Genomic DNA, 144,179 nt, shown 5'->3' on the forward strand with positions numbered 1-144,179 from the left:
TTAATCTTCAACTCAGCCACCCTATAACCTGTAATATTCAATACGAGCTTGTCACCTCCAGGCATCAGTGTTGATTTAAGACAAGGCTTGTATCTGAAAGCTGTCTGGTGAGTTATATTTGTCATTTGAAATACAGTAGATTTTGTTATAAGTACAGTAGCTATGTAGCTTTTAAAACTGGTGATGGTGCACTTTAAGGATATACAGTAAGCAAAGGGCTTATGTTAGCACTGGTGAACTTTTTTTAAGGTTTTCAAAAAAGACTAACTGTTGTGTTCATAAGTACTTAACTTTCTCTCTCCAAAGTTCAAAAATACAGTACACCTGCCAATACCGCTAAAGTTCAGTGTTTTGTTTGATTAATCTGTGCACAAACAGAAATATAAAAATAACCAGTGTTGGCCAAGTTACTTGAAAACTAAAAACAACTGCTCATAAGACATTACTCATTGAAAAAGTAATTTACTTTACTTTACCATTACTCAGCAGCAAAGGTAATGCGTTACTTTACTTTCATTACTCAGCTGTCAGCTGTGTCAAAAGTGCCTTTGAACAACTCTAAATCCTTCACACATTTTGTTACTTTTGTATTTAACACAGACACTGCACGCAGCCCTACAATTTCGAGGGATTTAATAACCATCCAACAGCAAGTTTAGCCTCCATGACTGTACACAGCTCTCCAGAAGTCCAGACCTCAGAATCATAGTTACACACCATCCAGCTCTAAAAAGGAGGTGACTCCTGAATGTATGCATACCAAACAACTATGGAACCTCAACCCTGCACCTTGCCCATATCCCAGTCAGCCCACTGAACACACGAAGATATCAACCCTCCATCAAACTCCCAGTAAGACAGAGGACAGCCATCCCCCAAATGTCAAAATAATAGAGCATTACGGGATTAGTAACTGTAATGTTATTACTGAGTTTGAAATTGTAATCCCCGACACTAATCATTACTGAAAAAAGTAATCACATTAACTATATTAACACGTTGCTAAGTGATACCTTATTGCCCAACGCCAGAAAAGGGCAACTTCTGGGGAGATGCATGCTGTAAATGTTCCTTGGCAAACAGTGGTTGGGCGCTACCTCAGTGAGAAATAGTTACAGAAGTGAGCTTGAGAGTTGTTGGTAGGTCTATATTTTAACCTTACAAAGAGCCAGGCTAGCTGTCTTTATGTTAGGCCAAGCTAAACTAATCTCCATCTGGTTCTAGTGCATATTTAACGCACAAACATGACAGTGGTATTAGTCCTTTCATCTAATTCTCTGCAAGGTATTAATTAGTGTTAGTATTTCGCATACTGTGAAAAACTATTCTTTTAATTAGACTTAACTACTTTATACAGGCCTGCAATAACTAAAGGTAAATGGGGAAAAAAACAGGAATTATTAGCATGGTGTTAGCTTTTAGTCCAGGAAATGTAACATGCACTGTATATGCTTACACAATATGGGGGTTACTGTATAGTATTTTTTCTTCATATTAGGAAATTCTTACCCATATTCTAAATTTTGTGTCTGAATTGGTTCTGTTGCTGTCTTTTATCCATACTTCATTGCATGTACATTTATATTCAGTTTTCCTACTACAAACTTTATAGTTTAAACTTGTCTTAAATTCAAAAAACGTCAACTATAATCATTTCCAAATGACTGTTACTGTATGGAGGTGTAAAAGCACACCTTATTTTTTCCCAATCTCTCACTCTGTCTCTCAGCCAAACACTTACCTGTGTTTGCCATGGTCTGAACTTTGGGCCATTTCTATGGCAACGTTCACGACACTTGGCAACAACCAGGCAGCGGTCATTTACTCCTGTCCTCCCTCTACATTCACCATCTATGTCCTCCTCTGATGCTAATATGATCCTTTGAGCTCAGGGGAACTGCAAAGTTAGGTGATAATTCTTTGAAGGGTTCTCCCCTAAGTGAACCTTTCACATTACACACTAATGTTAAAATAAAAATATTAGTTAATACATCTTTAAAATAATATTGTTCATTTTTGTGAACCTTGGACTACAAACTCGACCATATCTGTTACTGTCTAACTTTTAAGGTTACTCTATATTTCCAATAGGTTTAAACAGTTTTATATCTTTACCTTGTGAACTAGATGTTATCCTCTTGATATGGTCAAATGGTGATGTAGAATGGGCTCACAATTTCCTGTTTAAGGTTTAAAGAGGAGATGTGTTCATGTGTGTGCATATTGTATGTCTGCAGGAAGTTGTGTTTAAAAATAGTAACACTCCCACTCAGTGACCTATGCACTGGCTTCAGAAGCTTTGGGATAGAAATACTGCACTTTTGCACAAGTTCCTCATTTCTATAGCATGTTGGGGAACAATCAGAAGGTCTGTTTGACCCTTTAAATGTCAGAGGGACTCTCAACGTTGCCAGTCAATCTCTGACATTTTTTTGTCAAAAGAAATTCAGCAAAGAAGAAGCAAAACCAGCAGCAAAAGTGAACAGATGAGTCAGTTGGGACTAAATGTCAGGACTTTCATTCAATAGAGAACTAAATTCAGTTAAATGTAAATTCCTGATTTTTACAACCTGGGCTCTTATTTGCTGGTGTTCTGGTAATGGGTCATTCCAACTTTGCACTTACCACGCAGAGATAACTAAACTGATAACTTAACAAAACAACATAGCCTATGGCAGGCAAACAGTATGAATCTCTTAAAGCTGTCCAAATAATCAAAGTAAACACAGAAAAAGGTACCCTTGATTAGCCATTGTAGGTAACTGCGTTGGGAAACACTGCCGGGGCAAGATGCCCACTAATCAGTTAACTACAGTAAGCTACTACAGAGGGCTGCTTCCTATGTTTATTTTCGCCAGACTCAGAGACAATCATTAAAAATGATTTATTTAAAATTTAAATTCAAATCAAAAGCTCAAGGGACCTTAGCTGCATGCCTTCATATACATTGTTATTTGTTACCCAAATCTTTGGTGAATGCAAATTAGCATTACCCTCAGCCACAATGGCCAAAATTATGTGAATAGGGCTCAGGTTGAAAGGTGTTTCCTTCAAATACAGGACAAGACCACAAAACTATTCACTGACTGCTTTCTAAGTCAGTAATGACAAATGAGAAATTCACTCTAGCCACCAAATTTCAGCTGAATACTGATTCAGGTAAAACATCATTTTTAGTGCTGCTTGATCTTAGCACAGCCTTTGATACTATGGACCATAAAATACTTCTTATCATTCAGGTATAGTCATGTATCAGTTACCGTTCTCAGTTGGTTCAGATCATGTCTCAAAGGCAGAGGCTATGTTTTGTCTATAAGTGATCTGACTGTATCATCATGCATGGAGTCCCCCAGGGTTCGATTCTCTGGCCGCTGTTATTAACCTGTACATGCTCCCTCTTTGTCAAATCATACACGGCAATAATGTTACTTATCACAGATACACAGATGACACTCAGATCTATTTAGCTCTTTTTACCAAATGACAATGGGCCCCTAGACTCACTCTGTCCGTACACAGAAAGTAAACAGCTGGATGCAATTAAACTTACTTCAGTTAAATAAAGACAGAAATCTTCGTATCTGGCATCAAGAGGGAAAATGATTGAGCCTGATTTCAGAGCTATAAAGATGAAAATCCAAGTTAGACATCTTTGTATGTTAATTGACTTAGATCTGAGCTTCAGCAGCAACATCAAGGAAAAAGCTAAATCAGCATTTAATAATCTCAGACATTTAGCAATAATTAGTGGTGTCATGTCCAGATAAGAAGGGAAAGTCATTCGTGCCTTTATGTCAAGCTGGGCAGACTATTGTAATACTCTCTTGTCTGGTCTTTAGGGGAAGAGCAGACAAGAGAGTGAGACAAGACAACTTCGGCAAATTAAGAACACTGCAGCCAGAGTTCTAACAAGAACCAGGAGAACTGATCGCATAACTCCCGTTCTTAAATGTTTACACCAGCTACCAGTTACCTACAGTATAGATTTGTGTGCTGCTGGTGTTTTATACAGTGGCTTCAGACAGTATTTAGACTGCTTCACTGTTTGTACACTTCATTGTGTTGTAGTTTTAATTTTAAATTGATTAAATTGCCATCTTGCACCTCAGTCTACACTCAGTAAACAATAATGACAATGTGAAAACACGTTTTAAGATATTTTTGCAAATTAATTAAAAATCAAGAACTGATATCTCTCATTTAAATATTCAGACCCTTAATTCAGAACTTTTTAGAATCCCCTTTGGCAGCAATTACAGCTTTGGGTCTTCTTTGGTAATTCTCTACAAGCTTTGCACACCTGGAATTGGGCAGTTTATCCAATTCACCCATCCCTCAAATCTGACCAATATCCTTATCCCTGCTGCTGAGAATGCGACAGACACTGCTTGGAGTTCTGCCCAAAGACTTTTTTGGGCAGAACTCCAATTGGGATTTTTTTTGTCTCATCAGACTATAGAGTCTTTTTCCTCATGCTCTCAGCTTTAAATGCCGTTTGGCAAACTCCAAGTGGGCCCTCATATACCTTTTACTCAAATTGGCTTCCGTCTAGACACTGTACAGTAAAGGCCTGATTGATGGAGTGCTGCTGAGATGGTCGTCCTTCCAGCAGGTTCTCCCATCTTTGCAGTTAGAGTGACCATTGGGTTCTTGGTCAACTCCCTGATGAAGGCTCTTTTTGCCTGGTTTCTCAGTTTGGCCAGACAGCCAACTCTAGGAAAGGTCCTGGTGGTTCTGCACGTCTTCCATTTAACAATTATTGAGGCCACTGAGCTCCTGGGAACACTAAAAGATGGTTGCCCTGATCTATGCCTCGCCATCGCAGTGATCTACCGAGAATTCCTTGGATTTCATACGTTGATTTTTGTCCCAACAGGCAGTGTGAGTAATAGAGTGGGTAGAGTCCATCAAGTTCTAGACACATCCCAAGGATAATTAAAGCAAACCGGGTGCACCTGACCAAAATGTGGAGTGCCACAGCAAAAAGTCAAAAATACTTTTGTAATAAGAGATTTCATTGTTTGATTTTGAATACATTTTCAAAAATTTCTAAAAACATGTTTCGATTTTGTTATAATGGATTACTGAGTATAGACTGATGGGCAAAAAAATAAATGTTTTCCATTTACAATTAAAGTCACAACACAATAAAGTATAAGAAAAGTGAAAGGGGTCTGAATACTTTCTGAAGCCACTGTAAATAACTAAAGAGTATAAGAGCAAAATACATTTTGGATATCTCTGAAGAATATAAACCCAGTAGGGCTCTTAGATTTTTAGGTAGCCGTCAGCTGGTAGCACCTCAAGTAAGAACCAAACAGGGTGTAGCTGCATTTAGCTGCTATGCTGCACACAGATGGAACATACTTTCTGATGTTGTTGAATGTACCCCAACTCTAGCCACTTTCAAATCTAAATTTCTGCTATTCTCCTTTGCCTTTGATTGATTGGTTTCTCCAATACAATTTTATTTAACTTATACTCTAACTGCGCTATAACTGTATTTCTGGTCTGCTATTATCTTTGTCTATTTGTATTTTTATTTTAATTGTATGTATTTTTTAAATGTCATTTTATTCTGTTTTAATTGATTTTATTCTGATTTTTGATTGCTAATTGTTTGTTTTTTTCTTATAAAGCTTTTCCCTGCCTGTGTAGAGCACTTTGAAATGCCTCTTTGGCATGTGCTGGATAAGTAAAGCTGCGTTGCCTTGTCTTAACACAGACCTTTTCCATTTACTGTAAACTTGCCCTCCTCTTTTCTTCCTCTTCTGTTTTAGTCTGTGTGCCTTTCTAATTGGAGTTCGAAGAAAACCACTTCTCTTGTTGGTTTGGCATCAACAAATACACATTTCCCCTCATACGGCAGTAAGCACTGTGTGTGAACTCATTTTCAGCCATTTCAGTGTTTTCACTTAAAAGTTCAGCATTCACAGTCTATTGTAAAATTTGAAAAACCACCTGTTTGTTAATGTAAATTTTTTGATTGTGGCAAAGCTGCTGTACAGGATTTTCACCTGACAAAAAAAAATGAACTTGCTACTGGGAGCATGTTGGGCAATGACCACAGGCAGCACTTTTTTGGATTTAGGCCACATGATGGTAGGTTTCTCTATTTTTTGGTTTTCTGGGCAGGAAGCCAAACATAATTATAGTCATGGTTCATCAGAAACGTCAAGCATTTTGGTAAAATAGTGAAAGCGGCTTGTGAATGTTAAAGTGTAGCTGCCCATGTGGCATGTGGATATAAAATAAATTTCCATGGTTGGACTGGGAGTGAAACGGTTCTTGTGTGATTGTGTTTTGACAGTGGATCAGCATGTAGCTTTTAGCTCTAACAAATGTAGAGCAAATCAATGCTGAACAATCTATACTGTCTGCAGTTAGGCCAGAGAGCAGAGAACATTGTGGGAGTGGGTTTGTGACTGTTGTATATATGGGTGTGTGTTCTGGAGAAGGCATAGTGTGTTTGTACTTCTGTGCTCAGATAATGTGCATCTTATTGCCCCGGTCAAGTATTGATGACTTAATGCTTAATGTACCGAGAGTGAAAACTCTGTATACCTTCATGTCTCCTTCCTGTATTTGGTTGAGTGTATCTGTGGATATGGGTGAGCGTGTGAGAGTGTACTGGCTTTCAGGCTGACATGGGGGGAGGAAACGAAGGTCAGAGTTTAATAGGACAGAGAAACAGATTGAAAACGGAAGGAGAAGACAGAAAGGATAAAGAGGGAGGAGGGTTAGGAGAAAAAAAAGGGGAAAACTGAGAAAAAAGAGTAAAATGATGTATGTAGAGGCCCATGTTTGTTTCTCCAGATATTTGTCCTTCAGCTGTTCTACTGTCATCATTGTTGCTTTGAGTATATTATTCTTGTCTATATCTGTACACGTCATTTGCTTGTACATACAGTTGGCATATAGGCTTTGCACTAATGCCACAAATCTCTGCAACCAGGGGATCTACAACCATAGATATATAGCAACCAAGCCACTTAGAGAGACACCTGCACAGGATTGTTGTACTGTGGCTGTAGGTCAGTGCAGTGACATTCTCTGTGCAGTCATTTGTGGCTAAAACGCACCGAAAACCTGCAAGTGTTACCGTCATTGGCTCCATTTGAAAGAAAAAACACAACCAGTGCGCACCTTTGCCATGTGAAGCTCAACCACTTTGACTTGTGTTAATTGCTCCCGAAAAATAAAACAAACTATGGCCTATTTTTCTTATGTGTGGTGTTACAGCAAGCCAATCACAGGTGTTATTTTTCAAGTCTCAAATGAACTTCTGTTATAAGTGAATGCTTTGACCTCCAGTTTGCAGTGTGCTCATGTGGTAGATTTTGTTCCAAAAAGGGTTAATCAACATTAACAAACAATTTGTTTGCAAGTGGAAGTTGATTGATGAAGCTAATATGGGACTGTGCTGAAAGAGTCCTCAAACGTCATCAGCATTGCGCACCTATAACATTGTCAGACCATAGGTGCTTTTTTTGAATGTCCTGGTTATGGGTTTGCACATGTAACAATCAGGCTGCAAACCCTGAATAAGCCCTTATCTTGGTTCTGAGAAACCAAAATATGCCACCTGTAAATTAGTTAAATTGAGGTGTATGGTCATATATGTAGAACTGAAGCCATGTGTTTAAATAGAGGCATGGGTCAAAGGCCCTAGGTCAAAGGTCCTCAGAAGGTGCCTTGAAGTCTGAAAAGTGAGGTATTGCTAAAGCCATATGTTAGTGACGTTTTTCAGGAAAACAACTGCCCTATTTAAGAGTCGGTGACCAAGGCTGATTTTCAGAGTGGTTCATTGGCTTCACACCCTCTCACAAGCAGATCTGCAGGTGCTTGATCTGATGCTGTACTTCTTTTTAATAAACCTTTATATGCAATCAAGACGGTGCCAGCGGAGTCTCCTTCATCCCTCTTCACATCACCATCACCACCTAATAAACTACAAAATGAAATGAAAAATCTGGCAATGCAGAGGATAAATGTCATTGTTATTGTTGGCACGTTCTCCTTCTTTTTATTAGATGACAAAGGCATATTAAGCAGAGAGGTGTACGCAAAAGTAAATGAATTAAATTTGGTTCATTCTCCACTGCTGAGATAACAGAGTCAATACAAAAATAACAGAAAGCAGCTGAGATGTTGAGAAATCAAAGCCACAACTGGATCTATACAATGTTCTTGTAAAATCTGGACACTGATGCACTAGAGACAAGTTACAGACAAATACCTTGACTGTATTAAAGTCTATTGACTGAGCAGACAGGGCCCGGGAGAGAAACGCTAAAGCACATGTTGTCGGCCGCACAACGCGAAAGCAAAGCCAGAAGATGAAAATATTTTTTGGCTTATGTGGTGATTGAGCAATTTTCATTATATTAATGGACTTCATCTTGGAGTACATTAACCATTACTCATGATATATCTGTGGGAAACATGCACTGCTACAATTTAAAATGCAAAAATGACTATCAGAAACCTGGATACTATCATGTATATAGGAAATTAATGGCTGGGTAGCTCAAATTCCACGTAAACATCATATCCTGAATATGATTCAAACCAAGGTAAGACTCTAATCTTGGATACTAGTGTACATGTAAAAACACTGGGCTCAATTTCATGCCAGTACACAGCACAAAACATTGTGGCGCACAAATGAACTGGTATTTTCTTGTGGCACACTTAGTGCATTTCCTCAGCTGTGTCAGTTTGGTGTCCTGGTTACTCACCGTGCGCCCCAGTGGGAGGAGAGGCTCAGAAGAGGGCGTGGTGACACGAATCCAGTGGCATACAGTCAACTGCAGTCAACTGCCCGCATCACTTTTGTTCCATAGTACTTTGGTCACTATATCCAGTGAAATCACACCCATATAAACTTCCATAAAATCACTCAGCCCCCTTTATTTACGTTTTGAGCATCTTTCCACTTTTATTTTCCATTTTTCAATTAGGCAAAAAAAGTCTTTCAGACAGTCTCATGAAATATCATTAATCAATTAAATCTTCTCTCCCCAGTAATAAATCCCACAGGACCATCCGTTCCTTCCCCCATCCCCCATTGTCTCCTTCCAAAAACTGGTGTAACCGAGGCAACGGTTAGTCAATGGCAGTCTTCTTTTTGACTAATCTGGCACACCTAGTAGCAAAAGTAACACCTGGGGTTCTGCATTTTTATTACGATACAGGCACATGTCGCTGTGATCACCAACATCATGTGATAGAGACTGTACAGGTTATATAGTAGTGTTTCCAAAAACAACAGTGTTATTTTGAAAATCCTCATTTATTTGTGGGTTATACCATAATCACGTTTATGTTGCAATATGAAGATGAAGCAGGCAACTATTTCTTGTCAGCAATCATTTTTCCATGTAAAACAGGCAAAGCTAAACTGAATTAAACATTAAAAATAATTTTAGAAATAGAAATATACAATATGAGAAAAACTAGACCACATTTTTAATTCTGTCTTCCCTGTGAATATATAGCACCACAGTGGTATAACATATAACAGCAGGCAATCATAAATCACTGTATGATAAATAAACTGCCGCACTATTATGCACAGCAAATTGAATTTCTTCAAGATGTATGAAGTGAATTCAGCTTAATAGAAGCATCATCTGCTCATGGCAGTATATTTGACCTGCTGCATTCATATTTTGAGATCCCAGAAACCAATAGGTTTCCTCCGAGAGAAACTCTCCACAGAATTCCCAAACTGTCAATGTGTCATGACGGGGAGAACCCTGTGTTCACAGGGGATGAAAGTAGTGAATGTGGTTGGTCGTGACTGTCACAACCTGTAACACGCCCAAATATAACGTATGATGATGTATTTTTTCTGATCCCAGCCCGTTTCCAAGTGCGCCGGCACGCCAGGCGTGCCCAACCATGAAAATATCAAAGTGTGCTTGGCAGAGCAGGGTGTATTTGACTGCGCCAACAGGTTCGCAAAAATAGGGCAAATAGTGAGTATGTTTTGGGTATTTTTTGGTTTGTTTTTGCTGTGTTAAATGGCTAAATACCAAGAACGTTGCAAATTAGCTACTGCTGTATTTAGCATGTGACTACAAGCAAATGAATGATGCCTTCTAACTATATACATTAGACAACAATCCGTAGCAGTGCCTCACCATGTAATATTGTGCAGGCTGGTGCTACAGGACATCTCTCAGTCTGAGATACTGATCCACCACAAACTGACTGCTCTGGTTTGAATAGAACAAACAGAGCAGCAGCTCTGCACACATTCACACATTCATGCAAATGTACACACAGGCAGAGGGCATTCACACAAGAACACACACATTGTTCGTCTGAGCTCCACCGCTGCCTGCTCTGAGCCCAAATAGATTGCTGCCCTGAAGGCTGATGGGTAATTTGAGTCATGATCACAATCGGCCGAATGTGAAAGCAGCGAGGAAGACTGTGCTTTGCAGTGGGCAGGTCTGAATGGATGGGATTGTCCTATAATGGCTGTCAAGTGGTCACGCAGCCGTGACTGAGGAGAGAGATAATGATTTGAAGAAAGCAAATAAGGAAGACATTAGTAACTTTTCTTAGTGTAATCGAGTGACTTCACTGTGTACTTTATTCTACTTTGAGGGTTACTTTTTAAACTACTTCCCCGTTCGATTGTGACGCCAATTAGTGATGAACAGTCAGTAGGCAGAGAACAGAAGGAGCAAAGCACAAAGAAGGCAAGATCATTATTGATCTGGCTGTACTTTCTCTGAGTTATCTCCTCGTCTTCACGAGGTCTTGTAAAAATATTACCAAACCACTTATGTTTTTTTTGTTTGTTTTTTTTTAAATTGTATTCAAACAGAGGGTTGAGGAGAAGTAAAAAAAAAAGCAATGGCAGGTGGGGGATGAGAGCATCTTCAGTTTCTGTGATTTTTCATTTGTGTTTCTTGTAATGAGAGAGAAAAGAGAGAAAAGCTAAAAGGGGATTGAAGAGACTTGAATGTTGAGACTAATAGAAGAGAAAGGGGTTATGCAGGATAAAATGGGAAAATTTAATCAGTAAGTAGTAATCTTTGTTTCTTTGTAGAACCAGATGATACATAAACATGGATAGATAAAGTTCAGTTGGTCAGTGGAGTTTTATCTAGTACTTCAGCTGAGCTTACAGGATGTTTGCAGCCCGGTCAGGTTCTGGTGCTCTTCATACATGATTATAAGGCCATTACGCACTGGAACCATTTTGAGGATGTTGAGATGACCTGTAACTATAGCCTGGCGGTGGTGACACAATGCCTGGGGGACCGGTAAGTCTGAGTACGCCCCAATAAAGGGCATCTTCAAACAACCCTATTTCCAGACAAGGATGTCAGTACTGGAGGACAAAACCCTAGAATGACACTGCCATTGGACACAAAAAAAACATGTATCTTGCGTATGTCTAATCTTTTTGGCAAATAAATACAGTTCAATATGTGTAATCAATGTTTTTATATTAGCATTAAATCACATAACTACCTGTATGTGAAAACGGTCAGCTCATTGTTTTGGTTTTACAGTGTGCAACTTTACAGTTTTGATTCTTTATCACTGCTTCTGTCAGCATTGTGTCCAGCTTCAGCAGGCAAATGTTTTTAGCAAGAAAAAGCTCTAAAAGTCCAGTGTACACTACTTGCCCAGCACCAAAAGACAAACAAAATTAGCAGCTATAATCCTGGCTGAAATTACTTCCACCCCTGAATTTTAAGTACAGAATATAGAATATCTTCATAAATAAATGCAAATGAACAAATTTTGTATAATCAGAATATTTAATATAATGTCCAAAGTTACTGAACAGCAACAACAAAAATAACAAAGATACTTTCATTTTGTGAAATACATAAAATGTACAACTCGACACATTTATTGCACTATTTTGAGGAATTTAAATTAATTTCTCAAACAAAATTTAAAAAAATTAAAACTTACCCATGTTTAACTTTCAGTGGTCACATTACCTGAAGTAACCATTGAATGATGGTTTTACTGCATTAAAAAAGGGGCTGATTGTCTTCCAGTCTTTTTCACAATGGTGAAAACAAGAGAGCTGTCTTAGAGCATCAGAAATGCTATTATCAAAAACAAAACGATTGCAAAGGCTATAAGGTAAAGATCTTGAAATCACTGTTTTGACAGTTTCACAGTCATAACACTTCCAGGATGTGGCTCTAAGAAGAAACTCAATGAGAGAAGTCTGCAAAAGTTGACACTGATTGTGGAAAATACACCACGCAAGACAGCTGAACCACTTCAGGCTTACCTGGAGCAATCTGGAGTGGTGGTTTCAGCCCGTACCATACACCACACACTAAACCAAGTAGGGCTCCATGGGGAAAGGCCAAGGAACACACCACTATTGAAAAAAAGGCACAAAAAGGCAAGACTAATGTTAGCAAAAACCTTCATAGATCAGCCACAGTCTTTCTGGGATAATGTTCTGTGGACAGATGAAACCAAAGTAGAGCTCTTTGGGAATGCAATTCATTAGTTTGTTCATAGGTGATGAAATGAAGCCCATAAGGAAAAGAGCAGCCTACCTACAGTAAAACATGGTGGAGGTTCTATCATGCTGTGGGGCTGCTTTGCTACCTCTGGTACTTGAGGCACTGAATGTATCAAAGGAATGATGATATCAGAAGATTACCAAGGCATTTTAGAGCAAAATGTGTTACCCAGTGTCAGAAAACTGATTTGAGGTGAAGGTTTTGGGTTTTTCAGCAGGACAATGACCCAAAGCAGACATCCAGCAGCACAAAAGAATAGTTAAAAAGGAAAACATGGACTGTTTTAAAATGGCCAGCAATGAGTTCTGACCTAAATCCCATTGAAAGACTTTGGAGGGAGCTGAAATCTGCCACAGGTGCAAGAAGCCTCTAGGTGGCTACAAGAAACAACCAAATAATAGTGAAGGGTGACAGTAATTGTGTCTGGGGTACTTTTTGTGCTTGAATCATTTTTTTGTTTGTTTTTTTTAATTTTCTTTTTTTCAGTAACGTTGGACATTTTATTAAAAGACTTTAATTATACAAAATTGGTTAATTTGCATTTATTCCTGCAGATATTAAGTTTAGATATAAGTTTGTACTCAAAATTCAGGGGCACCAATAATGTCAACCAGGACTGTAGCTGGTAAAAAAAAGTGGAGCATTTAGCAGCTAAAGACCCAAATATTTCCCCCAGGGGTTGGTAGAGACTCAAAAGGAGAGTGAAAAATATTGGCATTACATTCACCAGGTGGACATAAACAGGACTCCACATGAATACTACAGGAATACAAGATGTGTAAGTAACTATTTCCTAGTTACTATTTACAACTTCGTCTCATCAATTTTATTAGATCTTGTGTACTGCTTGTTTCTGCCCTCCACCCAGACCGTTATTGCAAGCTTAAGGTATAGTTAGTGTTATGCAAATAAAAATTTGGGAAAGGTTTAGGAAAGGTTTAAGGTTAGGCAACTAAAATACTTGTTTAGGCTACGGTTAATAAAAATGCGCACACTAACAGCAGGTCTGTGACTTTGCAAACTCTGGTCTACTGCATGAAAGTCAGACATTCTACATGCCCATTCATCACCCCCAAATCTCCAAACCCATCATGCAATATCAGAGTTAAAGTGTAATTAATGTGTATGTGTGGGATTGTATTCTAATGGCCGTCAAATGGTCCCATGTATGTGTAAATGACTGCATAAAGTAAAGACACTCTATTGTATTAACAAGTCATTGTGGCTGTCATACACAGCTGATGACATAGTGGGCCCTAAATCAAAAGCAGGTTAATGGTAGAAAGGCTCTAATAGCAGCCTTTGCGTTATGTAAAAGTCCAGAGGTGATGCTGTGCTGCTATCCAAAGCGATTTATTAGATCATGTACAAGAAAGAAAGATGTAGGAGAGAAAGACAGGGAGCCAGACTGAGAGATAAAGGAGAGGACGACATGGAACAAAAGGTCATGGATTAGAATTAAAAGCTATACTGTCACTCAGTTAAAGGACCATTGCGGTGACATTGTAACCCAGTTACTGGAGACTGTTTCCTAAACCATAGTTCAGATTTCTGGATGTATTTTCCTCATCGTCCATCACAATCAACATCATGTTAGCTTTTATTTTTCAGAAGGCTATGTTACGATTACACTTTCATACATTTGAAAGTGTGGATTGTCAGAAAAGCTTTCCTGTGTTCAATGAGGAAGATTGGTACTTTCACATGCTTTTGTATAAATCAGTAAAATTACTTTTCTCCTCATAGCAAATTTACATCACCTGTTCAATGCAAGAAGCTGTAGTTTCAGACCAGAGTGTTCAAATATTTGCCACCTTTCCATCTACTATCTTATCACCTGTAAGCTACAAAAACAAAAACTACCAGTGTACCAAAACCTTGATGTGTTCCCTCATGCTCTGAGTCAGCCTTGTCCCATTTGTTGTCATGAGAGCAGCAATGTTGCTCAAGAGCAGGTGGCAGCAGGTCCTGATCTGATCGAATTACTGAACTGATTACATTGTGTCTCATAGTGATGGTATATTATGCTACCACTAACCATGTTATGCAACCACAATTACACTGACGAAGGAGACGGAGAGACGGAGAGAGAGGAAGAGGGTGTGATCTCTTGATGGCTCAAGATACTCATATTTTAAGTGTAGTAGCTACTGTAAATTAATTTAATAACAACAAAGAGTGGGAATATTAAATCTTTAACACTCAGCCATTCAGGTCTCAGCCTCTCATTTCTTGAAAATGGGTGCAAATGGTTTGCACCAACCTGTGGCAAAAGCACTCATGAGAGTGAAAAAATATTTTTGCAGTATTGGTGACCAGAGGCAGATGTGTAATCCAGTCAAAGCACAGTTCAAACTAGAAAAAATACATTATAAACTTTAGGAATATACTATGAGCAGGTGGAGTCTGGGTTTCGTGTTCAATCACAGGATCACTAATTTTATTCCCCCTTAACACAGCAGACAGTTAATGTAGCAGAACTAGAGTCCAGAACCAATCACACTACAACTACATCAACTTGAACTACATTGAATGCGTTTCTATTGTTACTGTCTGTTCAATGTATTTCTTGCCACACTAGTAGCATGGCTGTAGGGACGGCAATGCTGGTCCGTCAGTCGGTCTGTCGATCACTTTGGTCTACACAGAAATATATTAATATTCACCATGTGGATAGTCACCAAACTCTGTACAGATATTCATGGTGACAAGAGGCTGAATCCTAGTAAATTGGTGATCCCTTGTCTTTTCCTCTAGTGTCAACAGCAGCTTGACATTTGTGGTTCAGAGGGGAATATCTTGAGAATTGGGTTTAAATTCTAATGACTTTGGTGATCCCTCACATTTCAACTAGTGCCACCATCAGGTTATTTTTTTTAAATTTGTGCACACTTTAGCTAAGGAATGAATATTTGCAAAGCTAATGCTATTCCCATTAGCCCTAGTAGATTGTGTTTAGTGCTACAGTAAGTAGCAAATCTTAGCATGCTAACATGCTGCACTAAGATGGTGAACATACTAACCATTATACCTGCTAAAGATTAGTATGTTAGCATTGTCACCTATGAGCATCTTAGCATGGTGATGTTAGCATTTATCTCCCACTGTGCTAAGGTACAGCCTCACAGAGCTGTTAGCATGGCTGTAGACTCTTAGTCTTGTTTTTTCCTTGAGAATCTAAAAGACAGTGTTTTGTTAGTCTCAGATGGTTACATTTATACAAAAGTGGCATCTAATCTAACGACAACCCTCTACAGATTTATGATTAATCACATTAAAAGTTGTAATTTGACGTACCATACATTTACACCTTTACAAATGAAAAGAGTTTTAATGGTGCAAAACTGGGCAGGTTTTAGTGTTTTTGCAGTTGTGTGTGCACACCTCGGCCAACTGAAGACATAGAAACTGGACATTAGGTGGAACGAGCAGTCCAAACCACATGCGCAGTTTTGTCGCAAAACAACTACCCAACCCGATCAGCATAAACACAATCACAGCTTCACCCTCCTCAACACAAACAGCTTCCTTTGGAGCCAGGAAGTTATTAAAATGGTGCATTATCAGTGCATAATTGTCTTGTGCAACATGAAAATGACAGTGTAACTGTGTTTTTGCACAAAATTACACACACACACATTTTTCATAACAGTAATTCACTGAAATTGCTGGTGGTTTCCAGTTTTACCATACACAAGCACATACTCTATAAACGTATATGTGCTGCACAGACACACGTATAGCAGACCTCCTGAGACGATCTATAATATAGCTCTGAAATATTGAGGGTAAATAGCTGCAGGCTCTGCCCCAGTTGATGATAAGTAATTTGACAGCTTCTCCCATCCAGTTGAGAAGCCAGCGCGATCATGGGAGTTGTTGTTCTGCTCCACTGTTCCCATAGCCCTGACTTCAGCCCATCCAGGGAAAAACATGGGTTATGCTTGAAACATCACTTGTTTCAAGTATAGCCCCCATTGGACCATGAAACATGAACTAAACACCCGACATGCTTCATAGTAGCAGTATACATGTGCTTCTCGTAAGTGTGTGTGTGGTTGTGTTTCTCACCACATTATACAGATACCCTGCAAACACAGTATGTGTGTGAGAGCCGAAGATGTGTCCTGAGTGTGCCTGTGTGTGTTCTCTGTACACTGACAGGCAGCTACACTAGTACAGTTACTAAGTGCATGTGACTAGGTCGCCATGACAACAGAACTCCCTGGGGTCTGCTGAGAGCACAGTGACGTCACTGGCCTTTGCATGTATGTGTGTGCTCATGTGTGTACAGTACGCTATATGTGTCATTTGCTGAATTAACTGCCGGTCCTGCAGAATCTGCTGAAGTACACGGTGTGTGTGTGAGAAACAGACACAGGAAATTAAAAGGAAAGAAGAAGAAAAGAAGGGAGAGAGAATACAAAAAGCATAAAAAGAGGCAAGAGGAGACAAAAGACTGACAAAGGAAAATTAAAGGATGCATTAGATGCAGAGAGGGGGCATAAATACTCTGATGTGTACTTCAGCACTATTTTAGTTTCTGCCAGATGGTCTTATTTGCCTTATCTCTATTCCCTCATCATAGATTTCTGAGCTGTGTTTGTGCTGTGTGTGCTCTTTGTGTGTGTGTGTGTGTGTGTGTGTGTGTGTGTGTGTGTGTGTGTGTGTGTGTGTGTGTGTGTGTGTGTGTGTGTGTGTGTGTGTGTGTGTGTGTGTGTATGTGTGTGGGCTTGTTTTACTTAATGGGGTCCAAAAACTGGAAGCTATACCTGCTATACTTGTGGGGTCCGACAGCTTTGTGGGGACCAAATTGCTGGACCTCACAAGTTGGCTGTTTGAGGTTTAGGACTTGGTTTTCAGGGCCAAAGGTAAGGGATAGGTGTTAACCACCAAAACATTCAGTTTTGATGGTTAAGGTTAGGGTAATGGGCTGGAATGCATTATGTCAACAACGGGTCCCCATGAATATGGTAAAATAAGGAGGTGTGTGCGTGTGTGTGTGTGTGTGTGTATATGTGTGGGTCTGTATCACTCAATGTTCTATCCTCTCTCCTCCATAACAAATTGGTCATTGATTATTGTATCGACAAACAGACTCACATACATGCACATGAACACACACACAGGATTTTTAATCCTCACACAGTGTGCATGTACATACAGTGTAAATACACAGATGTCATACACACCCAAACACTCTTACGGGGTAAATATACACGCTACCCACATGCCTATATATACACACACTCTGGAGCAGTGAGTGCTAGCTCACATTTTTTTCCTGTGTATGCAGACAGACAGTAATGGGCTGATGGGGAAATTCTCTGAAACAGATCTTTGGGAAAACTTTAACATACTACAGTTTCTAAGCTGACACTCATTTATCACTCATTTCCCGGTTGTCGATCTGTGCATCCTAATGAGCTTCCCAGTACACTGAGGTGTGATTGCTATTAGGGGATGTGTTTTGGTAAGTGTGATTAGCGATGTGACAGGCAAGCAGGGCCTGATAACTAATAAGGTTTTACGGCCTGAATAACACACTAAAGCCAAGCAAGACTTACTATTTAGTCACAAACGTAAACAGAAATTTCAGAGCTTTCATGTAAACATGAAATCTTTTAAAACCTCTCTTAACTCTGCAACTAACTACCCATGGCCCCAACATGGGGAGGAACCTCAAAGAAGCCTGAAATTAAAGGTTTCATTTATGTGCAATTTTGAAATTCTACATTATTAGCCTCATAAGTTAATTATTCTTGGTGGATGAATAAACGGTTTGACAGACAGTTCACCCATTTTACAATAAGTCAGTACTGGTTAGTAGAACCCAGCTAGCTAACATTGTAAGAGACAGAAAGGTGAGACAGAAAGAGACAGAGATGTTTTCGAATCTTTTTGGCTTCTGACATCTTGAAAAAATTTAAGATGTCTATGGGTTGTGAACAGCTCCACCAAATAGTGATCTTTCCCTCTAAACTTCTCACATAGTTTCATTTCGATACATGTTCAAATGATCCAATATATCACCAAAAATCAAAGATCAGTGAAAAAGTCTAAAAACTGAAAACAGATTTGTGTATTAGAACTTTGGTTATTCTTCTTTTCTCTCCCAATAATCATCTGCAGCAGCTACAACAGTAAAATGCTGCTCGCGCACTGATGTTTCAGTAATAATCATCTTATGATGTCAAATTCTGGCCTTAGGAATGAACTGTGAGCCCAAATCAACTCAGTTTGAGTGTACATGTGTGACTATCAAATACACTCTAGGGCAGAGTTGAAGTAAACCTTTTCTAGCAGTTGATCTTTTAACCCCATTCAGGAGTTAAAACTTGACTCTTGAGGGAGTTAAAACACTAATCACATCTAGAGTAAAATCCAAATCTCACCTTGAGTTAATTTTAATGTCTGTCAACTGTCAACACTTAGAAATACAGTATGTTTCATTTAACAGTTATGGAGTTAATATTTCAAAACACTGAAAAGGTTATAGGTGAAACTGACTTAAAAAAAAACACCATATTGATTACTAAAAATGTCTTACTTTTATTTAATAACTCCATAGTGTGTTCAAAACTCCATTCTGCATGGATACTTATGTACCTTGTGTAACAAGTTACATTTTGAATGAAGAACTTTCTTCACTAAAGTGTAAACATGTTAGAGCAAACATTCACATTTAAAACAAACTGCTGCTGTATAAGGGGACTTTAACAGTTGGGAAATTTTGTGGTCAAATGGAAATGACAAATAAATAAAAATGAATAAATAAGTTTAAAAAAAAAAGAAATTCTTTTTTTAAATAGTCAACAAAGAGGAATTTGGTGATCTAGACCCATGAGAAATCAGTAACAAATACCTTAGACATGGATTAATTTGTTAGAATGTTTGCCAAGGGAAATATGAGACTGATGGATAGATAGATAGATAGATATTCAGAATAAAAAAATATATCAAGGAAACCTCTCTGGCCCTGTTCAGACTTGGCATTACATGCATCTCATGTGATCCAATCACAAGTGGACAGCTCTAAGTACGTCTGTTCACACCTGGCATTAGAATGCATCTCCACATGTGCCTCGAGTGACTGCTTGTGATTGGATCTCACCTCCCTGCTCTATATTCAAATAAACATGTACATCAATTCCACTTGCAAAGACCAAGTGCGTTGTATTTTTTTAACCGGCGAGAGACAGCAATGCACTTCCCGTGCCTAGGTTGCCGGAAAGTAAAAGAAGAAGAAGAAGAAGAGATCAAAACAATACAGACTGTACGTACATCAGCTTATGCAGTGGATGTCAGTTAATTCGGTGGTCCGACAGTGTGGCCCAGGACACTTCTGCATACACATCACTAAAAGAATGTGGCCATATGCAGCCAAGACTACCTCCACATTTGGTCTCAGAGATCAGATCTCAATGCGTCTTGGGTACATTAACACCTGTACTTAGAGCTGTCCACTTGTGATCAGATCACCTAAGACACATGTTAACACCTGGTATGAATAGGCACAAGTGACTCACCGTAAACATGCATACATTTAAGTCTCAATGCATATGTCTTTGGACTGTTTTTTGTTTGATATGTCTGCGTCTGAATGTGCAGGTGTGTTTTTGCCACTAAAATGTGTGCTCACATTCTCTTGGATCTTGTGCCATCATTGTGGATTTTGTGTCACTCCCTAAAAGCCCATGTATTTGGGTATGAATTATGCACTGCTGCATTTCCCCTGATAAGGGGGGCGTCTGCAATTCCAAAAAGACAATTACTCACATGATCTGAGGAAAACAGTCCTGTCAAAAAGTAGAAGCCTTTTGTAGGGGGATTTAACATAGCATCATAAAAGAGGCATAATATGAACAAAGCCTGTATTGCATTTAAAGGTTGTCACACTACACCACTTGTCAATCATCATGGTGAGCTGTCTGCCTTGAAACAGCATCCAATATTGCCCATCTGCAATAATTATAGCAGTGCTGATCTTTTGATTAACTTAATTGTTTTCTCTTTTTTCTCCTTTGTTGTTCTTTTCACGCTGTTTCTCCAAGCCTTACCCTGTAAGCTACAACCTGATCACTGGCTCTATGACACCAAAAATATATGTAGAGAATATATCTAAAGCAAGGGATAGCTTGAAATCTTGGGAAACACACTAATTCGCTTTCTGGCCAAGAGTAAGATGAAAAGATCGATACCACTCTCATGTCTACCCAGTAAATATAAAGCTAGAGCCAACAGGTGTTTAGCTTAGCTTATTTTAGCTGAAGACCATGAATGTTAAATCATTGATTTTTATTTTTCATAAAATAAATCCAAGAATGTAGGCTGTCTGTATTTATTTTTGAAGATTTCAAATAAGTGAATATTGGACTTAAGTTAATAATGCAAACAACTTGGTGATAATCAGGTAATTAAAGTATCATCATTTTTATTTCTCCTTTAATTTTTTTAGTTGATTGCTTCGAGAGACTGATCTGCATTATATTAAGAAGCTCTTTGGTATTTTCTCTCAATTTTCCTCTACATTATCTTAATTATTAAAGGAAGCATTTTCCGAGCCATACTCGTCATTAGACAAACTTGTTTACTGCAAACTATGGAGAACAGTGTCCTGTGACCACAGGGGGCAAAAAAAAGTTTTTTGAAGATCAAGAACAGTCCAAATAACGGTTATTTTGAACTGAAATTCCATTGTAATTATCCATGTGTTGTTTCATGAAACCAAATACAATGAGCCATAAATGGTTCATTTTAATGAGGAAAGACGGCAATTTGCACCTTAAATGCCAGGCAGCAGTACATTGAATGAATTTGTCTGGATTAGAGTTTATGTTGCGAGGAAAGCCTTTTGTTTGCTTCCTTTCATTAATTCACTGACTTTCGCCCTGCCTGCTCAGTCCTCTGTTTATGCTAAATGCATACTAGAGTGTCATCAATTAGAGGGCTAAGCAGTGCTTTAACCAATTACCATCACAGTCACATTCATTATCTTAAATATACAGTGACTACAGGTCATAACCTCAGTCTTAAGCATAACATCAAATGTTATGTGGATGTTGTATTTACTCAGTTAAAAGTATTGTCTGTCAACCTGCTAATCTGCCAGACAATGTCATATCAAGTCAGAAAGCCATTCAGACAGTAAACCAGTTTGTCCGTCAGTCAGTCAGTCAGTCAGTCAGCTGGAAGCACACCAATCATGCTAGTCAGACCTACTGGTGGGTCAGCAGGTAATCTCTTCATCTCTCACCCAGTCAACAAGACAACCGCACTCCAGGAAGTCAATCAGTAGCAGGCGGCAAGTCAGTCTTCTTAGTAAACAGGGGGCTGTTCTGTCATAACATGAATCTTGACTATACACAAAGGTTTTGACCGTACAGAAGAAGATTACTAGGATGGCGGAGGAAGAGATTATTGTTTTCTGATTCAGATGTGCTATTCAGAGGACGAGCCCGTCTAACAAAAGAGTCACATTTTGGAAGAAAATAGCAGACTGTTGTGACAAATGGCTCATACAGAGGCGTTTTGTTGAAAAATACTCCATCTTGAAAAGATAAAAGAACAGACCCCAGATGCAGAACTAATATTTGACTGACTATGTTCCATCGTTGTTTTTTTTTAATTGTTGCAATGTGTAATACTGGTCACTGTATACAAAAAGAGGGTGAAAGAATTGATTGCCAGCTAATTATTAAAAATAAAACAAATATAACAGTATTATCTTTTTCTTTTAACTTTACAGGCTTGATTACATTTTTGAGTCAATTGGTTGAAAACTATATTACAAGCTATCATATTATTGAACAGTTGTACCATTAGTACAGTTGCTTAACAATGTAATTTAGACAGGGTGTGTGAGTGCAACGAGTTAGCACAATGTGTGTACATCAGATGGTGAATTTCAGCCGTGTGGTTAAATGGATAATGGAATCATTTTGTCATCCTGTAGATGATGCACTGTGTTAACTTAAAAACTTGAGGTTGTTGTACTGTTCCTCTGTTTTTCCCTGTGGGGTATATGAGGTTACAGTAAGGTCAGCACTCTCTTTGTGTCATTCTAAACCTTAGATGTTGACATGAATGAATTAACCTATTCATTATTCATTCATGCTGGTGGAATTGATTCTCTTCCCACTCTGGCTTGTGATGGTATTAAAGTCTGTTGGAAAGCATTAAAGGGCTGTAATTCCTGGTTAAATCATCTGTGGGCAGGAAGAAAATAAGATCTTTTAAACATTAGTGGTTCGTGTCACATTGATTTTCATCCTCTTCATTACCATTTATTACCTGTACCTGTAAGGGACCTTAATTATTAAAACGTGGTGGAAGCATAATTTCTGTTGTTACCGTAGTGGAATAGCTTTTACTTTTATTTGTGCTCTAGTTAGCAACTTCAGCATTAACTTTATAGCTTAGCTACATCATTATGCTTGTCTATAATCTTTTTATTTACATTTATCAATACACCCAGTATATTACAAACTTTGTATTGAGACAATGTATTGACCTAATCTAACATTAAGTGCTGATTAATGAAACCTTGCATTAACTAAGGCTACAGTTTTATATTTTGTTAGCGTGGTTGTTGACAAGCTAGTTTTCTAGTCCAGCAAACTAGCTTGAGACCTACCAGAGACTGCAGTGTACTGAAAAAATTTTTAAACAATAAAAATAGCTAGATTCATGTTTTTATAAAAACTGAAAACTGACCACAGATTCCATTTTGTTTGCTTGTCTGCTTCCCCATGGGACCACGTGAGATGACATCACGTGAGGTGGTGCATTGCTCTCTGATTGCTCCCTTTGGCCGATAATCTTAATAAGATTCTGTAGTGTGTGATGTGTCATTATTTTATAATCTTGTAGTGTATGCGTGTTTAAGATTAGAGAGAAGATAATCCTTGAAGTTTCTCCTTATGTACACGATGAAACCCGATTTCAAAATTGAGTCTGAGCCCAGCTTAAGGATATTTGAAATTACAGTGTTTTTACTTTCTGTTTTTACTTATTGCTTGCTTGCTTAATTTTACTTTTAATTCTGTTTCAAGGAAAGTCATGATAAGGGTCAAATAATTTGAGGCTCTTTTGGGAACTCCTTTTGATTTAAAACTGAAACTTTTAATTCTGTAGCCACAAAAAGTCCATAGTGTTAACATATTTCAGTGTGTTGTTTTTATGCTTGTGGACCAAAAAAGCAGAAAACATATCAAAATAGAAAAATTTAGTTTAATAGTTTATAAATTATTTAGCTTTACATGACACTGTAATGGCCCACACTTGTTGAATCTCTGACAGTGAGAAGTAGTTAGCAGTCAGATTTAACATCTACTGTGATTCTAACTGAACTACATGCCATTGATTATTAATACTGATTTTATTAGAGATCCATTGTAATTTAATGCAATTCTCTTCAACTAGATGAGATTTCATGCAATCCACTATAGGTTTTGATAGGTAATATCAGTGCTGAAAACCTGTATGTCTTCTAAAACATAAAAAAAACAAAGCACACTTAATATAATTCTCATATGCACAAGACAAACCATAGCTGTAATATTTGCCTGTGTATTTGTCCCTTTATTTGTGTGTATGTATTCACCAGCATTATGAAATTTTTTGATGTTCATTTTGCTCGAAGCATGCTTTACATCAGAGCAAGTCAATCACTAATCTGCTTCTTTTTACTCCCCCCTCTCTCTCCCCCTCCCTGTTTCTTTCCTCTGTTGTTCTATCGATCTGATCACTTTCTTCAGGTCTTGAGGAAATGGTGTTGATGTTTAACGGCAGCCCCCTCTAGAGGTCGTTGGAGTCCTCACAGTCATAGATCCGTCACCAAGGGAAAAACTCCCATCATGGCAACCCCCTACCTCCAGTCTGCGCTCCTTGACCCTTCCTGTAGAGGGTGTAATTGTTGAGGGAGGGGTAGTGAGACTTGGACAAGCTTGTCTGTGAAAATAAAAATCACCCAAACCATGTAGTGTAGCTTTCTCCAAGGAGGGGGGAGGGTCTACATTTGAGTCAGATTTATTTTTAAAATATTGCTGTTTATCTCTGAAACAAATTTGTACTTGTGTAAAAAGTTCATGTGGGTGTGGTCGGACTGTGCGCGGTGAATAGAAAGTGACAGAGGGGAAGAAAGAGAGAGAAAGAAGGAAAGAGATGGTCCTCCATACCACCCCTTACTCCAGTGCCTGTCTGCACTTCTTGGATGGCTTATCATGGAGTTTGGTGTTCCCCTGCTACTGGCTCCTTGACCGGCTTCTGGCCTCGTGCGTGGCCACCTCACTGGAGAAGCACCAGCGCTCCCAGGACCCCTGCTCCTTCCTCACCCTGTGTGTCCTGATCTCTGCACCCCTTTACCTGCTCCTCCTCCTCGCCTCCCTGCCTTTTGCCCTACTGGGCTTCATCATCTGGGCTCCTCTGCAAGCCGTCCGCGGGCCCTACTTGTATACCTACCGCAGGTTAGTGTTGACCTTGGAGAAAATGGCACAAATATTTTATACTATTACTACTATTTCTTGTTGTCAAATTAACTAACAAATAAGACAGTTGGTAACATCTACGGCACGACTGTCGTGTCAGTCGTGTTAGTGTTTTTCAAAATTGTCTCATTCTCCTCCCTGGTGTCTTTTGCTTCATGAGAAGGATCAGCTCATCAGATTTGATTTGTGGATAGCTTTTAGAAAATACATCTATATACTATGAATTTGTTTTATGAAATATGTTTTATGTGAAAAATATTACTGGAAAAATTATACTGCCAGGATTACGTTGAGTGACCATAAACCATGAAGCATAGTACAAAGTGCAGGACCGGACGCTCTGGCATCCTGACTCTCCTGTGCGATTAGATTTAGGCAACAAAAACACTTTGGTTGGGGTTAGGGAAAGATCGTGGTTTCAGATCAATAAATAAATGTTAGGTCAACATGTCGTGTCTGGTGCTTCAAGTTACTGTTGGCATTTTCAACATTTAACCAAGACGGCAATCTTTCCCCAACCTTAACCAAGTGCTTTGAGTGGCTGAACACTCAATGCACTTGAATGTTTTGCACAAAATTCATTATGAACAGTGAGCAACCTTGCAGATACGTTCATTAAACATGTTGATAAAAAGCATTATTCAGGTGGCCTTACATCTCTCTCAAAATATATTTGCTGTTGCAATTACAGTAGTACTATATAAACATATTTTTGGTGACAAGGTTGATATAGACAGTAGGCTTATTGTCAGTGTTGTTTTGTGCATTTTTAATTTGTGCATAAAAATATCTGATTGGATATAAAAAAAAAGACACAATGCGACAAAGTGCAATGAAAATGGACATAGCAAATAAGTCCTGACATACACAAAGCATGTGACTTAAACATCACTCGTCACTGAAGAGACAAAAAATGGTGGCAGATGAAAACTTCAGATATTTGTGGATTGATGAGGAGACTGTAAACTTCCTAAAATTAATAGATGTAGGAAATATAAATTCTATATTTGAAGATTTGAGTGACTTTAGTGAAGAATTTGAGAGTTACCTCTTCTGCACTGGTTAATATGCACCTCACTCTGGAAGTTCGGTTAAAATTTGCATTGCATTTAGATGGCTTGAATGGCCATGAAACTTCAGGCGGTCTTGATTGTATCATCAGCACGAAAGACGAGAAACCATGTTAGAAAATATACGGCTCCTTGATATAGATTCAAAAGTTCGAGACCTGTGTACATAAAATATAAGGATAGGCATCAATTATGACTCGAAAAAGTGCATTTCAGTACAAACCATTCAAACCCAGAGCTGACGATTACAGCACTAAAAGTGCACTTAAATTTTGCAAAAACCCTGCAATAGGCCCATGGGTAGGATAAAGTTTATCAAATTGGTGGGAAAAACACAATTTCTCAGAAACAAAGTCAAAATTGATAAAACTGACGGCCATAACATAAACATACATACACTTTCATACTGGAATTAACAGTTGGTAAAAAAAATACCCCAGCAACCAGCATTTTGTTTAGATTGGAAGAGATGTACTTTTAAGGGGGCTGTAACAGATTATATATACAGATTACACTTTCACTCAGTCGTCACTATGAACTCATTTTACATCTGATTGGATAAACACACCGTTCACGCGGCCATCATTAGTCTTTGCTTTTGATTTTTAAACCGGCTTTTCTGGAAACAGAATCAGTTTGAGATGAGAAATAGGCCATGCAGTTGAGGAGTCATGCTTCCTTTGATATCTAGAGAGCCAGTTGTTCACATTGTTTGGAGATTTCAAGAAGCAGAAAAGGGAAAAGGGAAAAGGGAGTCATTATCTACTGTGAATAGTTTGCGCACTGGTCTGGCCTTTAGCTGTCAGGCTAAATCAGTTCTCAGTGGGTGTTTGGTTATCCAAACAACCGGCGGCTACCCACGTGGCTACCCACCATAACCACAAACTTTGAAATACTGTATTTAGCTCTGTTTGCTGTGGAAGAGCAGCACTCTCTTCTAGCAACTCAGCAGATTCCCCAGTAAGACACTGTGTAATATGATGTAAGATGTTACCTTTGTTATCTGTGTTTGTTTTCAGTAATTAAACTGCTGTCCTAACATTAAGGTGGTAATGGTTTGTTGAATTTTATGGGTACCACCTGTTTTAACAAAATAAGATGAAAGAGCAGTTATCCCTATGGAGTGAGCCAGAGTGCAGTAGCAAAAAGCAGAAGGAGGATAAAGTCAGATATGGGTAGAAAAAAATAATGAAATGAAAATAACATTTGTAATATGTAACACAGAAAATGATATAAATATATATATAACAAACAATTGGGAAACATTATGACTTCTAGCATCATTATAGTATGTTAGTGCAGACAATTTCCCACATTACTATCCAGTGTAAATAAGCATAAATCTTTTCAAAAACAGACAGCCTTTTTGTTTTAAGAGAAAAAGAGAGAAAAGTTATTACATATTTCCTTACCTGTTTCCCAGCATGACCAGAATATACCTGCACATTTGTGGAGGGTTCCTGGGGCTTCTTGACAGGAACTTTAGTTGTTGAAATTTAGGTGCTTCAAAACTCATGCTCTAGTCTGTCATTCCAATTTGAACTGATCAGGAAGGGTACTATACTGTCATGCGTATGTCATATACAGGCTAGAGTAGATCAAGGAGAAGAGGACTGAAGGGAACCTATTGAGACTTGTATAAACTAAGCTAATTCATTCATCTCTTAAACCAGGGCAAGTTCTGTCATGGTTTACTTTTTTATATCTGTCATTAACATCTTCCTTATTTATGAAGTGTCTTACAGCCAGTGGAGTTCAAATTTGCAAGTTTTTGAGTAACACGTTGGTGCATCTGTCTGTCTCTCTGTCTGTACACTAGGGATGCAAATTTTAAGCAATTTCCTTAATATAAAGTCGGCCACATTACCAATCAATTGTTTTTTTAACTGTTAACAATTCAGTTAATTGTTGATATTTTATGACTTACTGTGGTCTTTTTCCATAATAAAACCATTTTTTATCCACTGAAGTGAAAATTAGGAACTTTAAGAATAGATTAAGGAAACACCAAGTTAATTGAATTATAAATTAAACAACACAAAATCATTACGTACTTGTCCTGGACATCTGCACCGCAGCTACAGCAGTGCGCCCAGCTGCCTGACACACAGCTCCTGGCCTGCGTTAACCGAGTAGCTGCTTGATGCTTGTGTTGAAGATGGTAGTTGGCGTATGCATGAGCCTCAGATAGCTAGCTAAACTGGAAAGCTACCAGACAACAACTTTGTGGAAATGTCCCACCGTTATGCTGTATGCTATGTGGCTTTCTTTGCACAGTGAGCACAGAAAGCCACGCTGCTACTTCTTTGCGCTGCATTCATTTTATGATATGTGGGGCCATTAGGGGCAGTCAGCAAACACATGTTGCGCCCTCTCACTAAACAGTAGGAGGCACAACCTAATGGTGTAACAAGGTACTACATCAAACTACAGTACATTTTTTGACAGTTACACCATATGCCCTCGTCTTCTTCGTTGTCCATTAACATATTTTTAATCGCTTAAATTATTAATAGCAATTAATCAATAATTGACTGATCATTAACATCTCACTGTAGACCCATCCCTTTAAAGCCAGAAACTCAAAGTGACATAAACTTAATAAAAGTGGATATTTACTCCACAGCTTTTCCCCACAGAGCAGCTGATCTGATCAGGCCTTAGAGCACCTGGCTATGTAAACCAGTATACTGTATTCACGAGAACCCTAGAAACTGCTTTACCACCATGATGCTTTAAGACATACAGCTTACAGTATGTCTAGCAGCCCTACAGTAATACTGTAACCAGCAGCTGAATAGCTTAGCTTAGTTTAGTATAAATACTGGAAGCAGGGGGAAATTGACTCTGGAACTATTTCTTGAGCAACAATTTTATGAGGTTACCAGGTGAGACAGCTGAGACTCCAGGAAGTCTCTTCCTCCCTGTAAAACCAGAAACTGTTTTAACACTTTGTTGTTTTTTTTTGTATAGTTTAAACAAATGAGACATAATAGACTAATTAGTGAGCTCTAGAGGTGCTTTGCCAGGGTAGCTGTTTTCCCCCAGCATCCAGTCTTTATGCTAAGCTAAGTTAACCTTTACCTTTATATTGAGCAGTCATCTAACCTCCAAAAAGAAAGCAAATAAGCGCCTTTTCCTAAACTGTCAGACTATACTTTTAATACATTATCAGGGGGTTGGGGTTATTTGGGTACTCCAAAGCTTCTGTTTTACCTAATATCATATTTCTTTCTTACTTTGTGCAGACCAGACAAACACCAGGCCGAGCAGGGCCAGGCAGGGCTAGGGGGCATAGGGATTGGGGAATGGAGGCCTCAGGGCAGAAGCTTCTGTTTCTGCAGTGCCAACGTATGCCTGCTGCCCGACTCCCTGGCCAGGTTCAACAACCTGTCAGACACCCACAGGAGAGCCCGTGAGGTGGGAAAGAGGATCCGAAATGGTGCCAGTCGGCCTCAAATAAAAATCTACATCGACTCACCTACCAACACTTCCATCAGGTGAGGAGAGCTTTCTCCTGGGCTCCTCCTGCTTATGTCTTAGCAGTAATAAAACCATTGTCATGTCATAAATTACATTCAAACAAATATATTTTGAACACTTATTTCTCTCTGTCCTTCTTTCTCTCTGTTAAATTCCTCAGTGCGGCGTCCTTCAGCAGCCTTGCCACAGGTTTCCGTCGTACCTCCTCTCTGGACCAGCGCCCAGACCAAACACACACCAACAACGGCCCAGCCGACACTGAAACTGAACCCCTCACTGAGTGCCCAATTCACCCCTCAGGTGCTGCTGACTGTCCTGTACACCCAGCTGCAGGAGACCAGGGCTCCTTTGGATGCCCCCTTCACCCAGACGGAGCAGACCCCATGGCAGGCTGCCACCTCCACCCAAAGGGGGCTAACAACAGCTCAGACTGTCCTGTTCACACCTCAGGAGAGGCTCCAGACTGCCCCATGCATTCAACAGGGCTTCAAAGTGTCCCCGGCCATCATGACTGTCCCATGCATGGTGAAGGGACCCAGCCAAAATCCTCCACAGACTGCCCACGTCCCACGTCAGGGGTTCAAATCAGCATCAGCGCCCCAGAACCAGACCCCCAGGAGGAGGAGGCCGAAACAGGGAACCATCGGCCTGGAGATCAGGCAGGCGGAGACACGAGCAGCATGACTGCCTCCAGGGAATCTCTTGCTCGTTACCATGGAGGTGACAGCGGAGTAGGTATATCCTCCAATAATACTCTCTCTCACGTTCCTCGCACGTCAATCTTTAAGCGCCCGGGACGAAAACGCCGCCATGGAGATGAGACATTCGACCACGAGATCTCTGCCTTTTTCCCTGCCAACTTGGATTTCCTGGCTCTCCAGGAAGTGTTTGACCACGGGTCGACGACTAGACTGCGGCAGCAATTGCATCGCTACTTTCCCTACGTGCTGAGCGATGTTGGCCGGTATGGCTGGAAAGGCTGCTGTTCCCGGTTCAAATTCCTGAACAGTGGGCTGATGCTGGCCAGCCGCTACCCAATTTTGGATGCACGGTATGAGTGCTACCCCAACGGGAGAGGGGAGGACGCACTGGCAGCCAAAGGAGCGCTGTTTGCCAAGGTCAGAGGTTTTACTTGACTTTCACTTTACTACCTTGGCTCTGTCCTGTTAAACCTCTCAAGGCAACCTCACAGTGACAACAAAACTCCAGGATGTTACTTAACCCAGCCAAGAAATAGACCAATACTTCAGTTTTAGTACAAATTAAGCAAACCAGATATAAAGTGTTATGGAGTGGCCTTCATAGGTGCTAGTGGGTTGATTATTTTACCTTTGGACATAGAAAGTCTATCTGTCTCCCTCTGCTTCTTTATGTTAAGCTAAGCTAAGTTAACTATCTCCTGGATCCAGCCTCATTCTGAATGGACACACAATGGGTGGGGGGGGTCTCACTGAACGTTTTTCAGTTATCATACATCCTATTGTTTTTATTATATTCAATCTGTTCTCTGTACCTGTTGCCTTGAGTCTGATCACAGTGTTTGCTACAAGACTGTATGGAGTTGAATACAGTGTACATTTCTATTTACTTTTGCACTTAACTTTACCGATATGAGTCCTGTAGAGTCAGGAGGAGTATTTCCTCTCAGACAGCCAAGATGGGTCAAAGCCTGTCGTCTTATGCTTGTCGTGGGATGCAGCTGTAACAGTAGGAGAACTGCCAGTGCTCTCACCAGGACTAGCTTCCTTGCCATCAGCAGCATAGCTGCTTGCATCCTCGCCACAGTCGCCAGATTGTGTGTGTTTAAAAAAACGCTAATGTTTTGGCCTGACTTTCAGACATTTGGGGCCAGCGTCTGTCCATCTTTGGTTTTAGAGGGATTTATAACACTTGTTGGAAAGCTTTTATTGCACTTAACGTAACGAGTTGTCAACCTGTCTCTTCTGCTCCACTCTGTTCTGTGTGTGTAGGGAGGGGCTGAGACACACACACGGTGAAACAGAAAGCAGAGGAGAGGAGAGAAACACTGCAAAACGCAGTAAAGATTCTCACACTGAACTGAAATGAAAAAAGTCAGTGGTAAGGGGAACACTATATATGTAGAAAGGGCTGCTATTTAGAGGCTTTGACAAGCCTTCAGGACAATGATTTTTAGTAGAATAAGACAGTTTGACTCCTTATGTATTTCCTGGAACCTTTTTAAAATCATAATGCATGTCTTTCTAGTCACACTGCAGATGCAGCAGGGAAAATATTCCTCATATTGTTTGATTTTAAACTGGGCTGAATTAGAACTAAATGTCACTGTGGGTCTAATTTTACACTTTTCCTGCAGCAGATATGTGTTTATGCTCTGAATGCTGCTTGGTGCTATTTCAGCCAAAAGCTGATTCTGTCATCTCTGATGATGTTATCTGTAACTTGTATCTGCCCATTAATTCTATTGTTACTAAATTAATTTATTATACATTTGTGAAAGAGGGTGTTAGTGTGAAAGAGGGATGGAGAGTCACGGTTAAAATGACCTGCCAGCCATCTGTATTAATTACTGTAGATCTTTGTAGTATGGTAAAGCATCATGTGGGAAAAGATTTCAACATCGAAAATTCCGATTCTCTTCCTATGGTAAAAAACTTTAATCAGTATCTATCTGTTCTATCTACTATTGACACAATATGTCTGGGAATCCAGGGATTGCAGGCAGTACTTGGTAGATACACTTACACCCGCATCCATTCACATATTACACATCTGTCACTGTGGTGAGTGCACCCACCCCAGTAATTACAGAATACTCACAACATTTCCACAACTCACGCTGCTGTGTGGAAAAAGCAAAAAAAAAAAAAAAAAATGTTGTCATGGGTTTTCAAGGTCTTCAGCATAACTTATTTGTTAATAAATGTGCATTATCCCACATACACAAGTGTTAATGTACTGTATGAAAACACAATGATAAACAAAATAATATGATTTACAGGATAATTTTCAGCTGATGATTTGTTTAGACTTATTCAGATGAAATAATATATTTTGAAATTCTGTGTCAGATCAAAATTTGGATAGATTTTTTTAGGTGTAGCCATTAGAATGCAACACAGATACCATAAGACTGTCAGGGATGGATGACACTTGAATAACTCCCTGCATTCATGTGCATTTACTGGCGCGTCCCAGATTCTCCATTCACTTGTATATTTTCACACAGTTTCACCTTCAGGTTATTAGGCTGCCCAAAAATTAGTCAGTCAGAAAACAACAGATTATGTGTAAGTGAGTGTATTGTAATTCTGTTTAGAGCTGTAATTAATTATAATTTTTATTATCAATGAATCTCTTGATTACTTTTTTAGATGAGTTGATTAATAATTCAGCTGATAAAATGTCAGAAAATAGTGAAAAATTCCCACCACAACTTCTCAGAGCCCGAGGTGATGTTTTCAAATTCCCTTGTTTTCTTCCAACCAACAGTCCAAAACCAAAAGATATTAAATTTACAAGCAGCAACATTATACTTGAGAACCTGAAAACATCAAAAGTTTGCCATTTTTGACCAAAACGATTAATCAACATTACAACCACATTGAAAACATTGTTAAATTTTGGAACTGTTGACAGTGGCGTGTTTAAGATATAGATATTAAGATAAGCCCCATTAAGATATCTCCTAAATCATAAAAAAACTGATAAACCTCTTTACATCCTAAAATAAATTTAAATCCGTATTTTTATTTAAAATCTGTTACTATAACATTTTCATATATATGGGCTTACCACTGGTTTATTTACAGTTATTTGGATTTACTATCATTGATTGATTTGCTCAGTTGCATGTTCAGTGGGTGTGGTTCACCATTGACTGAATTTTTTTCAGTGGATCAGGAATCCTTCATCTGCACCCAGGACAGCACTATGATGATAGGTCTGTATAGCAGTGGGGCATTTCACTCGTGTTATGTTTTTATACTTGGAGACACTGAAAAATCTTGCACACAAAGTCATTAGTTATGGATGCTTGAGAGTTGTTCCAGTTGCTCTACCTCCCAGTAGTAACTGAGAGATATCCTGTCATGTTTCCCATTGCAGTCAGAAGCTGCAGTATAAGCACTAAGTTTAAGAGTCCATTAGGCACCTCCAGCAGAAAGACAGAGCCCATTTAGATATGACATGACAAGATGTGCAATCTTAATGCATGGTGGAGGCACTTTCACAGTGGTTCCACTGTACCACCCCAGGAAGCAGGATGGGTTTATTACATGGCTGCCAGTGCACTAATGTGGGCTACATGGAGAGTGATTGGGTTTCTATAGTGGCTACCAGTGTGCATTTTCCCATATGAGTTTGATTCATGCTTCTTCTTGAACTGCTGTCTGTTTTATCCACCATAATAAGAAAAGACACAGTCCTCTTTAGTGAGAAAAACTAGTAGTGCACAGTGTAAAGCTTAAACAGACAATGTGCAATGTATCAGTGAAGAATTGAGCAACAGTTGAGTATGTCCTATTGTGTCTGTGTCTGTGTGTGTTTGTTTGTCTGTGCCCCTGTGTTGACAGTCTGTGAGTTCATTAATCAGCCACGTACTGTGACTGTCAAGATGTGAGTCTGGAGCTGATCCAGTTCCTGCTGGGGACAGATCCGCTTTATGTGACCTGATGCTGATGATGGGTACCTGTATGTGTGAGAGTATCTATTTGTTGATGTCCGTTCATGCCCTTACATATACCAGATCTAGTAGAGACACACTCTATCACAGCTTGCACTCTGACAGTCTCATCCTGTTAGCCCTGCTGCCGGCTGACTGTGACTGCAGCTTACAAGCTGGCCTCACATTCCTGTTTCACCACCTCCTTGTATATGAGGTCACTCCAGTTCCTTCTGACAAGCTGGCATGTACATGTCTCAATTCAAGCTGCTTATGCTCCCAACTGACAGAAAAGGAAACCAGTTTAACAATGTTAAGCAAAATTATTCTCCTTACTGCCAGGAAATAGTTATTTAGGCTACAGCTACACCCACGTCTCTATGAGTCCAGCATGATTGACACAGCATGATTGATGTAAAATCCTCCTTAGCTGGTCTTCATACTAATCAAGGATACATGAAGAATTGGTATACTTGGCTTTACACATGTAAAAATGTCGCTCTGTTTACCCATTATATCATTTCTTTTCTAGATTTTTTTCTGTTGTCGCTCTGGATTTTTGTCGCAAATGAGCTTCAAAACAATTAATTGGTGCTTCATTAGCCAGTGCTTGCTTGAGCTGCTATATTAGCATGTGTTTGAGCAAAGCAGCACAAAAATGGACACATTTCAGACTGTAATTTCAAGAAAAATAACAAAATTGGTTTGTTCAAACTAATGAGAAACACCAATTGTGAGGAAGAAAGTTCATTCCTTACCTTGGGAATAGTAGTTTGATAAAGTAAACTTAAGTCAAGATCCACTTACTAGCATTTTGCGGATCTCATGGCGCATTAAGTTTGCTGAGTTGTCATGGAGATGGTTCAGCTGTCAGTTGTCTGTTGTTTTCATTCAGTCTCTTGTCCAGGGTCTTTGCTTTTTCACGGATGCAGCATTCCCCACAACTGCTGCAATGGTCACAAGTTGTTTCTCAAATGTTCACTGGGTGATTTTGGATGACACTGATACACAATAAATTTGCTGTTTAGGTATAATGATTTCCTTCTCCTTTTCCTATGTGATGACATATTCAATGTTTGAAGTCTCCACAATGTAGATAGCCACACTATGAATAGTTGCATGATACTATATGACATAAAACCTAATTCCTAATGAACTGTCATATTTACCAAGATAGTGATATGATATGACCAGTTAAAGAGCATCAAGTTTGAGGGTTGATAATAAATTCATCATGTTGGTAATTTGATATATTCAGTTTAGTCTCCAGCCCTGATGCAACCGAAGAATGGGTCATGGTTTTACCAAATACCCAAGTAAGCAAATCTAACATGGCGGACTTCAAATAGACATTTGAGATGCTGTTATGAGCCACTTTGTGTGCCATGCTCTAAACTAGCAACTTTAAGGAGCTTTTAGAGCCACAAAGTTTATTTTCTTTCTCCAGTATGCTCTGTGCTGACTTCATGTTGTTGTTTTCATCAGTGGAAAGTGTTCAGCATTGGTTTTTGCTATTACCTGCCCCTCTCCCAGCCAGCTGCAGGCTTTGATGTGCCTGCTGTTCATTCCTCACTCCTCACTGTCCTCCAGACGTCTTGGCAGCTTTCAAAGGCAGCATCTTGTTGTGAACCCTTGCTTCCCCTTCATGAACCTTTGGTCATTCTCACTTATTGCTACTCAACACTCCACCTCGCTTTGCCACCAGCTGGAATGCATCACATTAGATGATGTTGATTTGATGTATTGATGTACAAGCTGTGTTCTCTATGCAGCTACCAGATACAAAATTTGTTTTTTCATATCAAACACGAACTAAAGTGGTGATCCTTCAAATTCTTCTTTTTTCTATTTGTGCACTTTATTTCCCTAACACAATCAATCCATCCATGGATGGATCTATTGCCAACCCTCAGTCACTCTTAAACTGAGCTAAACCCAGCTTTATTTGGGCAAGAGCAGGCATACACCCTGGAAAGGTCACCAGCCTATCACAAGGCTGACACATGACTGTGATAGACACACTGGCCGGAAGGTTCAAACCCAAAATCTTCTTGTGAGGCAGCAGTGCTAACCACTGCACCGCCATGTCGCCTCCCTAACATAATCTGTCAGTCAAAACATTATGGATGGTGCAGTAACACCATTTCCCATAGATATTTAAACTTTGAGTTTCAGTTGGACACGCTCATGTCTTTGTCTGTTCAACCATAGCTATCAAAGTTCATGCTAATTACTCAGTTGTTCTGTTTATTTTAAACATACTTTAATCATCAACCTTCCTGTGCCCCCGATTTTTCTAGGAGCCAGATGTGTACTATGTGTACATTAAAGCCTGTACTGTAAACTGCAAATAAATACAAGTTTTATACTGTAGGTAGTCACGAAGAAACTTTATGTATATAGATTGCATTAACATATTATGGTGCTTTGCCAGATATGCCAATTCCCACACAGTGTTATTGGTACATTTGAAATCAAAAATAAGTTGAGAGACAGCATCTAACATGTAACATTTTTCCTTTAAGTTGATTCACTGAGCATAGTTTATATTTTTGGTAGACAACACAATGACTTTGTAATATGCCTAAGGTGCATCATAAATTTCATTTTAACCAATGTCTCTTTAAGTTTGATGATAATGCTGACACTGCAGACACTGAGATATGCCTGCCCATAAAGGTTTACACATGCATATGTAATACATTTATACTATGGGTACTATAAATACCCATAAACATGTAAAAAAAAAAAAAAAAGTTGTGGTCTTGCTCTGACATTGATGGCACAGAAATCACATAAAACTTCACAACAGCACTTCCTCTATATGGATGAAACAGACAGATGTGTTTATAGGCAAACAGTTGATTAAAGGTATGTTTACATCTATTTATGGCTACCTGTGGCTATGCTTATGCACATGTGCACAGTTTCACAAAGGCTGTGATTTATAAGGCAGAACCATGTGTATTGCACAGCTGTATAAATCTGAAGACAAGAGGCCATATGCATATCTCTGCCTTTTTATACGCAGAGTTTTAGTCTTGAATCTACACAGAGTTTTATGACTCTGGACCCAGGTGTTGCAATAACCATTTCATGACCCTTGTGAATCAAAATAAACATTTGTTTATATTAAAAATGCCATGGATTGCTAACGCCAAGTGTTTGAATTATGTCAAATTGTACTGGAACTAAAGAATGTGATGACTTGTAAAGGTGTTACAAAATTGTCTTCTGATGCTGTCATACATTTGTGTGGGAAAGAGAAATTATTTTGACCCAAGGGATCAACCACTTAATTATCATTAAAACATCAGTCTAAGCAGCCTAGTATCCCTGTAGGAGTTATGTCCATATTGGATGACTCCACACCTCCGGCTTTATGTCCAATCCCAATGTTCCGTGCCAGTGCAGAGAGTAATGTAAAGCCAAAGCAACGGGTGTGTAGGATCAGGGTGGTGAATGAGCTAGTCACACATCTGACTTTCCTGCTGGAGACAGCAGTTTGCTGCCTACAATTAATGTTCACCTTTTTATTTAAAAATGCTTTAACCTTAACTTTTCCACAACCTTAATCATACTAAAGTTACCGGGGGGCAGATATGTTGAAAGTGATCATTTCAAATGTATAGTCATTGAACATTATTCAGGTTTTTGCATAATCTATCAGATTTTGACGTTTTTGTCTGGCAGAAGAGTTGGTTTGAGGATGTTTTCATTTCTCTGGCAATATATTACATTGACAAGTAATATATTTATCTGGCAATATATTACATTGACAAGTAATTATGATGTGTTTTATGATGAGGGTGACTTTTTTTGTATATTACTTTATTTCAGTTTGGGTCTAACACATGATTTACGTTTATTATTACACTTAACTGACTTTTATTCCAAATGAGCCTGTGATGCCAAAAATCTACATGCAGCCATCTTCTGCTATTCTTTCCAGAAGGATTTATATCAGGCATAAGCATTTTAAATGCTGTTCTTCTTATATGAATTCAGACTCTAGCAAATCTAACTCAAGGTACAAACAGATTCTCATCATTTCCCCATGGGTTTATTTACCTGGAGAGCATTAGCAGATCAGCAACATAAATCTGAACTGTCTCTTGTGGAGAAGTGATGCACTACAGAGAGAGAGAGGGAGAAAGGGTGAGGGAGGCAGAGATAGAATATTAATTAAAAAATGTTTCCCTAAAGTGAGTGCCAGTGCTGGCTCCATAATTAAAGCTTTTCAGTCTCGACATTTATCCCCTCTTATAATTATTTCAAACTACTAAGTGCATGGTTGAAGAGTTGTGTGTGTATTTCTGTGTGAGAGTGTAAGTACAAAATTCAAATGCATTACTACGGATTAGGCTGCAAAACAAGGACAAACTCAAATCAAGATTGGATAGAATGGAAATCAATGGGAGAATTCCCCGAATCTACCTCTGGCCATTAATGATCAAAAGGACCTCTATTCACTATCAAGGTCAATTCAATTTACAGACACAAATTGCTTTCCTGTTCAGTACCAAAGGGATTTCAACTTGTCTTTCAATGCAAAACGTACTCAAAAACCCAATCAAAGGCAACAGTACACAACACAGGTCTCCTTTCTAGCAGCATGGTTTAGCTCTATCAGACCATCTACTCTTTTATATTTACACCAAAGTGCTTTTGTCCTTTTGATAATAAAAATGTGGAAACCAGGGCTCATAGTTAGTTGTGTTCATACAGTTTTTGCAGGATGACGGCCCAAGCTAAATGACCCATTTCTTCTCACTTCTCTAATAATGACTATATGATATACTAGGGCTATAGAGTTGAGACTCAACTTGGGTCAGATGTAAGGAAGAAAAATAAGGATTTGAGACTTGAATTCGATCTGACCACTCACTTGAATTGACAGACTTGCTATTAACAAACTATAGACATGTCTCGATTAATCATGGATTTGGCTTTGCTGACTTGTGGTTTGATTTGAACTCGACTGACTTGAGACTTGAAATTAACTTCTCTTGACTGTCTCACAACTTTTCTCAATTTACTTAAGATGTGACTTAACTGATTTGAGATTTGACTTGGACTTGTGACTTCTCTCAACTGACCTGAGAATTAATATGAACTTGTTTCACGTAAATCCAGATTCAACAAACATTCTCAGTTGACTTGAGACTGGACTTGAATTTGTCTCAGAATTGATTTGAACCGGCCCAAATGACTTAAAAACGGCTTTGTTACATGCAGTGCGTAATAAACAGGAAATCAATTCAAATGGATATGACATTGAAGAAAAATTGAGATATTCATTGGACTGGAACATTCTTCAAGTTAAGTTCCAAATTGTCTGATGCAGTAAAATGAATGCCAGCTAGCTACAGGCAGGATCTGTAGCACCACATAGGATTTGCAGCATCATAACACACTTGACTACACTGGATTTCTTAAAGATAATACTGCTACCATGCTAACAGTGAAAAGACTTTCATATAAGAATGTCTATGGACAGCGCATCTGTCAACCTGCTGCTTCCTGTCTGTCATAACGATAATTTAGCTGCTTGGTTTTCAAGTGAAGCGATCCAACTCATGTGAGTATTGCAAGGTGAAATCTTGGCTCACCCATCATCTCATAGTAAAGTTAAGGTAATTAGTTACAGCACCCTTGGAGGTTTCATAATCAAGCTTTTAGAACTCAGCTAGGTTTGGTCGGCTTCCAGTGTGAAATCGCCTCTCACAGCTCTGTAATGAGAGGAAATCTTGAGAAGTTTTAGCATCTCATATCCTGGATTCTGAGTTGCTTTGCTGTTTTTTTAAGATCTGCGGTTAATTTCATTTAATGTTTTTTACGTGCACAAAGCAGAAGTGAAAAATACACTTTCAGTTCATTTCAGCACAAATTACTTACAGTTAAGGCTTTCCTTTGTCAATACACAGAACTCTGATAGTAAGCATTGTCTGAACTTCATCCTCTGCATAGACCATGAACAATATGAACACAATGGCAGTTCACTCTTTTCACACACATACACAAACACATTAGAATCCCCTCAGGCCTCTTGTCAGTTTCAGGATGCACACACAACTACTGAAGCAGATAAGCCCCTGAAATATTAATACAGAGTGTAGTATGCAGATAGAGAGAAGAGCAGAGGGGAAGGAAGAGGGTGAGAGAAGGAGCAATAAAAGGGAAAGAATGAGGACAGAGTCAGAGGGATGGGGGGGGGGGGATGAGATGATTAGATGAAATTTTAAAGGCCCTGTGGTGAGATTTACTCAAACTGAGAAATAAAAACCAATGAAGGAATAAAAGTCCTGTAACAGAAACAAATTTGGGCTTTAATGTTACTTTAACAAGTTTATCACATAGTGGTTAAAGCAGACTGAGGGGGAATGAACCCTCTAACATTTATGGATTTAAGTAAAGTTGGTATATTAGTACTTAAAAGAATAGTTCAACATTTTGGTAAATAGCTTATTTGCTGAGTTTTATCTAAGAAGATCAATACCACTCTTGTGTCTGCATGCGAAATATGAAGCTCTGACCAGGAGATTGATGGCTTAGCTTTGCATAAAGACTAAAAGCGTTCCCCTGCTTTTAGTCTTTATGCAAAGCTAAGCAAAGTAGCTAGCCTGGCTCTCTCTCTCGAGGTAAAATGATCAGCCTACCAATATCTCTAAAGCTCGACAATTAACACATTGTATCTGGTTTATTTAATCCATACAAAAAACAAAGTTTAAATACATCAAGCTGTGGTTTTTATGTGCAATTTAACAACAGTTCCTCATTACATTAATAGAAAACAATTATGTTTCCTTCAAAACATACACTCACTGGACACTTTATTAGGAACACCTGTACACCTGCTTAATCATGCAATTATCCAGTCATGTGGTAGCAGTGCTATGCATAAAATCCTGCAGATACAGGTCAGGAGCTTCAGTTAATGTTCACATCAAACATCAAAATGAGGAAAAATTGTGATCTCACTGATTTTGTCCGTAGCATAATTATTAGAGCCAGAGGGGCTGGTTTGAGTATTTCTGAAACTGCTGATCTCCTGGGATTTTCATACACAGTAGTCTCTAGTCTAGTCTGTTATACTCAGAATAGAGCCAAAAAGTTCTGTTGACAGAAACACCTGGTTGATGAGAGAGGTCAGAAGACAATGGTCAGACTTGTTGGAGCTGACAGAAAGGCTACTTTAACGGTGGTGAGCAGGAAAGCATCTCAGAATGAACAAGATATCCAACCTTGAGGAGGATGGGTTAAAACAGCAGAAGACCACGTTGTGTTCCACCCCTGTCAGTCAAGAACAGAAATCTGATGCTGCAGTGGGCACAGGCTCACCAAACATTGACAGTGGAAGACTGGAAAAATGTAGCCTGGTCTGATTAATCTGGATTTCTGCTGAGGTAGCAGATGGTAGGGTCAGGGTTTGGCAACAACTTTTTGAATCCGTGGACCCAACCTGCCTTGTGTCCACAGTCTAGGCTGGTGGTGGTGGTGTAATGGTGGGGGGAATTTTTTCTTGCCACACTTTGGGCCCCTTAATGCCAGTCAATCGCAGTTTGAATGCCACAGCCTGTCTGGGTATTGTTGCTGACGGTGTCCATCCCTTTATTGCCACAGTTTACCATTTTCTAACGGCTACTTCCAGTAGGATAATGCACCATGTCACAAAGCAAAAGTCACGTCGAACTGTTTTCATGAGTTCAGTGTGCTTTGGTGACCTCCCCAGTCACCAGATCTGAATCTGAATCTGAATAGAACACTTTTGGGATGTGGTAGAACAGGAGATTGGCAGGATGAATGTGCAGCTGACAAATCTAAAATATGTCCACATAGACAAGAATCTCAGAGGAATGTTTCCAACATCTTGTAGAATCCATGCCACGAAAAACTCAGGCTATTTTGAGATCAAGGAGAGGCCCTACTCAGTGTTAGTATGGTGTTCCTAATAAAGTGTTCGATCAGTGTAAACATAATTTTATAGGAGGAGACACGGTTGGTCAGGTGGTATCAGCAAACCAATACAGTCTCACAATATTATTAGAAAAGTTAATGTGCCATCTGAACGAGTCTTTTCTGCTTTTCTAGCACACCCATTCTCACAAAACTCTCATTCCATTAAGAGCAATTGAATTAGTGCCTCAAATCTTTGGAGGGAAATGTGTGGCCTTTGCTGTAAGGTGTATTTACTGTACTTCAGTCTACAATATGAGCTTTATGTTTGGTAATAAAATCCGGATAATTAGGCCAATTTTTTATTGTGGCTTTTAGGATTTTTCATTAGGGGGCTTGCACAGATACCAAGCCAAAACTGCCATCCCATTATTGGCAGTCAGTTTCCATTTGTCTTAATGGTCCTTTTAGTGCGGTGCTTTAACACCATGGGTAATTGACCAGAGAGGAAAATGCTAATTTCTTTCTTCATTTTAGTAGACATGAATTGATCTTAAATTTTACTCATTAATTTGACTGAATGAAAGCGTCACACAACAGGTATGCTTTTAAATCACAGTAAAATAAGTTACTGGAGGAGAGAGGGAAGCTAGGGAGTAGTGAGCAGATAAAAATCATAGTACTTAGCTACCTTAAGCCTTCATATTTTAAAGGGAAGTTCTGTTTCTTTACAACCTTGTACCTTTGTTTTCATTTTTTAACCAACCAGATCAGGTTTAACATTTTACTCATCAGTTTCATCACTGTAATGTGGGCATGCTGTGACCATATGAAGACAGCTTCACAGTTTAAGGGTCTGCATAGTGATCAGATAGGTTAAACCAGTAGTTGATCTAGAAAATTTTGGAGTTGTTTACTTTACCATTTGCTAGGTTTCTTTCAAAAGTCATTTTGTCTGTTTGCTAGTTTGTTTATAAGTGTAGATGTGACAACATTTTCATGTACTCTGCTTGATTTGTGTTTGGTTCTTTTTGGTTTGATGATGGTAGCTCATTGAAACTGTCCTCATTACAATATTCTTCAAAGATATGTCTGAGGGTTTCAATAAGATCAGCCGCTTTGGTTAGGTTATTCTTCGGTCACTAGGGCATGTCAGATAAAAACTTTGTTTCACCTAGCACCTTTTTGTCAATTTGACAGCACAGTCCTCTTGCCTCTATGGTCTCTTTAGTTTGGCCTCTTATTACAGCATTCTTTATCATTTTTTTTCCAACTATAGCATTCATATATTCATTTTACCTTTAGTCTGATATACAGTAATTACTGATTTAAAAAAAAGACAAATTAAATCTTATAGCTATTTATCTCACCCTAATGTTTTATATCACAGATGAACAACAGAAATTTTTATTTAACTGAGTGAAATGGTATGTTACTGGAGTCACTGATGAACAGAGAACAAAACATACCATGAGGTCGAGGTGGAGCTGCATCATCTGGCTCGCTGTCTTCATCTGTCTCTTCATCACTCCCTGCCTCTGTCCCTCTTTCTAATTCTCTTTTGTTCCTGCCTTCATCCCTCACATTCATTTCTTCTTTTCCCTCTTCTCTATCTCTCATTTACTCATCGTTTCCTCATCTGGCGTTGTCCTTTTCCATTTGTCCTGGTCTCTCCTGCCTACTCTCTCCTCCTTTTCCGTTTCTCCCGATATCTTCCTCCTGCCAAGTCTTCAGCATTTTCTTGCTGAAAAAGCTGGAAATATCTCTGTTTTTCAAAATTCCTTTTTCATTTTTGGTTTGCACTATGGCTGACCCAAATGCCTCGAAACTTCTAAACTTTTACCATTGCCATGGTAAGCCAAATCAGTATTCGAATGCTGCAGGGTTTTTTATTATTATTATATATACATCACCACAAAAATCCCAAAGAGCCCATAAAATAAGAAATAGCAATCCAACATTATTCATTATGCATCAACATTAACTATTATTAGCTATTGTCAGACAAGGGTATTTAATCTTAGTGATAGTTTTGTGCGTTACAGCTCTCATCACAGGTTACCAGCACTGACACTGGGACAGTGACACGTGACCACATGACAGAATTACAAGTTGCAACTATGCTAGCAAGATGTCGAAAAAGTCAAGCGTCTGGAATAACTCCAAAATTTGCAAAGATGAACCCATAAAGGTCGAGTGTCAGCTATGCCAAAGGAAACGGGCAAATCAGCTGAAAACGTAAAGTAACAGATGAGCCATCTTGCAACTGCTAGAATTTACTTTTTCTATTATGGCTAATGTTAGTGCAACCTGCATGCTAACAAATTATAACATCAGGCTACCAACCATGGCTAATTGTCACGTTATTGTAGGTGCATTGTCTAAAACATGTTTCAACCCAAAGCTCCTCTCAAAAAACACTGGATTCTATGATGTGCCCCTGTTTGCTGTTTAATATTAACTAAATTCTAAGCTCAGTAAAAAAAACGGGGGGCCTTTCCAAATCACGTCTTGTGAAATCTGTTTAACGAGGAACTTTACCTTTGGCGAACATGATGATAACAGACATGCTCTCATCATTGAATCAAGGTTTTGCATACAATACATTTATTGCTAACTTACCTTTGTTTGAGTTAAATTGGTGTGGTAAAATTCACACAGAGAGACTCTGAGAGCAGTAGCTCTCACTTACTCCTTTTCTCAGCACTGTAGGGAGGAGAGTGTGTGAATGTTGATGTGCATATTTGGCACACTGCTGTGTGTGCTAATGTTTTGGGGGGCATCATTTTTGGGGGGGCCTAAAATGGTATTTGCGGTTATTGACTTTCTCATAATTTCTTGATTGTGTCAGGGTTTTGACAGTTTATGAACACAGTGTGATATTTTTTTTACAATTACAGTTTTTGGAACTGATAATCCCTAGCAAAGATAGCACTTAAGTAGTGAACATAGCAGTGAAATTTGCTGCTAGAGAGCTAAATATTTCCCTGAGGACTCGTGGAGATTTGATGAATGCTAATGTCCTTCTGTTTTTTTGTTTTGTTTTTTTTGCAAACTCGAGCAGGATGACAATATGATTATAAAGTGACAATATGTTATACAGTGTGTTTCCAGATTCTTTTGCTGCCCCCAAGTATGTAAAGAGTCAGTTAATGCAGCTTCAAACTTTCATCAAATCAAATCTTATTACTTTGTGCTTCAGTTTTAACCCACCATGCTTGCCATAATTGTGCAGACTTAGAGTTTTACAAGGAAGTGAGTGAATGCGATAGACATCTGGGATGCATTTGCATTGCTTTTCCTTCATATGGTTTGGATAGTTAAATTCAATTGGGCATTTGTTTCAAACCTGTCTGGTTGTCTGACCACTCACTCTGCTTGACCTATTGGACTCCATGGTAAAGTTGTGGCTACTGGAGTCACCGAGATCCCAGATATAAAAACGATGATTAAAAATGATGTTATCATAACTGGTAGAAATTATGGCTATCACAGTATCACACACTATCACAGCCAATCCCTAAGTGTCAAAAATGAAATCGTATAATTATATGATTCTATAGTAGTAAAGGGTATAATAGTTAAGTTGTTTTTTGTTTTGCCTGTTATCTTCTGTTTCTGGTCCTCAATATTGTGTTCTGCTATACTGCATTTACCAGAGAGCACCTGCCGATCAACCAGACTAGAACTGTCATGTCTTTCTCCTTGGACTTTGTCTTGATGAAGTTTTAGCTTTTTCTCTGTTCAGCATTAGTGGCTCTTTTTACTCATAGTTACTACCCTGTTCTTCACCTCCATACATCTATTCATCCATTATCTACACCATCTTTTTCTGTTCATGGTCGCAGGCTGGGTATACGTTGGCTAGGTCTCTTTTCTATCACAGAGCTAAACATGCTAAATAGAGACAACGAAAAGAAATTAAGAGCAACTTCACTTAACTTGCATGGCTTTGGAACACCCATGCTGGCACAGGGAGAATAAGCAAACTCCACACAAAAAGGCCAGCTGTTCTCATACAAAAATAAATAAAATAAAAATACTATTTTCCTGTTTGTCGGAGGATTATTCTTGTCCTTGCCAGACGGCAAGCTTTTAGAACAGCAAATGTAAAAGCTTTCATTAATTGGATAAACACCGTGTTTAATTACTGTTGTGTCAGTGCTGGTATTAGTCTATTGTATATACTGTAAGTACAGTACATATAAAAATGAAGCAGTGTGGTTTGTTACTCAGATTAAGTCATATATTGATCGCTAACCCTATAGCTTTGCAGAAATCCCTCCCCTATTATAAGGATGGAGCTATATCAGGAACAGTTTACCTCTGATCATGGCTTTCTCTAAGCTGGCCTCTAACAGGGTGTATTCTGCCATGTTATAGATCTACTACTCCCTGACACCCTCCCACTTCAAACTAACCACCCCACAATCACTATCTCCCTTTCTCCGCAACCCTTTATGCCTCCTCCTCCTCATCAGTCTGCATCCACCCACCGCCAGAACTCTCAGATTCTGCCTCGCTCCATGTCTTGGTTCTCTGTTGCTGAAGGACCTCTCAACACTGATGCTAAAGGTGTCTGATTAAATCTTGAGTGATGATGAATTTATTGCAGCTTTGCAGCTCTGCTGCTTGGGGAATGGAGAAATTCAGGTCGGGAAGAGGTCTTGAAAAATATATAAAGTGTATGAGGACGTGATAAAGAAAATAATCTTTAGCTCCATGTTTAGATCATGCTGATTGAGTTAGTCTCTTCTTGTAGAGAACCTTTCTAACCCATTTGTATTTGGCTATTTGGCTTTTCAATTTATACTTTTTCATGTACTCCTTCATTTTACTTAGTTTTGTTGAGAAGACTACTTTTTTCCCAAAGGTTTAAACTCACTGCAACCTAAATACACACTTCAAATAATCTTTGAGTATTTGGATGGAGCATTATATGAAGAAACTTACACTGAAAATATCATTGGTTGTGGTGTAGAAGCCCTGTACCTAAATTTTGTCTTTTGTTTACAGTGATCAATAGCTGACTTTTTGTTCTGCTAATAAAAAAAGTTCCATGCCCATGGGACCCTGGCAGACCATTGGTAATGCAGGGATGGGCTCAAACTTCTTTCAAATAATAATCAACACCATTTTTTATCCCCAAGTGTCTAACTTTTTACTGGTTTAAATCCTGTAACGTGCAACAAAACTAAGAGTCAACTAGCCTTGTTAGCAGCTCTGTGAGGCTGTACCTAGGCATTGCTGTACATTTGAGCTAAATGCTAAATAAGCATGCTATCATGCACACAATTACAATGTTAACACACAAATGTTGATACGGTAAAATTTCTACCATGTTTACTATCTTAGTTTAGTATGTGAGCATTCTAACATTTAATAATTATCACTAATTATAAATATTACAATTTATCCTGAGGATAACATACATTTGTGTACCAAATTGGTAATCCATCCAGTACTGTTATTATTTCACTAAAAACCAAAAATATCAACTTTATGAAGGCACTAAGGGACAAGTCAGGAGGTCACCAAAGTCAGCAAGATTCATTCCCTGGGAACTATGAATGTCTGTATAAAATTTCACTTTCACTTCATTTTACAGTGATCATGTGATCATTCATTTTAAATTATATCATGATCCATGGTGGACTGACAGACTGACCAACACTGCCCTCTCTAGAGCCATGGTGCTAGCATGACTAAAAAGTGATGTGCTTTATATTTCATCCAGAGGAGAAGAAGTAGGTAGTTAGCATTATCAGTGATGGTAAACATTGCAAGGGATAAAAAAAAAATAAGATTGCCTAAATAAACCAAACTCAATCAACAGGAAATCCAAATTAAGTGACCATAGTGGATACTGATCTTTGTAAAGTGCAGGGCAGAAAAAATACAGCACTTTTTTACTACTTCAACTTTTTTTTTTTTTTTTCTTTCAAAAAAAGCACCTAGCAGCAAATCTAGCGACATTTGGACAAACCTTTACTACTTTCCGTAGGAAAGAGGCGCCAGTATTCACCCGCGAGCGTGAGGTCAGGCTTTCCCTCACCAGACACACCTTTCTATGTGCATCATTCATTTGACTGCACGGCAGCTGACACAGATGTAAAGGAGCTTTTAACTTTCTCTCTAGTGATCATTTCACAAGTAAATATAGAAGATATAGAAGCACAGCTGTTGTTGTTAACTTATGTGTATGGTGATTTTGTCAGACAACGTCACGGTTTCAAAATCAGGATTTTAGCAGTGCAGAGCTGCAGTTTAGAAATGGCTTGGAAGTGATTGCTGGTTAACATGTAGTCTTAATGGGCCACGTTTCAGTCAATATTTCACACTTGTTCCGTTGTCTAACAACAGAAACAAAAACATGGAAATGCGGAATGCAAAAATGACGCGATGATGTCAATAATATTCTAATTTGCATATAAAATTATCGAGCAACATTCAGCGACTTTTCCAGCAGGCTTTAGCTACTTTCCATTGAAAGTAGTTGTTTACAGCAATACCACAACTGTTTCAACTATGTCCTCAATTGCACATTGATCATACACAGTCAAGCTATATACTAGGTTTTGACCTAGTCCTGTTGAGTTAAATATATTTCTGTAGCCCACATATATGCCTGAAACTATACACAGGAGGCAAACACTGTATCTGGATGTTGGATGCTGATCAGTAGAGGCAACACAGCTCACAGCAGACAGCAGGTTTCCAGCAATGCTCGCTGCATCTTGCCTTTTTTTAGCAACATCAGTCAACTGCAGCAATTTCATGCAGCAGCCTGCAATCAGATCAGCTAACAGCACAATCAGTGCAGAGAAAGAGGAGTGTATATAAATTCATTTCAAACATTTCCAGACAAACTTAAATATGTAGAAGTCACCACACGAACATTATATCCAGTATAACAGACTTTATGTGGACTTGATTTCCCATTTATACCATTACCTTGGATCAAGTAATTATGACATACTTACAAGATACAGACATCATAATTGCACTAAATAATTATTTCTCACTTAATTTTTTCTTCAGTGAATGCAATGTGCTTCTGTAGGTTTTTAATATGGTATATATTTCTTATTCATTTTCTTTCTCCCAGGAAGCCCCACTGCTGTTATGTAGCACACCCAAAATTGCTGTAATGAAATTACTGCTGTATTGACTCTGTTTCCCCACAGGGATGAATAAAGTTTCACCTTTTCTTTAATGATCACACACTTTACATACACAACCACACTTGTTAAGTGGGCTTTAATGTTGCTGTTTGAACACGGGTGGTATTAAGTCATGTTTGTCTCTGGTCCCCCTGCAGGTTCACGTGGGCACCTCCCATCAGGAGCAAAGGGTTGTAGGATATCTCACGTGTACACACCTCCACGCCATAGAAGGTACAGTTACATGTTCTGCGTTTGTCCTAACTCTCTCTGTTGTTCTCTTTCTGTCCCTCAAACACTCACATTCACACAAGTAAATGCACATGCACAGATAAATGTATTTATCTGATTTATATGACATTGCCTTTCACTTTTCAAGGCTATTTTGTACTAAGATCTGTGTGTGTGTGTGTGTGTATGTGTGTGTCTTTGTGATTGTTACTCGCTAGAGAAGCCAGATAGCTACAGCCATCTAGCTACACGCACATCCCTGTGTGTGTGTGTGTGTGTGTGTGTGTGTGTGTGTGTGTGTGTGTGTGTGTGTGTGTGTGTGTGTGTGTGTGTGTGTGTTTTTATGTCCAGATAGCTAAATAAATGGGTGCATCAAAACCCTTATGTGCCTCCTCTTGCTGTTCCCATGGCGACTGGCTCAAGCTGTTTAAGGCGTCACAGCCCTATTTAAAGCCTCCGGTCGATGCCTCCCTCATTTTTTACCAAAGACATGCCTCCCCCCTTCGCCTGCTATTCTGAGCTCCTCCTATGCTTCTCAGAGGCCTAAATATAGCAGTGCCGGGGCTGTTTCTAAAAATACATCAAACATAAAGCCTTTGGGGGGAAGGGCTGCAATGTGGGGGTAAGACAGGGATCATTGGGGGGAAAAAAGGGGGAGGAGCCCAGAGACCTGGTTCTTTTCAGGAGAAAAGAGTTGTACATGAGAAATCTTTATGGCTCGGTTGGAAGATGCATGATGCAGTGGGATTAACTACATATACTGAACATGTACTGAACTTAATCCTAGAATGGCTGTCAGTGGTTAAACCGACATTACTCCTATTTGTCTCCTGTATTAGTTCAGTTATAGTGTAGTTTTGATATGCAAGAGTACTCAGTGTGTCCAGCATTTCTATGTCGTTTAGCCTACTGTTTTTGAAATTAAGATTAATTTCAGTCCATAAATAATAACACATACAACAAAAGGCAAACATAGGAAAGGTGTAGGCAGAAGCTAAAGCTTCTAGTGCTTACGCTTTCTACAATACACAACATAGTAGTGATCAGACTGCAACACAGTGGAAATTTTAAACTTTTCCTACTATAATCATGCCAGCACACATTGCACAATGCTACACATTATTTGAATACATCTGCATTACGCCATTCAAATTAGAGGAAAATACTGTATCTGAAAACAGCTAAATCTCTTCTTCTTCTCACAGCCAACATCTAGTAAGAAGTGGGATAGACAGCCTTAGCTGACCAAATCATTATTCCATGGTCAGGATGGTCTCTGACTAAATCACACAACATACAGTTGAATGACAACAGCTGTGCCTCATCATTGGTTATATCAATGTCTCCTGCTCTCTGTGGTCACCTGTACCGTGTTTTAATACAGTCAAATTTACCTTATGGTTATTCTCATTTACATATTTGTTTGTTTCTGTTGTCAGACAACTGAGCAAGTATGAAATACTTATGTTATCTAGGCCCATAAACAGTAAATGTTAACAAGCATTCATTTTGACAAAATCAGCAAAAATCCAAGATAGTGACAACGGCTCTGCTGTGTATTTGGCTACATTGGCAAAAATTGAACGGTCACAGAGAAAGTTAGAGGCCCCCAACCACCACTGGGCTCGCTTAGGTCATCCTTTTGGAAAAACTCAGTTTAACGCGTAGACACTGAAACACCAAGCTGGTGTTTTAGGACATACACACTCTAGAGGCTATTTTGGAAAAGCTCCATTTTAGGGGAAGAAAAACGACATTCTAGTCTGGATCGGGGACTGAAACAGAGAGAAAAAGATGTGTTTACAGATTTAACCTGCTTAATGTGGACATACTCTTAGTTCTTCACTATATCTGTTCCATAAATTCATCCCTTTAATGGAAATGCAATGATTTATTTACATTAGTCCTGACCATTTTTCTCTTAGACATGTGTATTTCTCCAGAGTTATATTGGTTTTCTCTGACTTGGAACAACTTCTGGATATCTTCTTGTACTAATTTGTTTTTTAATTAATACATGATCAGTACTGCTTTAAGATCTACCAAGGCAATGTTTAAGAGCCTGTAACTTAATAAACACTTGTTTGGTTGGCTCTTGATAAATAGTTTTGTCCGTTTTGTCCGTAGTGTTGTCCTTTTGAAGTATAAAAATTGATTTGTATTTGTTTAATATGTATTTCCCTATACATAGTGAATAATGTATGGAAGTGAATATAAGGTGTTTGATTTAAGAAGTTTTGATTTTTAAAAAAATAATGTAATTTTAATAGAAATTCTAGCAGTGGCCCGTTTTTCTTTGAAAAATGCAGCCTTTGAACTGTGTCCTTCAGAGGCCTGATCATAAGACTGCATTTCCATTTGGTTTCACTTCATTATTCAGCCTCACGTCTAATCACGTTAGCCAATTTCTGTTTGGGAGAAGAGGTGATTTTGTTTTGTCGGGCCCTGACTAGTCAGCAGCGAGTGGCATATCTGTCCCGCCGATGCCATTTTTGACGCCGTCACGGATGCTGCAGTTGTGGTTGCTAGGAACAGTACACTTAACATTTGTCATGTCGACACCTGCCGCCATTTGATTTCTTTGGTCAGAGCTTAGTTATTTTTCTGACTCTGTCACTCTGGCAGCTTCCCATTCTTAATCTGGCACACACAGTTCTGACTGGTTGGTTGTTTTTACAACTGAGAAAACTGTTGTTAATGGACATAGCACCAGACTTACTGGAAAAGCAGAAAACATCAGAGATGTGGGCTGGGGAAACAGTTGAATATCTTGCCCTAAAAGGGAGATGTGGGCAGCAATTCAGTTATATGTATTTATTTATAACTAACCTGAAACACTGGTTGCAAGTTCCCCATCGTGGGGGAACTTGCACACTGACCCCTGGGGGTAATGTGCAACATTGTACTTGGCCAAATTCCCCACTGGTATTTACCATTTTGTTGACCATTCAAGGATAACACCTGGTTGTAAGCTTGGAAATTCACAAATTTTGAATTCAGAAAGACTGCCTTAATGCACCATTTAACACCTTTTAAAGTGCGGAGAGCAATAGAAGATACACAAGTGATATCCTCCAGAGTTGGACAAAAGAAGGCTGTATTAGCCAGATGTATTTGTCAGAGCCTCTGAACAAGGCTGTTATGGCATGTTTGGTCTAGATAGTGGGGGGTTGGACTGTATTACTGATCATACTTATTACTTTGGCACTCTATTAGAAAAGGATATTTGCTGAGTTACAAATATATAAATTAACATCATCTAAGTCTTCCAAGCAAGTTGTCCTCAGAAATAAATTTTCACAGACAGAAAGCTAAACTGAAGCAAGGAAGCATGCACAAACACAGAGACACACAATATTCACACATACATAGGTAAGTGTACAGCAAACACGCCTCCACAATCCTCGACTTTATCTATCTCTAAAAGATCCAGTAACACAAAAAGAAAAGAAAAAAAAACACATTACATTTCACATGTACCTGAGCTGAAGCTGAGAGTAATCAAAGCCAAACCCACCTACTCCCCCACCAATATCTTGACACCTCTTTCTTTCTCACACTCCACTATTCGGCTAATATTTCTCTCTCACACTCTCTCACCCACCACCTCCCTCTAGACACCTCCTCCCTTCTCTCTCCAATTCCATTTTATCTGATTTACTGGCAGGAGTGGACAGAAGAAAACATTGCCAAAGCAAAATTATTATTAAAAATTATTTGACTAGATTTACATCGCATCACATGAGATTCCATCCTTTGTTTTCGGATCAGAACAGGTTGGACAGGATCGTGTGCTGGATTTTTGTGCTCTGTTGCATTGTGTTGTGTAATCTTATGTTGTCTTATTTTATATTGTATCGTATCCTGAAATCTCCTCTTATATTATAATATATTGTAAGCTAATTTCACCCAATCTTTCACCCACAATAGTGATACTGAATTATGCTCTGAGGTCTGTGATAATACCCAGGCATGTTGTCCATTTTTGACTGCCCCGCTCTTACTCCCTGTTTTGTAGATCAGTTCAGGTCAGATTCATTGAGACGTGCTCGGCTGTCTTCAAGGCAAGCTCTTTGTATTAATTTGCTTCTTCTCTCCCTTTCTCCCTGCTTCCTCCCTCTCTTTACTATACACATACACTGCACCGTCTACCAGTTGATGCCTCTGTACGATGTGAGCAGCTGGACCTGTTGCTCCGGTGGGGGGCAGAGTTTCGACATTCCTCATCCCAACCACCTGAAGGAGAAAAGGTGCTGGAAGACCTGGTGGCCTTTGATGTCATCCTGGGAGACCTCAACTTTGACAACTGCTCTTCAGGTATGCAATTGTCAGGGCTAAACCAATATATTCTAAACCATAAATATTATTTTTCAACCTGATGGGGGCTCCATCTTTCAACATCTCTTCCCCAAAAAGCACTGAATACGTGTCCAGCACGTATAATTCATAAAAGTACTTTTAAGACCTCTTATACTTCTGCCGCAGAGTAGTTTTTAAACAAAATGATAAAATATTAGCATATTTACTATTGATGGTAAAACTTGAAAGTGAAGTGCAATGTAGAAACACATGACTCATCGGTCAAATGCATAAATGGTAAGATTATTGCTTTTCCCACAATTAGATGTAATTAATTTCTGTTTCAGAAGAAATATCACAGTTATTAAATAATAAGCCATTACCTTTCTTTCAACCTCCTCTTAACATGATTGATGTTAATATACTACAAAACTACTGTATATAACATTCCTGTATCCTGATTATTCCTCATTATTTGAAGTCCCGATCATTTACACTTACTTATTACTCCTTGTTCCCAGGAAGTTTTTTTTATCAAAACACAACATTTAGCCAGACAACAAAACAAACTATGCAGTCATATATTGTATATCACATTAGACATTAGAGTAGAGAAACAGACATAATAAAGGATACCTGGAACATCTGCAAAAGAATTGTCAATAGTGTGTTATTCTTTTGTTATATTTAGACTGAAACTGTGACTGTGTGTGTAACATTGCACTGTGTGTGTGCTCTTGTGTTTTTCCAGAGGACAAGCTGGAGCAGCAGCATGCACTTTTTACTCAATACAAGGACCCATGTCGCCTGGGGCCAGGGGAGGACAAACCATGGGCTCTGGGTAAAAACATGCACACACACGCAGACACACACACACACACACACATGCACGTGTATCCACATTCTCCTCTGTGGACAAAGTCTGACCTCACATTCACTGTAGTTCCTTATACACATAAACATCTAATACATGCATTCACGGATGAAAACTTTCAGAAAATATGCATCAACACCACAAACTTATCCTCAAAAAATTATGTTATACTGCATTAAGATATACAGATGTGGCTATACACACATAACCTCAGTGGCCCGGGACATATGGTGAGCTATAAAGTACATGAAGAGCAGAGCAGACTATAATCTGGCTTTGTCTGGCTAAATCAGGATGCACCCTCTGTGTGAATTAAAATACACCCAGTACAGTGTGGTGATACATGGGCATTAGTGACGTAAAGACTGGAGGGTTTTGGTCTGGATATGAAACGTTATTTAGGCCAGTAGTATTTTGGGGACAGTGTGGGCAGTACAGAGTGAAAGGGCTCATTTAGAGAAGGGCTTATTTATTTGTACAGGGACACAGCGAGCCAGGGGAACATGTGCAGTTTGCTTGTTATTACAGGAGGGGAAGAGAGAAGCAAGAAAATAAGAATAGATCAATGAATCAATAATATAAAGGGAAGGAAGATTATCCTGTTTCAAAAAGCTTATCCAAAGAAGATTAGACCTAAATGAATACTATAGCGAGCAGAGCGCCAGGTTGCCAGATGTGCCAACAGTGTGTCGACAGATTACATGAAATGTGCTTAACTGTGACAGCTCCAGGAACCTTCTAGTGACGCCACCCTACCAACCAAATGCACAGACAACCCTACAGAGCTTGTGCTACATATAAATCACAGGGCATTACAGCAAGTCTGCGACCATTTGATAGTTAGAAAGCAGTGGCATGGAAGTAAAGACACACGATTGAAGCTCTCAAAATAAAAAAAAATAAAAATCTCATGCTGTTCATCATCATCCCCATTCTTAATGTGTCTCTTTTGATGATGCATTTGAGTTTGAGTTTGATGACAGATTAAACATGTAAACCACAAACCAAAGACCCCAAAAGTACACTGACTGTGGCTTCCCATGTATTTTAGGAGTTGTGGTCAAAATTGGTGTGCAGGAACATTTATTTTGTGTGGGCGATGACAGAATTTATGAAGACAGAGAAACTGGAGTCATGCTAAGCACTTGAAAGAGGAAATCTTTGTTTCAGTCATCTTAAACCTGCTTTTATACTTGTGAAAAGTGCCGGCTGAACATCAGATGCCTACTTTTCATAAGAGCTCCCAACACTCTTGAATTGACCCAGGTAACTTTGGAGTGCTGCTCTCTCCATATGGGACATTTTCAACGCTTTCTCATCGGCCTCACATCCTCATTGTCAAAAGAGTCTCTGAGTGCTCGTCTCTCTCTAGCTATTATATTTCACTGGTTGATGACAGTGGATAGTGGATAGTGGTCAACATAAATGCAGAGATATATGCTCTCAGAATAAAGTCTGCTGACGCTTCCTTTGCCCCATCGAAAAAAAGCCAAGTAGCACTTAAAGAGCAGCTATGTGTGAAGCGAGAAGCTGTTCGTCATGGTGAGGGGGAGGATTGTAAAGCATACACCAGATCAATAAACAGGGTACAGAAAATAACCATGGCCATATTTGTATATATGTTACTGCGAATGAAAAGCTTTTCTATCACCTGGCCAATCACCGCGGAAAGCATGCATGACTGCAACAGACCCCCATCCATTACCCCCAGGGGGTAGTATCGCCTATTTAGACTCAGGCATTTCAGTCATTTTGCAGAAGTGATTTCACCTTATCAACTACAGAGCTCAACAGCCCTGCCTCCCAGAAATTACAGTTCTATGCTATTTCTATATATCATCGAACAGTCTTATTCCTTTGTCATCCCATTGATCTGACAAGTCATGGATAGTTTTAGTATCCCACTGAGAGATAGAAAAAGGTGAGACACCAGTCACACAGTTAAAGCTTTGGAAGACTCGACTATTTAGAGGCCATTTAAGAGTGCTTGCGGTCATTTTTCCAAAATATCCCATACAAATAATGCAAATGACATTATAGGACCTAATTTTTAAAACAGCACTTCTTTTTAGGGGGGGGTCCTTCACTGGACTCAAGAAAGTTCTCACCAGATCGAGGAATAGTGGAATATAATTGCTCCTTCATCCACAAGGTATTAGAGAAATGAAAGAAGGTAAAAGAATGACTCTTGTCCTATGGGGGTATTTAGGGAGACACTGAAATGAAGAGTAGAGCAGATTTGTCAATCGAAGTGATGAGAAATGATTTGAAACGTGTGTGACCGTCTGCCTTGTGATGCATTTTGATGTGGCATTCAACAGGTACTCTACTGGATCCCAGTGGCCTTTATGACGACGAGGTCAGTTCACCTGAAAGTTTACAAAAGTAAGACACACACATACACACGTATGTGTTTTTGTTTTGCTTTCTTGTTTTTTTGCTTTGCTTTGTTTTTTGTTTTGTTTTCTTGTTTTTTTGTTTCGTTTTGTTTTTGTTTGTTTTGTTTTGTTTTTGTTGTTTTTGTTTGTTTTTCATTATGTTTTTATTTTGTTGTTTTTTGTTTGTTTGGGGGTTTTTTGGGGTTTTTTGTTTTGAATTTTTTGTTTTGTTTTGTTTTGCTTTTTTTTGTTTTGCTTTTTTTTGTCACATAGAAGACCACTGAACTGATTTACACTGATTCTCTGGAGATTCATCCAAATCTTTATTAAAACCACCACATGCTGAAAGCGAACCCGTACCCATACTAAACACGAAGTCCTAATCCTAAAATGAAGTGGTTGACCTTGGATGTTGGGTCCCCATAATGTAACTGTTTGATTAGCTATTTGTCACCACAATGTGAGCATAACCAGACACACACACACACACATCTGTCATACTATACTTGTTAGGATGGGCTCATTGAAGAAGCCCTACCTTATCTGCAATTCTAGCCCAGCCTTAACCCTTTTGCTAACTTCAACTTAAACCTCGCTTTGCAGAAATGTCCTCTCTAAGTTTCTAAAACTAATTTTGGTCCTCACAGTGATACAACAATGAGGAGCACAAGCACACATTTTTATTGTTTTATTTGTGTTCATTCCTTAACCCCTAACCCAGCCTTCACATTACACTAAACTCAATAAAACGCCGAGCTTGAGGAATCATACTCGTTTTAATCTTATTTTTCTTTGTTCAGTCTTTTTTTTTTTTTTTTACAGTAATATATGTAAATTAATTATCTTAATTATCTTTATTGTATTATCTCTGACTCAATTATTTGTCAGTCAGAAGATGCTTCTATCTGTTCCAATGCAGGTTTGCCAAACTTTTTATGACACAGGCACTACAGTAGTTGCATTCTGTTAGAACTGAATGTGTAGGGATCATGTTAAATCAGGACTTTCCAATATTTTGCATGAAATGATGGTGGAAACCACTAGAAAGTAACAGCGCACCCTAATGGAAAAACAGGCAGTAGCAGCTTTCTCACCAGAAATACAGTAGCAGGTTTAGACTTAAGAAGTGTTAATGGCACGAGGAAAAAAATATTAATGTACACTTGTAGTATCTTATAACTAAGTCTTAGCTGCCCTTTGACCTCAGCACTGCACTCCATGATTCATAATTCTGTGCGCTCACTCTTGCGACTTTGCTTGTTGTTGTTGTTACTTGTTGTTTGTCCTGTTACTTTTTTTTTTTCCTTTGTTTTTTCCTGTATTTGGACTGTGGCAAAATACATTCAGGGCTACATCCTCCGTCCTCCTATGTATCTGTCTGTCTTCCTGTCCAAACATCAGTCTATTGATCCTCTCCCTACGCTGTGTGTCTGTCAGAGTGATGGAGAATGAGGAGGGGAGGAAGGAGTACCTGGTGTTTCCTCCCAGCAAGAGCCAGTGTCCCGCCAGCAGTCAGAAGGGGAGGAAGATCCCACTGAAGGGCAATGGTCGCCGGATTGACTACATCCTCTACAGAGACGAGGGCCTGCAGCAGGACTGGAAACTGGTATGGTTTAGTAGAGGATTACTTCAAAAGTTTCAAAGGATTAAGCTAGCTATTCAGTACTTTGTTGTTGTCAACAGATCCTATAAAAAGACCAAAACCAATAATAAATTGACACTAACAAGTATTATCTATTTATCCAAAGCCTGATATATCTTATTCGTCTGTGCCACAGAGCTCCACTTTTTTCCTCAAACTTTTAAAAACACATCAGTGAGCCACATTGCTGCACTGGGTGACATGTTCTCCTTATACAATGAATGTAGGTACTGTCACAACAAGAAAAATATAGATACACAAGCCGGCTTACAGCAGGCTTACTCCAATCAGTAAGTCAAAATCTTCCAGTCCATAGAATATGTGGACATGCAGAAAAGTGTAGACAGCAAAACGGATTGTGAATTATTTCTACTTATCCAGCATGAAGTTCTGTGCAGCAGACAGCTGTCAAACCTGTCTGTTGAAGGGCTTGATTTGTGGATCGACTAAATATAAAATCATAACAGTCAATAAGAGACAGCATAGACTGGGAATTTGAAGCAATATTGCACAGAATGAGACACACAGCAACAGGGCTTGTAGGCTGAGATTATTGCGTTTCCATTTACAAGAATTTATTGCAAAAACTCTGTTGAACTGCTTGTCATTTTCTTGTCAGCAGGCAGGTAACCTGCCTTATTCTGCCATGATTAATTTCCTAGCTGCAAAACACTTGTCAACAGTTGTTTTCCTGAGCCATGTGAAACATAATGTTTGAGAGGGGAACAATTACGCACAACAGCAGAAACTGGGAAGGAAAGGAATGAGGGCAATACTGTCATGGCTGTCTGTCTGCGTGAGGGATTGGAGAGGACTGGAAAACCACATCACACCATTTACATAGAACATCTCTCTCGCTCTCAGTCTGACTCTCTCTCCTCCTCTCAAACCGCAGCCACTCGATGCCACCTTGTGTCAGAATATAGTTACTGTAACATCATTTCACTTGACACTCACTGCTCAGTGAAACTGATTAAAATATATTGTTGTTCCACATTAACAAACCTCAAACGTCTTTGTATAGTTTTCACATTTCTTCACACACATTATGTCATTATATTGTTTATGTTTGTTCAGTTGCCTTATACTCCTTTTGGAGAACATGTGTTGTAGTCTAACACTTATAATGACTAGTACTAGTGGCATTTGTGGAATTAATGATAGTACCAGTGGTGGTAATAGTGACAGTAAGTAGCAGGGAACTAAAATGTATTGCCAAAAGTGTGTAGATACCCTTCCCTTAAGTTCCAGCAAAGGGAAATGTTAATGTTACACAGTGACCTTTTTGTTATTCTAGCTTTATTGCGACAGATTGGGGAAGGCCCTCTCTTGTTTCAGCATGACAATGTCCCTATGCACAAAGCCAGTCTCATAAAGAAAGGGTTTTCCCAGTTTGGTGTGGAAGAACTTAACATACCTGCCCAGTTCTGACCTCAGTCCCATCCAGTACCTTTGGGATGAACTGGAACACTGACTGCAAGTAGTAGCTTCAGTACAAATGGAGAGTAACACTTTACTTTAAACCCCCCTCCAGTTGATTGTTTGATGATAATGGTTGTTATCTCGACCCCATACAGGAAATTGAGGAGTTCAGCTTTGTCACCCAGTTGGCTGGCCTCACCGACCACCTGTCTGTGGCCATGCGATTGGCTGTTTCCACCGGGGAAGAGGAGCCTTAGATCGACCGCCTGAAGTTTTTTAATATACTGCCATGGAGGAACGGCAGACAACAAAGAAGAGGAGAAAAGATTAAGAGTTTACAAATATGGAGCAGTTCTGCGAGACGATTGAAGGGACAATGAAATGGAAAACTGAATCAATGGAGGAGCACTCAGTGGTTGAATGGATATAAAGCAGGTAGATGAGAGCAGCGGCAGAGGTGGGAAATGAAACAGAAAGAGTCTGGAGGGGAGAGATAAGCCGGGGAATTCAGTTTAGAGAGCCAGAAAGATATTCATCTTCCTGGGTAAACCACACACACACACACACACACACACACACACACACACACACACTAAATATACACACTAAACACACAACCACAAGTGATCAACATTTTGATGGTTGGATATCGCCTGGGCTCTCCGTTCCTCTCCTCCAACGCTCCCTATTGAACCGAGAGTTTTATTTACAGTGAATTGTTTCATGTAGCCAATTTACAGACACTCCTTTTATTGGATCTGTTTTAGCTGTAGTGTAAGTATGATTTTTTTATGATTCTACCTTCAGGGATGGTTGGATCCTTATTCTTTAGTGACTGTGTAAAAAAGGAAAACACATGATTTAAGTGATGAGAGTGAAGTGTACAGCTGCTGGCTGGTCTTTAACTTGACCGTCTGTGTCCTTGTGTTCAGCACCTTTCTGAAAGGTTATTGGCCAGTTCTGCTTTCAGTCATTCACCTTACTACTCCCACAAAAGTCCCAGGAACCTCAACAAGTGTCTTGTTTTCTAAGAAAAAAAATTAACAAAAAAACAAAACAAAATCAAAACTAGTCTTTCTTAAAGGAGAAAAATAATATAAAACAATTTCTATTGTCGCCACATTACTTTTTATAGGAAGTTTAATGCCTGTTTAATACTATATTGTATGCTTCTAAAAAGAGGTATCTTATAAAGGGATGAAACTGACAGAGAAAGTTGTTTGATGCAATGCGATGCTTATTGCATGTTTTCCAGCCATGATTGGTGAAAATTTGAAAAGTAGACGACCTTTTTTGGTTTAATAGTGGGAACTGAAGCTATGCTGATGCATGATGGAAACAGTATCAGTTTACAACATAAATATAGCGGCTCGATACACTTGCTTGCTTGAGTCTGGATGCGTGAAGAGTCAAAAAGCATTTTGCCCTGAAACACACACCGTATGCCAGTGTGGCATTTGTGCATTTGAAACTCCCAGGGCTAATGAAACTTTACACATACAAAGGCATGCACAGAAACACACTGAGGATTCACTTAAGCAGAAACCCAGCTGTACAGAGGGCTTTCAGGTGATGTAACATACCCTCTGGTTGCTGTATCTGGGGTCCTCAAATGATGACTTGGCTGAGAATAGCTATTATTAGCTTGTTAGCTAACAAACCACTGTAGCTCTCCGGTTAGCAAGCCATCACTGTGTTGTAAGCACATCTGATTTGTGCACTAGCTAACATATAGCATGCAGCCCGTTTTTTTGTGTGAGCACACCCAGTTGCCCATTGGATCACCATGATGACAGCCGTATTGTGCCGGCAACTGTAAAACCTCATAATACAGAAACAATCGCAAAACCCACACGCTGCACACACCCTGTACAATATGCCAAGTACATGTAAACACATTTTATGAAGTTCTAAACTGTCCCAAAGATCAAGACAGCCCACCCACAAATATACGGAATTCATGTAGCACAAATGCTAATGAATACAGATACCCAGCATTACCAAGTACATAAATACTGTACATGAAGTTGTGTGATACCAATGCAACACAGCGTAAGGTGTGTTCAGATTGAAAGCAAGAAAAACTTTAGAGACAGTGCAATTGCATATTAATGACTTGCAAAGACGCAAGGGAAGTCATTTCGCCTTGGGCTGTGCAGAATGAGGAGAGACGCATCTGCCCACATTATAAATGTTTCAATTTAAGTGAAGAGTTTACATTTATGCCGAGGCTTTCTGCCTCCCATTGATGGACAAACAGAGGTAAGAAGAAAAGCAGAAGAATCTGGATGAAAATAACAGAAACAGCTGGGGCTGTAGTTTTGAGATAAGTTATATCCTGTCTGTATGTTGCTACCTAGCTACAGCTATTGGCTGTTTGTGGCACACACAAACTGCCCATAGAGACCATCAGTCCTATTCATTCAGTTCACAAATAATGCAAAGAGAAATTTTATTTCACTTTCAGTCTAAACACACCTTTCATATTCTGCTCCTCTCACCTCTCTATATATTACAGTATTGAGTTACTGCTTCTGCTGCTGGTATAAAAAAAATAAAAAATATACTGTACAGAAGGATGCAAACCAATCCAGAGATTACAACCTTTGGAATATTTTAACTCATAATAATGCTAGTATAGCATAGCATTTACATTAGCATTCAACTCCAAATCTTTAACAGGGCCACACAGACCATGGCATCAAACAGGAGCTGGAACTTTTTAAAGAGCAGTGTTTAGTCAGTGTAATTGTTTAGAGACTTCTTTACAGTAAAACGTTCCTTGTGTCCCCTGTAAACCCATTGGCTTTGGTGCTCCCTGTGATCATATGCTATGTTGAGTGATAGGCCACAATTGTTACCTCAATCTTTAGAAAATAGGAATGTGGAATCAGGCCTACACCTAAATGATTAGTAATCTTAAGTGCGATGCTGCCAGATCTAACAGTTCTGTTTAGAAAGAAGTTTGTTCTTCATACAGCAAAAACTTAACTTAAGTTTGCATTAGCCACCATAAGAAACTGGTCATAACAGAGCAAATAAGGTTGCTGCCTTTAACCCCCTGAGTGGGCTGAAATGAGAAATTATGTGTTTTATTATTATTAGGTTCAGCTTTTAATCTGTAACAGGACATTTGAGTCATGTTTTCCTGAAAATATTCTATCCTAATAATCTAGCTTTAAAGGATGAGGTGGTTTTAGTAACGTAGCCTCTCAACAGTATGTATGCTAATGTACTCGGAGGAAACTCCAGATCAATGATCTACTGTACTGGGAAAACATGGATCATGTTGGTGTCGAGGTTGTCATCATTCAACATCGGACAAATAACAAAACATGCTGTCTATTTCTTTTTAAGATGTGTGGAAAAAAATCACTAATGTAGAAGCCTGTTTCTTGAATAAAACATGCATTACAGTAACAGTTTAGGGTTTAAGATACAGTGTGATTTCCATAGTCTGCACGGTGAACAATGTTTACAACAGGTTTTGACCTGTTTCTTGGCACTAGAGAGGAGCTTTTCAAATGTCGTGTTCAACATAGATGTTTGTGTATCTTTGGGCAGCTCGTCATGTTATATTCTTTCAATACAAACGTGCTAATTGATGTTTCTCTGAACACGCTCTGCTGAAATGTAACACAGTATGGAAAGTACAGTATGCGTCATACAGGGGGATACATCATACTGTTGTGAGTGTGCAACTGTGTGAGTGTGTGTATGTGTATGGTATGCGTGTGTGAATGCAGGAAACATACTGGTTGCTTTATGTATCTTCAACTGTCACGATTGCATACACTATGAGTCCCCACGTCACCCAGCTACTCTGACACTCTCTGTGTCTCTTTATGACTGACATTATTCAGATTATTATGACTAATATACTCTTCTTATTACTAGGGTTTCGATCTTTCCTTTTTTCAATTCAAGTCTTAACATATTGTTTTTTAGGTTGAGTCTGTGTCAGATTCTTTTGCGGATAACCACTCCTCGGGTTATGGTTAACTTCAGATGAGCTCAAATACTAGATTATGTTGTTTACCTGGTAAATAGTCATGTAAATACACTATACAGTATAACCTACTGGGAGTTACAGAAAGGTGCCGCCGTTACCCGTAGAAGTTTCTCTTCGGGTAAATTCGTAATAGTTTGGGGGAAATAGAGTGGTAGGAAATGTAAAGTTTTATTTAATAACATTTTCAATTGTCCTGTTCTATTACATGACACGCGAGTACTTCCAAGCAATTCATTAATAAGTATGGAGAGATTTGCTTGGAGAGCAAGCATCCAAACTGTAAGAGTTGTGTAGTACTACATCTTCATGATTAAACTACACTTTTGTGTTATTTTTAAAAATTGGAATGTGGAGGTAATTGATGTTAGAATTTGGAGCCTTTTTCATTCTGCTAATTGTTCTGTGTTTGTATTTTTGCATATTTTTAATAACAAAAAAACTGAAGAAAGTGATGGGAAAGAAGCTGGTCGGTTGGTCATGATTTAAAGGTAAAAGGTGACAGTGTAAAGGCAAAGTATTGGTTTGTGCCCAAATACGGGAAGGCTATCATTCAGTCAGTTTGGCACACATTAAATTGATTATGGGAGGAAACCAGAACTCACCAGATGGCAGGCAACCTTCTTAGCAATTTCTACAGTGGAAAAAATACATATATGCTAGGCGGGTGTAGAGTAACTTATCACAAGTGAAATTCTTCCATTAAGTCTGCTGTTTTGGGCTTGACAGTAATGGGTTTATCGAAGCTTTTTCATTGACTGCTGCTGCTTGGAACTAAGTTGATGAGACCAATCAGACTGAACCAAAACAGTTAAGTTGTTGGCCCTAAAACTAAAAACAATTCAGAGATGAAAGATGTTAAAATGCTCTTTAGAACTGAGGGGAACTGCAGAGGCAAATCATTTTTTATGGGTTCATCAATATAAGCAACCCCTTTTACCTTACGCATAGTAATTTTTCGAGCATTCTTATAAAAAATATTGATTAGTGCAGTTTTAAAGTCAAAGACTGCGCAGGATTTCTTCCTCACACACTGACTGGGGTGCAGCTGCAGTGCACTCAGTGTTGCCGATGGTGATTGTATTACAGTAATACTATTGATTAAAACAGCAGTCCAATTTGTACACCTTCTAGCATAGAATGAAAGCGATCTCTCACTGTCAAAGTATATCATGTTTTCTGTAACTTTACACTCACCTGATCTTTTCCATATTAGCCCTTGCTGAGAAGACCGATTATGATTTGGTCTCTGGTCTTTTTTTTTTCTGTTGATTTTTCTTTGGATGAGGAGTGTTTCTAAATGGGCTCGTCTAGCTTGATCTATGTAATGTGGCACGGGGATCAATAGCTTTTCTCTTTCTAAGCTTCTTCAACAAACTGCTTATTTTCTTCTGCTTTTTAAAAAAACAAAAAAAACAAAGGATTTTTCCTCTCTATCTGTGTCTTTGTGTCATTATTTGAGCTCTGGGCATTCAGGGGTCATTCACTGCACTGCCGTCAAAGCCTTATATGGAAATAATTATTTTCTATATAGCAACCAAAAGTGACGTTAATATCAGCTTATTTCCTCTTTTTTTCAATATGAGATACAGCCAGATTCACAATATATAAGAATATTACTGGGTCTAGCGCCTCAGTGAGGCTGGTATCTGAAAACAACACTGGGTTCGAGTAAAGAAAAAATGTGTGTTTGTAGGAAGACGTGAGAGAAGTTTTTCTGCTTTTGATGGGGAAGAAAATATTTCCCTAAAAATGTACATACGATACTGTGACAAGAATGAAAACCCCCTTACACTATTACTAAAGTCAAAACAACCATTAACGACAAACACAAAATCATCAGACTGTAAATGTGACAGAAGGCTGTGTGTATTTCCAACTAATTCCCAGTATAGCTTAAGAAAGTTAAACCAGTTGTGAGGTATTTTAGGATTCCTTTGATTCTTTAATACCAGCATGTGCTGCCACAAGTTTTTAAAGCCGCATCAATCAATATTTTTACATGAACACCAGGTCAGATGAGTATGTGTAATGTCAAAGACGGAGCTCGCCCGACCTCAGGTGCCCAGCACCAAACAGAAAGACAAAGTTAGCGACTGGTGAACGCTGTGGAGAATTTAGCTGCTAAAGAAACCAATATTTTGGTTGGAGAGAAACAAAACCTCATATGAATTCTAATGTTGCTCTGTGTCTGCTAGATGTGTAAATAGGCAACTGTTTGCTAACAAGTTTTGCATTATACGGTATGTCAGTGATGTGTTTACAGCTTGATGCACTGCCCACATGTGACAAATCAATTAATACTGCTTTAAAATCTAAAGATTCAAATTCAAGAATTTTGGTGAATCAAGTCTCCTTTTCTTCACTACTTTTTTCTACCATGCTTAAGGAAACTGACACTTATCCATCCATCTCATCATTTATTTTAGTGCTGAGTCTTAAATTCTAACAACAATGAAAAACATCTTGTGAGATAGTGAGATAATTTAACAACATTATTGACATTCTTGACCTTGGAATATGTATTTTTGAAAATAATTTCAACTCTAGGTCCACTTACTAGCTTTTTCTGAGCTTTCAACTGTCTTCATCCATATTGAATGTTGAGGACCATGACATAGACTAACTTGAGATTATTTTGTCATACAACCTTATTTTAAAATTACTTCTGAAAAAAAGATAGTTTTCCTGTGAAGTAGACTGAACACCTTTGTTTTATTCCAAGATACAAAAAAATTGTGGAAAAAGGAACTATTACAATTCCATCCTTTTTATACAAAATATCTGAATTATCTGGTCTAGAGCTTCTTATTATATCCAGCTTCTCATGCTGTTGCAAGACGTCTTCATATATGACTGGTCCAAACATGACAAGAAGATTTTATGACTAGATGATGCTAAAAATACAAAGCAGTGATATGAGTCAGACATACAGTAAGCCCCCATACAGATGTACTAGAGTTCTGACACAAAGTTCACCTGTTACAGTACATTATATACACTGAAGATGAATCCTGCTGCTTCGTGTGTCTTCTTTTTATACACCTTTACCCCTACTACTTTAAAAAGATCATTTGGTCATGCTTTACATTACATACCGCAACTTACATTGGAATTAAACTGAGCTTCAACTTACAGCCCGTACATGTACCGATAAGCAACAACATCAAAACCAGTTACCAGATTTACAGTTGTTGCTGAATTTATATATATATATATATATATATTCACACACACACATACATTCCTGGTGGAAATTATTGGCACCACTGAATTTTAAGTACAGAATTTAGAATATTTGCGGAAATAAATGCAAATTAACAAATTTTGTATAATAAAAATATTTTAAAATCTAAACCACTTCAGGCTGACCTGGAGCAATCGGAAGTGGTGGTTTCAGCCAGTACCATACGCCACACACTAAACCAAGTAGGGCTCCGTGGGCGAAGGTCAAGGAACACACCACTACTGAAAAAAAGCGCAAGAAAGTGCTTCAGTTTGTTTATAGGTGTTTATAATCTCCATCCCTGTCTTAATGAAAGCATTGTTATTGTTGTGCAGTAATCATTTTCAAAAACTTTTCAGAATTCCCAAACAGTTTTTACTGCTGTGTGGTTTTCCAGTGAAATAAAGGTTGTAAGTAATTTCACCACATTTCACCAGTAATTTCACTCAAACTTGTTCCTTGTTTGGCAAAGTGTTTAGCATTAGAGACATATGGAAATTTAGAGTTGGGATTTTTTAGTTGGGATTTTTTGTAGGGGGAAAAAGACTGGTTGTTGCCTTTTTTACATTAAATCAATTAGACACCCACCCTCAAAGATCTATTGTAGTTTATTCTATTCTATATAACTGCACAGTTTTTTCCTGATATTTGCTGTCAATTACACTGTGGTTTATCCTAAGTTACTGCAAAACGCTACAACAACACACACTATAAAAAGGTCTGTGATGTCCAAATGAGAAGTATCACACGTGACAGTACGAGACTAGACAGACGAACAGAAAGTACTGTAGGTATAACAGGGGAAGCACATTCCAAAAAAATACTTCCTCATTTTTCAAGTTGGTTTCGGGGTTCAGTAATGGCAATTTGTTTGGGGAAGTGAAATTAAATGAATACAAAAATGACAGACTCCAAAGAAACTCCCATAGCTGATAAACTGAGTCAGATAAAGGTGAGACACTGGGACACGTCATAGTAAAGTCCCTAGACGGACCTCTGGGTCTACCCAAGGCGATCTGTATAAATGTATAGACAGACAGAGTATCAATCCACACAGCTGAGGGAACAGGCTTATACAGCTCTGCTGAGACTTTCACCTGTTGCTACACTCTGAAGGGAACACACACACATTTCAGGATGGCTGCTCCTCGTCTTGCTCTGTCCATGTTTGTGCTGATGCTGGCTGTCATAACTCTGAGTGAAGGTAAGAAAGAGCTTGACAATAATGTGTTCAATCAGTGTGTGAAAGAGGTGAAGAAATGTAATCTTATTTTAAATTTTATAATTACAGTCATACATTTGATATAATGGATATATATTTTGTGGCAGTGATCAATGTGTATAAGAAGTTAATTTTCGAAGGAGAAATGAAATGGGAAACAGTATCCCTACAAAGTTTTAGGGATTGCACAGTTAAATTTTTGTTACATTTTTTTAATTTACGGAACACAATATGTACTCAAATTCACGATAATTTCCCTAATGGCTGGGGTAATGAGTATTCTGACCCTAAAAACAGAGTGTGTGTATATATATATATATATATATATAAAACCAATGCATCAAATGACTATAAGTAATGTGATAGAGGTCTCTGCTAATGACAACAGGCAGCTGTCTTAAGGGCACCACATAGCAGGCAGCCTAACATAATAGAGCATTTAACTGCGTAAAAGATGTTGTAGACCAAAACAGAGCTTAAAACAAATCTGAATAATGGACTTACACTCATCGTATGGCTACCAATATGGCTCCAGATGAATGCTAATGTTGCTCTGTGTCTGCTGAAAGTGTAAATAGGCAACTTTTTGCTAACACATTAGCCATAACAACTAAGCTAAGGTGAAGATACGTCTTGTTCTGTTGTGGTCAACAAAAATCTACTGATCCGGTTGCAGAGCTTCATGCACTAGTTGTATCAGAGGAAACTGCTCCAATCTTATCTTTAAAGAGAAGAGCCACCCGAAAATATTATTAAAACGGTAATTTTATAAAATTGAACGGCTTACTTTCTTAACTTGAACCAGCCCTTATTTCATCTAAACAGCAAAGGGACAAGCAAGCGATGTCTATCGGTCTGTTGCAGGTGGCCAAGTTGTTCATTCACAGCTGTTTGTTTGTAGGTCTGCGTGGTATTGGCCCAAAGAAGTGCTGCTTTCGTTTTATTGAGAACCCGCCTAAAGGCAGAGTGGTCAGCTACATGAGGACCAGCCAGCGTTGCTCCAACCCTGCCGTCTTGTGAGTTGAAAGAAAAATAAACAGTATCATTAACATCATTGCACCTCCACATGAATGTCCTGACACCAACTGTCTTGTTTATGTGTGTGTTAAGGTTGAAGACAGTGGCAGGTCGTCAGCTGTGTGCAAAATCTTCAGCTACCTGGGTGAAGGAGCTCACCAGCTCCCTGGACGCCAAATCCATCCAAGGAGAGGCGTACAACCTGTAACCATGGCAACATCAGAGCAAGAGTTTTACATGAACAAAATCTGCTTAGTTAATGTGTGTTGATGCTGCAACTTTTACAAATATAGTATGATACCATGCCCACTATAATGTCTGCAGGGGGACAGTCATAAGCTAAACAGCAGCTCACTGTCTGTCTATATGCAAACTATGCTAAGTATATACTAAGTATTCTACTATTTTGTAACATAGTCTTGGATAAAATTTTGCAGGGATGAGATGCATTTACATGGTCCATGCTATATTCAGAGATTTTTCTGCCATACATGACAATGTATGTATTTTAAGTTTCCAGTCTATTAATTATTGACATTACACCATATATTTTTTTTTACATGTTCGACAATTCTGGTTAAGAAACTTGTATTTTATTATATGGAACAATAGGTATATTTTTGCTTAATGCAACGCTCAAAATGAGACCGTCAACACTGTGAACTACTGTTTTGTTGTCATTTGAACTGCGTTACTACATTCTCCGTAAAGAATTGATCTTTTACAGTGAATGCCTCCCAGCTCCACATGCTGTCATCACTGGAGTATAAGCTATGGGCTACACCACTATTTCTACACTGAACCGTTGTGAGGTCTTTGACTTGTTTGTTCTAGAAAGTAAAGTGATGTTCTTTGGGGTTACTTTTCTATTTTCAGTCATGTTTTAAACTCAAGTTATTTGTACAAACAAGTAACCCAATTAGAAAAAAAATATATATATATATATTTCTGTATGCTTATGCTACAAATTTGATTCTCTTGGATTAAAGCAAGACAAAGTGAAAGTTTGACTGCTTCATTCTCTCTCTTCTTTCCAGGGGTCTAGATTAAATACAGTATATACAGTTATTTATTTAACAATTTACAAGTACTAATTTGATATTAAAGCAGAAATATATATAGCTTGAATCACCACTTTTATAAATTCATCTTTCTTTTCAAGACCAAGGCTTGCCTTAAGGACATAAAGTCCTCAATGACTTTCTACTGTTAAACTCAGACAAAACTGAAGTTATTGTACTTGGCCCCAAACACCCCAGAAACAAATTAATTAATGACACAGTCACTCTAGATGGGTTTTCCCTGGCCTCCAGTACCACCGTTAGGAACCTTGGAGTTCTCTTTGATCAGGATATGTCCTGATACCCCCACATGAAGCAAACTTCAAGGACTGCCTTTTCTCCTCTATGTAACATTGCAAAAATCAGGCACATCCTTTCTCAAAAAGATGCAGAAAAACCAGTCCATGCTTTTGTTACCTCTAGGCTGGATTATTGTAATTCCTTATTATCAGACTGTCCCAACAAATCTTTAAATACTCTCCAGCTGATCCAGAATGCTGCAGTGTGAGTACTGACAGGAACTAAGAAAAGAGATCACATTTCTCCTGTGTTATGTGCTTCTCTGCATTGGCTCCCTGTAAAATCCAGAACAGAATTTAAAATCCTCCTCCTCACCTACAAAGCCCTTTATGGTCAGGTACCATCATATCTGAAAGAGCTCATAGTACCCTATTGCCCGAGTAGAACTCTGCGCTCACAGAACGCAGGCTTACTTGTGGTTCTTAGAGCCTCCAAATGTAGAACAGGCCTGAACAGCCTTCAGTAATCAGGGTCCTCTACTAGGGAACCATATTCCAGTTTGGGTCCGGGAGGCAGACACCCTCTCCACATTTAAGAGTAGGCTTAAAACCTTCCTTTTTGATAAAGCTTACAGTTAGAGCTGGCTCAGGCTTGTCTTGAACCATCCCCTAGTTATGCTGCTATAGGCCTTGACTGCCAGGGGACTTCCCAGTGTGCAAGTCATTCATATGGCATTGATGCTCGTTATTAACTTGACTTCTTCTCTCTCCTGTAGTTTTGTGCTTTCTCATCTCTCTCCCCTCTCTTCCTGTCGCTTTCTGCAGGTATTTCTGGATCTGTGACTGCAAACCACCTACTGCCCCCATGATCCAACTCGACACACACTGCTTCAATTATTATTATTATATTGTTATTATATTTAGTCTGATTATTATTATTATTATTATTAGTCTTATTATTAGCCATATTATTATAATAATTAGTTTTATTATTAGTCTTATTATTATTATATATCCTGCATTGTGCTACGATGTCCTTCCTCCTTCTTGCCCCCTATTCTCTTTTTCCAGCCAGTCGAGGCAGACGGCCGCCCACCGTGAGCCAGGTTCTGTTCAAGGTTTCTACCTGTTAAAAGGGAGTTTTTCCTTGCCGCTGTCGCCAAGTGCTTGCCCATGTGGGAATGTTAGGTCTCTGTAAATATAACTATTCATGAAAAGTGCCCTGAAATTACTTCTGTTATGATTTGGTGCCATATAAATAAAATTGAATTGAATTGAATTGAATTACTTTTGTTGGATTGAAATATTTTAAGGTAGCAATCACTAAACGTATTTTTCTATAGTGTGTTTCACTTACTATTTTTATGCTGTTTGTTGCACATCGTTAAAGTGAAGTTCATATTATAATAGTAGTCTGTTACATGCAATGGTAAGGTTTTAAGCATTAGCTCCAGGGTGTGAAGAGTTAACACAGTGATTAGTACTGACCTGTAACAGAAAGAATGCATTGTTCACAGTTTGCACTCATATCCCACACTCCCTCACAGAAGATAAAACACTTAGAGTTTATTGATATGTGCGCATGCACAGAGCGGCCTTGAACGCAGGTGGCAGAACAGCATCCCCCGCCCGTTAGGAAGAAACAGCTCAGTTAGTCACGAGAGTCAGAACTAGGAAGTAAACAAAGAGGCAGGGCTTGTTTTCTTACAGGGCGCTGTCTCCCTAAATTTGGATGTGGTCGGGTGCTAAGACTCTGGGACCAGCCTATGCACCTACTAGGGAGAGCTAAGTCTAAACCACGGCCCCTCCCCAACTATAGTCCACCAATCACATTCATATTCAATATATTATTATTGTGTAACAGGCGGTAACCAGGCACAGCTGCAGAGTGATGGCATTGATTGGTTGCTATCTATATTTTACTGATACAGTTTGAAATAAAAGGCTTAACAGTATTTGGAGTCTGTCCTCTCTCAAATCAAAGAACTCGCCACACTCTTGGAGGAAGAAAATACCACATTCTTCCCCCTCTTCTCACAAATGAAAAATTGAATTACTGAGCAATTAAGCACACCCTTGCTTAATTCAATACACCAAGAGGTTTTGTCACTAAAAGCTGTCTTGGAGCTTATGGAGGCTAATGTTGGCCCATGTTAGCTAACTTTGGATAGATTCCTGTGCAATTACTATGTTAGTTTGCTGACTTTATGATTCTCCATTGTTCCACTACAGCTAAGTGTTTAAAATTATTCTCTAACTGCCACCTGTAACCACAGTAGCTCCTTTAAAGATAATGTTTAATAGTCTCACTTTAAAGTTCACTTTTTTTTAAAAGTACCACAAAAACAGAATTATTATTGGTTTGGGTGATGACCAAGTACAAAACATCTGACTCAATAGTTTTACTATGGCCCAATCTTGTTGACATTGTACATATTGTATATGACACCCCATACAGTGGTACATACATTTGAATTTTTTTAATTATCGTAGAAAAACATACACATGTGTATATTATTCAGCACATGTGCAAAATATTCTTAATTATATGGTAAATATATGGTATATTTAGATTTAGTTTGGTCATTTAAAAAAAAAATACTTTTCACACATGTAAACATATGAAATTGTGTAATGGACAGTTCAGAATATACAATTTCAATACAGCCTATTTTGTAAACATTTTTAAACATTGTTCCAAGAAAAATGTTCTTTACAAAGTCAGCTACAGTCACATTTGGACTACAGCACAGGAGAAATATAAATATTACTGAGCTGAGAGCAAGTCTGTACTTTTGCTTTCTTAGGAATTTGGGAATTTCTGCGGGAATGTCTGGTGGCAGTTGCTTTCTTTGCCACTAGAGTGTGAAACCGGACCATTCACTGTCATATCCAAGCCACCACAAAGAGCTGATCACAGGTGCGTGGGAATTTTTGAGTTTGCTCAGTCAATAGTGGGCTAAACAGCAAGAAAAGGTCCCTTCAGAAGTGTCACTGATAAGACCCAATGTGCCTTTAGTGCTGCCTCCAATGATGACTTGTTGGCTACACTCAAGAGGTGGAAGTAAATGAACTGTAACAAATATTTCATGAGCTACCACAGAGATTCTGGCTTCCTCTGGTCGAAGAGTGTCATGGCTTGCCCGCTTGTCTTACACACAGGCGGCTTTTCATTCAAGGCATCCAGTCAGGTCGATTTACTCGATGCAGTAAAGCGGAAAAGCAGAAGCACTATAAGACTGAGACAGGAATGAGGGCCATGGAACAATTCCTGCATCTTATGACATTCGCCATCAAACCAACAGCACTGCTTTCTGACTATCTAGCAACAACTCCAGTGTTATCCAGAATAGTTATATTATTGTGCCACTATCATGAAAATTTAATAAAAAGCTTATTTAATATTTAATGAAATTATCTCTTCGGGGCCAATGTTGGTGCTAAATATTCCCTTAATATATTTTCGATAAGCGTACGTTTCAAAGGAGGCTTACAGCACCTTTTTTTGTGGCTGTAAAAGCAATTACATTCCACTGTCTCACTTAATACTCCAGGATATGGCTACATTAAGGTCACAGGTCATAATTTACGCGTTGTCGGTCGTTGATATCTGTTTAGTAACGATATTCACCACAGTTTTTGACGGCAGATATATTTTCGCCTCCGGCACATGAAAGCCTCACACACGATCAGAGGCCGATCACGTTCGTGTTTGACCAATAGGAAGGCGGATCCAGGTTCCCCAGAGGTGCATCAAGCTAGCCAGACACAGCCAGTAGCAGACCGAAAGTTAGGTGCGTTTGCTTTCAATATAATAGACTGAATACCACGGTACGCCTTCTTATTGTACTTTGCCATAAGTTAATTTCTTTTAATCCTCTTTCTGGAACGCTGAAATATGATACTGGAGTTGTATGTGCATATTTGAAGCTGAGCTGAAATGTCTACTATTGTACAAATTTGAGCATATCTACGTTTTGGAAAACAACAATTATTTTAGCATTACAGCTACAACTACCAGGAGTTTAGCCGTTAAATGCTAACAAAATTAACATGATTTTATCTAAGTTAAAATTGGCTTAAATGATTAATTTTCAGAACAATGTGCTTAGGAATTTAACTCAATAATATGGACAGAAAATCCAAGTGTCATATTTGATCTGCAATGACATCTAGAAAGACAGAAATCAATGGAAAGAAATTGTCTCGCTAATCCTAATTAGAAAAGGGAAAGCTTTAAACTGGCCCTTGGAAAAAAATAGTACTTATGTGCCAAACAAAATACAGCAGAATTTTTGTATGCAACTTTTTATCTCTTTTCACTCTTAGTTATATTATACCTTTTTGTCAAATGTTTTACAGTACAAAATAAAAGATACAATTGTTGCGATGCATTTCGTCTTATTCTGAAATTCTCAACCGGGTGTATTGTATAAATTCTGTGTCTTGCCTGGAAAGGCAAACAGCCTGAGCATTTTTCGTTAGTGTGCTACATCTATTAGTAGTATCCCCAGCGGCCATATGTAATTTAACCTCATTCATTCATTCTCATACGCATTTTGCGGCTTTTAGAGTACAGAATTATAGGGTGGAAAGCTGCGTGTTCCTCTCCGCTCCGTCATTCTTTTGGACGTTTATCAGTTTATGCCTTGGTGACTGTCCGTTGCAGGCTGGGTGGTGACAGCACAGTACAATGATCGAGCGGCCAGAGACTGCGGTTCCCAGCATCGCTGTAAGTCCCTTTCTCTTCGAAATAGACCAGTGTGCAAGTATTGACACTACTGTCGTTTTCAATGGGCTATTAATTGAAATCTTAATTGGAATGCCCTGTTTAACCGTACCCGTGTGTTTTAGTCCCTGCTGGTACTGAACCTTTCCTATATGGAGAGAACTACACACCGAGCTCCTTTACCAATCTGCAGGTTTTAGAATATTTTTTATGTCTACAAAGCGTTATACTTGAATAAAACATCACACACACCATCTGACAAACTGATATAGTCAACTGACAACTTCGGGATAAGTAACTGTATTTCATTTATTGAAATACAGTAAATGCCATCGTTTCAAAAATGTATCACGCCTCCCATCAGTGTAGCCTTATTCTGATGAAGTAAGGTCGTTAGTGGCGAAACTATAGCGTAATTAGCATTTTTGTTGCAATCGATTATGTATGGTGGATACTGTGTTTGCCCTAATGTACAGTTTAGACCTAATTTACGAAGAGATAACACTATAATGTTGTCTAAATGGCAGGCTGGTTTGAGGGTTCCCCTAACGTTACACAGAACAGCGTATGGTACGTGGTCTGGTCTCAGTTATCGCTCATCGTTGGGGAAAGTTATAAATTTTTGTTCAGATTTGTATTCACACCGACCTTGACTGTTTGTAAAAGAATGTAACTGTACGAAATCCTTGAAATAGTCCTAGTGCTTTGGTCGTCTGATTTCATGCTTTGAGTATCAGAGCCCAGATGAAATTTGCTCCCCTGTGCCAAATTTCCTTAAAAAATCTCGCGATTCAGACCACCAGCAATATCAATTCCAAAAAATGGGAATTATATGACGTGAACCATTGCTTGGTAGACTGCATTTTATATATGACAATAGTGGCTGAACCACTGACTACTGCTTAAACCCTGTTCCCCAAAATTATGTATATACCTTTACCAGAAAGCAAGTCTTCATTAAACTGCTTGATTGTGGAACAGAGCTTGATGTGACTGTCCACACAACTGTACTTAAGAGGGAGCACCGTGTTGGTTGACCACACCTGGCTTGTTTTGTTCAGGGCTTATTATACTGGCGCTTATATTTACTCATCAGACAACACAGCTTACATTGTGTTTGTACTGTATCCGTTTGTGATACAGTCTGAGGTGATTTCCTTGACATTAGGCCAAGGGGTGGGCATACACAATGTTCTCCTAGAGAGATAGAGAGATAGTGAAGGCACCGTGGGCGCAATGTGCTCACTGCTAAAAATAACAAAAGAAAAAATAACGTAGGGCACTCTTTTCAAACAATTTCTGTCCTCCTTTTGCAGTGTTAAGTTATGGAATATTTATTACATAATTCATATTGAATATGTAATAAATGAAAGTTTAAAAACTGCTGATGGAAGCAATGAGAGCGCCTCAGCATCAGTTGCTGAATGGATGAGGATGGTGGACTTGGCAATGCAGATGATGTCAGTGAACCAGGCAGCTACTATCACCACTGGGTGGACTGGGGGAGGGGTTACCATGAATGCTATGGACTGACTAGTCTTTCATTCTCTCATCCCCCATTACTTCCCTCTTTTAAGTACCCTGCCTGTTTTTCTCTCCATTAGTCACTTTCTTGTAAACAGAACCATATTAATCATAATACATTTCATAAGGGGCAAGTACTATTGCACCATTGTAAATATTACAGGGATGCTATGATGGATAAAGTTATTATTAAGCTGGAAATATGATGTTTCAAGCTTATTGTGTGCCTCGTTGTGTGCTACAGACACAAGATCCCTCTAAATAAAGGGTTTCTTCATTCATACCCTCATCAAGATAAATACTGTATGTTAATGCATTCATACACTTGCACACATACACACACAATGTTTTATTTATCTAGTGCACATTTTGATCCACAGACTCCCACCTACACACACACACACACACACACACACACACACACTCAGAGTTGTTTGTAGCTACGAACTGACAGCCTGCACTAATAATTCCTTCCCTGTAGCTAAATGACCAACCCTGTGTGTAACATTACCTGTGCTGCCTACAGTGCAGTTGAAAGGAAATGGGCAGACTATCAGAGGTGGCACCTTATCTAACACACACACATACTCACAGAAACAAAACTTGAACGTGGGTGGATCAAAACTGGAAATGGTGGAAAGTGCTTCAGGCTTGTTCAGAGAAGTTATGCCTGCTGTCGAGGTGCATGCATTACAGAGTATTGATGTGGCGAATAGATTGTTTCCTTTTTCTATTCCAATAGTCTGTGTGTCCATAACATCCACTGGTGATGTTGGTGTGTCACCTACAGTTTTCTGAATGTCACACTAAACAGTTGGAAATGCTGAATATACAGTTGAATGTAGTTAGGCTAGTAATGGACATTTACTAAATATCGGTATTGATTAGTGAGTTACTGTCTTCCACCTCTGGTGTGACAGAAGTCCTTCATTGATTACAGCTACGGCAACATAGCCCTAATATTCTGAAATGACATTTTAGTGTTTTTCAATGACAACACTTAATTGTCTAATGATAGAAGTGTATGGTAAATTAAGGAGTCCTTCTACAGTACCACTTCATGGATGTGGTGGATGAATCTGAAAGACACATAATACTGGTAACTTTGGCAACCTCCAAATAGCCCAGATTATTTGTATTTATGTCAGATTTTAAAAACCAGCATTAGTTATAGCCTTGCAAAAATACGATGTTAAGCCCTCAAAATCTATAGACCAGTTTATTTTTGTGTTGCTAAGAAACAGCTTCCAAGCTGTTCTGTTTGTAATTGTCAAAGACATATGTCAAACCATTGTTGTGAATGATGACTTAGTGCTGATAAACCCACTAGCAAAAGACGTACAGTATGGCCAAAAGTATGCAGACACCTAAACATTACAGCCTAGCCATATATTACTGTTGAACATCTCGTTCCAGCAGTTGTGTTGAAGAGCAAGGCCAAAAGACGAAAAGCTCACAAAAGTACATACATGGAGGTGTCCACATACTTTCGTGTACTTTCTCCTGACATATATGGATGTTTAGCCTTAGTTAATCCATAAAACAAGGGAGAATAAGAAAGATTTCTTCAATAATATCAAGAAAATTCAGTGAAGTTAATATTGAGTTGAAATGTGAAGTTATCGTGTCATCAGAAGCTTTTCCATTTCTTCATTAGTAATATTTAAGAGCTGAAGAATGTAATTGCTAAATCAAATGATATGTTGAAATGTTTTAGTGCACATTAGTCTGACATTTTCCCAAAGTATGGATTTGGAATGAAGTTGGGTCAATGGCCTTTTTTCTGGTGATAAATTTCTGTTTATGATCCCGATCTCCCTCAGTGAGACTGGTTTCCGTAAAGGTGGGTCCTTGACGGAAAACATTCAAGCGTCTCACTGTTGAAGCTGTTTTAAAAGTCTCAGCTACTTTTTACCTGCTGCTGTAAAGCTTCACAATGAACTGACAGTGGATAACTTCCTCTCATCTAGTGACTTCACAATCTCGCCCAGTGATTATTACAAGAAACCTTTTTCTTTTCTGTTTTTTTTTTTTTTGGGTGGCAGGTTACACTCACTGCATTTACCTGGTTAACAAATTTTTGAATAAAATTTTTTCACCATTTAATGAACACAGAACAGGGATATTAGTACAGCTTGAATCAGCGCTGTAACAACTACTTTACTTGCTTTCTGGTTTCCCTTTTGGTAGACCATGCTTGAATATGCTTTTGGATACATTTGAAAATGCTGCCACTTACAGTTTTGTTTTTCCAGTCACCCCAAGCCAGTGTTTTTGATCACTTATAAAAGATATTTATAAAGCAGATTCAATACAGCAATAGCAGTTAGCAGATTCAATACAAATTAAAAACTAACTTTAACTCGATGCAAGGCAGACTTTGTTGAGTAAACCATACGTCTAACTGGTGACCATCAACCTAACCTCAGTGTGGTGTCTGACCTGCTGTGCCACACTGAGTCACTGATTCTTTTCATTTTGAATTAATCAGGGTCAAAAATCTTTGAACACTCCATTTTTTCCAGTTTTTATAGAAATTCAAGCAGTTCAATTCCAGTGACCAACCTTACATGGTAAGAAATAGGAGGTAAACTGCCCAAGGGAAAAAAAAAGGGAAAAAAAAAACAGAATGATGAGAGAAAAGACAAGTAACAAAGGAAGACAGACTGGTTGGTCAGGGGTTCATCCTAAATCAAGATTATGACCGAAAGCATTAGAAGAGAAGAACAAGATGGTGGCTTCACATGATGGTAGACCAACACAGTCTCCAGACTTAAACCCCATGGAGCTGGTTTGGGATGAACTGGACAGAAGGTGAAACCAAAGCAACCTATGAGTGCAACACATTTGTGGGAACTTCTGCAAAAGTGTTGGCACGAACCTTCTGAACAATATTTGAATTTTTCTATAATTTTCCATTGTAGAAAGAACGCCATGATTGTGTTCAGTTGCTGGATGAGTCCAAATTTTAGAATTTAAGATTCCTCTTTTTTGTTCTCTGCTTTAATTTCAGAAACACTGAGACATCATTCCGTGTCTTCATATGGGACTTTGAATTGGTCTTAATTTCAGCTGTTGGTAGGTTCTTCTATCAGCAGACCTGTCAGCGCAGCGCAGGCTCTGTCATGCATGGCACCGATCGGTGCCATGCATGACAGAGCCTGAGAGGCCAGCAATCAATTGTGTTTGCCTCGTGTAGCGTGCAGGACAGTGCATAGTGACAGGGGGGCGGGCTATCTGTCAGCAGACTAGGAAATGAGAGAGAGGCAGAGGGAGGTAATGGGGTAGGGAGGAAGGGATGAAGAGATACCTTGGTGGTAAAGTGAAAGAGCAGCTGAAGTAAAGCCTGGCTGTGATCTGGACTGAGATTCACTACCTTCACTACAACCTGTCCCACATGAGGGACATGATGGATATGATTCAACACGTAGGGAGATTGGACTTGTTTGTTTGTGTTGCTTTGTCTTCATCCACTTAGCTTTATGTTTCTGCATTTATGGTTTGAGAATTTGATAAGCTTCATTTATTGGCCTACATTACTTTTCTTTTTTGGTTTACTTGTTTGATGGACTTTGGCAGTGTTGACTCCACTTCGTCTTTCCATTCTCCCTGGTTAAAGCCTGTTATTTCTCTCTTTGTGCCCTCCCCTCACCTCTCTTCCCCTTAAAACAGCCTTTTTCCCCCCTTGTATTTATCCCAGCTATACTTCACTTCAAAAGGGCGTTGTCGCTTCAGGACACAGAAATTCTAATTGCAGGTTCACAAAAAAAAAACCAACAAGATTTTTGTCACTTTGTATACATATAATGATGGTGTGTTTCTGTGTGCAGCTATAGTTTTTTTTTTTTTTCCCTGCTGTGTATTTGTTTACATACACATGTAAAATACCATAGTAACAGAGTTTCTGTGTGTTTTTACATGCATCTGTGTGTTGATAAGGGCTCATCTTTTGCCAAAAGGCTGTTTATGCTGTTAAAGACCTATAGTCTATGTTAAAAATCTAAATTTTAGACAAGTTTGAGGGAGTATGTTTATGCCTTGGGATGCCTGTGTTAACAGAAAGTATGTCTCTTTGTGTGTGTGTTTTCCCTCAGCAGCGAAACCTGGAGGGCTATGTGGGCTTCGCCAACCTCCCCAACCAGGTGTATCGGAAGTCAGTCAAAAGAGGTTTTGAGTTTACGTTAATGGTTGTAGGTAAGTTGGAATAATCTACATTGGATCCATGAGTAAGAATGTGAAGGTGTATATTTGCTTCCCAAGCCACACCTATGTATGCACACCTGCCCATCAATTTGCACTCCCATCTTCAGAGTGTGTTTTCATTCCTGTGTGTATGAGGGTCATCAGTGCAGGTTGAAATGCGGTAAAGCATGTGTGGCATCCAGTGCCCTCAGCTGCTCACGATGATAAGATGAAAGTTGAAAAGGCAGTTTCTGCAGAGCAGTGCTGTCTTGTGTGGCCTCTACAATATCTGCAGTGTTGTTCAGTGACTAAGAATGTCTGCATGTGAAAATATTTCTTGTAAAAGCTGGATTCCCACAGTTTCCCAGGGGAGTTATCTCTCTGTAGCCCCAGGATGCACAATGACATTTGCATGTTTTGGATGATTTGATTTGGAAAGCAAGCTGCGGGATGTCGGTTCAAGTATGAATGAACTCAGATGCAAATTGTGGCTAACAGCATTACAGCGGTAGGGAAGTGGACAGGGGAGTGGTGGAACCATGGGTTTGGCCATCTGTATGGATACACACACACACACACACACACACACAAGCAACATGTTTCGAAATTAGAGAAGTGTTGTAATGACATATCGAACCATGCTCTGTGTGAAAGGGACCTGTAATGAGAATATATGGATTGTGTAAAATAAAGTCATGGGAAGCTATTCAGCCGCCAAACATAATCTGGTCTAAATTATATTGGCTTCTTTATGCTTTCTGGGCACATTAAGTGTAGGTTAAGTGTGCGCTCAGCAGTTGTATTAGATACAAAATATATAATATTAGATTGGGACTCTGTTGAATAACAAAAAATTTAATTTGATCGTGACATCTCCATGTTGCACTTCTATGATTATTACCATATTTTCCATTTAAATCCGAATTTGGCTTTGGCTCGGAGTGTCATCGGAGTGTAATCATTCCTCATTCTCATATTGGCCATAAAAAGATCCATTCCCAAATCAATTTCAGTGTTAGTCAGTCTTCATTCTGTGTAAAAAGTTTGGTGAAAAGAGACAGACATTAACACAAAGAGGCGTCCAGCCTTTATTATCTCAGCCTGGAGTTTTAGCTTCCTGTTTAGTAAACAGCCAATAGAAGAGTAGCAGGAGGGAGACTAAGAAAGCAGAGTGATGGATTGGGAAAGCTCTACAGAGAATCACAATCAACTAGATCCTGTTTCAAGCCCTCTCACACATGGGCCCCTCTGTCTGTCTCCCCAGCTTTCTTGGCTCCCAGCCCCACATACCCCATCTGATCCAAATTTCACACATAACGCACGCATAATGTGAAGAGCATATCGGTGTGTGTACGACTCAACACAGTGTACATTTATAGATGAGGATCAGAGGAAAGGTTCTCAGCTGGAGATTGTTCATGTCACTTCTGAATTTTTTCTGAAAGCCAAGCTACAATTATGTGCTTTTGATAAAACTTCCAAAAAAAAATAACCTCAAAACCTCCACATAACATCGCTGATGAAAAAGGAGTTGACAGAAACAGAACATTAAAATGAAAACTTAAATTGTATAATTTATATACTAGTTTTCAGTTTTGACTAAAAACAAAACTCACGTACTAGACTAAAATGTTGTTGTTTTTTTTTTTAATTTTTATTGAGAAACAGATACAGCTAAAACTTAATTTAAAAATAAGGAGAATGAAGGTGACTAAATATGACCAAAACATGGGACTTTTATTATCAGGATTTAAGGCCTAGTCACACCAGAAAGTGACATGGTGTCTTCACAACGCTCCAATACATTGGAACTGCTCCAAAAGTTAGTCTGCGACATACTTTAGAGGCCAGCTAGCACCTTTAGCAGCTAGCCAGCCAGAAACATGCTAGCATTATTCAGTCAAAATAGCTTTAAGATGTTCAAAAGATGTTTTTGTACCATTGACTCCTGTCCAACCATTCTTCTTTTTGGACAATACTTTATACCCCAACAGAGACTAGTAAAGATGGTGCCACGAAAATAATAAACTATGATAGCTTCCTCCAATTTGCACCGTGAGACTCTCCATTCCTTCAGAGGTCAGCACTGTCAATTTGACTTGCTATTCTTCAAAGTTGCAGTAGATGAAAAAACAATGCGCACATTTACTTTGCCATTGCATTTGAATTTGAATTTTAAATACTAGTTCAACCGGGCCTTAAAAACAAAATCTAAAAATAGCTGAAAAAATTAACACTACATAAAATGTAGTGATTTCATCAAGTATGTGTGTACGCATACTGGAGAGAAAAAGACAGAAAATGACCAACTGAAACTTGAGCATAATCCAGACTGTCCTTGAAACAGCAGTTAGTGTGTGTGTCCAGCCAAAGAAGGAGGATAAAAAGTTTTTAAGTCAAGTCAAATTTTGAGAGATACTTAAGTGGAAAGTTGGCCTGTTCAGTTTAAGCAATGTATGCAACATCCTGCCCAATGCATCTATTAGACATCATGTCTTTGGTTGTCTACGGTTTAATAAATTCCTGCACTGTAAAACACAGAATCATCCAAATATAAGGATTAGAAATTTCATAAATATAACCATGATCACAAGACAATGTTATGGGGAAGTGACAGAAAAAAGGAAATAGCTGTTAGTGAGAGAGTTGGATGAGCTGGATCAGAGTTGGATGAGCTGGCCAGCTGGACCTACAGTATATGGCAGACTGTTAAAGACTGAAGGCTGACTACAGCACTGCTGTACTTGGCATTGCTGTGAAGTATTATAGTTTGGCACAACTTGGAGGCCCAGTGTTGTTCCATCATAATTTTGGAACAGATAGATGGGGGAATATGAGAGGACTGGACTGATGCCTGTAGGTAACTCATTCAAATTCCAACAGTGCAGCGAGACAAAGTCATTCCTGTAGCCGGTACATTAAAATGTGAGAATGTAAGAATGGAGGTACTTTTCATGATTAATAAGAGCATGTCCACAACCTCTTCACCGAAGCCATGACTAGACACAATCTATAATACCAAAGCGACAAGTATCAAAGTCCCCCTCTCTACTACCACTATTATTTATGGATAGTAATTAAATGTAGATTTCAACTGTAGCCATAGCTGCTATCATAATGTGACTTGACTACTTTTTGACCTATTGCAAAAAACCATCCCCCTTTTTGTCAAGGTGTCTACTTGAGTAACCAGTTGGCTAATAGACGTTGTTGAGCAAATATTGTTACTATCATATCCTGTCCTGTGTCTCACCTGGAAGAGTTGTTGCAGACAATTGGCCCTTTGCCAAGTCCCAGCCCTCGAACACAGACTTGCCATAGGATGGACGACAGTTAATGACGATAACTAAACTATGATTCTTGTATTTAGATTTCATATAACACATCACATGCACTCCTGTAACTTTTCACGGGCAAAAAAATGAAATCCAAAAAAATATATATATTGCCGTGGTGATGGTATTGAGCTCAACCCAACAGTAGGCATTATATGATCTAAGAGCTGATAGGTGTAGAAGTTGGATCAACAGCATGACATTTTATTAATTTTTTGTGTAATTGTAGATATTTTTGATTTGATTCGTCTGATTTTTGCAGTATGAAAGTTTATTCTGTTAAAAGAATAAATTGTTGTGTAGTCAGTGGTGCTTTTTTTCAGTTAAAGATGCAGGATACAAAAAGCTTATATCCATACATGAGAATTCTAGCCCATCTAAAGTAATATAGAGATTAAACCATAAAGAGCATATAAGGGAAAGCAGGACATTCTTCCTAAAGCTTTCCAAATTAACTAACTTCAACTTAACATAAATCAATTGAAACACTTACCTCTGACACTGTGTCTACACAGAAGGGGGGCGGCATGAGCAGCAGCACTAGCTGCTAGCTTCAGTCCTCTGACTGTCTACACATAGGTCTCGAGTCTTTTGGCAGCGTTCAGTACACTGATCACTCCAGCTGTGTAAAATAGAACATATAGAAATAGAAGTGTCTCTGTTCTCTCAGAGGCGTGTGAGGCGGACAACTGAAGAACATGACTGAAACGTCTCCTGTGAAAACATACCGTGTGGCTCACCGAAAGTCAAGACAGACATTTACCCCCTCGTGTGTCTATAGTAACTAAATGCAAAGGGATTTATATACTTCCAGCTAACCAAACAGGTTGACTATTCATCTGCAGTACTAACAATATAGATTTAAATCCTTGATTATGATTCAGCTTCTGATTGAAGACGGTATCTCGACAAAAACAGGAAAGTTTTGCGTCTTGCATTCAATAACATTCTGTCAGTACTGTTACTGGCATTACTCAGTCTTGGAAGAAGCAGATTTATGGACTAAATTCATCTGAAATTCGCTGAGAATTAGACAAGAGGCAGCAATAAAACAGCTAAGACAAACTATGATAACTTGCAGATAATAAAACATAATCAAGTGCTGTGGATGTAACGTTAACGTTACTTTCAATCAGCTGTCTTGTGTTACTATCGAAAGGACAGTTCCAGGATTAGGATCTGCAGTCCACCATCTAAGTCTTCCTCTTGATGCTTAAGAATGCTAAAGAAATCCAGTATTACTACGTTGTCCTATGTCTCAGAGTTTCCTCTAAAGCTAAACCAGTGATTCTCAAATTATTTCTGGCATGCCCCCCTTCAGAAGCCAAAAAAAGTTCACCACATTTTGGACAATTTAGTGAGCGGTTCTCTTCAAACAGCTAGAGTTTGGAAATTATACTAGATTTACTGAGGGGAGTCAGTCTGCTGTATTACTGCAGCGCAGAGTGAAATAGACACTATACACTCACAAGCACTTTATTAGAAACATCTGTACACCTGTTTATTCATCTAATTATCCAACTGTGGCTGCAGTGTATCACATGAAAACCTCCAGATACAGGTCAGGAGATTAAATTATTGCTCGCATCACACATCAGAATGGGGAAAAAATATGAGTAACTTTGACCGTGGCATGATAATTAGTACCAGACGGGCTGGTTTTGAGTATTTCTGAAACTGCTGATCTCCTTAGATTTTGACACACAATACAAAGCATAACATATCAAACCTTGAGGCGGATTGGCTACCAGGTGTGATGGTGGTGGTGTAATGGTGTGGGGGATATTTTCTTGTCACACTTTGGGCCGCATAATACCAATTGATTGACGTTTTAATTTAATTTTAATTTAAGTATGGCATTCCTTATTTAATGTTCGGTGAGTGTATGTGTGAACGGATGTTTTAGCACTGCAACCATCATAGCTGTACACAACAAAGATGGCTGTAGCCTCAAAATGCCTAGAATATAACAATTAAAAATGCATGACAAAAATGACTAAAATGTCACTGATGAAAATCTAGACTAAGATGTCTTTAGTTTTTGTTGACTAAAACTGGACTAAAACTAACAAAAATCAAACAACTAAAATTTGTCTAAAACTAATATATGTTTTCATCAAAATACTATGACTAAAACTAAATCAAACTTAGATGAAGTAAGTAACACACACTAGATTGGCTAATGCAACACATCACTGTCACATCGCATTTTGGTCAGAGCTGAGGTAGATACTATCTTTTGCCAGAAGACCCTGTGTTTTTGTCATGTGCAGCCACGCTGTGCCACCACAGATGATGAACTGCCTCTACACCCCTGGCTGTGCTGTGGCTTTGTATTATCCCTCACTCTGAAGAGGTATATAGTGGTGTCATTTTTGGTTTTATATATTAAAGCTATTATTGCTGTGGAAGTTAGACTGATGTTATTGCGACCACACTGTGTGTATGTATAGGTGCTTGTCATGTCCATGTGGAGCTCTGGGCCGTCACTCCCTGTGAAAGAATGACACCAGAAACTGCTCTTCTGGTATTTTTTTCTTCTTTACCCCTGTCTTTTCTTCCTCCCCTCTGTCTAACTCTCTCTCTTTTCCCTCTCAGTCTGCCTCTCTCTGAGGGGGAAAAAGCTGCTTCCTGTCCTCTTGTCCAGCTGGCAGATTAAACAGAAACTCCTGGAAAGATTAGCAAGATCGAGCGCCAGTGCAGAGGGCCGAACAGAGCTGAGAGTCAGATCAGAACCCGAGAGCTGGGAGGAGAGGGGAAGCAATGCCTGCTTCATGTTGCTTCTGATGTGTTACAGGGCCAGCACTTATCAACCCTGCTGCTTCTGCTTCTTAAAGCAACTCAGGAGGAGAGCACATCTGAGGCTTTTTATGAGTCTGACCTTGCAAGCAGAGCTGTGAGTTGCATGTGGGACAGTGCATTAGAGCTGAACTGATACCAGGTCTTTCAAAGTTTCACTGGCTTTTAATGATCATGCTGATTCATTCACCATTCAGCCTTTCTCTTAGAGTTTAGTTCTTATCAGAGTGGCTTATTCTTTGACACAAACTGAGTATCTGATTATGAAATTTAATCTACTAATATGTATGTTCACATGTTTTCAAGGCTTAAAAAATTAGTCAGGTTTTTCTTGCTATAATAATTCCCCCTGTTCATACTGGCCATTAAAAAAATCCTTTTCTAATGCACTTTCACTGTAGGTGATGGGGAACAAAATCCACAGTCTTCATGTTGTGCAAAAATGTATTCAAAAGCTTATCTGAGGCTAATGTGAGGCTTCAGCCTTCCAAATTCTATAAGTCACGTGGATATCTGTCTTTGTTACTGTCCTTCCACTGCAGCGCAACAGGAAAACACTTGTCATCCAGTATTTACATTGAAAGCCCATCAGGAAGGGAATTTTTTTTAATGGCCAGCATGAACAGGAGGAATGATAACAGCAAGCAAAACCTGTTTCAATGTTCAAATGGGTACCTGACTGATGTTTTAAGGCAGACTTGAAAAATTGTGAACCTATAAAACTTCTTTGGCATGTTGCACTTGTGACATCCATGCACCTCAGTTGATAATGCCAGAGGTTTTGCAACAGCTGTCTAACAAAAAAACACCTGCTTTGACATCACTGATTTGTGGTGTCACCATTGATGTAACATGCTTAGAATTTAAAACTATACAGAGAAGTATAAAATTGATCTTATGCAAACATTTATTTTCAGATGCGTCTTTTTTTTTTTTCATTAAGTCTCTAATGTAGATGGTGTTCAAAGGGCCAGTAAGGACATTTGGGCATTCATTCACCAGCCAAGACCTGTGAATGAAGTGGCCTGTAATGTGCTGGATTAGCTTGAATCTCACTCCAGTAGTAAACTGCCTACTAAGTCAGTATCTGCTTATCTCCGTCACTGATATGTATGTGATTGTCTGTCCTGCCGTCTATCCTGTTGTTGTTGCACTCCTCTAAGCTTGTGAGCTCTGGGTGTGCGTGCGTGTGCGTGCGTGTGTGTGCGTGTGCGTGCGCGCGTGTGCGTGTGCGTGTGCGTGTGCGTGCGTGTGTGAGCGTGTGTGTGCGTGCGTGCGTGTGTGCGTGTGTGCGTGTGTGCGTGTGTGCGTGTGTGTGTGTGTGTGTGTTTGTGTGTGTCCAGAGAAGACGGTCTAATGGGTTTAGGATTGACCGCCTTGCATACTGACCTTGCAGAAGGGAGTGAGTGAGGGGAGGCTTTGGTCTAGTTAATCTGCTGGTTTAACCAGATACATTAATACACACCAACCACACATTCACTGTTTCAAAATGTTGACCTGTCTGTGTGAAAACTATCTCACTCCTTATTCCCTCCATCTACTGAATCACTTTTATTCCCATCTCTCACACTTATCATAAAGGCTCAGGCTCTTTCACCAGAGTGATCTGTAACAAAGAAAAGAACAAACCCTAGTTGTGAAGACGACAAAGAAGTTGGTGAAGCTCTCAAACACACCAGCCACAGTTAGAGCTTACTGACATGTGGCAATTGGTGGCTGACTGTAATTCCTCATTTAGAATTTCAGTTCTCTCAAACTACATATTGCCATCCTTATATTGCTAATCAAAGCCTCATGTGACACTTGACATCTGATGGTTAAAGATCAAGGACTGTGGTTTACAACTGATTATGTAAATTATCCCACTTCTTCAAACATTTTTCTCTCAGGAAACAGTTGCCTGCTGCAAAATCTTAAAGTGGTGCAGTCAATAACTTTAGGAGATGATTAGCTATCCTCAAATATGTCTAGAGAGCTGGGTTCCCTCATTGACTTTTCTCAATAAATTGTCAGATTTCAAGGTGTTGTGGTAAACCATTTTGACTAGTGTTTTTATCATTACCACATTACAGAGTTTCTTCTTTATTACATTTGTAAAAGTACAACATTTTAAGCTCAAATTGGTTTTCTGTCAGGTACAGAGGAGTGTTGGCAAGTCATTGCAGGAAAGACACAAGTGCAAATAATAATATTAACAGTGGCTACATACCATTCAGATGTGTCATTTCCAGAGCACTGCTATAATGCATACTGGCTCACTGGCATAGTTTACTAGGACTACTTGAATGAAACACAGCCATTGTCAATGTTATTACTAACACCTGTGCTTTTCCTGCTTTGACAAGTCAACGTGTGCTGTGAAAAAGGCTGATGATAATTTACTGGATGCACAGGAACTTTCTAATACTTGGGATAAAAATGGATTGGTTAAATTCTTGCAAATGCTTACTGAATATATTTTTAAGCATTATAACATACCCAAAAATCAGTTTTACACATATTTACAAACAAGAAATTGTTTAAAAGGTAAACAGATAAAAGCTATAGAGAATATTTTCATCCTCTTCTGAAATTTTTTATGAAAAACTACAATGGAAATTTTAAAAAGTATAATAGGCAATGTATAGAAAATCTTACAGGAGAAAGAAGATAAAATGGGAAGAAGAATTATTCTGGGGCATACCTCCAGAGGTATTCTGGCAAGTCCAATGTGGATCTGAATCTGGGCCAAACCCAGAATATGCTAAAAGGATTGTCTCCCATCTGCCCAGTGGGAATGTCGCAAGATCCCCCAGGAGAAGCTGGAGAAAGCAGCAGAGAGGGACCTACGGGCTACCCAGAAAATGAATAGATGGATGTATGGGCTATTATCCTATGTTGCATTGCACAGGTGTTGCTTTTATTGTGTCCACAGCCTGTATAATGCATTACAGGCTACACACAGCTGTGTTTCATGGCCATAAAAAAACTTCACTGGCTGGTTACTCTTACAGGCTGTGTGCAGTTTTCAGCTGCCATATCTAGGAGTTTCACATCCAAGACTGAAAAGTTGGTACTTGTGTCCTTTTGCAAAATAATGTTCCCAAGTCACCTTGAAAGCAACAAAATTCTCAAATTTAACAGCTACATTGTCATGAATTACAATCAGCAACATGGTTTCTTGCACTTCTTGTACAAGATGCAACATTCCTGCAGTTAATTTTTCAAAAACAGAATAAGAAAAACTTTATTGATCAAAGGAAAATTGTTTTGTTACAATTACAATAGACAGTAATAAGTAAAAACAACCTTAAATAGTAATAATGATTCACAGTAAAAGAATAGAAAAATGTACAAATGCACGAATCTCCAGGCCTCTTAACATTAGCATATAGCATGTCCAGGGTCCTGTCTCCTCTGGTAGTTCAGTCCACAAATGGAGTGAAAGTGGGAAGAGTCCCTCAGAGATCACGAAGAAGCACTAGGTAGAGTCTGGAGTCTCGTGTTAACAGACATCACATGCGGTTGTCGGGTTAACTGAGGGGTGGATGTAAGCAACAACCAATATAGCGTGAGAACTTCCTGGGAATGTACTATGGACGTGGCCTCACAGCAAACAGTTCAAAGTCTGGGCTGCAGAAAAATTCCTTTTCCTGTCCGCCCAAACTGTCTGAAAGCCGTCAATGTGAAACACATAAGACTTACACTAACAGAAAGTCTATGATGACAGAAGGGAGACACACTTCTCTTCATCAGTCTTTGTTGTCTGGACACAGCTCTCTTCCCTCATAACTTTTTTCTGTGTGTCCTCGTCTGATTTCTGCAGGGATGTCCGTTGTTCTGGTTGCCATGTTAGCCAGCTTCAGCATAGATGGCTGTTCCCTGGTGTATACAATGCGGCCGTGGAGTTGCTGCACAACAGTAGTGTTGCTGAATGATAGCATTCAAAAAAGTACCTGAATAAGTAATTTCACATTGAAAAAACAGACCAGATCTCTATCTACAAGCATGTTTAGAGAGGAAGCAGCTTAAATACTGTTACTTACTAGCCAAAATTTAAGCAAGTGTGACAAAAGACGAAAACTAAAAGGTTGAAATAATAAGAAAATGAACAGGAGCAATTGCAGCAGGCTGCATGGACGTTGGTGCATGCACACAATTGTGCCTTTGTTATTGTTTTCATCCCTGGATACAGTCTTGTTTGGCAAGAAGCACCTTGAATGTTTTTCAGTTGTTATTCAGCTATTCAATATTCATCGTAGAGAACAACAAAACATGTCATGAGAAAAGTCTTGTGGTTCCAGAAATACATTCTGCCACCCAGAAACCCCACTTTCTGGTCTTTAAGCAGGCCACCTGAAAATTATAGAATTATGTCACAGTCTCAAGTTCAGTATTTTCCAGTCTGATAGCCGTCCTAGATCTGCGGTCAGTTGAGTATCCTTTAACCCGTCCATGTAAGAGCTTGACACGTTTTGTCATTATTACTGGACAGCAGCCTGTTTACAAATGTGTTCCAGACTCCTCATTGCCTCTGGGCACAACAGGCTGCTCTGTCAGTGTGTACATGCATGCACGAATGGGGTCATGCACATGTGCATGTTCATGCATGCTCAGTCAAGCTGCTGCAGGCAGGTTTCTCCCTTCTTTCTCAGTCTTTCTCTGTAATCTGTGCTCCCGTTCTCTGCGTCTCTATTTTGAGACGCACATGTCTGCAGTGACCCAGCACGTGCCGATTCTGTCAGATTTAGTCTCGGGCTTGTTAAATTGCAGCGGAACACTCACTCTCTAATTTAAAAAACCAAAGGAAAGTGGGTTGTGTCCCTCCAAGGCTCCTGCAGCCAGCCCATTTGGCCCACCCTGGTCGGACTGGGTGCTGACACAGTTTAGTCTGGGTTGTAACTCTCCCATAGACTCTGCTCAACTTGCTGATCCTTATCTTTCCCAAAACACTGACCTTTGCCCCCCATTTAAGCCAGTTCCATTTAGCCTCAACAATGGAGAATTATCTTTTCCAACAGTTTGGTGTTCAGTAAACACAACTTCCCTCACATCCACCATCTGTCTGTGACTCTCGTTTATGCCTGTATGTTCCCCAGATGTCTCATCTCACACTTTCTGGTTCAGGCCTCGAACGTGTTAGGTGTGTGTGTGTGTGTGTGTGTGTGTGTGTGTGTGTGTGTGTGTGTGTGTGTGTGTGTGTGTGTGTGTGTGTGTGTGTGTTGGGTGCTGAGGGGGCCAGCTGCTTCCTCAGGGCTGAGAGAGAGCGGGACAGAATGAGAGAGGGAGGGGGGGAGGAATGTGAGGGATCCCTGGGAAACCCACTTTTGACCATTTGTATTTTTGGTTTTCTGTCTCTCACAATACAGCTTTCTATAACAATCCAGCTTTCTATTGAACAACAATAGGTAAACAACAATAAACCAATCACATTCCAGGTACACCAGGTGTACATGGTGAATAAATGTCCATCTCAATAGCATAATAACCTGTACAGAGCTGCAACAGTAAGTTGATCGTCAGAAAATTAATTGCTGACTATTTTAATAATCAATTAATCATTTAATTTTTCAAAGTAGGGTTGTCCCCAAGTCAGTCGACTCAGAGCTGCCAAACACCATACTCCTGTACATTTCTCTCATGTTTTACCTAAAAACTCACATCTTAATGTTTTTGTTCATAATAACAAAGACATTAAGACAAAGTAAAAGTTGGCAGCCTTGCCAGGCTGTCTGGCGTTTCCATCACTTGTCTCTACTTCCATTACAGTTAGTTCTGTGGTTTGGTCATTTTAGGACAAGATTCATTTGGAAAGTTTATAACCTGCCAGACTGTTGCTCCTTCATAACTATGTGTACAGTGATGCAGCTAAAAAAAAAAAAAAAAAAAATGTGCAGTGAGTCAACTGAAAAACTGTCTTCTTGGCTGATGCATTGACTCATTGACCTTTAGAGGACAGCCCTGTTTTCAAGCAAAAATACCAAACATTTTCTTGTTTCAACTTCTCAGAATTGCTGCTTTACTCTGTTTTATATCATTGTAAAATGAATGCCTTTGGGTTTTGGACTGATGGTTAAAAAAAAAACAGGCATTTGAAGGTGTCACTTTTGGCTTTAGGATATTACAAGAGACATTTCCATGCGCTTTCCATGCGTTTAATCAAGAAAATTATCAGCAGATTAATTGATAATGAAAATAATCCTTAGCTTCAGCTCTAGTACTGTATATGCCTGGCTTTAGTAGGAGGGACCGGAGAATAAATACACAACATCACAACAAGTTATCAAACAATGACAAATATTAAAAATATCAGCAAGTAGAACTCTAATGTCTCTAATTTCAATTTTTATTGCAGTTCATTCCAGTAGTTAAAGCCTGGTTTTCACATTGTTCCATCTAATTCAAACAGCAAGTCCGTTACACCTTTAGCTTACGGTCAGCATGATGGAAAGTTCTATTAAAACGAACACTGAATCCCACCTTTAGAATAACTGTAATGAGTTAAACAAATATTCCTTATTTAAATATTTTCACCAAAATTTTATTTGAGTCTTTATAAAGATTTTGAAACATTAAGTTCAGCATGGACCAAGCAGAGAAAACTGTAGTAACACTATTGTAGTTTAAAAATGAAATTTAAAAAGAATGTAACATCAGTATTTGGTAGATTTATCAGCAATATAGGTATCCTCTGTTCTTTTTTTAATATGATTTAAATTTTTTGATTTGATTTTGCCAGACAAACAACTAAAAAAAATAACAGAAGAAAAAGTATAGTTCTTATATATTGAAACAATGTTTAAATCTGTCTAAAGACCCTAGCAGTATAGCTGATGAATGCTGTTTCATCAATGTAATGTGACATACTGTAAAGGGTGACAAGGAATGGGCACAACAGAGCATACAGCCATCAAAACAAAAGAGTTATCATTATTTCAGTTTGAAGGTTCAGTCATGACCTTAGAAGCAGTACTAGAAGGAATCTAGTAAGTGGGGGCTTGAGTTAAACATTTTTGGTCAAAGTTTTGGTCATTATGTTTGTAGCAGAGCCAAAACGTTAAGGTTAGGAGTTGAATCATCTCATTTGGATTGTGGCTTTGTAAAGGTATGCGTATGTGTCTTGTGAGTGAGAACAGAGAAAGAGGAAAACCTGGAAAAAAAAGAAACTCATCATGGCAATTTATATTTGCTGTAATAAATAATATTAGAACATAATAATATAATATTATTATGCCATATTATAGCACCTCATATTATACCAAATGTAATTTGGTATAATAATCATTTTCTTTACATAGACAAACATTTAGGCAAGTTGGTGAAAAAGATATTCTGTGTATTCCTTTTCTTAATGACTGACAGAAATTAGGGGAACTCTAAAGTCTACTGGCTTACATGTGCTCCCAAACCTTAAGAGTGTGCATCATGGTCAAATTATACTGAAATTGCAAAAATAGACAGGAAACAGGAAAAAAAAACATGTCCCAAACATGATGCAGTCTCCCACAAGGTCGATCAATAACAAGTTCTTTTATTGGTCTTTTACTGCCTGTTTGTGTATCACCATCTATGACCAGCCTGTATTGAAACTGCTAAGACAGAGCCGTGACAGCATTTAGTTCCCAAAGTTTTGTCGGAATAGAATCAAATGTTTATATCGTATAATAATTTAAAGAAACAAGAAGAATAACAAACATATGAATAGATGTATGAAGAAGAAACTACCCTCTGTTAATGTTGTTAATCATTATATTATCAATTAAAAAGTTAAACTACAAAACTGACAGCTGAGAAATAGGACAAAATGGATTGTGGTTGGAGACTGACTGACACAGGGACAGAGTTATAGAAAGATGGAGTGACGGCTCACTGAGCAAGAGAGTGAGAGGAAGAGAAACAGCGAGGGTGAGCTGGAAGGGTCGGCCATCCATCACTGACGTTTAGGTCATTAGTCTATTTACAGAGAGCTGGCACTGCGCTTCCAGTTGTCATGTGGAACCAATATTTAATTAAAGCTGAACAGGGGAGGCTAATTAGGACGGACATGCCCTCAGGGGGTTTGGGCTATGGTTGTGACTGATTGAAGCATCCATCACACTGTGGGCCTCTCTCTCAGAAACTAACCTGTCATTTTTAGCTTAAAATTCCCCACTTCAGCTGTACAAAAACTAATAACCAATGATTCACAGTTTTTTCACAGCATCTAATTAGGTCAAATGTAAACTGGTTTATTTTATTTTCACAAATCTCAGTCAAAAATGCTGCTTAGTTTCTATTTGCCTTGTTGAAGAATGCATCCTGACCGTTGCTAAAATGACAAAAGTCATGTTCAGACAAGGATATTCCTTTATCGGCAAGAAAACAATAAATTGTCATATTGCAAGTGCCACTGAATATCAGCTATCGGCAACTTTGATCTAAACATATTGCCATTGACCTTAAAAACCAATACCTTAAAAACCAATACTGTTAGAACCCTGTATAAGTCACATGGGGTTAGGATGATAAACAGAGAACTCCTCACTGCTGTGTTTGTGAAACCTTATTAGTTTAGTCAGAACAACCAGTGTGCTGTTTATTGAGTATACACTGAGATGTTTGGTCAATGGGATGTTTAAGTGAGCTCTGTCCAGTGTTTGATCAGTACCCAGGACCTGTGGCTGAGGGTTTTCGGATTGTTTTAGACCTCAGCCTGGTCTGTTGGGATGACAGATCTCAGTATCACATCTGCACCTCAGACAACAATGGGCAAACATGGTTCAGCAAGACCACAGACGGAGTCTGTCAGGAAGAGAAATTAAAACCTTTGACTCATGACTTTCTGTCCTGAAATGACACTGGTACCCAACTTTCACACAGGTTATGTAACCTCAAGAGGTTCACACAGAACATTCTTAGAAATGTCAGGATACAAGTCAACGCTTTCCAGGTGGGTCATGCCTTCTTCCCAAAAACAGCTGGAGTGGAATAAAAAGATCAATATTACTATGAATATACTCAGTTGGCAGTTTATTAGGTCCGCCAAGCTAAAACTAATTGAGTCTAATACAACATCCCTGCAGTAAATCCTACCTCATGAGTGTTAAGAATATTCAGTTTTTGTTTGACATTGTTTTAGAAAGGCATTGATTCAACTTAAGGATGTAACTGTATGTGATGCTGCTATATTGTATTGCTTCTCTAATATTTTGTCTGCCTCACTTAATTCAATTAGGGAAGACTAAGAATATGCATTAGTTTTAGATAAATCTACAGCCTGCAAATATTTCTGAAAACCATCAAATTATTGTGAACAACTGATGGCACATTTATATAAAAGTCAGTACCTTGAGGCAAGGCAGAAAGATCATACAATTAATGTAATTTTTTTTTTTAAATAATAAGAAATAAGGTGGAAGATTTAAATTTGTTTGTTTTAACTTGTGTAGTATTGTCATAGACATTCCATTGTCATTCTAAAGTAGCTCATGATGCATTTGTGTCTCCATTTGTGATTCCTAGCAGCCGTGACTGGCATTGTCATTGAGCTCAGTCTGAGTATTAGCTAGTAAGTAATAAGTAATTAAGTAATATCATTTGACTAAGGAAAGATAAACACCTTAAAAAGATTGACGCACAGGGGTTGGATGTAATATTTTTAGAAGAAAATAAAAATTGTTATAAGGACAGTACCGATGTCTTTTTTTACTACTAGTCTGTACTCAAAGTTGTTGTTGCCCTATCTCGCAATGAAGAAAAATTCCTGAATCCCCCCCTTTAACCGGAGCTGCACCAAAATTGAATGGGTTCTTCCCTGGATGTTGCCCGATCCCTCAGCCAAGTTTCGTGTAAATCGCCTGTATTGAAACTGATAAGACAGAGCCGTGACAGTCTTTGGTTCCCAAAGTTTTGTCAAAATAGAATCAAATGTGTATCTCATAATACCAATTTGATACAAACCAATTCAACCAGTTCAAAGCTGTGCTAATCAATATTTTAATGTTAAGTATATTACAACCGGACTCTGCAGTTCACCTCAACAATATGGCACATTTCAGTGACTTTCAGTCCATTGTTTTTGTTTTATGGCCCTCAACCTTATTACTTTGGTTCAGTGCCACCTCTCTCCATTGGAAGTCAGCTGTTTTCAGAAAAAACCTGTAGTAAACCAACATTGTACACTACCTGCTCAACACCAAACAGCAACGAGCTGCTGAACATTAGCCAGCTAAAGAACCAGATATTTTTCTTAAGTTGGTGGAAACCAAAACAGAGCAAATAGGAGAGTAAATATTAGACTAATTATATTTTTCAGCTGTCTAGAAACAACTGCACAAATGAATACTAATTTTTAATCTATGTCCGCGCAAAATGTAAATAAGCAACTGCTAACACATTCGCCATATTAACTTTATAAAGTGATAATATGTCCATATTATACTTTGTTTAACTGCTGCTTCAAAGATCAGCTCAGATGGAACAAACTGTTAGCTTTCTAACTAGCTAGCATACTCACTCAGCAAAGGAGTGAATAGACCTTTTTCATGCGTTTTGACATTGTAATAGCAGGAAAAACACTGGTGAAACCAATGACATTGTGACTAGGACCCTGAAATTAGCTGACCTACATGGAAGGCAGTCATTTTTAATTATTTAATTAGTTATCAATTACTTCTATCCATACCTGCAGATATATCAGCTAGCCAAAGTTAAAATGTGGAATGGTTTTCAAGTTGTTCCCATTAATCCATCACACCTGTTAACTGTTTTTTTTTTTATTAGCTAAGGTGGAGGATAAAGCTGCAGCCTACATGTGAGAAGGGTCATGTTAGGTTAGTTTCACTTCATTTCCTGCTGTTTGTTTTGTCAATTTAGCATCAGTAGTAACACTTACCTACCAACATAGGTAAGCTAATAGGAGATGCAGGCATAGTTCAGCAGAGATACACATACCCAAACACACACACACACACTCAACTCGTCCCCTCTGTATTTAGATGACCTTCCCTTCTTTTCAAATCTCAGAGCAATTTACCCAGGTTTTCATACATCTGTGCTATTCCGTCATTGAATGGACTTTGTGTATAACTGTGTGTGCGCGTGCGTGTCTGTGTGCACGCACATGCTTGACCTCTAACTCGAAAAAATCCATCAATCAGGTTAGTCGGCCACCGTCTAGCCTTAGCGCTGCAGGAAATAAACGGTCAAAGTGTGTTCATAACTTACACAAGGACAGAATATCATCCATAACTGTGCAAACACAGACTGGGGACAGACCGAGGGTTTAAGAGGGGGTAAAGACTGGAATCTACCGGGCCATTACACCACGTCAACATGGACTGATGGAATATACAGTCCACGTGTCCTGTAGAAAGAATAAATGAAACCGTTCTCCCTGCAGATGTTCACCACAGCAGGTGGCTAGTTTGAAGGGGATAGAACAAGAATCAATATTTATATCCATAAAGTGAATATAAATGTGAAATATTGCATCCAAGAAAGGCATTTTACAGCAAAACTGACTGACCGTTTATTTAAGTGTTTTAACTCTTTTTTTTGTACCTCTGATTATGTAGCTTTTCAAAGCTTTACAGTAAGAGTGTTTCTTTGAATTAGCATTTTACGTCATGCTAACCAAATGCAGTAGAATAGCTCAATCTTGAGTACCTTATGAAGCCTCAGATATGGCACATCAGACTTTGTCAGCTGTCGGATGTCTGGAAAATCACTCATCGATCTAGAATTACTGGAGGAACATCTGATGATCATTTTCAAATGGAAAACCTTCAGCTATCTGCTTATAGGCTGCACACGGATGCTGAATGGCAAGAGCAATAGAACTTGGCAACATTATACACATTTTTCTTAGTTCTCGAGAGAAGTTTGATTTCTTTGAATGAAGCAATGTCTCTGACTGTTTGCAACACAGATATTGTCAAAAATATACTATATATACTTTATATACTTAAACATACTCACTGTCAATTCAAGGTCAAGTTAGCTTTATTTTTATTTTCTGTATAAGAAAATTGCTACATAAGAGACATACCTATTAAAGCAAAACACTTTCAATACATAGTTTAACAGTAAAAAAAGAGGAAACAGGGTAAACAACTGATAATAGAAATGCGTTCCCTGCCTCAGCAGTGCTAAACATTAGTGCCAAAGCGATCTGTTGATTGTCAGAAAATTTATCTCCAACTATATTTGTATAATCTAGTTACTTTTTGAGTTATTTATCAAAGAAAAATGCGAAATATTTGTTCGTTCAAGCCTGTCAAATGTGACGGTATCCTAAAATGTATATCTCTTTGGATTTTGGCCTGTGGGTCTGACAAAAAGCAATTTGAAGACACTTCAGATTCTGGGAACTTTCTATTTGCTTTGTTCTTTTTTTTTTTTAAACCTTTTTAGACTAAACAGTGATTCAGTGAAAATAAACAGAGCTATCGATAGACGCGTTGCTTCCAAGTCCAGTGGTTCTAAATATAACATGGGAGGCGGTTTCAGTTCCCACTGTCTCTTATCTGATACATTTTGTTTAAAATAGGATATCCACTTTAACAAGTTTCTAATAAATGTTTGGTATCTTAAAAAATACACTATAACCCCCCTCAAGCTACTGTGTACCCACCCTGGGTTGGTGTTTGATCACAAAATGGGTAGTGGCTTAGAGTGCCATTGAGTTCTTGCTAGGACAAGCAGCCCTCCTTCCTTCCAACCAAACACTCCTCCAAGGCCTTTCATGAGACACAAGCCAGATGCTCGGTCATTAATCACAGCTTTGTGTGTTTGAGAGTGTATGCAATGTGTATGTTTGGAGTGGCTATGTTCTTTATCAAGTAAATGTTAACTGTGTGTATGTGTGGCTGCTTTTCCCTTAACATCAGTGTGGGAGTGGGGAATGGAAAGTTGGCACAGTGTGGACAGAAACAGGAAGATTTATATGTAAGGCAGGAGTTCAGTGAGAGGAACGGAGGAAGAGTGGATGAATGGGGATGGTGAGGGAGAAAGTGAGCAGGAGGTAGAGAGGAAAGGTTTTATTCCCCCTATCTTGCTAGCAGACGTGCTCCTGACCTTTTCCCTCTCAGACAATGAATCTACATTATTTTCCCTGCTTCAGTCCTGTCCCACCAGGCCCTTTATGTGTAAGAGTGTGTGTGCAATGCATCCACGTGATTTTGTCTATAGTTTGCATGCATGTATGTGCCTTTTGTTCACCAAAAGCATGGATGCACATAACAAGAGGCCAGCAGGCTCTCATTCTTTTTGCTGTTCATATGTCAAATAAATAAATAAATGACAATATTAATAATAATAATAATAATAATACAATAAAATACTAAATGCTGAATTTGCATCGCTGTGTGTGTGTGTGTGTGTGTGTGTGTGTGTGTGTGTGTGTGTGTGTGTGTGTGTGTGTGTGTGTATTTACATGTTTATAATATAATATAATATATTGTGTCTGTGTTCTCAGGTGAATCTGGTCTTGGGAAATCAACACTCATCAACTCTCTGTTCCTGACTGACCTATACTCGAAGGAATACCCTGGGCCTTCCCAGCGCATCAAGAAGACTGTGCAGGTGAGCTTATTCAATATTTAGCTCAATTATAGCTTCATTAGGCATCGCAGCTGACTTTCAGGTTTACACCAAATCACTTCTGATGTGCCTATGTATTTGTTATTTGAATCTCTGTCCTACATCCTGTCGGGGCCTTCATCATCAAAAGTTTTGTATTTGAATCTGAGGAATCATGATGTCCTGCTGTAGTTCGGGCAGGTCAACTAGAAAACACCATTCAGCCCTCTTCAGTGGGTAAATACTGGTTTGTACTGATTTGGTCAGGTATGGTGAAACCCAGAATTGTCATCCTACTAATAAACAGAGAAGTCTCTGTCTATCTGTCTCTCCATATTTCGATTTTCTCAACAACTGTCATCCGGTCATCTTCAAACTTTGCGGGGAAATATTGCTGAGGATCCAAGGAAGTGCAGTGTCAATGATTAAGTTTTTTGGATGAGTGGTTCTCGAGAAAACATCAATTATCGCTTTTCTTTTCTTTTTTCTTTTTTCTTTTCTTTTTTTTTTGCAAGTTAATTGAAACAAAAAATGAACAGAGATGAATGCCATAAATAATGATGTCATAAACTGGGATGTCATCAGTGAAGACGCCAATGCCATCTTGGAAGCAACAGCCAAGGGTGAAGCTGATCAACAACTCCAGACCATGACTACCATCATCATCAGCCTAGTAGCTGAGAGGTTTGGGCTGGAGAAGAGAGCAGCGAATTGCCCCAACACCATGAGCAAAAGAGCGAGCAAGAATCACCAGCTCAGGCAGGGGTTGAAGAGCCTCAGACGGAAATTCAAGGAGGCAAGGGAGGAGGAGAGGGGACCTTTGACAGAGCTGCACAGTATCTTCCGCAAGAAGCTTGTGACCTTAAGGAGGGCAGAGTGGTGTAGGAGGCAGAGGAATGAGAGGGCCAGGAAGTGATCTGCCTTTCTAGCAAACCCATTTGGGTTTACAGCAGCTGCTTGGGCAGAAGCACAGCAGCCAGCTCACCTGCTCCAAAGCTGAGATCAACCACTACCTCAGAGACACCTTCAGTGATGAATCCTGGGAGCAAGATGTGGGCCGCTGTACGTCCTTGATCAATCCACCTGCACAAACTCTGGAATTTGACAGAAATTAGCCCAGTTAGACGGAAGACCAGGAGATAGGCAAGAGCAAACTCAGCCCCAGGACTGACTGGGGTACCTTATAAGGTTTATAAGAACTGGGGTGTGGATTCCAAAGGAGGAAGAGCTGAATAACATTGATCATTTTAGAATCATCTCACTCCTCAATGTTGAGGGATGGATATTCTTCAGCATTGTAGCCAGGTGCCTGACAGACTACCTCCCGGGGAACTCCAAATTGAAACAATCCAAAAAGGAGGGATTCCAAAGGTACCGTGATGTCTAGAACACACAAATGTGGTCACCCAGCTGATCAGGGAAGCCCAGGAGAACAAGGGGGACCTGATGGGGCTGTGGCTGGCCCTAGCAAACACCTTTGGGGCCATACCCCACAAGCTGGTTTGAAGAGGCAGTCATCTGGCACCATATCCCAGGTAAGTTCAGGGACCTCATTCTGGACTACTACAACACCTTCAGTCTGAGAGTCTCCGTTGGGCATACAACCTCAGAGTGGCACAAGCTTGAGAAGAGAGTAGTTACTGGATGCACCATGTCAGTGATGCTCTTCGCGCTCACGTTTAACAAGCTGGTGTCTCTGGAGGTTCAGTGCCCATTACCGAGTCCAGCGTCCGACAGCCACCTACTAGGTACTTTATGGATGACATGACTGTGACAACAAAATCTGTCCCAGGGAGCAGGTGGATCCTGAAGGGCCTTGAGGAGCTGGGCTCGTATGAGTTTCAAGCCGGCAAAGTCCATCTATCCAAGCAACCAACCAAGAGGAAGTCTGGCTAAGTGCAGTTGACAAGTTAGCCATACGAGGTAAATTTAAAGCTTAGATATACCAGTACTGAGAATCCTGCAACCTAAAAGTCGCTCAGGCTGGTATCGAGGTCAGGACAGGACAGAAGTGGAGGACAGTAGAGGCCGTGGATGTCGCAGAGTCCTGACTAAGGCACAGGGTGCTGTTGGCCGCAGTGTCTCATGGAAGGGCTGGCCTGGGTAGCAGCAATATACCTAGCTACAACAAGGCACAGGGGAAGGACAGGAGGTCACTGATCCATTATGAGATGCAAGCATCAATTGAAGAGGAATGAGCCAGCAGGAGGGTTGTAATGCAGCAGCAGTGAGCCTGGACAAGATGGGAGCAAGCAGCGGAGTGCAAAGTCTCATGGGCCGAGCTTTGGAAAGCTGAGCCCCATGGATTAAAAGTCTTAATCCAGGCTGTATACGATGTTCTTCCAAGCCCATCCAACTTGTTCTGCTTGGGGAAGGCAGAGTCACCATCTTGCCCTCTGTGACTGGAAAGAGGGACCCTGAAGCACATCTTCAGCAGCTGTTCAAAAGCCCTGGTTGAGGGGTGCCTACGCTGGCATCATGACCAACTCATCTGCAGTGAGATTAGCCGCTGCAAGCAGCTCCACCCAGTGAAGGAGACCACTGCTTTCCAGGACGGACAGATAATGTAATATAATATAATACAATATATATTTTACACACACACACACACACACACACACACACACACACACACACACACACACACATTGACAGCAAGCATCAGCATCAGCGAGTGATGAGAGAAGTGTCACAAAAACTGTAATCATTTGGCCTCAATATCAGTATCTCACAGATGGACAATGCCCTTAAAATCTCTCCAAACTTCCCTATCACAACACACATCACAGTGACACTCTTCTCTCCAAGAATTCTATTCAAAATACTACACAACGCTATACAAAACACTGTATGTAAAAATTTAAGTTGGATTCCAGCTGAGGACAGTTGTTGCATGTTACTCCCCTGCTCTCTTTCCATATAATTCTTTCAATCTATACTGTCATCGTGTGTCATATACTCTTGACCTTATGTACAAATCATATGTGGAATTCATATTTATTTGAGTACTCTATCGATCCATTTTCTACAGCTTATTCAGGTGAGACTGCCTTCGATTAAAAAGATGTCAAAGTCTTACATCTGACTTGTTGAACCCCTCAGAGACCTTGGTTGAGCTTATTATTGTTGTTATAGTGTTTGATTTTGCTGTATATAGCCTGTATTCTGATGTAACACACACTGAGGGCAAGCTTTTTAAGTGTGAAAAATAGTCAGGTTCAATCAAAGTCTAAAGAATGCACCAACATGTCTAAGTCGCACATTTGAGCTGCCAAGTTGTGCAGATTTTTATCAATGCAACATTAAATGTGAATTGAGATGAGTTAATCACAGTTGTGTGCAAGAGAAGGAAAGAAATTACTTGAAACTTGGAAATAAAAGTTGTCATTCTATTATGGTTTGTTTTGGTTTTGGAGCAGTTTGTTTTCTCAAGACCTTTGTTGTGTAGACTCTAAACTGAAAGAGCCATTGTCCAAATCTTTTTGTTCAGTTGTGTATGTAAATTATCTCCAAAAAGTAAAAAATTTTGTGTGAACTGCGCCTGTGTTAAGTACAGTTAAAAAAATGTCATGAGACAGGTTTGAAAAGGTCAGGTTATCTCTGACCACTCTGTCTCCATAACATGTCCATTAGTCCTGCTGATTTTAGAAGCTCTTCATATGTAGATATTTGAAAACAGCTCATAGTGGTGTCAAGTCTGTTTTCTTGCCTTTTGGTCACTGTGTTGATTTGATGCTGAGAACTTGGACTCCAAAATTATGACCTAATAATTACCTTGGATAAAGGTAGTTGAAAACCTTGTGGGAACTCTGTTTTTCAAGGAGTTGCTTAATCTCAAAAGAATAAATTGGTGTATATATATATATATGCATATTGGAAACATTTCAACATTTAATTTAAGAAGAAAATATAACTGCTTATGTTTTGTCACTGAGGATATAAGTATAAAGCACATAGATTAGAAGTGAGAGAGGGAGCAAGAGATGGAGTATTTGGGAGAGGAGGTAGAGAGAGGGATGGAGTATCATGGAAAACAAGAAAGAGAAAGAGGGATGGAGGAACTAAGAGGGAAACAGCAAGGACACAGGGCCTGATTTTGTCCTTTTATGGTCATGACAAACTGAGGAGGAGGAGGGAGGCTGCATCTGGTGCAGCAGTGGGGAGCAAAGGACAGATGGAGGGAGGAGGAGAAGGGGAAAAAACAGCACAGAGTAGAAGATGGAGAGCGTAACTACGATGAGGCGGGAGAAAAGGGTTGTAGACAAAAGAAATGAAGCCAGGAGGAGAGAGGGAGGGAGGGAGGGATGGACAGATGCAGGTAGCAGAAGAGGGACATAAGCAGTGTGATGGGGGGCGGGGTAGAAAAAGGTGGAGCTGGGCAAAACCAGAGACTGAGTGAGAGATGGCTCAGTGAGAGGTGACAGGAGAGAAACAAAAAAAAGAGGGAATTGGATGAGAGCCCCTGTAGTCCCCCAGGGGTCTGAGAGGGTCGATAGCAGGGCAAGAATGTTCCAATGAAACGTAACACCCCTCAACAACCCCCACCCTCTCACACACACATATATCTACATCTATGTCTATCTATATCTATTTGGTTAGGTCCATGAGTGGAAGGAAGGATGGATGGATGGATGGATGGAAGATTGTGATGATGTACAAAGGCAAAATTACAAAAATTGTTTCACTGTCCAAATACTTATGTACAAAACTGTGTGTGTGTGTGTGTGTGTGTGTGTGTGTATTATTAGTGTGCATACACAGCTAAAAAGCTGAAAAAAATCTTGATTAATTAATCATTTGCCCAATCATGACAACTGCTTCCACACACACTTAAAACACATTTTTCAAATCACTTTACACCAGAATATGGCTCCCACTTGCACTGTCATCTGAACACATTAACACAACCAGCATAACACTCAACACATCCACACACAACTGCTTTTTCCTAGTATCTAGCTATTCAGTTTGCCTCTCAGTTGGCCAAATGTGCTTCTTTATAGGTTGGCGAGTGAGAAAATTCCACTAAAAATTCATAGCTACACTGTGAGATTCCTAAAAAATTAAAGCAATTATTAAGTTTAAAGGGTCGTTTCATCCTAATGACCAACTCCGGTTTTAGTTTTGGTTTGATTTGTCCTGGTTTTTTGAGATGGCTACTTCTGAGATTTCTGTCTCTAACCCAATATGTAAAGCTGTCAGCATTTTTCGATGGAAATACTTTATCCTGAAGAAATAGTCCCTATAAAATGAGAATGAGGTCTTTAGATTAGGTGGAGTATCTAAAACACAGTTTCTTGAAAGAGATGTTACTGTTGATTTTTTTTTAATGCAATTTTTAATTTCTGTTAGAGCCACAAAGTATATTCCATTCACTTCCACTCCAATCTGAAGGAATTTGAGAAGAATGGGATAAACTGTCATAATCCAGGTATGCAAAGCTTGTAGAGACTCTCCAAAGAATACCTGAAGCTGTAATTGTTGCCTAAGGAGCTTCTAAAAAATACTGAATTAAGGATTAAAGAGAGATTTCAGTTTTGGATTTTTAAACAATCTGCAAAAATTTCTTAAAACATGTTTTCAATTTGTTATTATGGGTTATTGAGTTGAGATTGAATGGCAAAAATGGCAATTTTATCTATTTGAAATTAAATCTACAAAATAAAATGGACAAAAAGTGAAGAGGTCTAAGTACTTTCTGAAGCCACTGTAAGTATGGAACTTCTGTCAACCAAGCTTTATGAAAGCCATGTGATGCAGTTGAAAGTTCCAGATAAAGCTTTTAAGTGGACCTGGAGTTAAATTATTTTGCGAACAACTGTTCTCTAGGTCAAGAGTGAACTTTGACACTTTGAATTTTACCAGTTTTAGTTTGACAGTTCTTGTGCAGCTGCTTGTGTATAAAGAAAAGTTAACATTTGACCACTTAATCTTCTATTGTTAAATGAAAAAAGGGTTTTTCTGAAACAAACTCAAAGTAACAAATCAAAAAAACATAATTTGAGTATCAGTACTGAAACTATACATAGCTCTACAGATTTTACTGACGCAGGAAATCCTTCAATCCAAGGGCATTACAAAAAATGTATTCGTGATGCTTTTGTCACCAGCATCCATTCTGCAAGACTTGTAATTAATTTCTTCATTCAGCATAAATTTTCCCACTACACCAATTCATGAATGGTCATTTTTTTTGATACTGGGCAGTCAATATCAAGTTTTTCACCTTCAGTTTGTGATGTTTGTTACTGTATCTTTGTGTAGTGTGTCCTAAATTATGGGTTTTTGAAGCAAATCAGGTGATGTCGCTGTATCTTCTGCATATCCACATGACAGCAGTCCTGTTATGTTCCAGTCTATGGCACCAGCACAGTGCTAAATTTACTCTCTTGGGTGAGACGGAAAACATTAAGATCCTTTTGCTCCAAGCTGCCTTTCAGTCCATTGCTCACATCAAAAATCATGTGAACCCCATGAGCACAATGTGGGCATAAATGCTCTCTGCAAGTAACAGTTAGCGTGTGTAAGTGTGTTTGCCATGAGTACTGTGGTCTGAGGCTGAGGGGGAGAGACAGGTTCAGAGTATTTATATTCCAGAACAATCTCATGTTTTGTCGCTCACTCACATTCCCCCAGATCAGATTTCTTTTAAATGATGGTGTTGAGCCTGACAGCATTTTTGAGGTTTTCTCCCAATCTGTTTTTCTTCGCAGAAACGGTGGAAATAGCAGATTTATTTTTGAGATGGCTGACATGTCATGCACAAACACTTACAGTACAAACACACACTTTAACACACACGTTGGATGCACAATTAAGCTCAGATATGTCAAATGATTGCGGTGCATGATATATATATTCTCAGCTTTAAAGTCAGACAGATTATCTGAAGGTTTATGGAAGCTGAAGAATGTTTGTGTTAGAGGGAGAGGGCTGTAGTTTGAGTTAAAGGGGTGATCCTAAAATAATAAAATAGATGGCCTTGTGAAAGTATGCGGCAAAGTGAGGGAACAGTGGACGAGCTGCAGGAAATGATGGATCTGAATGTGAATATATGTGACTGAAGAGTGGTTTTGTTTGTCTGCTTTTACTGTTTCAAACTAAAGTCACAAGCAGAAATCAATCAGTTAGTTTCACAACAATAATATGTTGGATCTTGAATTACTATAGCACTGTGTGCCTTATTAAGCATACTGTGACATTGCAGACACAGTAAACAGGACCAGTTTTACCTTTTTATATTAGGTTAATTGATATGTTTTGAGTAACACTTGCCTGTTATACATTAGTAGCAGTCTTTCATGAATATACAGAGATGGTTACACATTTTAGGCAACTTGCAACAGCATACATGTTTTTTACATTAGTGTTCATAACCTCATACCTTTCCATGGTTTTTGAGAATACTTAATACATTATCCTTGGCAGACAAAGCTTTCCATGAAGTTCGGTAAAGTATTAAAATCAACTAGTGGAGATGTATCATTGATCCAGTATCCTTCTAAGTTTTCTAGTTGCTTGTCTTGTACACTTCTGACAGAGAATATCCACTCATGAATCACTGCAACCCAAAGTGTCATTTTGACTGGCCAGCATCAAAAGAAGTGACAGTAACTCAGGCCCTCCCCAGTCTCCACCTGACCAAGAGGGTGGTTCAGAACCATACGTATTATAACCACAACGTTAGTGAGGCTTAAACAAGTGCTTCACTGATTTAGCATTGATCTCCTTTAAAATTGACAGTCGGTAGTTCTCTTCCTTTTTGAGGCTAACTCAAATGACATTTCTTGAGGACCGTTTAAATGAATGTATCTCTAAATCTCCCAGCAGGATGTGTGGGTGCACTTACATTGTGATGTATCATCAGTGCCCTGAGTGGGAGAGGATAGTGTCACGTGATCAAACATGTAGGCCAATATGTGTGGGCCGACTCTTGCTGCCAAATTGTATTCTGCATGTGTATTCTGTATTCTATTTACAAAGTGTTGAATCCTCATAAATACAGAAAGACTATCAGAACGCTGCTACAACTAAGATTCATGTATGACACTGGTTTCCTTTCAGATTCAGAAGTTAGAGGCTAAGACGGGAATTCAAGTAATCAATAAGGCAAGGATTTTATCACTAGTATACTAAAACGTGCATGTTGGTGTGTTTCAGGTGGAGCAGTCTAAAGTGCTGATCAAGGAAGGAGGGGTCCAGCTCACACTCACCATTGTCGATACACCAGGGTTTGGAGATGCAGTGGACAACAGCAACTGGTGAGGAATGCTCTCATAATCCATTTTTTTTTTTCCATAAAAAAATTTGATTAGATTTTGCCAAAAGGTCTGTTTTACTGATCTTCTTCTGCCTGATTTCTTTCCTCATTCTTCCCAGTTGGCAGCCAGTCATAAACTACATTGACAGTAAGTGTGAGGACTTCCTGAATGCAGAGTCGAGGGTAAACCGCAGATCCATGCCAGACAACAGAGTCCACTGCTGTCTATACTTCATCGCGCCCTCTGGACACGGGTAGGTGTAATAGGATGAGGTAGATGTAACATGAACTAAGCTGAGACAAAATGAGGCAATAGTGATCTAAGCATGGCACTTATGCTGTCAGCATTCTTATAGCTACATTCATCTTTGTGTCACAGTATCTGTGGCTCCTTATAATAGCTTTGATGCATGAGGGTTAATATGTTAATACCTAATCAATACCTCAATAAGTTGAATCAGGTGTGGAGAATCTCAGTAAATACCTGGAATATGCATAGCTGCCCCAAAAATAGATAAGAGGATTTAATGTCAAAAAATGCCATAAAAAGATATTAAGTAAATATTGTCTTTTAAAGATCCCATAAATTCTAACAGTGCTTTTCATAATGTATTTCTTGTTATAAAAGTTGAGGGGTAAATCTCAAGTATAAATCAATGGGCTATTAGTTAGGAGAGAAAAGCAATTTAATTTGATAGAACAATGAACATCTTTGGTTGGACTTTTTATCTACATCCATTAATTAATCAATTGGCGCCAGCAATACAAGCTGTAAACACAAAACTTATAAATATTATCACCATATAAAATTGTTATGACAGTTCTGTTAGCAAACAGTTGCTTTTATACACATCCAGCAGAAACTTTAGCATTCATTTAGAGTCATTTTTCTGGTCAGCTGATAAACATAAGTCAAATATTTACTCTCATTTTAGCTGTGTTTTGATTTCTACCAACTCCTGAGAAAAATATATGGCTCCTTAGCTGCTAAATGCTCCAATATGTTTACCTTTTAGTCGCTAACTTTGTCTGTAATCCATATGGTGCTGGACAGGTAGTGTACAGAAGGTTTATTAGAGCTTATTTGTTGAAAACAGCTGCCTGCTGTTAATAAAACAACGACATTAAATCAAATCAATAAAGTTGTGGATTTAAAACCAAAGGTTCTACCAAGGTTTTAATTGAATATGCTGGTTCCAATTATGTAGTTTCAGTTGAAAACTGGAGAAGATAAAACCAGCAATTTTACAAGCAACAGTTGGCAAGTGGGAGGATGGCTTTGTTCGTGTCAAGATGTTTTCTCTATGAGTCTATTTGGAATCAAGCGTCCTGGTAACTAACATTCTTCTGCACAGGTTCAAATCACAGTGCAGTGCCAATCAGTGAAATCAGCTGATGGAGTGTTGACATCCAATGAAAACCTGCAGATTCTTTGACACTTCTTTTGGTTTTGTATATTCTAAGGAAAAGTCTACCTTTGCACCCAGCTTCTTCTCCTTAGCCAGCTATAAGAGTATAGTGAATGTGTGTCTTTGCCATTGATGATGAGGCTGCCAGCCAGTGTTTGTGACCTACAAAGGTTCTCAGACAAACACACTCTGTCTTCTGACATCCTGCAGTGTCTCAGATGCTGTGTGTGTGTGTGTGTGTGTGTGTGTGTGTGTGTGTGTGTGTGTGTGTGTGTGTGTGTGTGTGTGTGTGTGTGTGTGTGTGTGTGTGTGTGTGTGTGTGTGTGTGTGTGTGTGTGTGTGTGTGTGTGTGTGTGTGTGTGTGTGTGTGTGTGTGTGTTGGCGCGCGCGAGTGAGATCACTTGGCATCACTAGAACTTTCTCTGTTTCTCAATATAGCTGCAGATCCAGCCGAAGTTGGAAACTTGGGCTCTTTTTCCACATAACCCACTAAAAATATCTGAATTGACATAAAATTAGGCACAGATGCTCATCTCCCCCTTAGGATGAACTGTAATAACTTGACATCTACCGCCATTATCAGGTCAAAATTTTAAATTCTTCATTGATGACATTACCATCAGTCTCAGCTATACTTTCTGATTAGTGCACATTAGCAAATCTTAGCATGCTAAATTAAGATGGTGAACATGGTAAACATTACGGCCTCTAAACATTTATGTTAGCATTGCGATTTGTGAGCATGCTGATGTTAGCTTGTAGCTCAATGCATTGCAGTCTTTATTACCATTTATTTGACAACATTCAGTTCAGACTTGTTCCGTGTTGGATGTTTTAAGGAGATAATACAAGTCTGATCCTGATTTTTGTTGTATAGCAAAACAATCACAGTGTTTTGTGCTTGCTTGGCGCTTATTCAGACAAGAATAGACCAAACGTGTAAAACTACCATCACATTTGCCAAAAGAAGTTTTTGTCTGGAAGGGGTTTAAAGTTGAATAATGCTGCAAATCAAGCAGGCCGTGCTGTCCATTTAACAAAATTGCACAGTTTCTGCTCAGCTTTAGACAGTGCAGTAAATTTACTTCACACTATAGGAATTTGCCAGAATTTCATTCTAAGCAAAGTGTTCACCACTGTACATTTTCTGCAACAGCTGCAGAATAACAGGTTGCATGTTGCTGGCTCCGAAGGTCAGCAACATGCTGACCTTCGACATGTGGCTGTAAAATTTGAACCCCTGTGTTAGAAGTAAACTGCCTGCTTATTATTCCAAGCTTGGCTTGGGAGAAGAAAGGAAAAGTTCCAACCGTGAGTCCAGCTTTCCTCTCACTGCTGGTTATATAAATCACTGTCAGTTTGCAGAGATTAATTATCATTTAACACTGAAAGGAATAACATTTTAAGTGCCTTGACAGTCAGTATCTTCTCCAGTCCTCAAGTCTCCCCTCCACAGACCAGACTCTCCGACTCCGGTTTTATCTGGGGCCACATTCACTCCAGCACTCCTCTTATGCTGCATTATACACCAACGTGACCCCGTTCTTACCAAGTAGTTCATTCACACACTCTTTCTGTGTCCCTCTGTGAACGAGTGAACCACTGAACAGCTGTTTTTGGCCCTCTTTGTGTTTTTGCATTCCTGGGATGAGTAACTCTCATCCCCTTTATCAACACCTATCACACAGAGACACGCACACATTTTACAGAACCATGTAAACGTGCGTCACATGCGTCACTTGCATGCACTTAAATAAAAATAATTGCATTCATATAGTAACAACTGGAAACCAGAATTCGAATTCGACCATGTAAACTTCTATTTCTACATAATTTTCTCCCATAATGCAGCACCTACTTGCTTTCCTACACACTGCACACACTGACCCGAGCTCAACCCAGTTATGGTTGGCCCTCTGCTGGTGACCCACTGAACTACATTAATTTTGAAAAGTCATGCATGGAGCATGTGTGAGTGTGGCATTTTTTATAATGAATTAATTAATTGAATTCTTCATTTTCAGTGTGAGTCACCCCGCTCGACAGGGATGCTGATTGACATAAAATAATTTTGTTGTAAACAACCACAAGTCAATTTCCATCCATCAGTCTCCTATAACAGCTTATCCTGTTCAGAGATGAAGGGCCCAAAGCCTATCCCAGCATGCACTGGGTTTAGAGACAGGGTATAGGTCACCAGTTGCCTTGGCTAACACACCCATACACACCCAAATACGTTCACATTTATGAACAAAGTTTAAATAGTCAATGAAAAAACAGGAAAATGCACACGTGGACACGTGTTTTTTTTTTCAACAATAAACCTGCCAAGCATCCTCACGCTCGCCAGCCTTTGCTCAGCTGTATAAAGCAAATGATTGAACTTCCGTTGACTTGTTGATGATTTTGGTCTTTAATCACATGTAGTTCTTATAGTTTTCTCTGTCTCCTCTTCAGTCTGAAGCCACTGGACATCGAGTTCATGAAGAGACTCCATGACAAAGTCAATGTCATCCCTCTTATTGCAAAAGCCGACACTCTGACCCCTGAAGAATGCCAGCTTTTTAAAAAACAGGTATTTGTGTTTGTATGTATCACATCAGAGGGGTAGGCAGTGCTGTTGTTACAGTCCAAACTAATGTTCAAAGATAAAACAATTTGTAGCATATGTGGATGCAAAGCAATAATAGACATTTTTTGGAAATATGTTTACTAGCTTTCTTTCCAAATGTTAGATGAAAATCAATACCACTTTCGCACAAGCATAAAATGTCAAACTGCTACTATGTGTGTGTAAGGATTATAAACCTAATAGAGGAAATCAATCCTTTATTGAGCTACTTATATATGTAGGTCTATGGTGTGTATGCATGTTACCTTTATTCTGCTTACTTTCTCCCTTCCTCAGATAATGAAAGAGATCCAGGAGCACAAAATCAAAATTTATGAATTCCCAGACACAGAGGATGACGAAGACAACAAGCTCATCCGAAAGATAAAGGTAATGGACCACACAGTCTTGCTAGTGATTTAAAACTTGAATAAAGTGCTTTTGATTAATCTCAGCAGGAAGAAAGTTCTGTCACAGACAGCGAAAGGTTGTCTTTTGCTGTTTGTGACTGTCTTTTAGTCAGTTTCCAACCCCTGTCCGCCTCTGTGCCTTTTCCCCATGCCTGGCAGCCGAACTTCATAACAGATGACATAACAGCTTTATAGACAAGATCACTGAATGACTGTGAATGTGTTAACATGATTAAAGCCTGCTCACGCAAGCATTTAAAATGGCAGAGTTTTGCAGTGAAATAAGTTCATTTCAATAGAATTTTTTTAAATTGAATTTTTAACCCTCCATTTAGGGAGTATAAATTGCTTCACATAAAAGGAATTTGTCTTTTGACACACTAGCTAGCTTGCTAAGTGACAATTAACAAGCTTGCTAGTTCACAGCCCTTTTTTCACTATTTAATAACTTTTGATCGCATGAAACAATGTACGGTCCTGAAAGCAAAATACCAATTGTGCTAGCATGTTCCTGGCCACCTCTAGAGTTAGCGTTTTCCCAGCAGCGTGTTGGCTGTTAGTTTGCCAGACACAGCAATTCACTAACAAGCCTTGAAAGTAATCTCTATATCACAAAGCCTCTAGTACCACCTATTTCCAGAGGACACATGGATAAATAAGATGACTGGTCCTTAAAAATATGTAAATCTGAGATTCCCTCAGTGTAGAAAATGCCATTTGAACATTTCAGTCCACTAAACTGAAGACAGGAGTTTTAATGTAAAAATACTTGACATGAGTACCCCAACCGAAAAATTCACACAATTAGGTCAGTTGGAACTGTGACGTCAGGTGTGTCCGGTCAATGGGCACAGGAAGCAACCTATCAAACACTGAAACTGAACAGTCATCTAAATAGCAGTAAGCAGTGTTCCATCCAGAGAGAGCTGACTGCAGCTTTTGCAGTAAAAGAAAGGTGTGTGTCTTCCCACTCCAGGAGAAGATGCCCCTGGCAGTAGTCGGCAGCAACGTGGTGATTGAGGTGAACGGCAAGAAGGTCAGAGGTCGCCAGTACCCATGGGGCGTGGCAGAAGGTAGGTTAACTAAGGTCCGCCTCCAGAAAGGAAGAACACGACTTCCAGTTTGTGACCAAGCTGCCCACAAAAGCCTAGAAGATGAGCTACCAAAGAAATGTGAACACCTTGAAGGTTTATGGGGGGAAATGTTTAGGCTTTTTTTCTATTGACACTACATGCTGTATGTCATCGCACCTTGGTCAAACTATGATAGATGTGAGAAAGAGGTTGAAGCATTTTGGTGTTTGGAGTTTGACATGTTTGAGAATGTCCAGCTGTCACAGTACTTCTTTGTTGGAATGGATGAAGCATGATATTCCTGAGTGCGTGGGACACAGTGTGTATTCTCCACAACCACCCCCTGTATCCACAGAATGTATTAAGTACCGGGTAATACTATGACTTTTCAAAATGTAATCAAGGAAATAGTATTACTGGAAGTAAGTTTAAGCCTGACTGATCATTCAAGGGGGTGGGTCTAATTCCTGGAGTTTGAGTCTCTGTGCTTGTACTCTCTGTGCTTTATTAGATGCTTCAGGTTATAAAATTAGTTTGTGGTACTTCCTGTCTTTGTCGGCACTGGTTTTGGCAGAGTTTACAGTAACATCCCCTATCTGTTTCGCGTTGAACTTAATATTAGTCTAGCCCTGGGACTGTCTTCATCTACTGGAGGTCAAGCTCTATTATCTCTACACCACCAATGACTTGCCCCAGCAGCTCTTTATGTTTGAAGTTGTTGTTTCCTTTCTGTTTATTTCTGTGCCAATCAGTGTTACTTCAGTTTATATCACCCAGCCCTAGTCAAGATTAAATTTATGGGGGGCAGTATAAGTGTCTTCAATGAGTCAACCAGCCTGGAAGAGACAGACAAAAAGCAGTCAACACCACCACATGGACCAGGTACACGCCACAGTGCTGCCAGCTTTTCCCCATCAAATGCAGTTAGCAAGGTTCACAGCTGGGAAGCCGGTGAAGAGGGACCACGAGCAAAACCTGCTGGTTGGTCAGGGTGTTTAGATGGAGGGGTTTGGATCTGGGGGATAGCTTTAATCTCCCTGCATGAAGTTCACCGGAAAGTGAATAGCGGAAGTAGATGGGAGAAAGTACATGGCTGTCTTCACCCTCCATAGGCCAGTAGAGAGCTAGTATTTTATGTGGTTTTCATTCTTTTTGCTATGTTAGATAGCAATAGTAGTAAGATGACAGGATACGAGGGAGAGATATGCAACAATAGTCTCCAGCCAGATTCAAACCCCAGGTCTTTGCAGTTCATCGTTGGCACTTTAACCCCCCAAGCCAAAAAGGCGTCCCAATATCATTACAGTTTGACAAGTATGAAGTTATCTGGCAGTTATTACATTGTTACCTTACACACTCACCCTTCTTACCTTCAACACAAGCACACAGCCTTTTTGACAGTGTTGGTCTTGACCCTGACTGTGATTCTGAATAAGGATTATAGACATAGTGTATTATGGGATGTGTTGTGTCAGTATGGCAGCATGCACTGGCTGACATCAGGCTGTCACGTTTTCACCATTAGCTACAATGAGCTGTTTTTGCTCTTACTGGTGTTTCAATTTGTGTTAAAGTCCCCTGAAAGATGATATGCTTTATGTATCTTTATATATATATATATATATATATTAATATACCTTTGTCGCTCTGTGGTTGACCGTTTATCAGTCTTTCACTTTTTCATTCTTTCTTTTCTCTTTTTTCTTTTTCTTTGTCTGTTCTTTTCCATGACTGACAGAGGGCATTTTTGGTAAACAAAACCATCTTTCACTTTATTTCAACCTCATTTTCACCCCCACTCCTCCTCCCTCAGAGTGTCCCCCAAACTCTCCATCCCTCCTTTCCCTCCACTTTTCTGTTGCTGTGCTGTCTCATCATTAGGCTGATGGTCAAACCAGTGCTCTAATCAGACTTGGGCTAAATACAAAAACCTTCCCAAACACTAGAATGCACCATATTTTGAAAACAGTTGAAAACAAAGAAGAACATGGATATCTTAAAATGTGAACATATTATATTTTTAAATACCGAAGAATAACAGTAGACACCAAAATTATTCATGTGTTCCTGATAGAATGTAGGCCCAAATGCTATTTGCTATAACACTTATGACTTATACCAAAATTGAATGAGCCTTTTTAATGTAGCACTGTCCAAATTAAGTTGATCTCGCTTTTATAAAACATTTTAATAGCAATTATTAATATACTACATCATTTAGATTCTTATATTTTACAGATTAAATATTAGTAACTCAGCTCATGCTGTGGGTTTTCTCTTGAATACTTGGACCACACACCACATGTGACTCTGCACACGAAGTATGTTTGATATGGTAGTGTCCCAATGGCCTGAGTTTATTTTAACCACAAATCCATTCATTGAATAGCAATTTGTGATTGTACAATCTCCTATTCTCCATGTTGTTCCCTATCTATATCTTTTAAGCACAAAATCATCCTCATATCATTCGGTATAAATTAGAGCCGCACCAATATATAAGCATGGCTGACATTATCAACTGATTTTAGTTTATCACAGAAATATTGGTAATGATCTATATGTTAGCCCACGAGTAATAAGAAGTTGTTGTAGAGAAATCCCAAATATTCCGTATGTTGGAGTAATTTCGAGGCAGTATTGCTATTACATGATTTGTCCACCGGAGAGCACTGACAAGTTTATTTTGAAAAGTTTAGAATGGTCTTGCTCAGTATATATCTTGATCACAAATCACAAGTATAAGAGATCCTTTTCAAAAATGTGTTAATCTTAAAAAGTAAATATGTCATATTTTGATTTTTTTCAACTTCCAAAACTTAAGTTCAAAAATCTAGTATCTCTTGGGCTAGTGTAAATCTTACCAGTCTCTGGAACAGAACCCTCAGACTATACTATTGTCACTTAAAATTTTACCCTGAGCTTTTACTCTGAAAAATCCACACCCATGAAAGGAAAAGATTAACCAGGCTACAGCAGAGCAAAACCCAACTTGGAATGCTATCTCGCATCATAAGTGATTTTTAAGACATTCTTTATGCCTAAGGAATATTTAAACAATATTTAAAGTCTCTGCTCGCCTTATTGTTGGTCATCATAGTGTATGCCAGATGTTACCACTGAGCAAAAGAGCTAGTAATCTAGCAGAGGGACACATGAATGAATTTTTGTTGTGTCTTTGTTCTTGTCACTTAATTTGAAAGTAAACCCATAAAATAATCTTTCAAAACCTCACTGAATGTTCGATGGAATCTGGGTTTATTTTAAGTTGGATCTTAATTTCATAGTTTTCATTTCTATCAGTTACAACAATAGAGTACTCACCACAGTAATTACTGTGATCTGGGAACAAGGTGACATGACTGTAACGAAGTTTGACGAGTCAAGAAAGATGAAACCAACAGTTTATCCATTTTCTTTGGAAGTAAAACTGAAAGTGAGCACACCTGAAATGTTGCTAATAATCCCTTGCTAAACAAGAAAACTATGTGTGCACAACTACAGGAAGTATAATAGGTCAAACAGTTTAGGTAATAATTTTACCATTTTTATGATTTTATGTTCTCTTCCAAACACTTGTTGCTAATCTGGGGATTTGTTTAAAACCTGAATGGACGTCTGACCGCTTGTGTGTCGTGGTCCATCAGACATTTTCGTAATGTCGCTGTGTTCCCAGATCTCAGCAATTAACATGGAGAGTATAATATTATTATTACTGATAAGTATAATTGGTTAAATTACAAAAATAAGGTCATGGACGTAATAAATAAGAATTACCCTATAAGGTGCATTTGATCATATTTACTTGACATATATCTCAAAATTTCCTGTCTCTCTGGTGTTCTTAGGAGGTTTAAAGCTTCCAAACACTCGGTTGCTTTGTCCCAGGTCTGATGCTGTGAATAGTGAAGGAGAAACCTAGAGGCTGTCTAGTGCTGAAGCTACCGCTACAATAGAAACATCATTCTAATGCTGTGGTTCCCTTCTTTGCTCCTATGGTATGACATTAGCAGTACCATTTAATCTCAGCCCTGCTTTACCAGATGTTTCAGCTCACTGTATTTTGTTTGAGTTGTGTTGGTGCAGGGTGAGAAAAGGGTCGCAGGCCTCAGTGTATCATTGGACCAAGGACTGGGATCCACCATCCTAACACATTGCTTATAGGTTCATGAGCAGTTAATGGTGAGTTAGTGTTTTGCAGAAGGGCATGTAGCATCTGATTTAAGTCATCAAGATAACATGTGGCTTGGATTCATCGATTCTCACTCATTAGGATACTTGGAGTTTTAAAGTAAGACTTTCAATGCAGAAAAATGGTGCTTGCAAAAGAAATCCTGCACACACATATACACTGGTTGTTGCATGTTTCAGATAAGCAGTTGTGTGCTCTTGATTCATTAAACCAGTGCAGTTCATCATAATGGCCTAAATAAACACTGCTAGTAGATAAGGCACTCAGGCTCAAAACACCTGATTCACACAGACAATTTTCTATTAATGTCCGTGTCTCAATGATTGGCAGATTACAAACTGAAGTGACATGGATTGAACAAAAAAGTGAAGAATGGATCAGGTATTTTCTGCCATTCATCAACAAATAAGATTTTTTTTATTATTAATTAAAACCACTTTTTTTTTTTCCTATGACCTGGACCCCACTTAGCTCCTCTGCTTACTTCCCTCATTCAGACTGTCCACAGCTGGTCATGTGTAGATCCTCATGTAACACCCCCTCCGATAACAACACTCCCTCTACAAGCCTCTTTAGCCAGTTAGCTTGGACACATGCAGGCTATGGTGTTGATCCGGGCCAAATCTGGGCTGAATCTGGGCCAAACATTGGCCACTTCTTGGTCCAAACCAGGCCAAGTCTAAGCCATAATATACCCAGTTGCTCCAGACCCAGATTTAGCCCCCGCTGGGCACAGACAGTAACTGAAAAAAACCATACCCCTCCCCTCCGTCAGAGCTCCCTCCTCTAGAAGAGACAGGAGGTCAATGGCTGGCTTGGGATGCCAAGGGGCGGGACTGCTTAAGTTTCATCAATGGTAAGGTGTCCTCCTTATTCGCTCCCCTGATGATGATTGAATGCCAGTCGGGTGGAGGCTAACCAATAAGGAGCAGCAAATTAGATGAAGAGGAGGCTGGAGATCTACCAAACACATCCTCAACAGCAGTTTTTACAGTCCTTTTCCAGAATCCCATCTGACCATGTAACCATGTCTTTTGTTGTTGAGATGAAAACTCACAATCATCTAACTGTGCTATGTAGAAACTAGACCAGTTCTGTTTACTGTTGTCTGAACAAGAACTCTTGTTTGTTCTAACTATGTGGCATCTGTGGTTCCAACAGTGACAGGCTGTGATCAGATAGGAGGAGTGTTTCTTGTGCTCAAATACAAAACTCAGCTGTGAGCCTTACTCGTAACACAGAACAGGAGGTCGGAGAAAGGCTGAACTGAACATTAATTCTCATTGCTCATTGCTCTCATTGCAGTCAAGTGGCAGGCACCCTAGGAAAACATTGTAGCTCATGCAAAAGTGAACTAAAATGCAGGTCCTGCTGGCTACAACAAATCAAGTGCAATGAAGTGAGGGGAAGTCTTTCTTTCAACAAGCCTCAACAATACCGCTCAACAGCAAAAAAAAAAATTCTTCTTTGCATCATTAAGAAGATATTAAAGTTGCACTAATCAAAGTTTTTAATTTAAAAATGGGTCAGATTTCCATGTGTAATGTGAAAGAGCTCATTCGTAGGGACAAACCCACAGAGAATTATCACCAAACATTACATTCCCCCTCAGCTCTATATTATTATTTTGAAGCTACAGAGCCAGATATTTTTTCTTGAGAGGAAGTGGAAACCAAAACAGAGCTAAAATGAAAGTTAATATTAGATTTACATTCATCAGGTGGACAGAAATACAAGTTCAAACGACTGTTAAAGTTGCTCTGTGTCTGCCTGATGTATAAATAGGCAACAGTTTGCTAACACATTCAGTACAACAGAATGATATGGTGACAATATGTAACTGTTGTGTCTACAGCTTCTTGCGCTGCCCCAAAGTGACCAAAAAGTCAATTAATGCTAGCTTTAATGCTCAGGTGTATTAGGTGGCTTGTTTGCACAGTTGACTGACAAGGATCATAACTTAAATATACTTCACATTCTAGAGCATGTGCCCTCTCCTATGCAGATGGTCATTTGTCATCAGCCACAACTTAAGTTTTCTTACCTGATGCACTTATTTCCTTTAAACACTCGGGCATATTTAAAATTAGACTGTTTAACCTTTGAGAATAATCTTCCTCTTACACATTAAATACTGAAAACCTAAACCCTAATAACCCTTTGTTCATTTTAGTACACTCTGGTTTTACTTCTACAGCCTAACTTGGTCTGGTATGACTAGTGGCTTCTGGTGGCTTATGGCTAATGCGAGCAAACATTAGCTAAAAATCATCGCTGTGTAACTCACATTATAGTGTCAGTTTGGTAGCATTTTAACCATCCTTTACTTGTGCTAATGTTGCACTGTTTTAGCTAAGTTTTAGATGAACATTTAAACAATCAGCTAATTAATTCCATATTTTCAGTTACACAATATCTATCTAAAGTTTGCTAACACTAGGTAATAGCCACCAAGCTACTGGTCAAACCAGACCAAGTCTGGCTGTAGCAGTAACACATCAAAGTATTGAAGTTGCCAACAGTGTGTTTTATTACTTTTGAATTCAGTGGTGTTGCAGCCTATTCTAGTCTACAGTCTATTCCAGAGAACAGAAAGCCTGAAAACAGGTTACGAACGTGTAAACAACAGAGGAAGTAATTCGGAAAATAGCTGCACAACAGATGTTTGCGCTTGAAAGGGTAGTTCATGAGCCCAAATTTACCGTTACTCAGTTGAGACATGTTTAACTTTTCAACTTATTTTCTCCAATACATCGGGTGTATAGTTTGTTTTAGGCACAACCTGTTGAAAACCATCTCAGTGTTCATATGAAAGCCATCTTATGTGATCATGGCCTTAGGTCTCTTTGCCCTTTGCTGTTTCCCTTAATGTGCTACTACAACTGATAATGAAGTACGCCTTTTTCACTGTCGCCTTAAACACTGGCTACAGTGGAAAATACCTTGCTTTCAGCATCTGCTTACTTTTATAACTGATGAATGAATGAACTTCGTATACTATGATATGTGTGTGTTTGAACCATGAGGTCTCCATTCTGATTAGTACCATTAATTTTAACTTGGTGGTGTTTTGCTTATATTTTTTTGATGTTTTGTCTATATTATCATTATACATATTGTGTAAATAACACACACTACAGTTGTATTGATTTTACTCACCAAAAACATAATAACGTGTGTTTTTATTGGGATTGCCTCTGTATATGAACACGAAAGCAGTTGAAAGCCATTTTCCCAGAGTTCATTTCAGTTATTTAGCGCCTCTAACACAGTTATGCTGTATGTTCAAATATCTGTAGAAGCTCAGATATTCATGATTGCAATGTATTTCTAGCTCAGTTTCCCTTGAGACCAGCTTATGATTATTATGATTATTAGTATGAGAAGTGTTAATGTGTAGTAATTTTGATATCTGTGTGTGTCTCTTCCTCCTTTTCTGTTTTCCTCTCTCTCCCTGTATGTTTCAGTGGAGAATGGGGAACACTGCGACTTCACTGTGCTCCGCAACATGCTGATCAGGTGAGTCAGTGTTTTGGCTTGGTTTTCCAAACTTAAATTCACGAATGCAGTTTGATGTCTAATTCTTTTGATACATGAAACAGTTTTATTAATTCCCGTCAAACCTAACCCTGAGATTCCACTCAAGGTTAACAAATTTCCTTATAGACAAGCCTCCTTCTGGCTTACCATCCGTGATTCGTTTCTTTTCCACCCCTTCTATAGGACTCATATGCAGGATCTAAAGGATGTCACCAACAATGTCCACTACGAGAATTACCGCAGCAAGAAACTCGCTGCCGTCACCTGTAACGGAGTAGACACTTCCAAGACCAAGGGACAGCTCACCAAGTACGCCTTCAGTCATTAAAGTAAAACCATCCTTGTTTTAAAGACACAGAACATGCCGCTTTAGAAACACTAGAGGCCAGCTTGTTGCCACAGCTTTCACTGTGTATGAAACTAAATAAAACAAACCCTTTTAAGAATTAGATTTTTATCCTTTAGCCTGGCCCCACCCCGTAGGATAAAAAAAACTGCCACGGGGATAGGGAGGAGCAGACTAGAACTGTATCTAATAAACACTTGGGATCCCCTCTGAGAGTTCAAATCAGGAAGCTGAGAAAAACAAATATTTCTCTTGGAAGTCTTGGAAGTTTCAGTCATTGTTATGCTATTGGTAGAAGAGACTAGGAACAAGTTTGTAGGAGGTGCCATAGACTACCACACAAATGCTCCTCTTTGCTGGGAGGGAAAAGGGGTTAAAGTTAGAATATAGGAGCTAGTGGAAAGCATGCCTATTCTATTCTCTCCAAAGTGGAAGTCCCCATACAGCAGGTTTCTCAAAGCTGACTCGTTAGGTTGGATCATTTTTAGGAAGAACCTGTTTTAGTACTTGCATTCTGTCCCACGTTGACCTCTGATTCCTCAGGGGAAAAAATATTACTGCGCCCTCTGCCACTTACACAGTAGTCTCTGTCACTTTTTCTTTACATCAGACCCTTGCTTCATAAGAGGGATGCGATTCTGATACCTCAACTCAGGGTATTGCCAATTACCTATTACCAATATTATATTTTTCTGAAATTTAGAATCTGCACACAACACTGTGTGGAGCTCATTGGGATAATTTTTAAGTAAATTAGCATGAAGCTAGGGATAGCTGTGCAGCTCACTGTAACTGAATGAATGTAACTGAAACACTGAATTTTATGATATCCTTTATGAAGAAACAATTTTCAATGGGGATAGGTTACATCTAGCTGATACTGTGGATCAGAATTGGTGCATCCCTGCTTCCTAGCAAAGGAACATCCTCAGTGACAGCAGATGTCAGACAGTCAGTGTAGAAGGGGCTAGCTGTAGGGCTAACAGGCTCTTCGAACACAGCCTTGGTCAGCTACATTGGCAACTAACACTCAGTTGTGATCAACAGGAGTCCCTTGGCACAGATGGAGGAGGAGCGGAGGGAGCATGTGATGAAAATGAAGAAGATGGAGGCAGAAATGGAACAAGTCTTTGAAATGAAGGTTAAGGAGAAGAAGCAGAAACTGAAGGATTCAGAGGCTGAGGTGGGTTTGAGGATTTGTGTACGTGTGCTTCTCTGCCACAGTGAAGCAGGGGCATGAAGTGGCTGTTTCAGTTCAGGCAGACTGATGGACATTCTACATATCAGTAATAGAGTGTAGCACCAGGGCCAGTCATGTGACTGCAACAGTCTTGGTGACTATAGATACTTAAATGAGAGATGAGCTCCAACCTTCTGTAAATTAATCAGTAGCATTACATCATGACAAGGAGAAGAATCTCATGTTTTTATGAACATTATCTGAGCTCTAGGTAATATATGGTGACCTTAAGGGGCTTTTCAAGAGACTTAGTTAAATGTTTTGATTCAAACAAATTTAATTTCAAACATGTTTGTTATTTGTGTGAATCTGGACATTCAAATAAATGAATCTCTAGAATTAACAGGTCTAAGGGAAATCTGCAAGATAAAGGAAATGTGACCAAAAGAAAATAAAGATGTGGAATAGTCGCCAGGTAGAGGAAAGTGAGAGGGAAATAGTGACAGCAATAGAGTGCTAGTATGTGTGTGTGAGTGAGAGAGACAGAGAGAGGGGGACTGAACTTGTCAGGATTTTTAAAACTCCTAGTCTAGCCTGAAATTGTGCAGGACCTACAGACGGGCAACAAATTGAAGGAAATCCTGAAAAATGAGTGGAGAAACAGGATGACAATATCCCCATCCATAGGACACGAGGGGTCACTTAATGGTTTAATGAGCATGAAATTGATGGGAATCGTATTATATGGCCTTTGCAGTCACCAGATCTCAACCCAACTGAACACATATGGGAGACTTTGGACAGACGTGTTAGACAGCGCTCTCCAACACTATCATCAAAACACCGAATGAGGGAATATCTTTTGTAAGAATGGTGTCCATCCCTCCAGTAGAGATTCAAAGACTTGTAGGATCAATGCCAAGGAGCATTGAAGCTGCTCTGGCAGCATTTGGTGGCCCAACACCTTGCTAAGACACTTTATGTTGGTTTTACCTTTAATATGTCACCCGTTTGAATGTTTAATGGCAGAAAAGTGAGATCAAAAATTGGTTATATAAAGCTGCTTTTATACATGCACTGCAACCAGAGCTTATCTAGACATTACCTGGAGGAGCTGTATGTGAGAACGCAAATGTCCGAATTAGTCGAACCAGACATTAAACAGACTTTATCTTGCCAGCCCCCTAGTACAAAGTCCATTTAATGTCCAGTTGATTCCAGGTGTGAATAGAGCAGGTCATTGTCCGGAGAATTCACAGCAAGCGTGTGGGCATGATGATGGCATATCTGGCCTGCCTCCTACACGCTCTACCCAGGCGCCACCCCTCCAACCAGACAGAGTATTTCCAGTAGCTGTGAACGCGTCTCACACAGACTATGTCCAGTTGTGTGCTGCATGTTTGAACGGGCAATTTTGCACAATGTCCAGACCTGATTCTTCAGACATTGTCTGGAGTTCATATCTGAAAACGGCTAAAGTGGATGAACGACCAGTATTTTTAGGGTTAGTGATTCCACGTGCGATTATAATGGAACACAGAATTTGAAGTTGTGTTTGAGAGTGAGTGTATCAAATGTTGTGACCCTCAGCTGGAGCGGCGCCATGAACAGATGAAAAGGAACTTGGAGGCACAGTACAAAGAGCTGGAGGAGAAGAGACGGGTGTTTGAGGAGGAGAAGGCCAACTGGGAGGCTCAGCAGAAAATCCTTGAGCAGCAAAAACTGGATGCCTCCAAGTCAGTAACACTCACACTTTTCAGCAGCTGACTGACAAGCTACCCGTTTAACTGACAAAAGAGTTCATTTGTCCATCTAAAGTATGCAGAGTATCTGCTGATTGATACTTATGACACACTATCTTTTCAAAAAATGTTACCGGTATTAAACTTTAAACGTTATTAGTATGAATAACAACAAAATATTTACAAGGCCACCTGATTTAACACAAAATCTAACATGAAATATACCGTAGATGAATGACCATTTAGTTAATATTTTCTGCTATGTATTGGAGTTTTTGGGCTGTCACAGTTAATACTGTATATCAAAGATAGCACAAATGCTAATGCTGTTTAAAAAGTTGTGATGGATTCTTACTCCCTGACTGCAACATTCAGTATTTCTGCCCCAGAGTGCCTGAGAGCCTGCATCATTCACATCTCAAGTATCGGAATTTATTGTTTGATTTTGATCAGTAATGAATACAGTAATCAATACATATTACATTTTTTTATATTATTATATAAAAATATTTATATTAATATTAAGTTTACAAAAGACAGGATGAAGGCAACCACCAGTGCACTGTAAACGTAAACCTCTGTACTGTTCATGCTGGATCGCTGCAACACTGCCCTGGCTTACTGCGACACTTGAATAGAATGAGCGTGTTCGAGTCTGTCATTACAAGTGACTTTGTCAGAACCATGAATGAAATACTTCATATGATATTCAAGAAGGAAATGTAAAGAATATGATGATATTACTAGAATAGAATAAGAAGCTGTAGAAAGACTAGAAATATTTTCCAAATATTAAAGTATGGCTAAGGCTATAAAAAAGTGCAGGAATTATTATATCTGTCCTTGGTATACAGTGAGTTTTTGTTTTTTTGTTTGCTTGTTTGTTTGTTTTCTGATAATGAACAGACTATTCTGAATATATGATGCACATTTAAAAAAAAGTTGAAGTTCTTGAAGTCTGTTGCTGCCAAAGGAGCAGAGAGGAGAGAGCCTAAGAAAAGTCGCTAATGTCTGATGAGGTCAATCTTACAGAAAAGCTTTTTCATTTATAATCATGGGAAATATGTAACAGTGTGACAAACAGGGTTTATTTTAATTTCCAGTCATCATCACAAAGTCGTGTCATGTTATTCTGAGCTGCAGTTATGGAACGGTTATTAGCAACATCTGTGTTTTTCCTACTACGACTACAAAAATGTCTACTGTGAGAGAAAAAAAAATATATGGTGGAGGAAAGCGGAACTTCCTTTGTGCTGCTCAAAATATTAAGATATTTTGAATTTTCATGTTTCTTCAGTAGAAATAGTTACATTGAAAACTGGTCACCGTGAGGTCCATGGATTACCTAGAGTAGAGCAGGAACGTTGTTTCTGGAAAGATACTTTACTATTATAATTTTTTTAAGAACACTTTCACACCTGTATTTTGGTGCACTCGGTTTGGACCACTGAAAAAAATGATTCATAATTGTCTTTTAGTTCTGTTTCCGAACATGTTCCCACTTTTTACAAAAAAACAGAGGAGTAAATGTAATTAGTTGTGGGCCCCATGTTTCACTCATTTTTTATGAAGGAGTTGCCATAGAGCCATAGAGCACAAGCGCAACACAAAGTCCTGTTCACTTTCCAATGTATCATATTTATGATTTATAAGATTGCTTCCTTTTGCATTTTTTTAATGGCTGACATTAGCCACCATAAGCTTCATACTAGCCCAAGTAAGGCAGTAGCAGCAAAACCCCTTGAGTGTAGCCAGTTAGGTCACGGTGGATTTTATTTTATTTTATTTATTTATTTATTTTTACTTGTAAATTCAACTTTTCATTCTTATTTCATCTTTCAAAGTTATAAAAAGTTACTCTCCTTTTAATGTAATTTTTCACTGCTGTGAGTTACACCAAGGGAATTCCATTCTTCTCTGTTGTATTGGTGTTGAAGCATTATTCTCTAGACCCCCTTTTTTTTTTTGGATTTGGGTAATCCTTTAGGTTGCCTGCAGTATACTCCCAAGGTGCCTGTAAAGCCTAATGACAATGTTCTTTTTTTTTTTTTTCATGTTTGTACCAAGATAGCGAAGTAATGTTCTCTGTGTTCACTGTTCTTGTTTCTCAAACAGGACGATGGAAAAGAACAAGAAGAAAGGAAAAATCTTTTAAGGGGAGACAGCCTGTTCCTTCAGTTTTACACAAACTAATTTTTTCTTCATCCTCTCTGAAGCTCGCATCTACTGTGGCCCTCAGACACACACACACACACAGATACAGTATAACACTCAACGCATTCCATAACATTCCTCTGTGTTAGATTTAAATGCATCACATGTGACATGGACGCCATTTACACACACGTAGGTACACATGCAAATGCCCACTACAGCCCACATGCTTGTCTCTCTGCAGGGTTTTAATGTGTTTGTTGAGACTTTTTCATTTTCTTGAGGAATGCATCTGTTTGTGAAAGTCTATTTTCCTACATTTCCTGACAAAGAGGAAAGGCCCAAGTTCCTCTGAGCTTACAGTACTGAGTAAATACATGGCAGGGACCACACATAGCCATTTGTACACATGTAGTAGTTGTCTGTTTTCTAGATATTGGTAGATATGCAGATAGACGTACCATCTCCTTCCTTAATGTTCCATTTCTATTACTCTGTAACACAAGCGTATACACACTTAAACCCTCAGTCATAAGGACCTCCATGAGAGTGTGTTAGGAGAAGGGAGAATGTATGTGAGTGAAGGTCCAGCTATGTAGGAAGAAGTCAGGTAGAATTAAGGCCCAGTCACACCAAAAAGTGGCACAGCGAAAATTAATCCACGTGTCTTGGAGGGCCAGGTAATGAACTGGTAATTAGCTGGCGATCTGCCCGCCAAAGCACTAGCCAGCTGGGAACATGCTAGCGCTACTCAGTCACGGTAACTTTTTTGAACTTCTTTATAATTCTTCCCAGCACTGGGCCCTTTTCCTGGATTGTACATCATTTCTGTCAATAAAGACTTAGTGAAGGTAAGAAACAACTCTTGAGAAGGAGCTTGAGAAGTGTTAGTAAGGAAACTCGGTAGCTCAGTCAGTGGTGCAAATACTAGTTGTGAATAAAACAATAAGTTTGCTAAGGGAACTTTAACTGATTGGTCCCATCAGCTCCTGCCTCATAGCTGTCTAAAGACCATTCCGTTTTTGTGGAGCAGTTTATACTCTGACAAGGGAGATTAAACGTGAGTTAACAGTTTACAAGCTTCAGTAGCTTCCTCCATGTTGGACTCTCCAAGTCTCCATCAAGACAAGTTGCTTTTGGCCAACCATGCAAATTCACGCATGAAGGTACACCAAACTTGATACAAAAATGTCCTAAATCCAAATTGTCCAGTTTTTCAATGCTGGTGTGACTGGGCCTTTAGACAGGATTTACAGTGCAGTGGCAGGTTTGTATGAGCAGGTGTGTTTTAATAAATGGTCATAGATACTGTCTGATCTAAACATCATACAGACAGAAGAAAGAATAAGAACAGCAGCCAGAATATTGTCATTGCAGTGTGTGTTTCCTATTTGAATAGAAGATATAACGCAAAAGCCCCTTTGGTGTCTACAACTTCACAGGTTACAGTGATTAAAAAGATGTTTTATATCGTGATGTAAGTGATGGCTGTTGACATAGACTTGAACCCTGATGTCCAGATTTTTGTGATTTTTTTTGCTTTGGGTAAAACAACCAAAGGGACAATTCATCAAAAAAGCTCTAAAAATATTCCTTTCTTTCTCCCTGGATTATCCAGAAAGACAGCTGTTCTGAGAACTTCGCCAGTTCAGCCATAACTTAACCTCTGAATTCTTTAGAGTATTCTACATAAATGCTTCTGCATACAACAAAACATTACCCCTTTGCTTTCCTGTCAAAGAGAATATGTAAAGTCCAGGTCTCAGCCAATTCAGAGTCAGAAGGCAGCACACCACGACATGTTCAAACTTTCAAAAAACTTTCAAACAGGAAAGCTGTCCCAGAGCTGTCATGTTTTATTTTCATATGATGACGATGAAGATGATATTAATAATATTATATGCACGGTTGAAGAATGACTCCTTCCCTTGTAGTTTTCTTAAATAACTCATAGATTAATCTGTTATTTTAGTTTTACAGACTGCCTTGCCATTTAAAGCAAAATGCTAAAGGGAGAAACCTTATACCTTCACTCACATTATATATTGGACTGTTTGGATTTGTTCATGATGGAAATGCATATATTGTGTACATACTGGAGGCTGCTCTGTGGCCTTTTTCCTTTTGGGTTTTTTTTTTTGTTTGTTTCAGAATATTTTCTGCCAGGAATAACAACAGAACTTGTGCTCAAAAAAGAATTCATTATGTAAAACTGTTACGAGTCCATGAATACATTCCCATACATTTATACACACATACTGTATACTGTATACATCTATGCCAATGAGTACACCTTCTCAGGACTACTCCGTTATACTAGATTTTCTCTTTAAGTCCAGAGAAAAGCAATTCTGTTGTCCTAAAAGTTAAATTAAAAGGTTTTTTTTTTTTTCTTTCAAATGCTTGTGAGCGACTCGCCCTTCCAGTAACACCAAGTTAAGAGGGATTTAAGTTTAGGTGGAATTTTTTGTAATATTTTCTTTTTTTTATATATGTACACTGTTTTCTGCTTCTCTTCTTTGTTTTATTAAGTGTTCTGTCTCTAACTGTACATGGTTAATATTAAAGTTGACAAGGTTATACTTAAACTCCCAATGTGTGCAAGTATTCTTGTTAAAACACTCATGAAAGGAATAATCCTTTAGTATGTGGTCAAAATATTTAGAATCTTTCTTGATGAGGTTTGGGATTGATCCAAACAATAATTATAAAAAATGTTTTGCAGAATAGGAAATAAAAGCAAAAATCAAGATATACAATATATAGCGGCTACAGAAATTATTTAGACCCTTTCAGTTTTTGTATGCTTTATTGTGTCGTACATTTCATTTTAAATTGATAAAATTGCCGTTTTTGGCTATCACTCTACACCCACCCATAATGACAAAGTGAATACATGTTTTTAGAAATTTCTGCAAATGTATTAAAAATCAAAAACTCAAATCTCTCATTTACAGAAATATTCAGACCTTTTGCTGTGGCACTCCACATTGTGGTCAGGTGCATCCTGTTTGCTTTATATATCCTTGAGATGTATCAAGAACTTGACTGAAGTCCACATGTGGCAAAATGAATCGACTGGACATACAGTAGTTTTTATAGGCACCCCCCCATGTATATAAGGTCCCAAAATCAACACTTAATGTCAGGACAAAGCTCAAGGTATGATATCCAAGGAACTCTCTGTAGATCTGTGGGGTGAAATTTTGGCGAGGCATAGATCAGGGTATTAAAAAAAAAATACTAAAGCTTTGACTCTTCCCAAGAGTACAGTAGCCTCAATAACTGTGAAATGGAAGAAGTTTGGAACCACCGGGACTCTTCCTAGAGGTGACCAAGAACCTATCGGGACTGCAGCGACAGTTCACCATTTAATAAAGTTTGATTCTGATTCTGATTCCGCATGACAATGATCCAAAGCATTCAGCCAAGACAACTCCAGAGTGGCTACAGGACAAGTCTCTGACTGTCCTTTAGGGGCCCAGCGAAAACCCAGACTTAAAGAAGGTAGATCGAAAATGGTTCCCATCCAATCTGAAGGAGTATGAGAGAGTCTGCCAGGAACAATTGGATAAACTCCCAAATTCAGTTGCTTGTAGAAGCTTACCCAAGAAGACACAAAGCTGTAATTGCTGCTAAAGAGGCTTCTAGAAAATACTGGATTAAAGGTCTGGATACTTTTGTAAATGAGAGATTTTCAACATGTTTTTGCTTTGTTATTATGGGTTGCTGAGTGTCGATTGATGGGCAAAAATGGCAGTTTTATCAGTTTACAATTAAATCTACAATAAAGTGTGCAAAGAGTGAAAGGGTCTGAATACGTCCTGTAGCCACTAGTAATAGTAGATTTGCCATCACACGTGCAATCAGATAAAAGAAAAGAATGGTGATTTTTTTTTTTTTTTTTTTAAACGTCATGAATAAAATGAGGGTTGTATGCAAAAGGCAGAATAATGTGATAATTATAAATGCTAAAGCACAATTTAACAGTAACACAAGTAGAAAAAAGTCAAAGTCAGCAAAGTTAGCTAACATTATCCAATATAAGCTGCTGGTAATACCAGACCCAGTAAGGCTTTAGCAGCAAAACCCCTAAAGTACATGTTCTTTTTATTGCTTATGAACTCAGCTTTTTATTCTTAAGAGGTACTTTGTGTTATTTCTTATTTCAAAAGCTACAGTACATAGTGGCACTTTAAAGTCGACAGGTAAGTAGCAGCCTGGTTAGCTGTGCTGTGGTTGGATGCTAGCTAAAGGTTTGGCTATATTATGATTATATCCGGGTGTATACATCAGCAGAACTTGAAAGAAGCTACTTAATACTCTCTGAAACAGATGCCTGACTGCATTGTTCCATTTACCCTGCTCTACACCACTATTTATTCAGTTAGCAGTGCTTTCAGGGTTTAGCAGCCGCTTCATGTTTTTAAGGCATCAAAATGTATCTCATGTAAAAAAAAAATTATTAAATAAATTTGAAATGAAAAACTTTCAACTATCTTCCTGCTGAAAAGAAAGTGTACCAGGAAAACCTCCTATTGATGGTAGGAAAACAAATGTTTCATATTAATTACATAAAATGCTAATTATGATGTAGTTTCTGATTCTGATTATGATAATGAGACATCTGCCCTTGAAGAGAAATTTTTCCATTCATTACAGTCCCCCATCCCCTCCAGAGGTCAGAGGTTAGGGTGAGGTACAGATCAGTAGCTAAGGTACTCAGAGTGTTGCTTAACGGCACTACAGTCAGAGTGTCCTGAGCAGGCTACACTGCTTTATCCAAAGACCTAAAGTGAAACACGATAGCAAAGAAGTTTTACATTTACTGTCAGAAGGGTGCGTCAGTTCAGTATGTCTTGTAAAGTGAAACTTTAATGATTAAAAGTAAAGCAAAACAAAGGTCTTTGGAATTAATCATTAAATGGTTAACACTCACATTGAAATGACACAGTGCAAATAATATAATATGGATTGTTAATGTCAGACAGAGCTCTGTCATGGCTGGAGGCCAAGTAGGTGAAGCTGTTCATTGACAGTGAGGATTCTCCTTGATTCTAGTAGACTAGCTGTTTGTTGAAAGCTGTCTTAGCCCAGTCAAGAGTCTGATTCACACATATCTGTCCATCGGGAGTATTGGCCCTGCTGAAAAGTAACAGTGTCAGTAATCAGACTTGGGTCTGGAAAATAATGCTAGTATTATATTCACAGATTTGTCAAATGCCTTTTCTGAACATCTGCTGTGAGGTTTGATGATGGAGATAATGTGTGCATTTGGTGATCTTTTTTTTAAAAAAGAATTTAAAGCAGCATAATCCAGGTGAAAACAGTGATCATTTAGGGCTGTACACCTTTATGCAATAACTTTTCTATAGAACAAGTCAGTGTACCACTTTGTCATGGTCTTAATAATAAAGGTAACACTCATAAGTCATCAGCAGGCAGCAAAAGCGCAGTTTGTAATGCGTGTGTGGTACTTGTTTTCATCATCAAAGTTTATAGACTTTTAGGCATACACATTATACTGGCACAGAAACAATACTTTAAAGAGAAATATTTCAGAATTTTTAGTAACATAATGTACAGTAAGTAATGATGTAGTTTTCAAATTTTCTGCATTTAAACACAGAGGGGAACAGTTAACAAGGATCTTGTCATGGTTTTTATTCAGTCATCATCCTTCCTATCTACCCCCCTCTTCCCATGTTAAACCTCTCCTGTCATTTAAGAACTGGCCCATACCTGTCCAAGTAGACCTCATCACCTGTCTACACACCGGCCACTTATACCTTCCGTAGCCCCAGCATACTGTATACTCTATGTACCAGCCAACCTCTCTCTGAGCCATTCTCTGTTTAACCCAGATTTGGCCATTTTGACTGCCTTTTGACCCTGTCTCTGCGTCATTCCCCTGGTTTTAACTGGCCTGAATGCCTACTAAGCTGTTTCGCCATCACCTGCTCTATATGCTGACTTTGCTTTTTGGTTCAGTCATGAGTAACCAAAAGTAAATGCTTTATAACACATTTACACCTTTATTTGACTGGGATAAAGTGATGAGAGGAATTGAAGGCTGTTAAAAAAAAAAACAGAAAAGCAAGCTAACATTATGAAAGCCCATGGGCTAACTAATTTAAAAGAAATGCTAAGGTTTGTCGCCATTTTAAGTTAACGTCCTTCCAAGCTCATGTTAAGTATCCTAACCTACATTCTAGACTAAGATACAGGTACACTATATTTTGACCAGAAGTGCCATCCTTTTATTTGTTCTGTTTTCCAGTTTCCAACTCAAAGAAACATTTTTGGGTGGACCAACACATTGAGCTTTAAAGCTGCATTACTTGAATTTTGGCCACTAAAAGGGCAGACAATACACAAAATAAGCTAATGGATGTGCAGCCCTAACATATTATCACCTTATAACAGCGTTTTACTAAGCAAGTTAGCATACAACTGTATACCACACTTCCAGCAGATACAGATCAGCATTAGCATTCATTCAGTGATGTGTCTGTGTGGAGAAAATTACACATTGGATACTACCTGTATCATCACGTTTGAATATCTTTATTGAACCTGTTTGAATGCAGTTACTGCACATGTAATCATGTTCAATTTCCACCACGTTTGATCGTTCTTAATCTTACCATGTAACCTCAAACTGAGAGAACTTTAGCCTGCCGTTGACCATGTAGATGGGCCGGGGCTAAGGTTCTGCGCAAGAGGGTAGCAAGTTTGCCACAGAAGAAATAAATCAGAAGCGAAGCTGTGTGCTTCAGCCTTCAACTCCCAGTTCTCAGCAGATAGGATGCGGATGCAGAATTCCTTCAGTGAAGAAGACACTGATAAAGAAATTAACAAATAGGCAATTATTGTAGGCCTATCAATAAATTGCTTAAGGTAAATCTTCTGAGGGTGATGGAGAGCTGTGTAACTTTTTCTGTGGCTAGCCCGGCTACCACTTTAATCATGACTGTTTTGCTGTGTTTGGGGTTTTTTGTCTAAGGCAGGCACTGAGTCCATATACATTTGTGTGTGTTCAGGAAATAAACTCTGAAAGACGATATCACTGTGTGAAATCCACTCTTTTTACAAAAAATCCCACAATAGTCTGTCCACCAAATAAATGTTAAACATTCACTCTCCTTTCAGGTCAGTTTTCCCCAGCTCTTGTGAAAATCTCAGCTGCTTACTCACTTGGTCTGCAGTTTGGTACTGGGCAGGTAGCGTAGAATGGGTTCACAATGAGCCTTGAAGTTCATTGTAGACCTTGGGAACAGTATGCATGACAAAATAATCTTAAATCAAGAAGACAAGAGTTGTGTATGACATCGCAAGCAACAACTGTGAGGAGCGTCACATTGGTGAAACAGCAGTGACCCTGGACAAGAGACTGAATGAACACTAGAAACAGACATCAGCTGTTTGTGAATACACAGACATCAGCTGTTTGTGAATACAAGACCAAAATCACAGCATCCACTGGGAAGGGGTCAAAGTGATCGATGGGGAGCTGAAGAACGATCAAAGAGGACATTCACATCGGACGCCAGAGACAATCTTTAAACAGAGACAGGGTGTAACCCCCCCCCCCAAGTTAGCACTTGTTGTTGTTGTTGCCCTAGTACATTCCGTAAGTGCAGCAACTTACAATATGTCGCTGTTGAGATGCAGTTTACAATAAGAATGCAGGTTGCACCACAGATCATTAGCATCTCTTGATGCTATCAGGATGGATAGAGGTTTAGCTGATGTTGATGTATTCAAGTTTGTTTCAAACGCTGGTCACACTCAAACAAAAAAAGAAAATCTATTGTGAGAGAACAACGACATTTCATAGAGGAAAAGAGGACTGCTGTAACAGGTTTGCAAATGCTAAAACCTCACTGATTTTATGACAGCAAGAAAGCAGCTTGTGGTGTAATTTTCTGCAGAATCCTGCTGCTGATCTTTTGATTGTTTCAGAAGTACTGATTAAAATTAATTTATGTTGTGTATTTACAAATTTCCCTACAACCTATTGTATACATCACAAATTTGTCTTATGACACATACTCAAGATCAATGATAAATATTATATGGAATATCATATTCAAAAAGGCGTGCTGCAATGTACGCCTTTAAATATAATGTATATATATATAATGTTCCATTTCATTAACACTACTGCATTTGTAAGTCGTGAAACGACTTCACACATTTGTACCGTACAAGTAGAAAATATTTTTACAGACTGAAACCTCTACCTCAACAGCTTGTCCATTGTCTAGCGAAGCTCCACTCATCTCTCTTCCCACTATACTGTATAAAAAAGGGCTGGGAAACTGATATGTCATTTCTTTACATTTCTTTACAGGTGATTTAGAGCAAGACCACCTAACTTTTAAAAGAAAAAAAATAACACATTCTTTCACTTAAAATGAAAGCAAAATTCATAAGCAATAAAACGCACCACTGCTTATTTCAATATAACAAAGGATTTTACTGCTACAGCCATACTTGGTCTGGTATGACCAGTCATTGTGGCAAATGTTAGCTGATTTACGGTAAGTTTTGATAGATATTGATTTATATTACTGAGTCAGTTCTCTAACCTCATGACTCTTATTTAACTTTGCTATTGTTACACTACATTTTACCATTTAAAGTTATTCTGTAATTGCCACTTGTGACCACTAGTAGATAAGCTCACTTTAAAGGAATACTATGGAGAGTCAACATGTCTGCTCTTAGAGAGGGCTATGCTGACAAAAATTTGAAAGCAACAATATTTCTTCAATCTGATACTGTTTTTGTATATGACCACCAATGGCAGGTGTCATTTGACATGGTTATACAGTATATAACAGGAGCTAGCTCATCATTAGCCACTAACAGTTGCTGGTTTGCAGACATAATCTGAGACTGTTCTCTAAAGAAAGAATGCTGTTCAAAAATGACATTCAAATGCCTAAAATGTTTACATTTTTGCTGACAAGCGACCTCTTATGGTGGTGTGATAATTACTATCCTCCCTGAATGACAAAGGTAAAAGTAGTGTGACCTGATATGTACATCACCAAGAAAAGTCTTAGAGAGAGTTCTGGGCTGGATGAATTTGTGTACAAAGTGTAAGACCTGCAATTCATGTCCTGTCTGTAACCGGCTGTTAATGTTGGTTCCTTTTAACCGTAAAAGCAAATTTTCTTTAACAATAACATTTTTTGTTACCCAAACTAAACCGTACCTTAACCATGATTTCATGACTTTAAAACATTTACATGAGTCGTACACTCATTTGTGTGAAATTAATTCCCATGGTTATCCAGACTGTGCTGTAGCTATAGTCAGTCACTGACTAATCCATATGTGATCACTCGTAAAAGGCTGAAATTGGAAACCTGAGATACTGTACATGATCTAACCCTAGTCACTGTATACTGTACTCAGAAAACACACATAGCCACCAATATAGTCCATTATGCAAATAAGAAATTTATTAAAATACAAAAGATTTTGTATTCATACCTTTTAGCCTACAAAACCAGACATTAATTTAATAAAGTGTTACACAATAACACATCCTCAGAGCTGCTGACCACTGCCTTTAGTATCATTGAGCTTATTGTAGGCATCTAGAACCCAATGGAAAGTGTGACTGTAGCAGATCTGTCTCCCTCTAACAGTCTGGACTCTGCAAAACATACAGATGAAACAAATCAGTTCATCCACCTTTTTTTGTTCAGGTTTTAATTCTGTGGTCTTGTGATAAAACTTGCCTAAAGATCACAGGTTGTCCATTTTTTTTAACATCATTTCATTACCAAAAAAACAGTAAAAGAATGAATCAGAGACTTACATGAACGCCTGCTTCAGACAGGAGCTGTGGGTCTCGGTTATGCTTTTTACTAGCCTAAATGGTATACTGCGTGAATAAAAGTTGAAGCAGCAGTTTCCCGGTGCTGTGTTGAACTGCAATGCTTTAGCTGTTAGGGAGGTAAATGGATAAAGTCAATATAAACACGTCTCTGAGCAAACTCTGAAGATGATAAGGAACAAACAGAGATCACTCACGCATGGCATAGCAGCAGCAGAACACACTGAGCAGCAGGAGCCCAAGAGTGAAGCAAAGAGTCTTCATGATGCTGTCACTGAAAAGATGATGATGATGTTCTTTGTCTTTCTTCCTCTTTTCTATGATCGACTCTTAGCACGGCGTCTGATATAAATCCTGTCCATTGTGGAACTGAATTGTTTATGATATAAGCCTTTCCATCCAAAATTAACTCTACCTCAAAACATCAGGGCAGAACTCACACCTCTTCAGCTTTCCACTCCAAAAAAATACTAAAACGACTGCTGTTGTCTAGTAAGGGGAGGGAGGTTACAATAAGTAGACAGTCCACAGTTTAGTTGTAGAGCTTAAATCATCTCTTGTACCACAGACAATGGAAAAGTCTGTTCAACATTTATCTTTACGGCTTGGTTATCTTGAGCATTGAAGTTCAATTTACACTTTTAGGAGTTTTCAACAAAGTACAAAGGTTGCAGTATTTTAATGTTACACTCATAGATTAATAGATGTAATCAAATTAGCGCACAGCAAATCTAGGTGCCAGGTGTTTTGGGAAAAAAAGGATAGAAAATCTGCACAATATGCACAGAAAATGAGAGGAATATGGGGTAAATAGTGGTCCAGCAGTTTATTTTGCCCTGCCCCCTGTAGGAGGTTAAATCCAGCTGTGGTTCCACCAACAAAAGAAAGGTTAGTGGATTTTTAAATGCAACAAGTACTGCATTAAGATTTGTATAGTCCTGGAGGACTGGCCATACTGTGTACTTTATGTCTAGAGGGTTTATATACAGTATTTGTAAATATATTAATAGCACTATAATATATAATAGTGCCTGGCCAGGTGTTGATATTATTCCGTTTAAAGGGTTGATTCACCCAAACCAAAAGGTTTTGGTTGAATTTAATTTTTTCAATTTAAAAAGACAAAGTTTGGGGTTTCGTTAGTAGAAATGTCTTATAATAATAGTGGTTTCTGCTTCCACCAGGGTGAACTACGTATATGTACATCGCTAGTTTATCGTGAGTTCACTTCCCCCACTTATGGTAATCTGTGTTGTGCACACAGAGTAATGGAGATACCATGCCTTTCACAAGATCTTATCACAGCTGTTTCCACACGTGTAAACAAACCCAGGTCTAGCAATGCATCAGTGACCTATTTAGATCACTTGCAAGCATGTGATCGCAAACCCCATCAAATTCCCCGTGATCATCATTTAGAATTCATTTGCATAAGTCTGCCTGTGGAATGCAATGAGCTTTTTATATAGCATACTATATATAACTTCCCTTTCAAAGATACTGTACATTCAGGTCAAACAGATTTTAAATTCTACAGTATGACTTTAACCTATTTGACAAGATCAAATTTGTGTCTCACAAACCCAAACAGGTGGCAGTCAAAACGAAATAGTATGCTTAATAAGAAAAACAGTAAATTCGTTCAACCATAACTGAGCCAGGCCAATGTTTATCATATGTGGATAACCTATCAATTACACCTTTAGGATCTGGTTTCTAGTGGCCTTCAGTGTGCTTACGTATAGTACCAATAACAATATCCAGGGTGTTACACATGGACATACAGAAAAAAACAACAACAAAGCTGAACAAGGATAAATAAATATAATATAACTATTATGTACAAGCAAGGAGGTGGACAAATAGATACATGTACTGTATTTTAAAAAATTGATACTTAACCAAATCGTTACAGTCAATGCAGGCCTGTAATTCCAGCTTTGCCCTGTGGGTTCATGTCTTCACAGTCTTGACCCCAGGCTTTGCAAATGTTAGTTCTTACCTGTAAGTCGGGAGTGCAGTTATCAGAGTGCCTGAACTGCATTAGGAACAGAGCGAACAGAGTACATAGCACAAAAGGTGTATTAAACATACCATTGATGTGTTAAACAGACTTAAGTATTCATGAAACATCTTATTATTAGTTATTACCTAGGTTAAAATTATGTCTCACACACCAAAACAAAGACTTTTACAGTTTGGTCGAAGCTCTAAAACAATGCCAATGTGATACAGTAGTGGAATCTTGCTTTGCGTGTTTACTCGGTTTAATACGGTAAAACGGCCGCACTTCGAGATATTCAGCAGGTACCGACGTGGAAACAGTTTACAGGATTCTGCAGTCTGCTGAGCAAAACAGGCCTGCTGTATTTAGTCTGTTCCCAGATCAGCATTCTTGAGAGTATTTACGGGACTCCAGCTGTATGCTCCGCTAACGTCAGAAGACCCGCGGAAATTCAAAGTTAGAGGGGGAGGAGAGTGAAAGCATAAAACAACAAGAAGGTTGTTTCTTGTTTCCTGTCAGTTAGCGTTGACCTGTTTTAATACTGTAGTTTCATACAGACCTCTTTTCAGGTAGGACAACAAACGACCTCCTTAGCAATTGTCATTAGCTCTGCTAACTTTGTAACACATTTCCAGACAGTTTGTTTCTGCTAAAATTAGCTTGCCATTCTAAGCTAGGCTAACGTTTCGTTGCCCAACTTTGGATAAGTTAGCTTTAAATTAGCTGGCCAGAGTTAACTCAAAAGGTAGTGTTGCTAACATAAGCTATCTAATATAGCTCATTTAACTAGATGTCAAGTGGCAAGCGGTCAATGCTCGGAAGTAGAAGAGTAACCCAATTTAACTAACATGGGGTTTTTGGTGTGTTGGCAGCCTTAACAAATAACGGTATGTATTTAGCTGACTTGCTAGCGCAGTTAGCAATGAATGTGCGTTTCATTTTAAGATGACCTGAGCTGAAACTGAAACGCTGGGGCGTTGTCACGTTTCATTAAATTTGGGAAACTGCAGACACGTTTTAATCTAATATTTATTTCCTTTGTCTGTATAAAAGTGTTGTGAGAGCTAGCCTTACTAATTTTAACCGAATATTTTTTCATGGCAGAGTCTGAGATTTAACCGAGGCCTATATTAACTTGACCCATGATAATTACGTACATTACCTTTACTCTTAAGAAATCTCGTTTTTATCTAATTTTAACTCAAGGGACAATTTTACTAATCGTAAGCAGGTGTTTTGAAGACAAACTCCTTTAGAAACCTGACTCATGTTTGTACTGCTGCTGTTGTGCTTCTAGGTTTCTGACTAATAACAGTGACGGCTGACATCTTAAAAAAACATATCCAATCTGTAATGTCACTGTGGTTGCAGCTCAGTATGGAAGCTGGCGAGGAAAATAGTGGCAACGTCAAATTGAAGAGACAGAGAGGACCTCTGTCAGATTCTGGAGACAATGTCCCCTCACCATCAGGTTTGTTTGTGCCTGTATTAACAAGAAAGTCGAGTTTCACATCTTTTAGAAATACAGAAAGTCCACATTTTTAAAATAGTATTTGCAGTTATTTATATTCGTGCATTATGTTTTCTCTCATCTTTTTTCTGTCTTATGTCTCAGAGATGAATAATGGCCAGAAGCGGCGGCGCCTGGAGGCAGCTGGTCAGGAGAACTGTAGCCCGAAACCGTCCGATTGCCTAGCTGAACTAGGGACAAAGCCAGACACACCAATGGTTCCTTCAGTGCGGTCCCGAGTCCAGCAACTCACCCAGAGAAGAGAGGGTAATCCTACCTTTTTCTGTTGAAGCAGCCATTCCAATATTTTGTCCACCCAATTTTTTTTATCAGTGAAGTTGATTAAATATTAGAGAAACCTCTAGGTATAACACAATACAATTCAGCAGATTTGTACAAGGTACAACAAAAAACTTCATGAAGGTAGAATTTATTGCAGAGACTGTTGACTTAGAATGCACCAGTATTAGCTAGGTGGCGCCAATAAATGGGCAACCAAGCGTATATGTTCACATACACCAATCAGCAACAACATTGAAACCAGTTTTAATTGTGTGGCGGATGGGTGTATCTATATATACAGGAGTGTTATAGTTTAATTTGGCAGCGGTGGGGTGGGGTTTATGGTACTGCTCAAGTTGATGTTATGATAGCCAAGGTCAACACTCATATCTACGTGCAAGATATCAGCTTTTGTCAAGGAGTTGATTATTTGTGTCAAGCTAGATAAATGATATAGTTTTTAACAGCAAGTTTTTTTTTTTTTTTATTCTGGAGGAGCTCCACTGGCCCAGAGGTGCCTGTCAGATCCTGGGGCTGACAGCCCATCAGCCATCAACCATGACAAGGGCGTCAGAGAGCATCTCATCGGTAAGCATACGTGAACACACACATTCAAAAACCTCTGATAATAAACATCAGACTTGTCTCTGTTGAATGCATTGCTCCCTTTCTATTTCAAATTTTCAAAACAACTTGTATAGACATTGAATCTATAATAGATGGAAGTCAGTACAAGGCTGCGCAGTGTGAACATTTCGCTTGCAAATGCTACTACTTGAAGAGACCGCAGCCCCCCACTCCCAAACCAGAACCTCCTCCCACTAACGGTACTGGTAACTGCCCAGCAGAGAGGAGGACGACACAGGATGAATAACTAATAGGGACTTATTTCTTTGTTATTCATTCACTTCATTCATTTAAAGTTCACCCAGTGCTTAATGTGCGGAATGTTATTTACTTTATTTAAATTTTACATTTAATTCCAGGTTGATGTTATTGGGTTTATATAGTGACTTTGCTGTTGTAGATATTGCTGTTACTGCTCTAGAAATATTATTTTATCTTATTTTGAATATAAACAAATTCTAATTCTTTTCTTAATGTATTACTCTTTTTAAGAATAATAATTTAAAAAAAATACTTGAGTAATAAAAAAGTACCGGATAGATGAAGAGTATTAATAAGAGTAGTGGAAGTGATAAAGCCCTAACTTCACCCATCCCTAGTTCTGACACTCTTAATTAACTCTAGTTAATTCCTTGGTGTTCAGTTCAGGCATGTTAGTGGCCAGAAGGCCAAGCCTGAGGGATTGGACTTCAGCTCACAAAACATTTGCCACACCTAGCTACAGAGCCCTCAAATAAAAAAACAACAGACAAATAGTGCAAAAAGGCTAAAATATGGTTGATTAACATAAATATGGTTAACATGATTGTCATCTGAGTTCAGTTATATAAGTAGTTTTGCTGGCAAGGTATTAAGAGTTAGTTAGAAAAAGTGGTATAAGAAATGTGCAGTTGTGCAAAAAAAGAGTAGGAGAACCAGATTTTTAGAATGTTTCTTAAGGTTTACATGAATTTTTATAAAGATTTTTTTATTTTTTTATTCTAATAATTGTTAAGTTTATGTTTCCACAAGAGCCAAAGATGCTTCACAAATTAAAACTGATTTATAGAGAGGATCACTGTAACATTGGAGGAGACTGTGTAGAGGGTGCCCTATTTTGTTGCCCTGAACCATGGGTGACTGGCATAGTTTCCTGCAATGTCCTTTTAATGATACTTCAATTAAATGTTAAATTATATTTATTACCATCGAGAACAGTTTACCTAAACTGGGCTAGCTTTACTAACTTAAATCCACTTGAAGTTCACTATTCAGCTGTAAATGTAGGAAAATATGAATATCAGATTGAAATCTGGTATTGGCAGTTACTCAGTATTCAATACCTTTGGACTGCGGTCCACCCCCCCACCCACCCACAGGTGAGGGAGAATTTAATCAACGAATGGAGCGGTTTAAAGCGCCAGTCTTCCAGGCAGGCCCCACACCAAGCCCTACTACCCTCTACCCTCGCTCCCGCTCAAATTTTGTATCTGGCATTCATCAGAAACTCCAGGGCACTACAACACCCAGCTCCAAGCAGGCCTCCCTCATGCGCCAGGTTGGTTTAATGGCTTTATAACTGAAATCCCTCACTGGTATCTGGAATCACATTTATACACGTTTGTAGCTCCCAAGTACTCTTACTTGAATTAGTAAATTAACTCAAACATTGTGAAATAAATTATTTATACCCATAAATTATTTATAATATACCAATACTGCTCAATGGTGTTTGTAAATCTTTAGAAGTTAAAATATTTTTAAACTAATTCTACTAGCAGCTAAAGTGTCCTTTAATTCAATGAATTTAGGAATGAAGGAATTTTATATCTGTGAGGTTAATATTCATATAATGAAGTCACTTGATTGTAAAACTACCTAATGAGGTTATGTCTCACATCTGACAATGGTTTCCCGGTTCAGGAACGGGAGCACGAGTTGAGCCAGTTGCATCTCCAACCAATCAGTGAGAATGCCTGGCTAAAAAGGAGCAGCTCTGATCCCTCATT

At 38.9% G+C, this 144,179-nt stretch overlaps 5 protein-coding genes across 19 annotated transcripts in view; 4 read left to right on the plus strand and 1 right to left on the minus strand.

The window, feature by feature from the left end:
• Positions 1–24,689: 24,689 nt before the first annotated feature.
• smpd3 (sphingomyelin phosphodiesterase 3) lies at positions 24,690–60,415 on the plus strand. Its single transcript, XM_040133638.1, has 9 exons — positions 24,690–24,991; positions 29,331–29,582; positions 29,726–30,683; positions 49,425–49,500; positions 53,653–53,814; positions 54,548–54,637; positions 56,992–57,055; positions 58,486–58,654; positions 60,268–60,415. Exons 1-9 carry the CDS (start codon positions 24,690–24,692, stop codon positions 60,367–60,369), a joined length of 2,175 nt encoding a protein of 724 aa, XP_039989572.1. The 3' UTR covers positions 60,370–60,415.
• A 7,949-nt stretch (positions 60,416–68,364) lies between these two features.
• Positions 68,365–70,573, plus strand: LOC120793340 (C-C motif chemokine 4-like). Its single transcript, XM_040133315.1, has 3 exons — positions 68,365–68,551; positions 69,471–69,585; positions 69,680–70,573. Exons 1-3 carry the CDS (start codon positions 68,485–68,487, stop codon positions 69,792–69,794), a joined length of 297 nt encoding a protein of 98 aa, XP_039989249.1. The 5' UTR covers positions 68,365–68,484; the 3' UTR covers positions 69,795–70,573.
• A 3,210-nt stretch (positions 70,574–73,783) lies between these two features.
• On the plus strand, positions 73,784–130,499 carry LOC120793055 (septin-7-like). 6 transcript variants are annotated; one of them, XM_040132676.1, is made up of 14 exons: positions 73,784–73,806; positions 75,556–75,618; positions 81,234–81,333; positions 100,891–100,997; positions 109,155–109,255; positions 109,374–109,508; positions 113,121–113,238; positions 113,572–113,664; positions 114,661–114,757; positions 122,417–122,468; positions 122,673–122,798; positions 123,883–124,018; positions 125,606–125,751; positions 127,873–127,912. In XM_040132676.1, the coding sequence occupies exons 2-14, from the start codon at positions 75,580–75,582 to the stop codon at positions 127,910–127,912; spliced, it is 1,290 nt and encodes a 429-aa protein (XP_039988610.1). In that variant the 5' UTR covers positions 73,784–73,806; positions 75,556–75,579. The 6 variants fall into 6 exon arrangements, with proteins under 6 accessions (XP_039988610.1, XP_039988614.1, XP_039988609.1 ...); XM_040132680.1 differs by having other exon boundaries at positions 73,790–73,806; positions 81,237–81,333; XM_040132675.1 differs by lacking the exon at positions 73,784–73,806 and adding an exon at positions 74,605–74,680.
• A 6,976-nt stretch (positions 130,500–137,475) lies between these two features.
• On the minus strand, positions 137,476–138,031 carry LOC120792802 (C-C motif chemokine 4 homolog). The gene is made up of 3 exons (XM_040132150.1): positions 137,965–138,031; positions 137,750–137,876; positions 137,476–137,584 (listed from the first exon to the last, which is right to left on the minus strand). The coding sequence occupies exons 1-3, from the start codon at positions 138,029–138,031 to the stop codon at positions 137,476–137,478; spliced, it is 303 nt and encodes a 100-aa protein (XP_039988084.1).
• Positions 138,032–140,077: 2,046 nt separating this feature from the next.
• The window catches only part of si:dkey-30c15.10 (uncharacterized protein LOC559353 homolog), a 21,190-nt gene continuing 17,088 nt past the window's right edge, over positions 140,078–144,179 (plus strand). For 7 of the 10 annotated variants that reach the window (XM_040133251.1, XM_040133256.1, XM_040133258.1 and 4 more), the window contains exons 1-6: positions 140,078–140,341; positions 141,070–141,243; positions 141,388–141,549; positions 142,060–142,152; positions 143,550–143,728; positions 144,094–144,179. The exon at positions 144,094–144,179 is cut by the window's right edge and continues 7 nt beyond it. In XM_040133251.1, the coding sequence (XP_039989185.1) occupies positions 141,126–141,243; positions 141,388–141,549; positions 142,060–142,152; positions 143,550–143,728; positions 144,094–144,179 (638 nt within the window). In that variant the 5' untranslated portion in view covers positions 140,078–140,341; positions 141,070–141,125. The other 3 variants (XM_040133253.1, XM_040133255.1, XM_040133254.1) reach the window with 3 other exon arrangements.

This window comes from Xiphias gladius, chromosome 8 (genome assembly GCF_016859285.1).
Source record: "Xiphias gladius isolate SHS-SW01 ecotype Sanya breed wild chromosome 8, ASM1685928v1, whole genome shotgun sequence".
NCBI classification, from domain to species: Eukaryota; Metazoa; Chordata; class Actinopteri; order Istiophoriformes; family Xiphiidae; genus Xiphias; species Xiphias gladius.

Excerpts from the sequence above, each read along its gene's own strand:
- LOC120793340 (XM_040133315.1), top strand. The coding sequence starts at position 68,485 with ATGGCTGCTCCTCGTCTTGCTCTGTCCATGTTTGTGCTGATGCTGGCT. Across the intron at positions 68,552-69,470 it reads TGTCATAACTCTGAGTGAAG|GTCTGCGTGGTATTGGCCCA; the intron begins GTAAGAAAGAGC and ends GTTTGTTTGTAG. Across the intron at positions 69,586-69,679 it reads TGCTCCAACCCTGCCGTCTT|GTTGAAGACAGTGGCAGGTC; the intron begins GTGAGTTGAAAG and ends GTGTGTGTTAAG.
- LOC120792802 (XM_040132150.1), bottom strand. The coding sequence starts at position 138,031 with ATGAAGACTCTTTGCTTCACTCTTGGGCTCCTGCTGCTCAGTGTGTTC. Across the intron at positions 137,877-137,964 it reads CTGCTGCTGCTATGCCATGC|CTAAAGCATTGCAGTTCAAC; the intron begins GTGAGTGATCTC and ends CCTCCCTAACAG. Across the intron at positions 137,585-137,749 it reads TGTCTGAAGCAGGCGTTCAT|AGTCCAGACTGTTAGAGGGA; the intron begins GTAAGTCTCTGA and ends TATGTTTTGCAG.
- LOC120793055 (XM_040132676.1), top strand. The coding sequence starts at position 75,580 with ATGATCGAGCGGCCAGAGACTGCGGTTCCCAGCATCGCT. Across the intron at positions 113,239-113,571 it reads GCCAGCTTTTTAAAAAACAG|ATAATGAAAGAGATCCAGGA; the intron begins GTATTTGTGTTT and ends TCCCTTCCTCAG. Across the intron at positions 113,665-114,660 it reads AGCTCATCCGAAAGATAAAG|GAGAAGATGCCCCTGGCAGT; the intron begins GTAATGGACCAC and ends TTCCCACTCCAG.
- smpd3 (XM_040133638.1), top strand. The coding sequence starts at position 24,690 with ATGGTCCTCCATACCACCCCTTACTCCAGTGCCTGTCTGCACTTCTTG. Across the intron at positions 29,583-29,725 it reads CCTACCAACACTTCCATCAG|TGCGGCGTCCTTCAGCAGCC; the intron begins GTGAGGAGAGCT and ends TAAATTCCTCAG. Across the intron at positions 49,501-53,652 it reads ACACCTCCACGCCATAGAAG|TTGATGCCTCTGTACGATGT; the intron begins GTACAGTTACAT and ends ACCGTCTACCAG.